Here is a 144,179-nt window from a genome sequence, read left to right as displayed (position 1 = left end):
GATGGCAAAGCCTTTTCTTTAATGTTGTTTTCACTATAATCATATCAGTTTCCAATGTTGAATTATTTGATAGTCTCCAGGACTTTGGTGCTAAGAACTTTCCTTTAAGAAGCTTCACACAGCACACAAAGAAGTAGTTGCTAGGTTACAGTCTCATAAGGATTACTTTCAGGAATGATGTCTATGGGGATAAACCTAGATATGGGACAACTGGTTTAGGGAAAGCTGCCATTCCCATTGCTATTGACATTACCTGCCCATCTGTTAGCAATTCATGTTGGTTGTAGTATGGAAAATAGGCCCATAGCTCCCTTCAATGATGGCAATGAGATTTAGACTAGAAGAACAATTATTGATCAGAAAAGCACTATTAATCCAAAGTTTATAGATTCAGGGAGCTGGGTTATCACCATCAAAATGTGAGTTGCAGTTTTGGTTGAAATGGTCATGGTGAAGGTTGTAGCTGTCTGACACATGCTACATATTTTCTCACATTTAGGATGTTCTGAGGATTCAGTTAGTCTGAGTTGCCTGTTTGTAGTCTTTCTCACAAAAATAGGGAGAAAAGTACCTTTATTATCATCTATCTATCTATCTATCTATCTATCTATCTATCTATCTATCTATCATCCATCAAAGTAAAAACCACAGAAATAATTGCATTGAAGGAAGATAACTAGCTATTGAAAAATCCAAATATTTAGAAGACAAAAACAGTGGATGTAACCTATTGCTTTAAATAATCAAATATGAATGCTAAAGTTTAATCACATTGATATAAGAAATAAAGGTCATTATATAAAAAGAAAAGATGATAAATTGTGCATCATAGTTACCACTGAGACTTGAAGGAATGAAAATGACTACACTGAAGGGATAAAACTCAAAACTTGAATGCCTTGTCCAAAAAAATTAAGACAGGTTAAAGAAGTGGTAACAAGCAGTATTGTATACAAAAAATGATATTTTCATGAGAAAAAATTCAATAACCAGATAGTAAATCATGGCAGTGAGTATTTAGGAGCATGACAAATAAAGAAAAAAGAAGTGATTTTCTTCTATAAGTACATTGTAAACATTCTAGACAAAAAAAATTTATGTATAATTTAAGAATGATAGTACAATCAAACCTGAAATATGGGCTTGATTGCGATAAAATAGTAGCTACTATAGTAGGTATGGTTGATAGCTATAGGAGCACCCATACTCACAAACACAAATAGCATCTAATAACTTCTTTATTTTCCTAATTACAATTTAATGTTCATCATTATATATTAATGATATTTTTTCAATGTAGAAAAGGTAATAAGTAGAAATGGAACTGATTCTCACTGTAATTCATCACTGAAGTAAAATTGAGGGGAAAATTTCACTTGGGGAGGTAATGATCACTCACTATTTAAGTTTGTGACAAAATGAAAGAAATGTTTTGACAAATACATCTTCTCACATGTGCCCCAAATCATTAGAAATTGCTCACCAAGTATTTGTTGTATATGTTATTTTCCACCTTGATAGCAAAGTTTGTTTCATGTTTTTATTTTTATCTCTAGCACCTCCTATAGTACTTGGCATTCCATTTGTCTTCACTTGTTTCAGTTGTGTCCAATTCTTTGTGAACACATTTTCTTAGCAGCGATACTGTAGTCCTTTGTCATTTCCTTCTCCAGGTGAGCAAACTGAAACAAATAAGTTTAAATAACTTGCCTTGGGGCACACAGATAGTAAGTGTCTGAGAACAGATTTGAACTCAAATCTTTCTGATTCCAGGCCTGGTGTTTTATTCAGTGTGAAACCTGGCTACCCTCAGACTTTTCTTACATGTTTATTCTATTAATTGATTGGTTTAGTGTATCTATAAACTAAATTAGAAGGTCTAACTGTTAGGATCAGTAATAAGGCTTATTTTCTTTTGTATCCTCAGATCTTGTTTTGAAAAATGCTTAATCCTATTAGAAAATACTTTAATATTTCATTGAGTAAAAGAATGAACTTAAACTTGCTAGATATTTATTTCCTTTTCTATAAAACAGGCATAATAATATATGTCCTAGTTACTTCCTATGATTGATAAAGATCATATCAAATGAGTTAATGGATGTGAACAAAACCAGAAATGGCCAAGGACAATACAACTATAAGGTGTTATTAACCTTTTAAAAGATGGGCTTCTGTCTTTGATAACACCGTTCTAGTGCAGAGGGAAATAGTCTAGAGAATAATTGATAAGACATAAATCATAGATGAGATTGTATAATTAAATATTTGCATTTTACAAAAGAGCAATAGTCAAATGAGACTGAAGGCAGAAATTGCTTGGATTTATGAGGGTTGTCCTTAGCATAAGATTTGGATTTTCATTATTATTCATAGTAGATGTGATAGACTGCTTGTGAGTGAGGACATAGCAATGCTTCCATAGGGTACTTTAGGGGTTTGGGGTCCATCAAACTATAATAGTTTTCCAAGGTTCATATCATGACCCCTTAGGGAAATTGGCAAAGGCAATGGCCTGAACCATCCATTGTGATATAAATGAATGCCAAAAGGGACATGATTGCACTGAGGATCAAAGATTCAGGTGAGAGTGTCTATCAGACAGATTTAGAAAATGAGAAACCTGGAACTAAGGTGGAGCTCAGGTTTGGAACACTGATTCTGCTCATGGTGATCAATTTGAATGTCTATGTTTTACTTATGAGTTATATAAAGTATTAATTATTGTTTTCTTCCCAACCATATTACAAAATCCTTCATACTTATTGATAATCTAGCCAAGACACCAAGGAATCAATATATACTAATCTCCAAACCATGGTGATTGGTATCAAATACTCTATTTTCATCAATATATTAAAAAAAATTTTTGCATTGATTAAAATTTCTATGATCTTTGACTGGCGTTCAATTTTCAAGATAATCTGTTTTCATATTTTCAAATGTCAACATTATTTGAATACTTTTGTGATCCTAAAGCACTTTGTTCATCCTTCAAATTTTCAAATAAAAGTGATATATAGTGATCCAACCAGTTCATTAACTTTTCAATTAATAGTTAGGAGAAAAAATATCTTGAAATGAACATTCAACGTATTCAATTAAAATTAATGCATGTCCATAGGACTTATGGAACTGTTCTAATTACTGCTTGTTTAAAGTTGAATTCATGGAAATTGCCTTAATATGAAAAACAAAAGTCACGCTTCATAATATTGAGTTATAAAAGGCTTCATCCATGATTCATGTCCAGTTGATTATTTTCTAGAGAATTTTCCTTTGTATTAGAAAGGCACTATCTAGGATAGAAGCACATCCTTAATTTTATAAATAGGAAAGTGTTGACCCAAAGGAGAAAAGGAAGTATGCAGTAATACAGAGGGTATGGAAAAAGATAATATTAGTTTTATTCTAAGTTCTGACTCTTCCTACCCCTGTGACCTTGGCTAAGTCTCATTTCCTCTCATGAGCCTCAGATGTCAGTAGAGGTGAGGACATCTCAATAATAAATTGGATCATAAAGGTTCTAAAACTTATTTCAAGTTTATCTATGTGATATAATTAGTGAACTGATCTTCCTAAGGAATGACAAGTGACATTTAAATTTGATGATCTTATCTAAATTTGATGCAACTTTTTCCATATATCCCTTCTTAAAAGTACTTAGGCATATGTGCAAAATTGGATTTTGAGTTAGAGGGCCAGAAACTTGAATCTTTTCTATGCTACTTAGTAACTATGTGACTTTGGTAAAGTAACAATTTTTATGTCTTAGTTTCCTCAAGTATAAAATGATAGGAAAAGTCTAAGTGATTTTCAAGAACCCTTCCATCTCTAAATATATCATCTTTTAAACCAAGGCACAAATAAGGGCATCAACAATATTTGTATATCAAATATTTTTTCCTACTATCTCTTCTGAAAAATGATATAATGTTTAAAAATGGGCAACTGGGAAATTTATTCATCTTTGGGCCTAATAGACTGTGTAAAATAAGAACTTAATTTTAGAAAATTGTCATTTCTTAATAGACTAAATAGACCAAAACTTTATAGGCTTAATAGACCAAATGCCTTTAGATTTATCAAAAAATATTTTTCATGATCATATATAGTACTTGGAAAAATGGAAAGAGTTGAATTAAATATTGAAATATTTCAAAATAAATTTCTGAATATTTTGAAAAACACTGTTTTGATTCAGAAGAGTTATATAAAGTACAATTGAAAATGGATTTTCTCAAGAAATGGAAATTACACCTAATTTTGTGCCACCAAAACTATAAAATAATGTAATACTATGTTTATCAGGCAATTAATATTATTTTTACATCATTTTAGAGATAGTGATCTCTACATAAAAATGCTATAAGAACATGAGATTCTCATTTTTAAAATGTTTAAATTCAGTCAATATAGACAGTTTAATTCCATTCAGCAAATATTTCTTAGATTCCTATGCTGTGTTAAATACTGAAGTAGTTCTATATTTTAAGAAAGACTCAGTGCCTGACTTCCTGAAGATTATATATTGAGAGCATGTTAAGATACAAATTTCAAAATAATACATGAAGAATGATTTAGAATGTTGTGTTTTTTTTTAAAGGACTACACAAGAGACAAATGGGAGAAGTTAGGGATTGGTTGGGTATTCATTGAATTGAACTTTAAAGGATAAATTTCATTTCAATAGTCAAAGAAGGGGAAGGGGACATTCCAGGCATATGGAATATAAAATTGATACAGAGACAGAAAAACTCTGGACATGTTATGGGATAGTAAGTAATTCATTTATACCAGCATATACAGAGTGTGTGGATGACATGAAATAAAGCTGCAAAATTAGGATAACACCAAATTATGACAGGCTGGGAATTTAAGGTCTGCTCAGGACATAATAGGAATTTACTTGATACTCCTAAGCAAACTAGATCTATGCACAAAGAAAATTCCTCTCTCCTTCTTCCTCTTCCTTTCTTCTTTCCCTTGTTCCTCTCCTTCCCTCTCTTCCTCTCTCTTTGTTCTCCTCTTATTCTCTCTCTTTCTTTCTCTCTCTCCCCCTGTCTCTCTCCCTCTTCTCTCTCTCTCTCTTTCTCTCTCTCTCTCTCTCTCTCTCTCTCTCTCTCTCTCTCTCTCTCTCTCTCTTTCTCTTTCCCTCTTCTCTGTTTCCTCCATTTCCCTGTCCTTCTCCTCTTCTCCTTTTCCCTTTCCCTCTCCAACTCCCTTGGTCTTCCTCTTCCTTTCCTCCTCTCCTATCTACCTCCACCTTTCTCTGTCCTCTTTCTGCCTCTCTCTCTCCTTTTCTCTTCCTCATCCCCTTTTCTCTCCTTCTATTTCCTCTTTCTCTTCTCTTTCCTGCATCATCCTCTTCAAATTATTTCCTTTACTTTCTTGTTGAGTGCTGAACATTAGTAAGGATTGTGTCAATCATTTATTTTGTCTACATTTAGCCTTATAATTACATAAAATGATGAATGCCTGAATTTTACACATTTTTTATAGGGTCCCTCTACTTGATAGAGAAAACTTTAGAGCTCTTTTCTGGATAGGACTTTTTCTTGCTCTCTTCCTCCCACCCTGACACTGTTGGATTCAGCCTAGCTATAATTCTACTTGATTCTGTCTAAGAATCCAACCTACTTCTGAGACACAAAGTTACCACCTATCACTAGTGGTAAGTATTTTAAACTCTAATCATCTACTTCTTTCATCTCTCTCTAACCACTGAACCTCTGCCTAGATTTAGTCCTTAATTATTAGCATCTGGAGACTTCCAGCCAAGATGGCGGTGTGGAGGCAGACAGCTGCTTGAACTCCGTGTTTTCTCTCAGGACTTACTTCATGACAAGCTTCAGAGTTAATGCTTGACCAGAAAAGAAACCCACAAATAATCACCAGCAGAAGACATCCTTGAAATTTGCCAGAGAAGGCCTGTGTTTGCTTGGGGGAGGGTTAAACAGACTGGGTGCAGATGGAGGGCAGGCAAGCCAGAGTGAGAGAGACAGCTCACACAGCTCAGACCAGAGGGGGAGGGGTATGATCTCTGTCATTTCAGCAAAAAGACTTTTACCCCAGTGTGGATATTCTGTCTTGGCAGCAATCCAGGAGCAGCAGAGAGGGTGTAAACACCGGAGGTGAAGAATAAATCTCTGGAAAGCCAGCATCTCTCTGAACCGGCCACCACCAACCACCACCTGGACTGACTCAGCATGTTCTCAGAGCCTCAGAGTGCAGCCATCGCTGTCCTGTTAGTGGTTCTCTGCTGCCCTACCCCCAGTCTGTAGAGGAAGCCCATTAACACCATCCAGCCCCATCCCCCCAAAACAGACTGATTGTTTCTCTTGTCAATTTGTTTTCTTTGATTCCTACTCTGACAAAATGAACAAAAAATTCAAAAGGGCTCTAACATTGACAGCTCCTGTATGGAGAGCGTGCAGACTTCAAACACTAAGAAGACTAAAAGCAGATTGTCCCCAGAGGAATCCCCTAAGGGGGATATGATCTGCTCCTCAATACAAAAGAATCTCATAGAGGAAATCAAAAAGGTTCACACAAGAGAGCTAGAAGAGAAATGGGAAAAGGAAAGGTAAACTTGGAAAGAGAGCCTGGAGAAGTCATCCAGAGTGGATAAAGAGATCAAATCATTGAGAAACAAAATTAGTGAATTAGAAAAGGCAAACAACTCCAAGGACAACAGGATTTGTGAGCTGGATAAAGAAATCAGCTCTCTAAAAAATAAAATGGATAAAATGGGGAAAAAATTCCATAGAAGGTGAAAACACAATTGGACAATTACAAAAAGATATAAAAAAAGTGAGTGAAGAAAATACATCATTGAAAATTAGACTCGAACAAGTAGAAATGAATGACTCAAGGAAAAACCAAGAGGTAGTCAAGCAAAACCAGAGAAATAAAACAATTGAAAAGAATGTCAACTACCTTATTAGAAAGACAACAGACCTGGAAAACAGACCCAGGAGAGACAATTTGAGAATAATTGGACTTCCTGAAAAATGTGAGGAAAAAAAGAGCTTGGACACTATTTTCGAGGAAATTATCAAAGAGAACTGCACAGACATTTTGGAAACAAAGGGTAAAATAGACATTGAAAAAATTCATCAATCACCTACTGAAAGGGACCCTAAAATCAAAATGCCAAGAAATATAGTGGCCAAGTTCAAGAACCATCAGACAAAGGAAAAAATATTGGAAGCTGCTAGAAAAAAGCAGTTCAGATTTGTAGGATCCAAAATAAGGATAACCCAGGATCTAGCAGCATCCACATTAAAAGAACGAAGGGCCCGGAACATGATATTCCAAAAAGCTAAGGAACTTGGTATGCAGCCAAGAATAACTTACCCAGCAAAAATGAGCATTGTTTTCCAGGAAAGAAGATGGACATTTAATGAAATAAATGAATTCCATCTATTCTTGATGAAAAAAACAGACGTATAAAATGTTTGATCTTCAAATACAGAACTCAAGAGATTTCTAAAAAGGTAAAAAGAAATCTTGAGAACTATACTTCTGCCATAAAAATATGTAAATGTATAGTTTGTCCTAGAAACTAGAGGTGGAAAGGAAATTATATCATAAAAAAATGTAAATTGGTGGCACTATAATCTCCTGAAGAGGCAAAGGTAACCTATTATATTTGAGAGAAAGAAAGGAGGGAGATAAACATAGTGTGTATTAATAGACATATCGATTTATGGTGAAACTTCTTCCACTTTATTGAAAAGTGAGAGTGAAGGAGTAAACTAATGGGAAGGGAATACAGAAATTGTGAGGAAAATGGGTAAAATAAGGGGAGGAACTTTAAGGTGGGGGAGGGATACTTGAAAGGGAGGGCTGTGAAAAGCAAGTGGTGTTCACAAGTTTAATACTGTGTTGAGGGGTAAGAGGAAAGGAAAGGGGAAAAGCATAAGCAGGGGTTAATTGGATGGCAAGCAATATAGAATTAGTCATTCTAACCATAAAAGTGAATGGGGCAAACTGCCTCATAAAGAGGAAGCAGTTAGCAGACTGGATTAAAAGTCAGAATCCTACTATATGTTGTTTGCAGGAAATACACCTGAAACAGTGTGATACATTCAAACTAAAAGTAAAAGGGTGGAGAAGAATCTACTGTGCTTCAGGCAAAGCCAAAAAAGCAGGGGTAGCCATCCTCATCTCAGATCATGCAAAAACAAAAATTGATCTAAATAAAAGAGATAAGGAAGGGCATTATATCCTGCTAAAGGGTAGCATCAATAATGAAGCAGTATCAATATTAAACATATATGCACCAAGTGGTGCAGCATCTAAATTCTGAAAAGAGAAATTAAGAGAGCTGCAACAAGAAATAGACAGCAAAACTATAATAGTGGGAGATCTCAACCTTGCACTCTCAGAATTAGATAAATCAAACCACAAAATAAATAAGAAAGAAGTCAAAGAGTTAAATAGAATACTAGAAAAGTTTGATATGATAGATCTTTGGTGAAAGCTAAATGGAGGCAGAAAGGAGTACACTTTCTTCTCATTAGTTCATGGAACCTATACAAAAATTGATCATATACTAGGGCATAAAATCCTCAAAATCAAATGCAGTAAGGCAGAAATAGTAAATGCATCCTTTTCAGACCACAATGCAATCAAAATTACATTTAATAAAAAGCCAGGGAAAAATAGAGAAAAAAATAATTGGAAACTAAATAATCTTATAGTAAAGAATGATTGGGTAAAACAGCAAATCATAGACATAATTAATAACTTCACCCAAGAAAATGACAATAATGAGACATCATACCCAAATGTGTGGAATACAGCCAAAGCAGTAATAAGGGGAAGTTTTATATCTCTACAGGCCTACTTGCATAAAATAGAGAAAGAGAGGGTCCACAAAGTGGGCTTACAACTAAAATTACTAGAAAAGGATCAAATTAAAAAAACCCAGACAAACACAAAACTTGAAATTCAAAAAATAAAAGGTGAGATTAATAAAATTGAAAGTAAAAAAAAAAAAAAAAAAAAAAAAAAAAAAACTATTGTACTAATTGATAAAACTAAGAGTTGGTTCTATGAAAAAACCAACAAAATAGACAAACTCTTAGTAAACCTGATTAAAAAAAGGAAAGATAAAAAGCAAATGGTTAGTCTTGAAAATGAAAAGGGAGAACTCACCACTAACGAAGAGGAAATAGAACAATAGTTAGGAGCTACTTTGCTCAACTTTATGCCAATAAATTTGAAAACTTAAATGAAATGGAAGAATACCTTCAAAAATATAGCTTGCCCAGATTAACAGAGGAAGAAATAACTAGTCTAAATAGTCCCATCTCAGAAAAAGAAATAGAACAAGGCATTAATCAACTTCCTAAGAAAAAATGCCCAGGACCAGATGGATTTATATGTGAATTCTACCAAACATTTAAAGAACAACTAACTCCAATGCTATATAAACTATTTGAAAAATAGGGATTGAAGAAGTCCTACCAAATTCCTTTTATGACACAGACAAGGTACTGATACCTATACCTGGTTTCTCAAAAACTGAGAAAGAAAACTATAGACCAATTTCCTTAATGAACATTGATGCTAAAATCTTAAATAAGATATTAGCAAAAAGACTTCAGAAAATCATCTCCAGGATAATACACTATGACAAAGGGGGATTTATACCAGGAATGCAGGGCTGGTTTAATATTAGGAAAACTATTAGTATAATTGACCATATTAATAATCAAATTAATAAAAACCATATGTTCATCTCAATAGATGCGGATAAAGAATTTGATAAAAAATCCAACATCCACTCCTACTAAAAATGCTTGATAGTATAGGAATAAATGGACGATTCCTTAAAATAATAACAAGCATATATTTAAAAGCTTCAGTAAACATTATATGTAATGGCGATAAACTAGAACCTTTCCTTGTAAGACCAGGAGTGAAACAAGGTTGCCCACTATCACCATTACTATTCAATATAGTACTAGAAACTCTAGCCTTGCCAATAAGAGCCAAGAAAGAGATTCAAGGAATTAGAGTAGAAAATGAGGAAATCAGATTATCACTCTTTGCAGATGACATGATGGTATAATTAGAGAACCCCAAAGACTCTGCTAAAAAGCTATTAGAAATAATTCAGAACTTTAGGAAAGTTGCAGGATACAAAATAAATCCACATAAATCCTCAGCCTTTTTCTACATTACCAACACAATCCAACAGCAAGAGATACAAAGAGAAATTCCATTCAAAATAACAGTCCATAGTATAAAATGTTTGGGAATATATCTACCAAAGGAGAGTCAGGAATTATATGAGCAAAATTACGGAACACTTGCCAAAAAAATAAAGTCAGATTTAAATAATTGGAAAGACATCCAGTGCTCTTGGATAGGCTGAGCGAATATAATTAAGATGACAATACTCCCTAAACTAATCTATTTATTTAGTGCTATAACCAATCAGACTCCTAAGAAACTATTTTAATGACGTAGAAAAATAACAACATTATTTATATGGAACAACAAAAGGTCTGCAATTTCGAGGGAAGTAATGAAAAAAAAATTAAATGAAGGTGGTCTAGTTGTACCTGATCTAGAACTGTATTATAAAGAAACAATCACCAAAACTATTTGGTATTGGCTAAGAAATAGACTAGTTGATCAGTGGCATAGGTTAGGTTCACAGGGCAAGATATTGAATAAAAATAGCAATCTAGTGTTTGATAAGCCCAAAGATCCCAACTTTTGGGATAAAACTCATTATTTGAAAAAAACTGTTGGGAAACCTGGAAATTAGTATGGCAGAAACTAGGCATGGACCCACATTTAACACCACATACTAAGATAAGATCAAAATGGGTCCAAGATTTAGGCATAAAGAACGAAATCATAAATAAATTGGAGGAACATGGGATGGTTTATCTCTCAGATTTGTGGAGGAGGAAGGAATTTGTGTCCAAAGGAGAACTAGAGACCATTATTGATCACAAAATAGAAAATTTTGATTATACCAAATTAAAAAGTTTCTGCACAAACAAAACTAATGCAGACTAGATTAGAAAGGAAGTAACAAATAGGGAAAACATTTTTACAGTTAAAGGTTCTGATAAAGGCCTCATCTCCAAAATATACAGAGAATTGACTTTAATTTATTAGTAATCAAGCCATTCTCCAATTGATAAATGATCAAAGGATATGAACAGACAGTTTTCCAATGATGAAATTAAAACTATTTCCACTCATATGAAAGAGTGTTCCAAATCACTATTGATCAGAGAAATGCAAATTAAGACAACTCTGAGATATCATTACACACCTGTCAGATTGGCTAAGATGACAGGAACAAATATTGATGAATGTTGGAGGGGCTGTGGAAAAACTGGGACACTGATGCATTGTTGGTGGAGTTGTGAAAGAATCCAACCATTCTGGAGAGCAATCTGGAATTATGCCCCAAAAGTTATCAAAATGTGCATACCCTTTGACCCAGCAGTGCTACTACTGGCCTTATATCCCAAGGAAATACTAAAGAAGATAAAGGGACCTGTGTGTTCCAAAATGTTTGCGGCAGCCCTTTTCATAGTGGCTAGAAATTGGAAAATGAATGGATGTCCATCAATTGGAGAATGGTTGGGTAAATTATGGTATATGAATGTTATGGAATATTACTGTTCTGTAAGAAATGACCACCAGGATGAATACAGAGAGGCTTGGAGAGACTTATATCAACTGATGCTGAGTGGAACGAGTAGAACTAGGGGATCATTATACACTTCAACAATGATACTGTATGTGGATGTATTCTTATGGAAGTGGATATCTTCAACATAGAGAAGAGCTAATCCAATACCAATTGATCAGTGATGGACAGAATCAGCTACGTCCAGAAAAGGATCACTCGGAAATGAGTGTAAACTGAGAGCATTGTTGTTTTTTGTTTTGTTCCTCTTCCCAGATTATTTTTACCTTGTGAATACAATCCTTCCTTTGCAACAACAACAACAACAACAAAATTCAGTTCTGCACATATATATTGTACCTAGGATATACTATAAGATATTTAATATGTATGAGAATGCCTGCCATCTAGGGGAGGGGGTGGAGGGAAGGAGGGGAAAAACTCGGAAGAGAAGGGAGTACAAGGGATATGTATTGTCAAAGAAAATGTTATAATTATAAAAATTAATTTTAAAAAATTATCCTAAATTAAACAATGAAAAAAAATAAAAAAAAATTAATTATTAGCATCTTCTATCCTGCCTTATAAAGTGTTTTCATATCCCAGTGTTTCTGAAGCCCTGGCTACCAATTTACAATACCTGATCATCAATTTCTTTTTTTTTTTTAATTATAGCTTTTAATTTACAAGATATATGTATGGGTAAATTTTCAGCATTGATAATTTCAAAACCTTTTGTTTCAATTTTTCCCTTCCTTCCCCACACCCCCTCTCCCAGATGGCAGGTTGACTAATACATGTTAAATATGTTAAAGTATAAGTTAAATCAATATATGTATACATGTCCATACAGTTATTTTGCTGTATGAAAATAATTAGACTTTGAAATAGTGTACAATTAACCTGTGAAATGCAGACGGACAAAAATAGAGGGGTTGGGAATTCTATGTAGTGATCCATAGTCAGCTCCCAGAGTTTCTTTGCTGGGTGTAGCTGGTTCAATTCATTGCTGCTCTATTGGAACTGATTTGGAAGAGGGCCACATCCATCAGAATTGATCATCATATATTATTGTTGTTGAATTATAGGATCTCCTGATCCTGCTCATTTCACTCAGCAACAGTTCATGTAAGTCTCTCTAGGCCTTTCTGAAATCATCCTGCTGGTCATTTCTTACAGAACAATAATATTCCATAATATTCATATACCACAATTTATTCAGCCATTCTCCAATTGATGGGCATTCACTCAGTTTCCAGTTTCTGGCCACTACAAAGAGGGCTGCCACAAACATTCTTGCACATACAGGTCACTTTCCCTTCTTTAGAATCTCTTTGGGATATAAGCCCAGTAATAACACTGCTGGATCAAAGGGTATACACAGTTTAATAACTTTTTGAGCATAGTTGCAAATCGGTCTTCACAATGGGTGAATGTATTCACCATTCCTCCAACAATGTATTAGTGCCCTAATTTTCCCACATCCCCTCCAACATTCTGCATTATTTTTCCCTGTCATTGTAGCCAATATGACAAATGTGTAGTGGTATCTCACAGTTGTCTTAATTTGCATTTCTCTGATTAATAATGACTTGGAGTATCTTTTCATATGGCTAGAAATAATTTCAATTTCTTCATCTGAGAATTGTCTGTTCATATCTTTGACCATTTATCAATTGGAGAATGGCTTGATTTATTATAAATTAGTGTCAATCCTCTCTATGCTTTTGAAATGAGACCTTTATCCGAAACTTTGATTGTAAAAATATTTTCTCAGTTTATTCCTTCCCTTCTAATCTTGTCTGCATTAATTTTGTTTGTATAAAATTTTTTCCATTTTATATAATCAAAATTTTCTAATTTGTGGTCAATAATAACCTCTAGTTCTTCTTTGGTCAGAAATTCCTTCCTCTTCCACAAATCTGAGAGGTAAACTATCCTATGTTCTTTTAATTTATTTATAATTTCATTCTTTATGCCTAGACCATGAACCCATTTTGACCTTATCTTCTTGTACTATGTTAAGTGTGGGTCAATGCCTAGTTTTTGCCATACTAATTTCCAATTTTCCTAGGAGGTTTTGTCAAACAGTGAGTTTTTATCCCAAAAGCTGGGGTCTTTGAGTTTATTAAACACTAGATTATTAAAGTTATTTGTGATTTTATCCTTTGAACCTAACCTATTCCACTGATCAACTGGTCTATTTCTCAGCCAGTACCAAATGGTTTTGGTAACCACAGCTTTATAATATAATTTTAGATCTGTTACAGCTAGTCCACCTTCATTTGATTTTTTAAAAATTAGTTTCCTTGATATTATTGACCTTTTATTTTTCCAAATGAACTTTGTTGTTATTTTTTCTTTCATTAAAATAGTTTTTTGGGAGTCCGATTGGTATAGTGCTAAATAAATAGATTAATTTAGGTATTATTGTCATCTTTATTATGTTTGCTCTCCCTATCCAAAAGCATTTAATATTTTTCCAATTGTTTAGATCAGACTTTATTTGTGTGGAAAGTGTTTTGTAATTTTGCTCATATAGTTTCTGATTTTCCTTTGGCAGATAGATTTCTAAATATTTTATTCTATTAGTAGTTACTTTAATTCAATTTCTCTTTGTAACTCTGTTGGATGTTATTAATGATATATAAGAATGCTGATGACTTATGGGGCTTTATTTTATATCATGCAACTTTGCTAAAGTTGTAGATTATTTCTAATAACTTTTTAGTAGAATCTCTGGGTTTCTGTAACTATACATCATATCATCTGCAAAGAGTGATAATTTGGCTTCCTCATTACCCACTCTAACTCTTAATCTTTTTCTCAACTCTCATTGCCAAAACTAGCATTTCTAATACAATATTGAATAGTAATGGTGATAGTGGGCAACCTTGTTTCACTCCTGATCTTATTGGGAATGGTTCCCCATTAGATATGATGCTTACTGGTGGTTTTAAATAGATGCTACTGATTATTTTAAAGAAAAGTCTAGAATTCACATGTAAATCCATCTGTTCATGGGGATTTTTTTCTTAGGAAGTTTATTAATAGCTTGTTCTATTTCTTTTTTGAAATGGGGCTATTTAAGCAATTTACTTCCACCGCTGTTAATCTGGAAAGCCTATATTTTGGAGGTCGTCATCCATTTCACTTACGTTATCAAATTTATTGGCATACTATTGGGCAAAGTAATTCCTTATTATTGCTCTACTTTCCTCTTCATCGGTGGAAAGTTTTCCCTTTTCATTTTTAAGATTTTCCTCTTTCCTTTTTGTAATCATATTTACTAAAGATAAAGATTTATCTATTTTATTGTTTTTTTCATAAAACCAATTCTTAGTTTTATTTATTAATTCAATAGTATTTTTACTTTTAATATTATAAATTTTCTCCTTTTAATTTTAAAATTGCAAGTTTAGTATTTGATTGGGGGTTTTTGATTTGGTCTTTTTCTAGCTTTTTAAGTTGCAAGCCCAATTCATTGATCTTCTCTTTCTCTATTTTATTCAAGTAAGCCTCTAAAGATATAAAATTTCCCCTTATTACTGCTTTGACTGCATTCCACAAGTTGTCATTATCTTGAGTGAAATTATTAATTGTGTCTATAATTTGCTGTTTCACCCAATCATTCTTTAAGATGAGATTATTTAGTTTCCAATTACTTTTTGATCTATTTACCCCTAACATTTTGTTGAATGTAGTTTTTATTGCATCATGATCTGAAAAGAAAGCCTTTACTATTTCTGCCTTCCTGCATTTAATTTTGAGGTTTTTATGCCTTATTATATGTTAAATTTTTGTATAGGTTCCATGAACTGCTGAGAAGAAAGTATACTTTTTTCTGTCACCATTCAGTTTTCTCCCAATATCTATCATATCTATCTTTTCTTTTTTTTTTTATATTTTATTTTATTTTATTTTTTTTATTCATTTTTCCTAACTATCCCCACCCTCCCTCCATTCCCTCCCCCTGATGACAGGTAATCCCATACATTTTACATGTGTTACAATATAACCTAGATACAATATATGTGTGTAAATACCATTTTCTTGTTGCACATTAAGTATTAGATTCCGAAGGTATAAGTAACCTGGGTAGATAGACAGTAGTGCTAACAATTTACATTCACTTCCCAGTGTTCCTTCTATGGGTGTAGTTATTTCTGTCCATCATTGATCAACTGGAAGGGAGTTGGATCTTCTTTATGTTGAAGATTTCCACTTCCATCAGAATACATCCTCATACAGTATTGTTGTTGAAGTGTATAGTGATCTTCTGGTTCTGCTTATTTCACTCAGCAACAGTTGATGTAAGTCTCTCCAAGCCTCTCTGTATTCCTCCTGCTGGTCATTTCTTACAGAGCAATAATATTCCATAACCTTCATATACCATAATTTACCCAACCATTCTCCAATTTTCTAATATTTAATCTACTTCTTCAGTTTCTTTCTTGTTTTGTGGTTTGATTTATCTAATTCTGAGAGTGCAAGGCTTTGATCTCCCACTATTATAGTTTTGTGGTCTATTTCTTCTTGCAACTCTCTTAAGTTCTCCTTTAGGAAGTTAAATGCTATACCACTTGGTGCATACTTCACTAATTTTCTTTTTTCTTTCTTCTTTTTTTTTTTTTACTGAATTATTTTCTTTTTTCAGTTCACAAATCCTACTTTTCCTGGGAGTTCTTTACCTTTTCCAATTCACAAATTCTGTTTCCCTGAACTTCCTGGGAGATCTTTACCTTTTCCTATTCACATTTCAGGAAGTTCTTACTCTCTTGCATAGCTTCTCTTTTTTCCCCCCCATTTTTCTTCTAGTTCTCTTTTAAGATTTTTTATAGTTTCTTCTAGGAGCCTTGTGTGATGGAGACCTACATCCCCATTTGAAGTCTTGTCTGGAGAGTGTCTGCTATTAGTCTCCTTGGGTTTGAAAACCTGCTCTTTTACTGCATAGAAGCTATCCATAGTCCTTTTGATTTTTTTCCCCATTTTAAAAGCCTTTATGGTCTGCCTTCAGGGCAAGGAGGTTATCAGCTTCCTCTGCAGAGAAGGGATAGATATATGGACAGTAGCTATCCTGCCAATGGGTTGCAAAGAGAGGCTGAAAGTGGGAGTTCTCTGGGAAAAGCTTCATACTGGAAATGACTCAGGCCTGGGTAGCATGGGCCAAGCTGTGGAAGTGTTTCTGCTAAGAGCACTACTGTGGGTAATAGTGACTGCTCTGGGACTAGTGGCTTAGCAGTGAAAGTGTTACTACTCCAGGCAAAAGCTCAATGTGGGTATTAGCAGTTGCCCTGTCCCTCACAGCACTGGAAGTGTCTCTGCTCCGGGGGAGCACAGTCAAGCTACTGAAGTTCTATTGCTCCAGGCCGAGCTCTCTACTATGCAGATTAGAGGCTGCCTTAGGCTGCACACCACTGTGTGTTAAATATACTTAAAAACAAACAAACAAACAAACTTCTCATACAAATTACATCAGATGTAAATAAGGGAAATTTTAATTGTGGGTAGGCAGAGCCAATATAGCAAAAATTACAAGACTCATTTGAAATTTTGTTATTTAAATTTATAACCTGGTTTCATGACTTCCTTTAGTTCTATTCAGTCAGACATGAATAGAATTGTAGGATTTGAAAAGTAGTAGTAATTCAAAATTTTATTTTGATAAGGTATTAATGATGACTGGATTTAGAAATAGAGTTTAGTATAGAATTTAATTGATTCAGTAAATTTTCAGCAAAAGAGAAAAGGGGAGAGAAAAGGATTGTGAAATAAAAAGCAATTTCAGAGCAATTATTTTATGCCATCTTAATCAAAGAGCTACACTATTTAACACAGTACCTGTAACTATTTTTGTCCCTCTTCAAGACATTATGTGAGGGCTTTAGTGGGTTTTAAAAATTTAAAAAAAAAAAAAAGACATATGTCACTTATTCCCAGAGACTTCACTTTACTCTTAAAATACTGAGACAATTCAAATGACTTTCTTTTTTTTTTTAACTCAACTTTATTTTAAATTACTTAGAAATCATCCTCTCACTACCTTCTTTTCCATTTGTTTTTTAATGAAGCTGTTCTCCTGGACTTCATAATTTTCAAAAAATTGATGAAACCAATATTGTAACTCATACCTCCTTAGAGCCTTTTCCACTTAGACTACAATACATGTTACTTGTTACTATTTGTTATGGGCCAACTTAAACTTAAACTTGTTACTATTCCTAGCTAGATTCAATCCCACTGTTATTTAAAAAACGGAATTCAGAATTCCCTCTCTCCTCCATCTCCATAGGATTGTGCTCCAACCCATAACCAATTTGGGATTGAATTAGGAAATATTTTATTCAGTGACTTGATTGGTCCCAGCTTCCCTGATAGATTTTAGTGATTGATTTAAAGCCAGTACAAATTCCTAGCCACAGTAGAGAACCTTTGGAATTGGTATTTCTCAAGTGCATACAAATCACATAACCCTGCTTTTCCAACTATACAAGTTTTCATTTTTTTTTATATATGGACATATCCTTTATTCAAATCTTTATTCTTTTAGGGAAAATAATGCCTTCTTTTATTAATATTCTGTATTTGTAAGTGTTTCTAATTTGTAAATTGTTCTAATATCAGACCTAAGTTAGGAAGGGGCTGGTGCTGAAGCTGTGCCTCCAAAAAAAGGAAAACTGAAATGGGAATAGGTTGAAAAATAGTCTGGAGAAGAAGATAAATTGTTTGGACTGGTTTTGATGATGATGATGTAGAAGAGGTTAGTTGTGAGTGAGACTGGTAGGTCAAAAGGTATGCACAGTTTGAGAATCTATAGTTCCAGATTGTTCTCCAAATAGTTGGATATTTCATTTCACGAGTCCACCAACAATGTATTCATGTCCTAGTTTTCTCACATCACCTCCAACATTTATGATTATCTTTATCATCATAGCCAATCTGAGAGGTATGAGCTAGTAGGTACCTGGGAGATATTTTACAATGTATTTTTCTAATCAATAGTGATTTAGAATATGTTTTCATATGACCATAGATAGCTTGAATTTCATCATCTGGAAATTGTCTGTTCATATCCTTTGATTATTTATCAATTGGGGAATGACTTGTATTCTTATAAATTTCACATAGTTCTTTATATATTTTAGTAATAGGAACTTTATCAGAAACACTGGCTGTAAAGATTTTCCCTAGCTTTATACCTCTCTTTTAGTCTTGTTTGATTAGTTTTGATTGTGCAAAAAGTTTTCAATTTAATGTAATCAAAATTATCCATATTGTCTTTCATGGTTTTTCCAGTTCTTCCAGTTCTTCCACTTCTCCAGTTTTTCCCTTCTCCAAATATCTGATAGGAAAATTATCCCTTCCTCTCTTAATTTTTGTATAGTATCATCCTTTATGACTAAATCATGTACCCATTTTGATAATTTTTTTTGATATGGAGTGTGAGATGTAGGCCTGTATTGAATTTCAGACAATTTTTTCAAGTTTTTACATTTTGTCAAATGTTGAATTCTTATTCCAGAAGCTGGAGCTTTGGCTTTCATTATGGTATCATGTGTATCTATTCTATTCCACTGATCAACCACTCTATTCCTTACTCAGTTTCAAATTGTTTTGTGACTGCTGATTTATAATATAGTTTTAACTCTTATAGTTCTAAGCCACAATCCTCTGTATTTTTTCCCATTATTTCTCTTGACATTTTTGGCTTTTTTTTTTTTTTTTCTTCTAGAATAATTTTGTTATTATTTTTTTCTAGCTGTATAAAATGAGTTTTGATATTTTGATTGGTAATTCATTAAATAATATTTTAGGCAGGCCTAAATAAGTATTAGGCAGAATTATCATTTTTATTATATTAGTTCAATCTACCTATGAGCAATTGACAATTTTCCAATTGTTTAGATCAGATTTTATTTGTGTGAGAAGAATAATAATTTTGTAATTGTTTTAATACAGTTCTTGGATTTTTCATGGCAGTTCGACTCCCCAAGTATTTTATTGTGTCTACATTAACTTTAAATGGAATATCTCTTTCTATCTCTTGCTTATATGCTTTGTCAATAATATATAGAAATGCTGACGATTAATGTAGGTTTATTTTATGGTCTGTAACTTTGCTAAACTGTTAGTTGTTTTCAGTAAGCTTTTAGATGATTTTCTAGGATTCACTAAGTATATCATCACATCATCTGCAAAGGATGATAGCTTTATTTCCTCATTGCCTATTCTACTTCATTTTATTTCTTTTTCATTTCTTATTTTTAAAACCAACATTTCTAGTATAATGTTGAATAATAGTGGTGATAATGGACATCTTTGATTCTTCCCTGATCATATTGGGAATGCATTCAGTGTCTCCATTACAGATAATCTATATGATCTTTAGTGATTTAACACTAATGGGAATGGGTGGTGTATTTTGTCAATAACTTTTTCTACATCTATTGAGATAATCATGGTTTCTGTTGATTTTATTAATCATATGGTCTATTATGGTAATAATTTTCCTGATATTGAACTAGCCCTTCATTCCTGGTATAAATCCCCACTTGCACATGGTATAGTAACCTACTGATAAGTTGCTGTAATCTCTTTGCTAATATTTTATTTAAAATTTTTGCATTAATATTCATTAGCAAAATTGATCTGCAATTTTCTTTCTCTGTTTTGGCTCTTCCTGATATAAATATCAGGAGCATATTTGTCTCATAGAAGGACTTCAGCAAAATTCCTTTTTTACATCTTTTCCCAAGCAATTTACATAGTATTAGAAATAATTATTCTTTAAATGTTTGGTAGAAGTCACTTGTGAATCTTCCTGGCCTTGGATATTTTTTTTCTTAGGGAGTTCATTAGTAGTTTTTAAATTTCTTTTTTGAAAATGTGATTATTTAAACAATGTATTTCCTCTTCTATTAATTTGGGCAATTTATATTTTTGCAAATAGCAATCCATTTGGGGTAGATTGTCAGATTTACTGGCATACAGTTGGGTAAAATAGCTCCTAATTATTGCTTTAATTTCTTTTTTATTAGTGATAAATTCACCCTTTTATTTTTGATGTTGGTGATTTGGTTTTGTTCTTTGCTTTTAAAATTAAATTAACCAAATATTTATCTATTTTTGTTTTTTTCATAAATGCAAATATTCATTTTATTTATTCAAATTTTTTCTTATCTTCAATTTTATTAAACTCTTCTTTGACTTTCAGAATTTCTAATTTGGTATTTAGTTGGGTGTTTGCAATTTGTTATTTTTCTAGTTTTTAGTTACATGCCCAATTTGTTGATATCTTTTTTCTCTGTATTATTCATGTAGATATTTAAAGATATAAAATATCCATTATGAAATGCTCTGACTGCATGCCATTGGTTTTAGTATGACATTTCATTATTGTGCTTCTCTTGGATGAAATTATGGATTTTTATGTGATTTGTTGTTTGAACCACTCATTTTTGGAATTAGATTATTTAATTTCCAATTGGTTATTAATTAATCTTTCCCTGCCCCTTCACTGAATATAATTTTATTGTATTGTGGTTTGAAAAGAAATGATTTACTATTTCTGCCTTTTAAAATTTGATTGTGGGATTTTTAGGGTCTTTTTTTGTATATTTGCCATGTATTGTTAAGAAAAATGAATGTCTATTTCTTTCTATCTCTATACAATTTTATCCAAAAGTCTCTCACATCTACTTTTTCTGAGAGTTTATTACCTCCCCCCTAGCTTATTTCTCATTGATTCTGTGGTTAGATTTGTCTTATTCTGAGAGAGGGGGTTGAGGTCCCCCATTAGTATAGTTTTGCTGAATATTACTTCCTGCAACTGGCTTAAAATCACTAGGAATGTGGCTACATTACCACTTGTATATACATTTAGTATCATTATTTCTTCATTGTTTACAGTGTCCTTAATGAAGATGTATTTTCCTTCCTAATCTCTTTTAAAAAGATCTATATTTACCTTTGCTTTATTTCAGATCTTAATTGCTATCTCTCCTTTTATGACTTCAGCTAAACCATAATAAATTCTGTTCTATACTTCTAAGTTTACTTTGTATTTTTTCCTAGTGTTCCTGCTCTGTCTTCTATCTAGCCCCCCTCCCTTTTCTTCCTCTTTTTCCTTCTTTATGAAGTTAGATAAATTTATATACCAAGGGAATGATTATATAATTTCCTTTAGGAGACAAAACTGATGAGACCAAGCTTCAGGCAATGCTCATCCCCCTCCCTCTTTTCCCTTGAAGATAACAGGTAATTTGTCCTACTTTGTATGATTTATTTTTTCCCATTATACCTCCCCTTTCTTCTTCCAGTACAGAACTTTTTCCATCACTTGATGTCTTTTTCTTTGATGTCATCACATCAGAGTCCAGTCACAAGCATACTCTCAGGACATGTGGCACCCCTCTCAGTCTACCCCAGCAACAGATACAGTTCTGAAGAGGTACTGATATTGTTGGTGGAGCCAAGATGACAGAGTGGAGAGAGGTCTTTATTTGAGGTCTCCCTGGTATCCCTTAGATCAACACAACTTCAAGCTTCTGAACTGTTTTTTTTCCTTTTTTATTAATTTTATAATTATAATTTTTTTGACAGTACATATTCACGGGTAATTTTTTACAACATTATCCTTTGTACTCACTTCTGTTCCAAATTTTACCCTCCTTCCCTCCACCCATTCCCCTAGATGGCAGGAAGTCTCATACATGTTAAATGTGTTATAGTATATCCTAGATACAATATATGTGTGCAGAACCGAATTTCTTGTTGCACAGGAAGAATTGGATTAAGAAGGTAAAAATAACCTGGAAAGAAAGACAAAAATGCAAACAGTTCACACTCATTTCCCAGTGTTTCTTCCCTGGGTGTAGCTGATTCTGTCCACCATTGATCAATTTGAACAGAATTAGATCTTCCTATTGTTGAAAATATCCACTTCCATCAGAATACATCCTCATACAGTATTGTTGTTGAAGTGTATATTGAACTCCTGCTTCTGATCATTTCACTCAGCATTAGTTCAGGTAAGTCTCTCCAAGCCTCTCTGTATTCATCCTACTGGTCATTTTTTACAGAACAATAATATTCCATAACATTCATATACCATAATTTACCCAACCATTCTCCAATTGATGGGCATCCATTCGTTTTCCAGTTTCTAGCCACTACAAAAAGAGCCGCCACAAACATTTTGGCACATATAGGTACCTTTCCCTTCTTTAGTATTTCTTTGGGATATAAGCCCAGTAGTAGTACTACTGGATCAAAGAGTATCCAGAGTTTGATAACTTTTTGGGCATAATTTCAGATTGCTCTCCAGAATAGTTGGATTTTCTCACAACTCCACCAACAATGTATCAGTGTCCCAGATTTCCCACAGCCCCTCCAACATTCATCATTATTTTTTCCTCTCATCTTAGCCAATCTGATAGGTATGTAGTGGTATCTCAGAGTTGTCTTAATTTGCATTTCTCTGATCAATAGTGATTTGAAACACTCTTTCATATGAGTGGAAATAGTTTCAATTTCATCATCTGAAAATTGTCTGTTCATATCCTTTGACCATTTATCAATTGGAGAATGGCTTGATTACTAATAAATTAAAGTCAATGATTTGTATATTTTGGAGATGAGGCCTTTATGAGAACCTTTAATTGTAAAACTATTTTCAAAATTTGTTACTTCCCTTCTAATGTTGTTTGCTTTAGCTTTGTGCAAAAGCTTTTAAATTTGATGTAATCAAAATTTTCTATTTTGCCATCAATAATGATCTCTAGTTCTCCTTTGGTCACAAGTTCCTTCCTCCTCCACAAGTCTGAGAAGTTAATTGTCCTATGTAACTCTAATTTATTTATGATCTCGTTCTTTATGCCTAAATCATGGACCCATTTTGATCTTATCTTAGTATGTAGTGTTAAGTGTGGGTCCATGCCTAGTTTCTGCCATACTAATTTCCAGTTTTCCTAGTAGTTTTTGTCAAATAATGAATTCTTATCCCAAAAGTTGGGATCTTTGGGTTTGTCAAACACTGGATTGCTATTTTTATTCACTATCTTGCCCTATGAATCTAACCTATTCCATTAGTCTATTTCTTAGCCAATAATAAATGGTTTTAGTGACTGCTGTTTATAATATACTTCTAGATTAGGTAGAGCTAGGCCACCTTCATTTGATTTATTTTTTTTTTAATTACTTCCCTTCAAATTCTTGACCTTTTGTTCTTCCATATGAATTTTGTTGTTATTGTTATTTTTTCTATGTCATTAAAATAGTTTCTTGGGAGTCTGATTGGTATAGCATTAAATAACTAGATTAGTTTAGGGAGTATTGTCATCTTGATTATATTCGCTCGCCCTATTCAAGAGCACGTAATGCCTTTCCAATTATTGAAATCTGACAATTTTTGTGGCAAGTGTTTTGTAATTTTGCTCATATAATTCCTGACTTTTCTTTGGTAGATATATTCCCTAATATTTTATACTATTGACTGTTATTTTGAATGGAATTTCTCTTTGTATCTCTTGCTGTTGGATTGTGTTGGTAATGTATAAAAATGCTGAGGATTTATGTGGATTTATTTTGTATCCTGCAACTTTGCTAAAGTTCTGAATTATTTCTAACAACTTTTTAGCAGAATCTTTGGGGTTCTCTAAGGATACCATCATGTCATCTACATAGAGTGATCGTTTGATTTCCTCATTACCTTCTAATTCCTTGAATCTCTTTCTTGGCTCTTATTGCCTAGGCTAGCGTTACTAGTAAAATATTGATTAGTAATGTTGATAGTGGGCAACCTTGTTTCACTCCTGATCTTACTGGGAAAAGTTCCAGTTTATCGCCATTACACATGATGTTTACTGACAGTTTTAAATATATGCTCGTTATTATTTTAAGGAACAGTCAATTTATTCCTATACTCTCAAGTATTTTTAGTAGGAATGGATGTTGGATCTTATCAAATGCTTTTTCTGCATCTATTGAGATGATCATATGGTTTTTATTAATTTGGTTATTGATATGTTCTATTATGCTAATAGTATTTTTAATATTGTACCATCTCTGCATTCCTGGTATGTATCCCACTTGGTCATAGTGTAGTATCCTAGGGATGATTTTCTGTAGTCTTTTTGCTAATATTTTATTTAAGATTTTAGCATCAACATTCATTAGGAAGATTGTTCTATAATTTTTCTTTCTCCGTTTTCAGCCTACCTGGTTTAGGTATCAGTACCATGTCTGTGTCATAAAAGGAATTTGGTAGGACTCCTTCAATCGCTACTTTTTCAAATAGTTTATATAGCATTGAAGTTAGTTGTTCTTTAAAGGTTTGGTAGAATTCACATGTAAATCCATCTGGTCCTGGGGATTTTTTCTTAGGGAGTTGGTTAATAGCTTATTCTATTTCTTTTTCTGAAATGGGACTATTTAGACTATTTACTTCTTCCTCTGTTAATCTGTGCAAGCTATATTTTTGAAGGAATTCTTCCATTTCATTTAAGTTATCAAATTTATTGGCATAAAGTTGGGCAAAGTAGTTCCTAACTATTGTGCTAATTTCTTCTTCATTAGTGGTGAGTTCTCACTTTTCATTGTTAAGACTATCTATTTGCTTTCCCTCTTTCCTTTTTTAAATCAGATTTACTAAGGGTTTGTCTATTTTGTTGGTTTTTTCATAGAACCAACTCTTAGTTTTATTAATTAATACAATACTTTTTTTTTTACTTTTAATTTTTATTAATATCACCTTTTATTTTTAGAATTTCAAGTTTTGTGTTTGTCTTGGTTTTTTAAATGTGTTTCTTTTCTAGCATTTTTAGTTGTAAGCTCACTTTGTTGACCTTCTCTTTCTCTATTTTATTCAAGTAGGCCTCTAGATATATAAAACTTCCCCTTATTACTGCTTTGGCTGTATCCAACATATTTGGGTATGATGTCTCATTATTGTCATTTTCTTGGGTAAAATTATTAATTATGTCTATGATTTGTTGTTTCATCCAAACTTTCTTTAGTATGAGATTATTTAGTTTCAATTATTTTTTGGTCTATTTTCCCCTGGCTTTTTATTGAATGTAATTTTCATTGTATTGTGGTCTGAAAAGGATACATTTACTATTTCTGCCTTACTGCATTTGATTTTGAGGTTTTTATGTCCTAGTATATGATCAATTTTTGTATAGATTCCATGAATTGCTGAGAAGAAAGTGTACTCCTTTCTCGCTCCATTTAGCTTTTGCCAAAGATCTATCATATCAAACTTTTCTAGTATTCTATTTACCTCTTTGACTTCTTTCTTATTTATTTTGTGGTTTGATTTATCTAATTCTGAGAGTGCAAGGTTGAGATCTCCCACTATTATGGTTTTGTTGTCTATTTCTTCTTGCAGCTCTCTTAATTTCTCTTTTCAGAATTTAGATGCTGCACCACTTGGTGTGTATATGTTTAATGTTGATATTGCTTCATTGTCTATGTTACCCTTTAACAAGGTATAATGCCATTCTTTATCTCTTTTAATTAGATCAATTTTTGTTTTTGCATGATCTGAGATGAGGATGGCTACCCCTGCTTTTTTGGCTTTATCTGAAGCATAGTATTTTCTGCTCCACCCTTTTACCTTTATTCTGAATGTATCATCCTGTTTCAGGTGAGTTTCACGTAAACAACATATAGTAGGATTATTACTTTTAATCCAGTCTGCTAACTGCTTCCTCTTTATGGGGGAGTTTACCTCATTCACATTTTTGATTAGAATGACTAACTCTATAGTGCTTGCCATCCTGTTAACCCCTGCTTATGCTTTTCCCCTTTCCTTCCCTCTTACCCCCCTACCCAGTATTAAACTTGTGACCATCACTTGCTTTTACAGCCTTCCCTTTTTTGTATCTGTCCCCCACCTTAATGTTCCTCCCACTATTTTACCCTTTTTCCTCAAAATTTCTGTATTCCCTTCCCCTTAGCTTACTCCTTCCCACCCACTTTTCAATGAAGTGGAAGAAGTTTCACCATAAATTGTATATTCTATTGATACACACTACGTTCATCTCCCTCCTTTCTTTATCTCAGATATAATAGGTCACCTTTGCCTCTTCATGAGATGTAGTACTGTTAGTTTCTTACTAAGTGCTAATGAGAAAATGAGATATTAGGTTCTTACTAAGTGCTAAGTTGGTACTTGACAATTCTCTAGTTCCGGCCTTTCCTGGGAAAGAGTTTGCATGCTTAGGAGGAGCAAGCTCACTGGTTGAAGTAATTGTTCCCAGAAGCCCTTGCATTATCCCATGTCCATTCTCTGGGAGGACAAAGAGGGTAGCACTCCAGAGTTAGAGAGTCTCTGCTTTAGACCAGGCTTGACACGGCTCTCTGAAGGAAGGGAAGTCACTTCTCTGGATGACAGTTAATGGCAACTGTCTGGAGACAACAGTTCTCTACAGGAAGAAGAATCTGTCTGAGAGATTTGAGTTGACCCAGCAGATCTCTTTCCAGAGAGCAATCGGCAGCTTCTGGAGGCAACAGCACGTTACATAGTACCACCACTTTACCCTTCTTTATGATATAATTTCCTTTCCACCTCTAGTTTCTAGGACAAATTATACATGTGTTCTTTACATATCTTTATGACAGAAATATAGTTCTTAAGATTTCTTTTTACCTTTTTAGAAATCTCTTGAGTTCTGTATTTGAAGATTAAACATTTTGTGTAGATCTTGTTTTTTCATCGCGAATAGATGGAATTCATTAATTTTGTTAAATGTCCATCTTCTTCCCTGGCAAAGGATGGTAAATTTTGCTCGGCAAGTTATTCTTGGCTGAATATCAGGTTCCTTAGCCTTTTGGAATATCATATTCCAGGGCCTTTGTCCTTTAATGTGGATGCTGCTAGATCTTGAGTTATCTTTATTGTGGCTCTTCCATATCTGAATTTCTTTTTTCTAGCAGCTTCCAATATTTTTTCCTTCATCTGATGGTTCTCGAACTTGGTCACTATATTTCATGGTGTTTTGATTTTAAAGTCCCTTTCAGTAGGTGATCGATGGATTTTTTAAATGTCTATTTTACCCTCTGTTTCTAAAATGTCTGGGCAGTTCTCTTTGATAATTTCCTGGAAAATAGTGTCCAGGCTCTTTTTTTCTTCACATTTTTCATGGAGTCTGATTATTCTCAAATTGTCTCTCCTGGATCTGTTTTCCAGGTCTGTTGTCTTTCCAGTAAGGTACTTGACATTCTTTTCAATTGTTTTGTTTTTCTGGTTTTACTTGACTACTTCTTGGTTTCTCCTTGAGTCATTCATTTCTACTTGTTCGAGTCTAATTTTCAATGATGTATTTTCTTCACTCACTCTTTTTAAATTGTCCAATTGAGTTTTTAAGTGGGTTTTGTTCTTTTATGGAATTTTTTTTCCATTTCATCCATTTTACTTTTTAGAGAGCTGTTTTCTTTTTCTAACTCACTAATTTTATTTCTCAGTGATTTGTTTTCTTTATCTACTTTGTCTTAAAATGCCTGGGATGACTTCTCCAGACTCTCTTGAGAAGCTTCCCTTTCCTTTTCCCATTTCTCTTCTAGTTCTCTTGTGAGAGCCTTTTTGATTTCCTCTATGAGAGTTTTGTGTATTGAGGAGCAGATCTTATCCCCCTTAGGTGATTCTTCTGGAGACAATCTGCTTTTAGTTTTTTCAGTGTTTGAAGTCTACACACTCTCCATACAGAAGCTGTCAATGGTTAGAGCCCTTTTAAAGTTTTAGTTCATTTTATCAGAGTGGGAATTGAAGAAAACAAATTGACAAGAGAAACAAGTGGTCTGTTTCTGGGTGGGGGGATGGGGTGTATGGTATAACTGGGCTTCCACTACTGACTGCAGGAGACAGCAGCAAGGCAGTAGCAGGACAGCTATGGCTGTGTTGAGTCTGTGCTGTGAGGTTCTAAAAATGGGCTGAGTCACTCTGGGTGGGGGTGGGGGTGACCAAGTCCAGAGAGACACTAGCTTTCCAGGGGTTCCATTCTTCACCTCCGCTATTTACACCCTCTCCCTTACTCCTGGCTTGCTGCCAAAATGGAGTATCCACACTGGGGTAAAAGTCGTTTTGTAGAAATGGAAGAGATTGCACCCCTCCCCCCTCCAGCCTGAGCAGTGTAAGCTGCCTACTTTGCTCTCTTTGCTTGCCCTCAGTCTGTGCCCAGTCTATTCGTCCCCTTGCCTGAGCAAACACAAACCTTTTCTGGCGAATTTCAAGGATGTCTTCTGTTGGTGATTATTTGTGGGTTTCTTTTCCAGTCAAGTATAATTCTGTGGCTTGTCATGAAATAAGTTCTGAGAGAAAACATGGAGCTCAAGCAGCTGTCAGCCTTCACGCTGCCATCTTCTCTGTTCAAGTGGATATCTTCAACATAAAGAAGATCCAACTCACTTCCAGTTGATCAATGATGGACAGTAACAGCTACACCCAGAGAAGGAACACTGGGAATTGAATGTAAACTGTTAGCACTACTGTCTTTCTACCCATGTTACTTATATCTTTGGAATCTAATTCTTAATATGCAACAAGAAAATTGGATTTACACACATATATGGTATCTAGGTTATAGTGTAACACATTTAATATGTATAGGATTTCCTGTCATCTAGGGGAGGGAGTAGAGGGAGGGAAGGGGAAATTTGGAAAAATGAATACAAGGGATAATGTTATATAAAAAAAAAGTACTCATGCACATGTACTGTCAAAAAATTTTATAATTATAAAATTAATTAAAAAAAAAGAAAGAAAAATCTCCAGGGCCAGATGGATTCATAAGTAAATTTTACCAAATAATTAATTCCTATATTATTTAAAGTATTGGAAAAAAATAGGTAAAGAAATCGTCCTGCCAAATTCTTTCTATGACACAGATATATAATGATAACAAAAACAAGAAGAGTCAAAACAGAGAAAGATAATTGTAGAATACTTTCCCTAATGAATATTGATTCAAAAAATTTAAAATAAAATATTAGCAAAGAGATTACAACAACTCATCAGCAGATTACCAAGTCAGATTTATCCCATGATTGTAGAGCTGGTTCAATATCAGGAAAACTATTACCATAATAGTTCATATCAAAAGTAAGAGCAACAGAAATCATATGATAATATCAATACATGCAGAAAGTGCTTTTTGTCAACATACAACACTCATTTCTATTAAAAACACTAGAGCACATAGGGATTAAAGTAATTTTTCTAGACATGAAAAGCAGCATCCTAAAAACAATGACAAACATTATTTGTAATGGAGAGAAGCTGGATGCATTCCTAATAAGATTAGGGGTGAAGTAAATATGTCTATTATCACCATTATTATTCAATATTACACTAGAAATTTTGATTTAACATAGATGAAAATTATACACATATGTATACATGGTCATATATGGGATATATATATATATGTGTATACATGGTCATATATGGGATATATATATATGTGTATATATCCCATATATGACCATGTATACATATGTGTATAATTTTCATCTATGTTAAATCAAAATTTCTAGTGTAATATTGAATAATAATGGTGATATATATATATATACACATGGTATGTGTGTGTGTATTTCTAAGTTAAAATAAACCTTTATGTACACATAAAACCAAAATACAACTCTTCTTTTTCTTTTCCAAATGAGATCATTTGTTATGTTTTATTATCACTACATAGTTAAAATTGAAAGTCTTCAGAAGAAGATAGTGAATTTGAAGTTCAAAATTTTGAAAAAAAATATTGATAAACTTTTACACATGTAGTTTGGAAATATTTAATGAAATAAATAAAATATTTAGATCAAAATACATGAGAATATATTAATGGTGCTATTGGAATACATCATGTCTATATCTCTGTAAGGTCATTTTTCTTTTTTTTTTTTTTTTTTTTTTTTTTTTGTTAAACATTTTTCTGTGTTTAATGAGAAATTTTTCTCTTTTTTTATGCCTTCCATTCATAAAACTAACATGATAATATTTAATTAGCTGCCCAATGTACAAACTGTAGCCCTAGTGGGTACAAGTAAATTGGAAATGCCCTATTCTGTGCTATTACACATAAATATTCTCTTTAGTCAATATCTGAATTGACTTGGGATGAAATTCCTGGAAGACATTTATAACATAGTCATCTTAACTATCATCAAATATTTATTTCTAAAGGCACTTTACTGAGTAAAAATATATAATTCCTATCTTCTTGGAGTCTGCTGTTTGAAAGAAGACAACATATAGCCAAGCCATATGTATAATGAGGCATTTTTTCAGATGAGGAATGACACTTGTGGAAAATGTGTTCATCATGTGAAAGAATAAAATATTTTTTATAGTAATGCTTCTGTGTAAGAAATATTGGAGAAATAATTCATTTTAAAAGTATATGTCTTTTATAGGAATCTGGTTGTGAAAGCTATCATATATTTGATCAATAGGCATAGATACTTTTATGAGTTTCACATTTTCTATACAATTCACAAGAGACGTTTTGGATGAAACAACATTTACATCTTTAAAATCACATAGCCTTTATGGTTGGTATCTAATTTTTTATTTATATGAAATGATTCAATTTTATGATTTTAATATATTTAAAATACTTAAGTGTTTTTTCTTATCTCAGCATTCTTGAGAATTTAATGTAGTAAATATTATTATTCTCATTTTGAGTTGAGAAAATTTTTAGTAGTTAGTTTATATGGGGCAGACCCCATGAAAGTCAACACAGGGGTTCTTTGATTTGAGGTAATTATGGTATTCATACTGGGGATTTTGAAGGGAATCTGGTTACTCTGGAAATAAATGATTAAATTCAATCCCAAAATCAGATATAATCCAGAATGAAATTTACAGAATTTAAAGTTGGCAACTAGTTATTAAGGATTATTAAAGTTTTCCCAATTACTTTGAGATGACTGTCACATTTCATTTTTACCTTATAGCAAGCCAAAATCTGCATCTCTATAAATTATACCCTTACTTTTATTTGATTCTTCTGGTCTGAGAAGAAAAAATTTCTATTTGTTCTTTCCAACTGGTGTGTCTTTATACACTCAAACACATTTATTATATATTTACTTTAATTAAGCCTATTGTCCATTCTAAAATATCTTTAGTACCTTTAATTAATCTTTATATAATGTGACCTCTAATTATTTCAAAATTTCTAGATGATTCCAAATATTTTAAAATTCTAAAAAGTAGTGAATGAAAAAAGATGTTTAATTTGTTTGTTTGTTTTGTATCCTGCTTTTATGTAATATAAGAAAACTGTTTTATTTGATACCTTATAAGAAATTGTTCTTAGATAAACTATTGTTTACAAATTTCTTCTATTAGCTATTTTCTACAATTTTTGTGTCTCTATTATATTTGCTACTATAACCTTATTTGATATTTTCCAATTACTGTTAGGGCAAAATTAATATTTTATGTTTCATCTCATAAATAGACTATATTAATCCATCTCAGAAAACCCCTTTGAATCCATCAGTATTTTAAGAATCAACATTTAATTAGCTCAGGTGTGCAATTTAAAAAGGTCTATTGAGTCATAAATTCTTCATATGCTAATTCAGTAATTTACATATATAGCACTGCCCTCTACTGGAAAAAATTAAATCTTACCCTATATCAATTTCCAATTTTTCCTCAGATGATGGTCAGCAGAAATATACAGTGATGAAATCTTAGACTTGAAAAGAATTTTAGGAACCACTAAGTTTATGATTTTGAAAAGATATTATTACATCTCATCATGGAAACTGTTAAAAGATTTCCTTTACTGAAAGTAGGTAGGATTGTTATATTATGTATGTATTGATATATATATATACATATATATATATATGTATGTATATATATAAAATCCCAATAATTCCAGAAAAAAATAATTTTCAAGCAAATAGAATGATTCAATTTTTCAAGAGCTATACCTTTTTTAAAATAGCTCATATATATGTATATATGGAATGTATAGATAGATCTATCTAGCTATATAATGGTGCATATTTTCTTCATATTCAATATCATCCTCCCATGGAGAGCTTGTTAAAGGCATTTCTGGTCTATTCTTCATCCTATTGTTCTGCTTTAAAGTAAAGGATATGTATGTTATATATATATTTTTTTTTTTCTCATTGATAATATGTAATTTCAACCCTTTGTACATAATTCTGTTTTTTTTTTTAATTTTTACTTCTATTTTATTTCATTCAATTCTCTCAATATTTTTCTGAATTCCTTTTTCTCATCTTTCCTATAGCACAGAAATAAGTATATAGAGAAAGATGGGACCTATGTTTCCAGCAGTCTAATTAATGACTCTGTTAAAAAGTCCTACTTTTCAGCATTTCCCAATCTGATTCATATATTGCCTCCAGATTTTACCATCACACATAGCATTTCTATGACATTTTGTTAATATGTATGATGCTTTGTATTGCAGACTCAGTAAAGGAATCTTTCGTTCAATGTGTACGAAAAAAATAGCCATTTCCTTTTTAGAATTCTAAATATTTTTTTAATCCTACCTGAAAATACTTTGAATAATTTTATTTATTTTTGTGTTTTTCTATTTTACTGAAACTGATACCTGGTTAAATCTATCTTATAATTGTGAACTCTCTCTTCTTTAGCATTTGGACATCTGATTATCCTTTTGGTCTTACAAAAATCAAATTAAATGTTTTATTTTTGTTTTAGTCTATAATTTATTGTTTTTTGTAATGATTTTTTTTTATTTTTCACTTTATCATTTTGATTTTCCACATCTTGGGATTTAGTTACAATGACTAATTTGACAATTATTTTATTAAGTTATATTCTTGAGATAGAGTCATGATAAAAGAGTGAAGTAAATACTTCAGCTAAACAATCACAACATCCCATTTCAGAATGAGAAAAATAGAAGGAAGGAAGAAAAAAAAAAACAGAAAAATGATGTACCTGAAAATACACAAAAAATTAAGCAATGAGAAGCAGCAGCTATATAGTGTGGGAAGAAAAAGGAAGAATGAAGAAATTATTTCATGTGGAAGAAGCACTCAAAAAAGAGCTTTTACAGTGGCAAAGAAAATGGTTTGTGATAGTAGACAATGTCTGAAACTCATTCATATCTAAATTGGTTCAAAGAGGGAAGAAAATATATAAACATTCAGTTGGGTATTGAAATCTATCTTATCCAATAGCAGCATCAGAGGGGAAAGAAATAAAAGAAAGGGTGAGTTCTAAAAGAAAGAGAGAATAAAGTATCATTCCTCAGAAGAAAAGTAAACTTTTTAAGGAGGGATGGGGTAAAAAATAAAGGATATTCAAAAAAATAGAATGAAAGGAAAATACACAGAAATAGTAAACTGTTAGTGTGACTGGGAAGAACTTATCTTTATAACAAAAACAGGTAGGAGAATTAATTGCTTAGAACCATAATCGAAAACTATGTTCTTTATCTCCCAAACCCAAAACAAAGAAAGAACCTCCCTGAAATAGAAAGACAAATATCATCAGATTATAGGTGTAGAGTTAACAGGGACTTCAGAAGCTATCTACTAAACATCTTTCATTTTAAAATTAAGACTAATGAAAGGCAAGTTACTTTGTTGAGATCATATAGGTAGTAATAATCCTAGGCAATGATTTAATACAGGTCCTTGGATTTCCAACCCAGTAATTTTTCAAGAACCCAAATCTGATCAACAAACATTTACTATGAGATCTTTATGTCTCAAAAACAGAAAGAATCTATATATTGTGATATTCCATGTTAAGGGTTGTTCCTGTTATTGTTTATCCTTTGTTATTTGTTTGTTCCTGAAGAGGACCATGACATTAGAGAAGTGATTTTATGACACATATGTGAACTGGATTTAAGAAATGGAGGATTGTGCAAAGTAATCAATCTTAGTTTCTCTTTCAGAATCATTTGTTTTCAGTGACAAGATAGATATCAGAACTGGAAAAGACTTTGGATACAGTAGGAGATATTGAGCTTTTTAAGTGAAGGTTTATAAAAGAAAGGGAAGGGTGGGTTAGTGCAAAGGGCTGGAACTGAGCAGATGGGCTTGGATAACTGAGGCTAATTACCAATTGGACAATTCTCTATTAGCATTTTTGGAGGATGAACCTATTCAAGTATTTGTTGGCTTGATTAATGGGTGTGGACAAAGAAGGGGAAATGATATCAGTAGGTGGAGTAGGAAGAGGAGGGTCATTCTCTTGATGGTGGAGAGAGAGGAAAGAGGTGTGGAGATTTCTAGCTCTAATCACCTGACCTTGACCACAAAAGACTAAGAACAAAGACTTTTGGTTATCCTGAGTCCTGCTGAATCTAAGATATCCAGGGTCTCAATAGGTTGGGGGCAGATATCTGTCCTTTTTGTGTATATGGACTTGGGGGAATAGGAGATGTATGCTTCTGATTTTAAGGATGATTCCACTCTGTACAAAACTAAGAAGCACCTTAGTTCAGCTACATCCTGTTACCCCCCTCAAAAAAGGGGAAAAAAGCTCTTTTTAAATAAAAATGATGGTGCTGTGGAATTGTCTCATAGTTACATAATAGGAATATGTGTTTAAATATGTTTTTTTTTTTAATTTCAGATTTTTGTTTTTGTTTTGTTTTGATTTTGTTCTTAGAATAGTTCTTATTTATTTACAAGTTTGTAAAGTAGAATTCAGTAAAATATGGTACATGTGGTTTAAAAAAATATTTTTATTGAAGTTTCCCCCTATTTAGAGAAAATTATACTTAGGTGACTTCCCTAGGATCACATAAGCTAGACACCTGTCTGAGGTCAAATTTGAACTCAGGTCGTCTTGACTCAAGAGCCAGTGTTATTTGCATTATCCCACTTAGCTTCTCCTTTAGTTTTTCTTTAAATATACTATGAACCCTGTATATATATATATATATATATATATATATATATATATATATATATATATATACAGGGTTCATAGTATATCTTGTCATTTCCACTTGTTCAAGTCCAAATTAAAAAAAAAATATATATATATGTATATATATATATATATATATATATTTTTTTTTTTTTTATTTGGACTTGAACAAGTGGAAATGACAAGAATTGATTAGAATGGATGATACTGAATGGAAAAATACAACAAAGTCAAAATTTAACTTACTAACAAATGAGCCATATTTCAGATTCCTCACCATTTTCTCCTCATATTTAATGCTTACAAAGAACTAGTAAGTCCCATTTTAGACTTGTCTCAAATATGACAAAAACTGTGCTAAGTGATGGAAATGCAAAGAAATAAAAAGACAGTTCTTGCTCTCAGGGAGCTCAAAAGTTGAGATAGGAAAGCAGGTTAAAAACTACAGTGAAGAAATAGAGTACATATTGGATAAATTGAATATGATTTCAGAATTAAGACTTTCAGTATAAAGACACTAGGAAGGTGTCTTAGGGATATCTTGTAGAAGATAAAACTTAAGTTGAGACTAAAATGTCAGGCAATATAGGAAGAGGAGATGAGGAGCAAAAGAATTTCAAGAAAGAAGAACAGTGAGTGAAAATGATAGGTTTCAAAGATGGAGTATCATGTTCAAGGAACAGTAAGAAAACCAATGTCACTGGGGCTTAGAGTATGAGGGTGGGGTGGAATAGTGCAAGAAAACTTTAAAAGTCAACAGGAACTAAGTAATGACTGATTTTAAAAGCCAAAGAGAATATTGTCTATTTCATTCCAGAGGAAATAGAGAACCCATGGAGTTGATTAAATGTAGAGGAATGGGGCGATATGGTAAGATTTGCATTTTAGGAAGACTAATTTGACAAGTTAGAAGTGTAGAGACAAACGATGTAGTGTCTAACAAATATACTTTTACAAAAATACAGGACAGAATTATAGCAATTGGAAAGAAGAAAAGAGGATATATAAAAAGGAATCTTATCATGTTAGAAATGGTAGAATTTAGCAGGTGATTAGATATGAGGAAATGAAATAGGATGAGGGGTTAAGGGTGGCATGTAAGTTTCCAACCTGGGCAATTAGGAGGATGATTATAATTATTAAAATTCTTACAAAGTACTAAGACAGTGGAATTGATAGAGACAATAATTATCTAATTTAGCATGGTTCAGTATGATTGATCTGATCCTACAAGGAGATATTATGGGCCAGAACTTGAAACAAGATACTCAGTGGAATTGAGGAGACTAATTTAATTCTACAACAAATAATGGTTTCCTAGTTGTTACACCCCTATGGACTACTCTAACCTGGTAGCTCCCCTTAGAGTTACTCTTAATTCCCGTCTGTCGATGGCACGGCTAGGCCACACTTGCCCGTCTTCAGGCACCAACCCAGATCCCACAGAGACAGACCACCAGGAGGTAGGTGTGGAGCAAAAGATAACTTTATTCTTAGATAGCACATATTTATACCCCCCCCTGATGATATAGGGAAAGAAGGAAGTCCTCTAGGAACCTGGCATAATGGGATTGGTCTGAGAAAAAGGAGGGAGGTATGCTAGGCTTTGAGAGCACTAAGGAGGGAGGCATGGTACCTGGAGTCAGGCACCACCTTTTGGGGCTATGCCCTACCTCCACATAGGACTCGCCTGTACCTTGGTACCTCTCATCCCTCAGGTCCTCCCACATGCCTTGAATTGCATTCCTTGCTTCTAGAGGCTTTTTGGCCCTTACACCTAGTGATATAATGATTGGTGTATACTCAGTGTGGGGCATATAAGGAGGAGGTCTCAAGGCCAGAAAGGACAAGCTCACTAGAAGCTCTCAGAGGAGGAGCTTCCACTTTCCACCTTTCTGCTGGCTGGAGGCTGAAGCTGGCAGAGGCAAAGGACTAAAGACAGGAGCTCTCAGAATCAAGGGGAGAAATAGGCCTCTATTAAAGCTAACTGAGCCCCAGGAAGAGAGACAAGACTTTGAAGGAGATGACAAAGGATTTGGATTTTAACTCCTGGCTGCATTTGAGGTGATTACAATGAGCTGAAACTAAGGCTACCTCCAGAAGTCCCCCAAGAAACCTGCTTCCAGAGAACATTATATTTTAGAGAAGAATATTACATTTTGGCATTCAAATGTGGGACAGACATGATTCTGATTTCAGTGGAAAAGTCTCCTCAACCCAGAAATTAGGGTGAGTACAACAAGGAAATTTTATTAAAGGACTAAACTAGTGCTTCAGCTGAAATGGGAAAGATGTTTAGAAAACAGCCTTCTTTTCCAATTCAAGGAAAATGTGTACAGAGTATTGTCAGACTTATGAAAAGCCAAGGTTTGATTATAATTTGGAAGCAGATTACTGAACTTTTAGGAGCTATACAGTATACATCTCCTTGGTTGTTTAAGGAAAAAGAATTGGATCTAGAGGAGTGGAAATTAGTAGGAGAGCAACTATGTCAATACTACAATGATTATGGACTTGATTCAATTTCCAAAGATGCACTTTATACAACTAGCTTTAGGAAATTATATAAGTTATAGAATAAGGAAAAAGAAGAAAGAGCAGCAGGGGGAGGAGCCAAATAAACTATATGAAAAGGATGAAGAATCAGATAAGAATGGAGTTAAGTACAATTTTAAGTGTGGAGCTTCATAGCAGGAGAAATTAGGTAATTCCCAATGCCCTGACCTACTTCCCTCAATTAACCCTTCATGAGTGGAGGGAGAAGGAGGAGGGGGAGAGGCAGAAAGACAATCAGCACCACCTATGAAGAAGCCTATGACAAGATTACAAAAAGCCCTTGTTTAAGGCTAAGAGAGAAGGACAGGATATATCTGATTTAAAAATAAATGCATACAGTGTGATTGAAGAGCTTGACTCTTCAGGTCAAAAAAGGAAAGGGATACACTCCTTTTGATCTGGAAAAAATAAGTATTTGAGAAAGGGTTGCACTCTTTATGGTGATACATCATCTTATGTTAAGATGTTATTAGATAATTTGGCTTATGAAATCCTAAAACCTAGTGATTGGAAATCCATAGAAGAACCTGAACAAAATTTGTTGTGGCTTTCAGAGTATCAGGGATTATGTAGGATCCAAGCCCAAAGAAATAGGCAAACAGGAGTTAATATACAAATCATCTTTGACCAACTAGCAGGTGAAGGTCAGTATGCAGAGAATTCAGCACAGATTAATTACCCCATAGAAGTGTATGAGTAAATTGTTACTGCTGTTATAAAAGCTTGGGATACCCTTTCTGGGAAAGATCAAGGGGAAGCTTTCACAAAAATATAGCAAGGTCCCAATGAACCCTTTGCAAATTCTGTGAGATGTTTGCAAACCGCTATCATAAGAACCATTGGAGAAAATGCAGCTACAGAAATAATGATCAGACAACTGGCTAAGGAAAATGCTAATAAGGTTTGCAGAAGAATTATATGGGGACTACACAAAGATGCCCCTTTAGAAGAGATCATAAGATGCTGTGACACAGTGGGCACAGGTGCTTAATATACTTTGACTATGACTTAATATAATATGACTATGATGAACATGGGAAGATGGGGCCCCTCTTGGCAAGGGACTTCTAGAGAGAGTCATCAATTTTTTCAGTGTGGAAAAGTTGGACATCTGAGAGCTCAGTGTAGGCAAAGAGATAGAGTGAGAAGACAGGGTGAGAGAAGACCTAAAACCCTATGTCCAAAATGCTACAAGGGCTTCCACTGGGCCTAAAAATGTAGATCAAGCCAGGGAAATGAGAGGTGGGGCCCAGCTCCAAGATATCATACAAAAGTCAGGTGGGGTATGATGGCAACTGAGTTTATACCCAGAGAGTCTTTAGAAGCTCAATACTCTGATGTGATCAATCAGCTGAAAAGCAATCACATGGCAGAGAGGGATTACATGATCAACCAACAGAAAAGCCATCAGATAGCAGAAAGGGATTGCAATTGGGGAGAATATAGACTTTTTGACCCAATAAAAGAGCAGTGTCCTGTGCAAGCAGCTTCAATGTAATTGCCAGCTGATGTGGAGAGATCCAGAATGTGATAAATAGAAGGGACTAGATAGGTTAACTGCTTGGGAGAAAGATTTTCCTTGTATTTCTATAAATGGAGAAGGCATCAGTTGGGTGCCACCAAGCCCTATTTGCCTTGTCCATCAGAGAGAGGCAGAAAAAGAGAAAAACCTTGAAACAAAGACCTAAGAACAAAATCTGCAGGAATCATTGGATTATCTAACAAAAGATAAAACTGTTGAAGGACTTGAGAACTAGCAGGAATGATTGGATTCCATAACACAAGACGAGACTATTGCAGGACTTCAGAACTTGCAGGAATTATTGGATTCCTGGCTCATAAAAGTAACGGACAATAGATCCCTCTTGGACTATTTCTAGGACTTATGGACATGCATAATTCCTCATGTTGATTCATGTTATTTGTTACATCAGTACTAGCCTATGTTACTATGTGCTTATGTAATTTATGTAATTATGTGTAATACCTCACATATTGATGGATTTATGTATATCTATTTTAAGAGTGAGTCCCTTCAGAAACCTGTTAATCTGATTTGATTTCCCATTTCCTTTGGTGTTTTCATCTCCCTTCCTGAGATGTCAGGGAGGGTGTGATCACCTCCTTTTTATGTGTTTTTCACTCCTTTTATGAGCAGTCAGGGAAAGCATGATCACCTTCTTTTTTAGGTTCTCACCTCCTTAAGAAGTCAGGGAGATCATGACCACCTACGTTCTAAATCAAAAGAAAGCAAGAGATGTTAGGATTCTTAGAAGGTACTAAGTGGAATTGATAGAGACAATAATTATCTAATTTAGCATGCTTCAGTATGATTGATCTGCTCCTACAAAGAGATGTTATGGGTCAGAACCGGAAACAAGGTACTAAGTGGAATTGAGGAGACAGTGATTTAAACCTACAACAAATAATAGTTTCCTAGTGATATAATGATTGGTGTATACTCAGAGTAGGGCATATAAGGAGGAGGTCTCAGGGCCAGAAAGAACAAGCCCACTAGAAGCTTTAAGGGGAAGAGACAGATTCATTCCATCTTCCACCTTTGTGCTGGATGGAAGCTGTAGTGCAAACCTTTGGATTCTGAGACATTTGGAGGGAGCTAGAGACAGAAGCTGGCAGAGGCAAAGGACTAGCGGCAGGAGCTCTCAGAACCAAGCAGAGATATAAGCATCTATTAAAGCTAACTGGGCCTCAGGAAAGGAGACAAGATTTTGAAGGAGACAACAAAGGATTTTGATTTTAACTCCTGGCTGAATTTGGGGTGATTATCACTGAACTTTAACTAAGGCTGCCTCCAGAAGCTCCCCAAGAAACCTGCTCCCAGATAAGATTACATTTTAGAGAAGAATATTACACATAACCCTCAATAATAATAGGAAATTAAAAGGCAGGAGAAATTGGGAGAAAAAATAACCAGTTGAATTTATACATGCTGAATTTAAGATATATACACACACAACACACACACACACACATACACACACATACACACACACACACACACACACACATATATATACATATATATATAGATTTGACATGTCCAACAGACAAGTGGAGTTGTGGAAAATAAAGACTGGGAGATTAGAGCTGAATAATTATATTTGAGAATCATCAAAATGCAGATCATCATCCTTGGAATGAAGATGAGGTCACCAAGTAAAACAGTAGATGGAAGAGAGAAGAAAAGAAGACTCTATGATAGACTCTTAGGGGACACCCAAAGTTTACAGACATGGCATGGATGAAGATTGAATATTAAGACTGAAAAAGATTGATCAATAAAGTAGTGGAGAACCAGAAAAGAGACATTAAATGACAACTTACACAGGATGGTGTGTATATAATATCAAAAGTTGAAAAGAAGTCAAGGGTTAAGGACAAGGATTAAGAAAAAGCCAATAGATCTGATTATTAGGGAACCACTGCAAACTTTGGACAAAGGCATTTCAATAGAATCATGAAGTTGGAAGCCATATTGCAACATTAAAAAGAGAGGGAGAGGAAAGTAAAGAAAGACATTAATTATGCCACTATTCCTAAGGAATTTAGCCACAGAAGGAAAAAAGAAAAAAATGGAATGATAACAGGAATAGATCAGGTCATTTTTCTTTGATTGTGGAGAGCCATAAGCATAATAGTAGAGAGAAAAATTAAAGATATTTTGATGTTTGGGTGATAGAGGAGGCAGTCTGCTGAATAAGAGGTTGGAATGCAATCATACACACACACACACACACACAAATACATACACACATTTTTGCCTTAAAAAGGGAAATGATCAGGTCTTATTGAATAAGTTGAAGACAAAAAAAATGGAGGGAGGCATATGAATGATGTGAGAAAAGGAAAATAATAGAAAAGATATTTTGGCAAAAATCTTAAATATTAGCAATGAGATTACAGAAATTCATGCCCAGGTTAATACATTAATATCAAGTAGGATTTATACTAGGAATGCAGATCTAATTAAATATTAGTAAAATTATTAGCATAATCAACTATATCAATAACCAAAATAAAAAGAATCATATGATTATCTCAAAAGATGTTGAAAAAGCATTTGATAAAAAATCCAACACCTATTCCTATTAAAAACACAACAATATAGGAATAAATGAACTTTTCCTTAAAATGAGCAATAGCATCTATTAAAAATCTTTGGCAAGCATCATATGTAATAGGGACAAACTAGAACCATTCCCAATAAGATTAGGAGTGGAGGCGGAGCCAAGATGGCAGAGAAGATACACATGAATTTGTAAGCTCCCTTCTTCCCTCAATACCAATTGGTTAAATCAGCCTCAAAAATAACGCTGGACTGATAGAACCCACAAGGATTAGAAGCACAACATACCAGCTGAAGAGAATCTGGAGTCTCTACAGAAAAGGTTAGTTCCAAGGGGAGGAAGAAAAAAGGCCAGCACAGATGGTTAGGTGCTAGCACATTGTGCTGATCAGGCTGGGGAAGACTCTGAGATCAGAGAAGCCACTGAGATAGAATAATCTGACACAGGCTGTTAGGTCTTCTCTGCTTATAAAACAGCAGTTCAGAAGAGAAATCAAGCCGCTTTAAAATATAAAGCTAGATCCTAGAAACACCCCAATCCAGAAGTGACCTAACAGATCTCGGCATGGCTGTGAAGCCACCTTCTGCTGTCGATGGCTTCACCATGGGGTAGTTAAGAGCTTGAACAGTGAAGACACAGCCTGAGGCAACATCTAATCCACATAGGGCCAGGCTCAGCCTGAGGCTGGGGAACTCTAGCAGCCACGGAATTCCAGGAAGTGGAACTCCTACAGAAGTGGAACCTTTGAAGGAGGTACTGCAGTTTCCAGGCATACACTTCCAGTTTAAGCGAAGGGCTTTTCACAACAGCTGCTGGTATCCACACTCCATGGGACACATTGGCTAGGCTTTGTGTCACTTTTACTGTCAGTCTTAAACCTCAGGGAAGTCACTAGGACACACAGAGGGGTCCTTCACTAGGCAACCCTCACACTGCAGCCATATCACCTCTGAGCATTTCCGGGGAGGGGGGAGGGGAACTCTCTCCCAGAGCTCTCTCTTAGCTCAGGCATAGGGGCCACTGCATTCATCCAGTCTGGGAGGAAGCTGGTAAATAAGTAAATAAATAAACTTCTTACCCCAAGGACAGACCCCAAAAGATTGTAACAATGAGTAAAAAGCTGAAGAGGACTATTGATTCCTTCTACACAGAGAAAGAGCGGGTATCCAACCCCGAGGAAGTTAACAGCAGAGAGTCAGCAGGTAACACTCTAAAGAAGAACGATACCTGCCTCCCATCACATAACTCTCTCCTAGAAAAAACTATTAAAAAGTTAAGAGAGTCTGAAGAAAAATGGGAAAAGGAAAGAGAAGCTTTGCTAGAGAATAACAATGTCCTGAAATTTGAGTTGGAAAAAATAAAGAATTCACAGGAAATGCAGGAAAACAAAATTTGTGACTTAGAAAAGTTTAAAAAAATAACAGGAAAATAGGATTTCTGAATTGGAAAAGATAAAAAAGTCTCAAGAAGGTAGGATTTCTGAATTGGAAAAAGAAAATAATTCTCAAAAAAAATTAGGGAAATGGAAAAAAATTCAATAGAGCAAAATAATTCATTTAAAAACTCAATTGGGCATTTACAAAAAGAACTAAAAACTGTGAAATAAGAAAATAACTCATTAAAAATCAGGATGGAACAAATAGAAATGAATGATTCATTGAGAACCCAAGAATCAGTCAAACAAAACAAAACAAAACAAAACAAAACAAAACAAAACAAAACAAAACAAAACAAAACAAAAAAAAAAAAAAAAAAAAGAAAAGAAAAGCTGGAGAATAATGTCAAATACTTACTGGGAAAATCTATAGACCTGGAAAATAGATCTAGCAGAGATAATCTGAGGATCATTGGACTTCCCAAAAACTATGATCAAAAAAAGAGCCTACATTCTATTTTACAGGAAATCATCAAAGAGAATTGTCCAAAGATAATAGAAACAGAAGGGAAAATAGGCGTTGAAAGAATTCATCAAATGCCTTCTGAAAAAAGACACTAAAAAAAGAACTCCACGGAACATTGTGGCTAAGCTGCAGAACTACCAAACAAAGGAAAAAAAATATTGCAACTAGCTAGAAAAAAGCAATTCAAATATCAAGGGGTCACAATAAGGGTCACTCAAGATCTGGCTGCCTCCACATTAAAAGACTGAAGGGCCTGGAACCTGATATTTTGAAAGGCAAAAGATCAAGGATTGCAACCAAGAATAAACTACCTAGCTAAGTTTAGCGTTTTGTTCATTGGAAGAAGATGATCATTTAATGAAACAGAGGAATTCCATTTGTTTGTAAGAAAAAAACCAGACTTAAACAAAAAATCTGATCTACATCCACAAGACTGAAGAGAAACAGAAAAAGGTAAAAAGAACTCTTGAGAACTGTATCTCTGTTGTGGATATATAGAAAGTTAGCATGGATAATTTGATTTTACTGATATAAAAAGGGGGAGTAGTAAAGGGAAGGAGGTAATATCAGAAAAAGAGGAAGGAGTGATAAATAGAGGGAAACTACATCCCAGGAAGAGGCATAGAAAATATAGCACATCTGAGGGAATTTAGAGAGGGGGAGAAACATTGTGAGAATCTTACTCTCATCAGAATAGGCTCAAAGAGTAAATAATTGAAATATTTGTTTTTCAGAGAATTGTCTCTCACCTCATTGAAAGGGGGAGAGGAAAAGGGAAAAGGAAAAGGGGAATAAGAGAGGGGACTTGGAAGGAGCGGGGAGGGATACTAAAAAGGGAGGGCTGAGTGTCACAAGTGGGGTCTATAAATTAAATATCAAAGAAATATCAAATTAAATATCAAAGAAATCATTAAAAGAGAAAGGGTCCCACATATGCAAAATTGTTTGTAACAGTTATTTTTGCAGTGCAAAGGAATTGGAAACTAAGTGGATGCCCATCAGTTAAAGAATAGCTGAATGCGTTACAATATATGAATATAATGGAATATTATTTTTCTTTAAGAAATGATCATCAGGCTGATTTCAGAGCGGTCTGGAGAGTCACATTTGAAATGATGCTAAGCGAAGTGAGTAGAACCAAGAGAGTACTATACATGGTAACAACAGGATTATGCAATGATCAATTACAATGGATATGGCTCTTTTCAACAGCAAAGTGATTCAGGCTAGTTCCAAGGTCTTGTGATGAAGAGAGCTATCTGCACACAGAGAGAGGACTATGGGGACTGAGCAGGAATCACAACATAGTATTTTTAGCTTTTTTGTTGTTGTTTGCTTGCATTTTATTTTCTTTCTTTCTTTTTTTTTTCCTTTTTGATCTGATCTTTCTTTGATCTGATTGATGAGATTTTCCACAAGGATAATTGTGGGGATATGAGAATGAGAAAACATTTTGGAGCATAAGGTTTTACAAAGATGAATATTTAAAATTATATATGCACATGTTTGAAAATAAAGAAAAGCTTTAATTAAAATAAATAAATAGTAAATATATATTTCCACAAACCATAGTTACCAAGTAAAATTCAAAAATAAAATAAAATTTGGCAGTTAAACATATTGCCTAATAATTAAAAATATATTAGACAGGGAAATAGCAATTTGATTTTTCATTAAAAATATAGACAAGTAACTTAGGTTTACTAAAAATTTTACTGCCTTTATGGAACTAGATACAAATTTTAGATTTGTTATTCTTTTGCTTCTCGTGGAGTTGATAGAATATCAACAAAAATAAGACAGAATAGTAGGTCAGAATTTATTTTTGATATCAAATCTCATTTTCATTATAAATGCATCAAAATATTTTACCTTTTACTTATGAAAAATCTGCCCATCTTTAAGGTTTTTTTTTAGTAATTTTTCTTAAAAATCTCTTAATTTCTTAATAAATCTCTTTGATTGTGAGCTCTGATATTTTTGGGGGTGGAGTAGTTTGTTTTGTTAATTTTTTTTCTCTATAAGATTATAAACTCAGTAGTAGGTATTTGGAGAGGAGAATTAACCTTGTCCAAAGAATTAAAATCAGAAATGTGGAAAAATATCTTGAAAGTTATGTCTCCAATGGATATTATGATGATGAAGATTTTTTTTAAAAAGTTCAAATATAAAGATATGGACACTGTTTATTATACTTAACCATATAATGCTTTTGTACTGCTTTAGAGTTTATATCTTTATACCAAATATTGCTTGATTTTACAAAGAGTCTTTAAGGAATAATGTGTTCTAGGCCAGTCTCAAATCCATGGTAACAGTGATGGTAAGTGGATAATTGGGAGTCAAACCAGTCTTCTTTCTCCAATTTCAGTAATCTTTGCTATTGTGACAAAGGTATTTCAGATGTAGAATACTTTTCAATTGCAAAATTCAACCTTCCCTTCAACTTTTTCAATCTGGTGCATTTAATGCCTGTTATAATTGGTATGGGTTCTTTTCAAGCCCTACATTTAATTTTTTTTCTCAAAAGTATTTTTTTTCTAAAAATACGTAAAGATAATTTCCAACATTCATTTTTTGTAAGATTTTGTGTTTCAATTTTCTCTCTTCCTCATTTTACTTTTCCCCTCACCAAGACAGCAAGTAATCTGATACAGATTATACATGTATAATTATTTAAGTTAATCATTTAAAAAAAAAAAACAGATTTAAAAGTAAAAACCAGCAGAATAAAAAAACAAAAACAAATAAAAAAACAACAGAAAAAAGCTGAAAATTGTATGCTTCAATCCATTTTTAATCTCTATAATTGTCTTTCTGGGTGCAGATTGGAATTCTCTTGGAGCAATGTATTTCTGACTAAATCTGTCATAATTGATCATCAAATAATCTTACTATTACTCTGTATAATTTGCCAATTTCTATTTGCTTCCCTTAACATCAGTTCATTTAAATCTTTCCAGGATTTTTAAAAATTAGGTGTTAATTTTTAATTAAAAACAATATCTTATTTCATTTATATATCATAACTTATTGAGACATTTCCCAATTGATGGGCATTTACTGAATTTCCAATACTCTGTCACCACAAAATGAGCTGCTGTAACCATTTTTTGCACATGTAAATTCTTTCCCCTTTTTTATGATCTTAGGAAAACAAAGCCAGTAGTGACACTGATGAATCCAGAAGTATGCAGTTTTATAGCCCTCAGAGCATAATTCCCTACCAAATTGCTTTCCAGAATAGGTAGATTATTTCACAACTCCACAAACAATTCATTAGTGTTCCAGTTTTTCCACATCCTCCAAAATTCATCATTATCTTTTCCTGTCAACTTTGACAATCTGATAGAATTCTTTTAATTTGCATTTCTCTAATCTATAGTGATTTAGAGTGTTTTTTCATATTTATATGGATGGTTGTAACCTCTGGAAATTGTCTGTTTATATTCTTCAACTTTTTATCAACTGTGAAATGGCTTATAATCTTATAAACTTGTATCAGTTCTCCATATATTTTAGAAAGGAAATTTCTATAATAACACTGGCTGTAAAATTGTTTCCTGCTTTTCATTTCCCCTCTCATATTGTCTGCATTAGTTTTGTTTGTACAGAAGCTTTCTAAATTTAATGTAATCAAAATTATTCATTTAACATTTCATAATGTTTTCTAGTTATTCTTTGACCACAAATTCTTCCTTTCTCCAAAGATGTGATGGATAAACTGTTCCTTTTTTCTCTTAATTTGCTTCTAGAGCCAACTTTTATGTCTAAATCATGTACCCAGTATACCTTATATTTGTAGAGACTATTAAACTTTGGGCTATCCCTAGTTACTGCCATACTGTTTTCCAATTTTCTCAGAAGTTCTTGTCAAAGAGTGAGTTCTTATTTGAGAAGCTATAGTCTCTGGGTTTATCAAGCAATGGATTACTAGTCATTGACTACTGTGTTTTAAGTACCTAACATTGATCCACCTTTTCTTAACCAATACTAAATGATAATGATAACTGGTTTTAAGTCTGGTACCGCTAGGTCACTTTGCTATGCAGTTTTCCATAAATGCTCTTGATATTCTTGACTTTTTGTTCTTCCAGATGAATTTTGTTACTATTTTCTACCTCTTTAAGTAAATTTTTGACAGTATCATATAATAGTGAATAAGCAGATTAATTTAGGAAAAATTGTCATTTTTATTATGCTAGTTCAGGCTACTTATAAGTAATTGATATCTTTACATCTTAGATCTTTATATCCTTATTTTAGATCTTTTCTGATTTCTGATTTTATTTGTGTGAAAAGTGTTCTGCAATTTTATTCAGATAGTTCCTGTATTTGTCTTGGCAGGTAGACTCCCAAATATTTTATTTTGTCTACAGTTATTTTAAATGAGTTTTTTCTTTCTATCTCTTTTTCCTGGGCTTTTTTGGGAACACAGAAATGCTGATGACTTATGTGGGTTTATTTTACATCCTGTAATTTTAATCTGCAATTATTTTCATTAAGTGTTAAGTAATTAATTTTCCAAGGAAAATGGTCAACTCAGAGTAACTTCTATATCCAGGACAAAATGCAAAATGCCACCAACTAGTAACTTATCAAGTTAAATGTCTTCTGCTGGCAAAAAAAAATGTCAAGATGTACATTGAAAATATATGTTACTATACTAAAGAGCAGAAAGGGACCTGTATGTGCCAAAATGTTTGTGGCAGCTCTTTTTGTTGTAGCTAGAAACTGGAAGATGAATGGATGTCCATCAATTGGAAAATGGGTGGGTAAATTATGATATATGAAGGTTATGGAATATTATTGCTCTGTAAGAAATGACCAACAGGATGAATACAGAGAGGCCTGGAGAGACTTACATCAACTGATGCTGAGTGAAATGAATAGAACCAGAAGATCGCTGTACACTTCAATGCTGTATGAAGATGTATTCTGATGGAAGTGGATATCTTCAACATAAAGAAGATCCAACTCACTTCCAGTTGATCAATGATGGACAGAAATAACAACACCCAGAGAAGGAACACTGGGAAGTGAATGTAAATTGTTAGCACTACTGTCTATCTACCCAGGTTAATTATACCTTCGGAATCTAATACTTAATGTGCAACAAGAAAATGGTATTTACACACATATATTGTATCTAGGTTATATTGTAACATATGTAAAATGTATGGGATTACCTGTCATCGAGGGGAGGGAGTGGAGGGAGGGGGGGATAATTTGGAAAAATGAATACAAGGGATAATATTATTAAAAAAATTACTCATGCATATATACTGTGGGAAAAAATTCTAAATAAAAAAAAGAAAATATATGTTACTACATAGAAAGGACATATTCAATTAAAACATTTAATTTGGAGAAATTTGCAATGACTTATTTGTTTACTTTTTCAACTTCTTGAATAAATAAAATAATAAAATGAAGCAGTTAAAACATTGTTTTTTTAATGGATTGGACAGTTGCTCATTGCTCATATATGTGAAATCATGCACAATATTTCAAAGTTATATTTGCAATGGTTAAATTGATGATAAAATCACATTTAATAAATTTTGCAGTGTTTTGTGGTTTACAAGTGTAATATTTTTGGCTAATTGATAAAATATACCCGATAAAATTTAAATATTGAATTTTAACACTTTCAGATTCTGATAAAATTAATTAATGAAGAAATATGTATTATATTTTTATCATGTGCTTAATCTTATGATAGATGTATATGTATTAAAATTTCTCATAAATATTATTTTCCTAACTACATAGGTAATACACATATTATCTATAAGAGAAGAAGGGATAATGTAGCCTGAAATCATCAGGAAAGTCTTGATTAAAGATCTGGATTTAAAACAGACCTTAAAAAATAGGAAGATTTGGATGGGGAAAAAAAGTCAATATAGAGATATTCATGTTCTTCAGATACACTATCAGATATTAACATCGACAACTTCATTATAATGCAGCTTTTATCCAGAGGATAAATATAACATAGAATGAGAAATTATTTATATATTACTATAGAGAATTTTATTTCTCCACCAAGCTAAACAGATTTGTGGAATTCTAAAAAAAAACTTTTTAATGGAATTTTATAGTATTTTATGAATTGAGATTATTTCTCCAGCAATTGATTTATCTTGTGCTGACTGGAATCTTTGATGAGATACCCTTCACAAAATAGAATTAGATTACTGGAAATTACATTATTTTCCTAAAGATAAAATGACATATTTAAAAAGTGTTTTGCAAACAATAAAGTATTATGTAAATGCTATTATTCATATGTAGTTGTTTGAAAATCAATTGACTAAAAGTTCCAGCAAGAAAGTCATGTCAGGAAACATAGAAAACTCTCAATTAAATTCTGTATGCACAAAAAGAAACAATTCTAAAGACAAGGAAATATATAAAAATAAAATAAAAAGTAGCTGCACAAGGAACTCATCAATCATTTTGTGTTTATTGAAATATAAACAAAAATAGGAAATAAGAGTTAGTCACAAAAGTTGAATAAGGATATTCATTACTCTAACATCAAACATGTTAAATCAAAGAATAAAGCAAAATTAGCAAGGAATTCTAAGAGGAACAAAAAACTTTTTTTTGGGGGGGAAATGAAGATTAAAGATGTGGTTTGAATATTGTTGAAGATAAGTGGAACTCTTACAACAGATGACTGAAAGTTTGGACCACTGCCTAGTTCTTGTATTGCTATTATTTTGTCTATTATGAAATAAAATACTTGACTTGCAAAAGATAGAAATGAATGAATAATATGAATGTGATACCCAATAAAAAGAAGGATGTGATAAGAAAGCACATAACTCACATAAATCATCAGCATTCTTATATATCACTAACAAAATCCAACAGTTAGAGTTACAAAGAGAAATTCCATTTAAAGTAACTACTGATAGTATAAAATATTTAGGAATCTATCTGCCAAGGGAATATCAGAAAGTATATGAACAAAACTAGAAAACACTTTCCACATATAAAGTCAGATCTAAACAATTGGAAAAATATTAAATACTCTTGGATTGGGTGAGCAAATATAATAAAGATGACAATACTACCTAAACTAATCTATTTATTTAACGCTATACCAATCAGACTCCCAAAAAACTATTTTAATGATCTAGAAAAAATAACAACAAAGTTCATATGGAAAAAAGAAAAGATCAAGAATTTCAAGGGAACTAATGAAAAAAATCAAAACAAGCTAATCTAAACTGATCTAAAACTATATTATAAAGCAGTGGTCACCAAAAACCATTTGGTATTGGTTAAGAAATAGAGTGGTTGACCAGTGGAATAGGTTAGGTTCACAGGATAAAATAATCAATAACTATAGCAATCTTGTGCTTGCCAAACCCAACGACCCCAGCTTTTGGGATAATAATTCACTATTTGACAAAACTGCTGGGAAAATAGGAAATTAATATGGCAGAAACTAGTTATGGACCCACACAACACCATACACCAAAATAAGATCAAAATAGGTTAATTATTTAGGGATAAAGAATGAGGTTATAAATGAATTAGAAAAACATAAGATAGTTTACCTCTCAGACTTGTGGAGGAGGAAGGAATTTGTGACCAAAGAAGAACTAAAGATTATTGATCACAAAATAGAAAATGTTGATTATATTAAGTTAAAAAGCTTTTGAACAAACAACACTAATGCAAGCAAGATTAGAAGAGAAGCAACAAATTGGAAAATATTTTTACATTTAAAGGTTCTGATAAAACCTTTATTTCCAAAATATATAGAAAAGTTGTTGTAATTTATAAGACATCTAGCCATTCTCCAGTTGATAAATGATCAAAGGATATGAACAGATAGTTTTCAGGTGATAAAATTGAAACTATTTCTACTCATATGAAAAGGTGTTCCAAATCATTATTGATTAGAAAAATTCAAATTAAGACAACTCTGAGATACCACTACACAGCTGTCAGACTGGATAAGATAACAGGAATCATAATGATTAATGCTGGAGGGGATGTGGAAAAACTGGGACACTGATGCATTTTTGGTGGTGTTGTGAACGGATCTAACCTTTCTGAAAAACAGTTTGGAACTATGCTCAAAAAGTTATCAAAATGTGCATACCCTTTGATCCAGCAGTGTTACTACTGGGTTTATATCCCAAAGAAATCTTAAAGAAGGAAAAGGGACCCATATGTGCAAAAATGTTTTTGGCAGCCCTCTTTGAAGTGTCTAGAAACTGGAAAATGAATGGATGCCCATCAATTTGAGAATGGTTGTGTAAATTGTGAAAGTTATGGAATATTATTGTTCTGTAAGAAATGACCTGCAGGATGAATACAGAGAGGCTTGGAGAAACTTACATGAACTCAATGAAATGAGCAGAACCACGAGATCATTATACCTTTCAACAACAAAACTATATGAGAATCATTCTAATGTAAGTGGCTGTCCTCAACAATGAGAGAATCTAATTCAGTTCCAATTGATCAGGAATGAACAGAACTAGCTACAACCAGGGAATGAACACTGGGAAATGAGTGTGGACTGCTTTCATTTTTGTTTTTATTCCCAGGTTATTTTTACCTTTCTAAATCTGATTTTTCTTGTGCAGCAAGAGGATTGTATAAATATGTACACATATATTGCATTTAATATATATTTTAACATGTTTAACATGAATGAGACTGCCTGCCATCTAGAGCAGGGGGTATAGAGAAGGAAGGGGAAAAGTTAGAATAGAAGTTTTGCAAGGGTCACTTGAAAAATTACCCATGCATATTTTCTGTCAATAAAAAGTATAAACACTAAAAAAAAACCTCTGAGTGCAGCAAAGGGAAAGGGACAAATTATACTAAACTGAAATTAAGGGAAATGATTATACCTTAAAATTATTTTAGTTTCTCTAGGTTTATATGTGCTATCTCAGAAACATAAACTTAATTGAATAAAATACAAACTTAAAGCCAAAAACAAAACAAAAACAAGACAAAACAAAACAAAACAAAAAAAACCCCAAAAACAATGGATTAGAGTTTCAGTTTTTCATTTTTTAAATTAATTTTATAATTATAACATTTTTGACAGTATATATGCATAGGTAATTTTTTACAACATTGTCCCTCGTATTCCTTTCTTTTCCAAATTTTTCCCCTTCTTCCCTCCACTCCTTCCCCTAGATGACAGGCATTCCCATACATATTAAATATGTTATAGTATATCCTAGGTACGATATATATGTGTAGAACTGAATTTTGTTGTTGTTGTTGTTGTTGCAAAGGAAGAATTGGATTCAGAAGGTATAAATAACCTGGGGAGAAAAATAAAAGATGCTAACAGTTTACACTAATTTCCCAGTGTTCCTTCTCTGGATGTAGCTGAATCTGTCCTTCATTAATCAATTAGAATTGGATTAGCTCTTCTCTATGTTGAAGATATCCACTTCCATCAGAATACATCCTCATATAGTATTGTTGTTGAAGTGTATAATGATCTCCTAGTTCTGCTCATTTCACTCAGCATCAGTTGATGTAAGTGTCTCCAACCCTCTCTGTATTCATCCTGTTGGTCATTTCTTTCAGAACAATAATATTCCATAACATTCATATACCATAATTTACCCAACCATTCTCCAATTGATGGGCATCCATTTGTTTTCCAGTTTCTAGCCACTATAAAAAGGGCTGCCACAAACATTTTGGCACCTTCTTTAGTATTTTCTTGAGATATAAGCCAAGTAGTAGCAGTGCTGGATCAAAGGGTATGCACAGTTTGATAACTTTTTGGTCATAATTCCAGATTGTTCTCCAGAATGGTTGGATTCTTTCACAACTCCATCAGTGTCCCAGTTTCCCACATCCCCTTCAACATTCATCATTCTTTCGTCCTGTCATCATAGCCAATCTAACAGATGTGTAGTGGTATCTCAGAATTGTCTTAATTTGCATTTCTTTGAACAATAGTGATTTGGAACACTCTTTCATGTGAGTGGAAGTAGTTTCAATTTTATCATCTGAAAATTGCCTGGTCATATCCTTTGACCATTTATCAATTGGAGAATGGCTTGATTACTAATAAATTAAAGTCAATTCTCTGTATATTTTGGAGATGAGGCCTTTATCAGAGCGTTTAACTATAAAAAAATGTTTTCCCAATTTGCTACTTCCCTTCTAATCTTGTTTGCATTCATTTTTTTTGTACAAAAGCTTTTTAATTTAACGTAATCAAAATTTTCTATTTTGTGATCAATAATGATTTCTAGTTCTCCTTTGGTCACAAATTCCTTCCTCCTCCACAAGTCTCAGAGGTAAACTATCCTATGTTCCTCTAATTTATTTATGATCTCATTCTTTATGCCTAAATCATGGACCCATTTTGATTGTATCTTAGTATGTTGTGTTAAGTGTGGGTCCATGCCTAGTTTCTGCCATACTAATTTCCAGTTTTCCCAACAGTTTTTGTCAAATAATGAATACTTATCCCAAAAGTTGGGATCTTTGGATTTGTGAAACATTAATTTGCTATTTTTATTCACTATCTTGTCCTCTGAACCTAACCTATTCTACTGATCAACTAGTCTATTTCTTAGACAATACCAAATGATTTTGGTGACTGCTGCTTTATAATATAGGTTTAGATCAGGTATAGCTAGGCCAACTTTATTTGATGTTTTTTTTTTTTTTTTTTTTCATTACTTCCCTTCAAATTCTCTACCTTTTGTTCTTCCATATGAATTCTGTTATTATTTTTTCTAGGTCATTAAAATAGTTTCTTGGGAGTCTGATTGGTATAGCACTAAATAAATAGATTAGTTTGGGAAGTATTGTCATCTTGATTATATTCGCTTGGCCTATCCAAGAGCACTTAATGTCTTTCCAATTATTTAAATCTGACTTTATTTTTGTGGCAAGTGTTTTGTAATTTTGCTCATAAAATTCTTGACTTTCCTTTTGCAGATATATTCCCAAATACTTTATAGTATCAACAGTTATTTTGAATGTAATTTCTCTTTGTATCTCTTGCTGTTGGATTGTGTTGGTAATGTATAAAAATGCTGAGGATGTATGTGGATTTATTTTGTATCCTGCAACTTTGCTAAAGTTCTGAATTATTTCTAATAACTTCTTAGCAGTCTTTGGGGTTCTCTAAGTATACCATCATATTACCTACAAAGAGTGATAGTTCGATTTCCTCATTTCCTATTCTAATTCGTTGAATCTCTTTCTCGGCTCTTATTGCCGAGTCTAGCATTTGTAGTACTATATTGAATAGTAATGGTGATGGTGGGCAACCTTGTTTCACTCCTGATCTTACTGGGAAAGTTTCCAGCTTATCACCATTACATATGATGTTTACTGAGGGTTTTAAATATATGCTCCTGATTATTTTAAGGAATAGTCCATTTATTCCTATACTCTCAAGTATTTTTAGTAGGAATGGATGTTGGATTTTTTTAAAAAATTTTTATTCATTTTTCCAAATTATCCCCTCTCTCCCTCCACTCCCTCCCCCCGATGGCAGGTAATCACATACATTTTACATGTGTTACAATATAACCTAGATACAATATATGTGTGTAAATACCATTTTCTCGTTGCACATTAATTATTAATTTCTGAAGGTATAAGTTACCTGGTTAGATAGACAGTAGTGCTAACAATTTACATTCACTTCCCAGTGTTCCTTCTCTGGGTATAGTTATTTCTGTCCATCATTGATCAACTGGAAGTGAGTTGGATCTTCTTTATGTTGAAGATTTCCACTTCCATCAGAATACAATGGATGTTGGATTTTATCAAATGCTTTTTCTGCATCTATTGAAATGATCAAATGGTTTTTGTTAATTTCGTTATTGATATAGTTGATTATGCTAATAGTTTTCCTAATATTGAACCCACCCTGCATTCCTTGTATAAATCCCACTTGGTCATAGTGTATTGTTCTGGGGATGATTTTCTGTAGTTTTCTTGCTAATATTTTATTTAAGATTTTAGCATCAATATTCATTAAGGAAATTGGTCTATAATTTTCTTTCTCATTTTTCAATCTATCTGGTTTAGGTATCAGTACGATGTCTGTGTCATACAAGGAATTTGGTAGGACTCCTTCAATCCCTATTTTTTCAAATAGTTTATATAGCATTGGAGTTAGTTGTTCTTTAAATGTTTGGTAGAATTCACATGTAAATCCATTTGATCCTGAAGATTTTTTCTTAGGGAGTTGGTTAATAGCTTGTTCTATTTCTTTTTCTGAAATTGGAGTATTTAGACTATTTACTTCTTCCTGTGTTAATCTGGGCAAGCTATAATTTTGAAGGTATTCTTTCATTTCATTTAAGTTATTGAATTTATTGGCATAAAGTTGGGCAAAGTAGCTCCTAACTATTGTTTTAATTTCCTCTTCGTTAGTGTTGATTCTCCCTTTTAATTTTTAAGACTAGCAATTTGCTTTTCCTCTTTCCTTTTTTTAAATCATATTTACTAAGGGTTTGTCTATTTTGTTGGTTTTTTCATAGAAACAACTCTTAGTTTTATCAATTTATTCAATAGTTTTTTTTACTCTCAATTTTATTAATTCCTTTTTTTATTTTTAAAATTCCAAGTTTCGTGTTTGGGGGTTTTAAATTTGTTTCTTTTCTAGCATTTTTAGTTGTAAGCCCAATTCGTTTCTCTTTCTATATTTTATGCAAGTAGGCCTCTAGTTCTATAAAACTTCCCCTTATTACTGCTTTGGCTGTGTCCCACACATTTTGGTAGGATGTCTCATTATTGTCATTTTCTTGGGTGAAGTTATTAATTATGTCTATGATTTGCTGTTTCACCTAATCATTCTTTAGTATGAGATTATTTAGTTTCCAATTATTTTTGGTCTATTTTCCCTGGCTTTTTATTGAATGTAATTTTCATTGCATTGTGATCTGAAAAGGATGCATTTACTATTTCTGCCTTCCTGCATTTGATTTTGAGGTTTTTATGTCCTAGAATATGATCAATTTTTGTATAGGTTCCATGAAGGAAATGCACTCCTTTCTGTTTCCATTTAGTTTTCTCCAAAGATCTATCATATCAAACTTTTCTAGTATTCTATTTACCTCTTTGACTTCTTTCATATTTATTTTGTGGTTTGATTTATCTAATTCTGAGAGTGCAAGGTTGGGATCTCCCACTATTATAGTTTTACTGTCTATTTCTTCTTGCAGGTCTCTTACTTTCTCTTTTAAAAAATTTAGATGCTGCACCACTTGTGTATATGTTTAATAATGATACTGCTTCATTATCTATGCTACCCTTTAGCAAGATGTAATGCCCTTCCTTATATCTTTTAATTAGATCAATTTTTATTTTTGCTTGATCTGAGATGAGGATGGCTACCTCAAATTTTTTAGCTTCACCTGAGGCATAGTAGATTCTACTCCACCCTTTTACTTTTATTCTGAATGTATCACCCTGTTTCAGGTGTGTTTCCTTTAAACAAGATATAGTAGGAGTCTGGCTTTTAATCCAGTCTGCTAACTGCTTCCTCTTTATGGGGGAGTTTATCTCATTCACATTTATAGTTAGAATGACTAATTCTATATTGCTTACCATCCTGTTAACCCACCCCTGCTTATGCTTTTCTCCTTTCTTTCCCTTTTAACTCCCCACCCAGTATTAAACTTGTGAGCACCACTTGCTTTTCACAGCCATCCCTTTTTAATATCTCTCCCCCACCTTAAAGTTCCTATTTTACCCCTTTTCCTCACAACTTCTGTATTCCCTTCCCCTTAGCTTACTCCTTCCCACCCACTTTTCAATGAAGTGGAAGAAGTTTCACCATAAATTGAATATGTCTCTTGATATACACTATGTTCATCCCCCTCCTTTCTTTCTCATAGATATAATAGATTATCTTTGGCTCTTTGTGACATGTAGTACCACCACTTTACCCTTTTTTATGATATAGTTTCCTTTCCACCTCTAGTTTCTAGGACAAATTATACATATTTTTTTTTTATATATCTTTATTGCAGAAATACAGTTCTCAAAATTCCTTTTTACCTTTTTAGAGATCTCGAGTTCTGTTATTGAAGATCAAACATTTTGTGTAGCTCTGGTTTTTTCATCGCGAATAGATGGAATTCATTTATTTCATTAAATGTCCATCTTCTGGCAGAGCCAAGATGGCGGAGAAGAAACACATGACTCTGTGAACATCCTTACTCCCTCACAACCAATTAGATAAATCAGCCTCAGAAATAGCGCTGGACTGATAGATACCACAAGGACTGGAAGCACGACTTACCACCTGAAGAGAATCTGGAGTTTCAACAGAAAAGGTCAGTTCCCAGGGGAGGAAGAAGAGAGGCTAGCACAGACGGCTGTGTGCTAGCATACTGCGCCGATTGCACTGGGAAAGGTTCTGAGATCAGAGAAGCCACTGAGATAAAGTAATCTGGCACAGGCTGTTAGCTCTTCTCTGCTTATAATATAGCAGTTCAGAAGAGAAATCAAAATTACTTTAAAAATTCAGATAGATTAGATTTTCCCGGATCCTGGGGGTGACTCAGCAGATCTCTGCACCAGGGGGTGTGGCCTCAGCTCCCACCCTAGACTAGTTAAGAGATTGACAAGTGGGCAGATACGGCCCAAGCTTAGCTGGAGGGTGTGGAACTCAGCTCAGGGAAGTCCCAGAGAAGCTGAAACTTTGAACTAGGGACCATGGTTTCTGGCAGACACTTCCATTTTGAGTGCAGGGGCTTTTCACATCACCTGCTGCAGACATCCACACCCCACTGGGAAGCATAGGCTGGGCTTTGTGCCTTCTTTACTGTTCAATATCAAACCTCAGAGAAGCAGCTAGAACACAACGGCCTCAAGGCACAGCAGTGCTAGTCACCTCTGAGGCACTTCCAGGGAGGGGGTGGGGAACTCTCTCCCAGAGCTCTATCTTAGCTCAGGCACAAGAGCCACTGCATCCATCCAGTCTTGGAGGATGCTGGTAAAGAAGTAAATAAATAATTTCCTACCCCAGGGACAGACCCCAAAAGATTTTTTTAAGTATGAACAAAAAAGCCAGAAAAACTATAGATTCCTTCTATACAGAGAAAGAGCGGCTATCCAACCCCGAGGAAGTTAACAGCTGAGAGTCAGCAGATAACAACCTAAAGGGGAATGATTCCTGCCCCCCATCACATAACTCTCTCCTTGAAGAGACTATTAAAAAGTTAAGAGAGTTTGAAGAAAAATGGGGAAAGGAAAGGGAAGCTATGATAGAGAATAACAACGTCCTGAAACTGGAGTTGGAAAAAATAAAGAATTCACAGGAAATTCAGGGAAACAAAATTTGTGAATTAGAAAAGGTTAAAAAATCACAGGAAAGTAGGATTTCTGAATTTGAAAAGATAAAAAAGTCTCAAGAAAATAGAATTTCTGAATTGGAAAAAGAAAATAATTATCAAAAAAATTAGGGAAATGGAAAAAAATTCAGTAGAGCAAAATAATTCATTTAAAAAACGAAATTGGGCATTTACAAAAAGAACTAAAAACTGTGAAAGAAGAAAATAACTCCTTAAAAGTCAGGATGGAACAAATAGAAATGAATGATTCACAGAGAACCCAAGAATCAGTCAAACAAAACAAAAAAAAATGAGAAGCTGGGGAACAACGTCAAATATTTACTGGGAAAATCTATAGACCTGGAAAATAGATCTAGGAGAGATAATCTGCAGATCATTGGACTTCCAGAAAACTATGACCAAAAAAAGAGCCTAGATTCTATTTTACAGGAAATTATCAAAGAGAACTGTCCAGAGATAATTGAAACAGAAGGGAAAGTAGATGTGGAAAGAATTCATCGAACTCCTTCTGAAATAGACCCTAAAAAAAGAACACCACGGAATATTGTGGCTAAGCTGCAGAATTACCACACAAAGGAGAAAATCCTGCAAGCAGCTAGAAAAAAAACAATTTAAATACCAAGGTGCCACAATAAGGGTCACTCAAGATCTGGCTGCCTCCACATTAAAAGATAGAAGGGCCTGGAACCTGATATTCCGTAAGGCAAAAGATCAAGGACTGCAACCAAGAATGAACTACCCAGCTAAGTTTAGCATCTTTTTCCATGGAAGAAGATGGTCATTCAATGAAATAGAGGAATTCTATATGTTTCTAAGAAAAAAACCAGACTTAAACAAAAAATTTGATCTACATCCACAAGACTGAAGAGAAACAGAAAAAGGTACACAGAACCCTTGAGAACTGTAACTCTGTTGTGGGTATATAAAAAGTACTCAAGGATAATTTGATTTTACTGATATAAAAGAAAAAAAGAGGGGTGTAGTAAAGGGAAGGAGGTCGTTTTAGAAAAAGGGGAAGGAATGATAAAAAGAGGGAAACTACATCCCAGGAAGAGGCATAGAAAATACACCATATCTGAGGGAATTTAGTGAGGGGGAGAATCATTGTGTGAATCTTACTCTCATCAGGAGAGGCTCAAAGAGTAAATAATTAACATATTTGTTTTTCAGAGAATTTTCTCTCACCTCATTAAAAGGGGGGAGAGGAAAAGGGAAAAGGAAAAGGAGAATAAGTGAAGGGACTTGGAGGGAGGGGGGAGGGATACTAAAAAAAAAGGGAGAGTTGCGCGTCACAAGGGGGGTCTGTAAATTAAATATTGGGGAGGGGGATCAGGGGGATCAAGAGAAAAAGCATAATCTGGGGATAATATGATGTCAGGAAATACAGAATTAGTAATTTTAACTGTAAATGTGAATGGGATGAACGATCCCATCAAACGGAGACGGATAGCAGATTGGATAAAAATCAGAACCCTACAATATGTTGTCTGCATGAAACACACTTAAAGCAGGGAGATACATACAGAGTAAAGGTAAAAGGTTGGAACAGAGCCTATTATGCTTCAGGTAAAGCCAAAAAAGCAGGGGTAGCTATCCTTATCTCAGATCAAGCAAAAGCAGAAGTTGATGTAGTTAAAAAAAGATAAGGAAGGAAACTATATCCTGCTGAAAGGTAGCATAAATAATGAAGCCATATCAATACTAAACATATATGCACCAAGTGGTATAGCATCTAACTTTCTAAAGGAAAAGTTAAGAGAATTGCAAGAAGAAATAGACAGTAAAACTATAATAGTGGGAGATCTCAACCTTGCACTCTCAGATTTAGACAAATCAAACCACAAAACAAATAAGAAAGAAATTTAAAAAGTAAATAGAATATTAGAAAAACTAGGTATGATAGACCTTTGGAGAAAACTGAATGGCAATAGAAAGAAATATACTTTCTTCTCAGCAATTAATGGATCCTAAAAAAAAAATAGACCATATATTAGGCCATAAAGATTTCAAAATTAAATGTAGGAAGGCAGAAATAATAAATGCCTTCTTCTCAGATCACAATGCAATAAAAGCTACATTCAGTAAAAAGTTAGGGGTAAATAGACCAAAAAGTAATTGGAAAATGAACAATCTCATCTTAAAGAATGACTGAGTGAAACAGTAAATTATAGAAACAATTAATAATTTCACCCAAGATAATGACAATGATGAGACATCATACCAAAACCTGTGGGATGCAGCTAAAGCAGTAATAAGGGGAAATTTTATATCTTTAGAGGCTTATCTGAAGAAAATAGAGAAAGAGAAGATTAACGAATTGGGCTTACAACTTAAAAGGCTAGAAAAAGACCAAATTATAAACCCCCAAACAAAAATTAAACTTGAAATACAAAAATTAAAAGGAGAAATCAATAATATTGAAAGTAAAAAAAAAAACTATTGAATTAATAAATAAAACCAAGAGTTGGTTTTATGAAAAAGCCAATAAAATAGATAAACCTTTGGTAAATTTGATCAGAAAAAAGAAAGAGGAAAATCAAATTGTTAGTCTTACAAATGAAAAGGGGGATCTTTCCACTAATGAAGAGGAAATTAGAGAAATAATAAGGAGTTACTTTGCCCAACTTTATGCAAATAAATTTGATAACTTAAGTGAAATGGATGACTTCCTCCAAAAATATAGGCTTCCTAGATTAACAGAGGAGGAGATAAATTGCTTAAATAGTCCCATTTCAGAAAAAGAAATAGAACAAGCTATTAATCAACTCCCCAGGAAAAAATCCCCAGGACCAGATGGATTCACATGTGAATTCTACCAAACATTTAAAGAACAATTAGCCCCAATGTTATATAAATTATTTGAAAAAATAGGGGATGAAGGAGTCCTACCAAACTCCTTTTATGACACAGACATGGTACTGATACCTAAACCAGGTAGATCGAAAACTGAGAAAGAAAATTATAGACCAATCTCCTTAATGAATATTGATGCTAAAATCTTAAATAAGATATTAGCAAAAAGACTTCAGAAAATCATCTCCAGGATAATACACTATGATCAAGTAGGATTTATTCCAGGAATGCAGGGCTGGTTTAATATTAGGAAAACTATTAATATAATTGACCATATTAATAATCAAATTAATAAGAACCATATGATCATCTCAATAGATGCAGAAAAAGCATTTGACAAAATCCAACATCCATTCCTACTAAAAACTCTTGAGAGTATAAGAATAAATGGACTATTCCTTAGAATAATCAGGAGCATATTTTTAAGACCGTCAGTAAACATAATATGCAATAGAAATAAACTTCAACCTTTCCCAGTAAGATCAGGAGTGAAACAAGGTTGCTCACTATCACTATTACTATTCAATATAGTACTAGAAACGCTAGCCTCGGCAATAAGAGCCGAGAAAGAGATTCAAGGAATTAGAGTAGGAAATGAGGAAATCAAACTATCACTTTTTGCAGATGACATGATGGTATACTTAGATAACCCCAAAGACTGCTGAAAAAGCTACTGGAAATAATTCAAAATTTCAGCAAAGTGGCAGGATACAAAATAAATCCACATAAATCCTAAGCATTTTTATATATCACTAACAAAATGCAACAGCAAGAGATACAAAGAGAAATACCATTCCAAACAAATGTTGAGAGTATAAAGTATTTGGGAATCCATCTACCAAAGAAAAGTCAGGAATTATATGAGAAAAATTACAAAACACTTGCCACAAAAATAAAGTCAGATTTAAATAATTGGAAAGACATTCAGTGCTCTTTTACAGGCCGAGTGAATATAATCAAGATGACAATACTCCCCAAACTAATCTATTTATTTAGTGCTATACCAATCAGACTCCCAAGAAACTATTTCAATGACCTAGAAAAAATAACAACAAAATTCATATGGAAGAATAAAAGGTCGAGAATTGCAATGGAACTAATGAAAAAAAAAAAACTCAGAGGAAGGTGTTCTAAGTGTACCTGATCTAAAACTATATTATATAGCAGCAGTCACCAAAACCCTTTGGTATTGGCTAAGAAATAGACCGGTAGATCAGTGGAACAGATTAGATACAAAGGACAAAAAAGGGTACATCTATACCAATCTAATCTTTGACAAACCCAAAGATACCAAAATTAGGGAAAAAAATTCAGTATTTGGAAAAAAACTGTTGGGAAAACTGGAAATTAATATGGCAGAAATTAGACATGGATCCACACTTAACACCATATACCAAGATAAGATCAAAATGGGTCCATGATTTAGACATAAAGAATGAAATCATAAACAGATTAGAGGAACATAGGATAGTCTACCTCTCAGATCTGTGGAGGAGGAAGGAATTTATGACCAGAGGAGAACTAGAGATCATTATTGATCACAAAATAGAAAATTTTGATTACATCAAACTAAAAAGTTTTTGTACAAATAATACTAATGCAAACAAGATTAGAAGGGAAGTAACAAATTGGGAAAATATTTTTAAAAGCAAAGGTTCTGACATAGCTCTCATTTCCAAAATATATAGAGAACTGACCCTAATTTATAAGAAACTGAACCATTCTCCAATTGATAAATGGTCAAAGGATATGAACAGACAATTCTCAGATGAAGAAATTGAAACTATATCCACTCACATGAAAGAGTGTTCCAAATCACTACTGATCAGAGAAATGCAAATTAAGACAACTCTGAGATACCACTATACACCTGTCAGATTGGCTAAGATGACAGGAACAAATAATGATGATTATTTGAGGGGATGTGGGAAAACTGGGACACTGATACATTGCTGGTGGAGTTGTGGAAGAATCCAGCCATTCTGGAGAGCAATTTGGAACTATGCACAAAAAGTTATCAAACTGTGCATACCCTTTGACCCAGCAGTACTACTACTGGGCTTATATCCCAAAGAAATACTAAAGAGGGGAAAGAGTCATATATGTGCCAAAATGTTTGTGGCAGCTCTTTTTGTTGTAGCTAGAAACTGAAAGATGAATGGATGTCCATCAGTTGGAGAATGGTTGGGTAAATTATGGTATATGAATGTTATGGAATATTATTGCTCTGTAAGAAATGACCAGCAGGAGGAATACAGAGAGGCCTGGAGAGACTTACATCAACTGATGCTGAGTGAAATGAGCAGAACCAGAAGATCACTATACACTTCAACAACAATACTGTATGAGGATATATTCTGATGGTAGTGGAAATCTTCAACATAAAGAAGAGCCAACTCACTTCCAGTTGATCAATGATGGACAGAGGTAGCTACACCCAGAGAAGAAACACAGGGAAGTGAATGTAAATTGTTAGCACTAATATCTGTCTTCCCAGGTTACATGTACCTTCGGAATCTAATGCTTATTGTGCAACAAGAAAATGGTATTTATACACATGTATTGTATCTAGGTTATATTGTAACACATGTAAAATGTATGGGATTGCCTGTCATCGGGGGGAGGGAGTAGAGGGAGGGGGGGATAATTTGGAAAAATGAATACAAGGGATAATATTATAAAATATATAATAAAATTATTTAAAAAATGTCCATCTTCTTCCCTGGAAAAGAATGGTCAGTTATCTGGGTACGTTATTCTTGGCTGCATGCCAAGTTCCTTATCCTTTCGAAATATCATATTCCAGACCCTTCGTTCCTTTAATGTGGACACTGCTAGATCCTGGGTTATCCTTCTTGTGGCTCATCCATATCTGAATTGCTTTTATCTAGCAGTTTCCAATATTTTTTTTCCTTTGTCTTATGGTTCTTGAACTTGGCCACTATATTTCTTGGTGTTTTGATTTTAGGGTCCCTTTCAGTAGGTGATCGATGAATTTTTTCATTGTCTATGTTACCCTTTGTTTCTAAAACATCTGGGCAGTTCTCTTTGATAATTTCCTGGAAAATAGTGTCCAGGATCCTTTTTTCTTCACATTTTTCAGGGAGTCCGATTATTCTCAAATTGTCTCTCCTGGATCTGTTTTCCAGGTCTGTTGTCTTTCCAATAAGGTATTTGACATTCTTTTCAATTGTTTCATTTTTCTGGTTTTGCTTGACTACTTCTTGGTTTCTCCTTGAGTCGTTCATTTCTTCTTGTTTGACTCTAATTTTCAATGATGTATTTTCTTCACTCACTTTTTTATATATTTTTGGAATTGTACAATTTAGTTTTTATCTTCCATGGAATTTTTTTTTCCATTTTATCCATTTTATTTTTTAGAGAACTGTTTTCTTTTTCCAACTCACTAATACTGTTTTCCCTGGAGTTGTTTACCTTTTCCAATTAACTAATTTTGTTTTTCAATGATTTGATTTCTTTTCCAATCTGTCTTTAAATGTGTGGGATGACTTTTCCAGACTCTCTTGTCAAGCTTCCCTTTCCTTTTCCCATTTCTCTACTATTTCTCTTGTGAGAGCCTTTTTGATTTCCTCTATGAGAGTTTTGTGTATTGAGGAGCAGAACATATTCCCCTTAAGGGATTCCTCTGGAGACAGTCTGCTTTTAGACTCCTCAGGGTTTGAAGTCTGCTCTCTGTCCATACAGAAGCTGTCAATGGTTAGAGCCCTTTTAAATTTTTTGTTCATTTTATCAGAGTGGGAATCAAAGAAAACAATTTGACAAGAGAAATAATTGGTCTGTTTCTGGCAGGGGGGGGGAAGATAGGTCTGGATGGTGTTACTGGGCTTCCACTAATTACTGTGGAAACAACAGCGAGACACTAGCAGGACAGCGATGGCTGTGCTGCATCTGCGCTCTGAGGTGCTAAGAACATGCTGAGTCACTCTGGGTTGGGGTGGGTTTGGCCTGGTCCAGAGATGCTAGCTTTCAGGGGTTTTATTCTTTACCTCTAGTGTTTACACCTTCTCTGCTGATCCTTGCTTGCTGCCAAGATGGAATATCCACACTAGTTTAAAGGTCGTTTGGAAGAAACAGAAAGGATCATACCCCTCCCCCTCAGATCTGAGCTGTATGAGCTGCCTGCCTCACTCTGGCTGCTTGCCCTCAGTCTGTGCCCAGTCTGTTCATCCCCTCCCCTGAGCTGACACAGACCTTTTTTGGCGAATTTCATGGATGTCTTCTGTTGGTGATTATTTGTGGGTTTCTTTTTCAGTCAAGCATTAATTCCGAGGCTTGTCATGAAGTAAATTCTGAGAGAAAATGCGGAGCTCAAGTAGCTGTCTGCCTCTTCATCACCGTCTTGGCCCGAATTTCAGTTTTTCCACATCCCATCCAATATTTATCATTGTCTTTACCTGTAAGCTTAGCAAATTTTAAAACTGTGAGGTCCTACATCACAGTTGTTTTAATTTGTACTTCTCTAATAATAGTGGCAGAGTATTTTTTGTATGACTATAGATAGCTTTAATTTCTTCATCTGAAACTTTTCTTTTTATATCCTTTTACCACTTATCATTTGGGGAATGGCATATATTCTTATAAATTTGTCACAGATCTTTATATAATTTAGAAATGATACTGTTATTATAAACACTGTATTTTTTTCCATCTTAGTACTTACCTTTTAATTATCTTTGAATTTATGATAATTGTAAGAATGATTGTATTAGTGGGAATAACAAAGTTATTTACAACTGGTCACCTCAAAACATTGCTATTACTCTGTACAGAGTATATTTGACTTTGTTCATGGAGGCCTTTTCAAGGTTTTTTTTCCCCCCAGAAAAGCATCTTGCTCATCATTTTCCATTGAACAATAATATTCCATCAGAGAAATTTGCTTCAAAATTTTTGTACAATTACTATTGCATTTCCCTCCATTTATTTTCTCTCTCTTTCACCCTGTTCCTTCTCAAAATGTTTAGTTACTGATAATTTCCCCCTCCAATATGTCCTCTCTTTTATCTCCATCTCCCTTCCAATATCCCATTCCATTTTTTATATTCCTACATGATAAGATAGATTCCTATATACCTGTTGATATGTATGTTATTTCCTATTTGAGCCAGTTTTGATGAGAGTATGGATCACTTACTCCTTTCCTCTTCCCCCTCTTCTCCTCCCCTACAAAAGCTTTTTCTAGTCTCTTTTTTATGGCAGATAATTGCCACCATTTCACTACTCCCTTTCTCATTCTTCCAGTACATTCTGCTCTCACTCTTTGATTTCAGCTTAAAAAAAGAAAAAAAGATATTATTCCTTCATATTCAACTCATTTGCATGTCCTCTGTTTATATACAATCCTTCTAATTACTATAATAATTAGGCTATTCTAATGTGTTACCAAGATTATCCTCCCATATAAAAATGAAAACAGATAAAACTTATTAAGTCACTTATATGGTATCATTTTTCTGAATAATTCCTTCTGGTTTTCCAGGGTCCTATATTTAAAAAATCAAATTTCCTATTTAGCTCTGATCTTTTCTTGACAAAAAATTAAAAATCCTATTTCATTAAATGACCATCTTTTCTTCTGAATGATTATTCACAATTTTTCTCTGTAGGTGATTCTTAATTACACTCTTACTTCCATTGATCTCCAGAATATTATATTCCAAGCCCTCCAATCCTTTAATGTAGAAGTAGCTAAATACTGTGTTATTCCAACTATGGTTTCAACATCTTTGAATTATTTGTTTCTGGATGCTTATAATATTTTTTCTTTTACCTGTGATTAAAGAACTTGGCTATAATATTCTTGAAAGTTTTTATTTTGGTGTATCTTTCAGGAAGTGATTGAGAAATTAATTTCATTTCTATTTTTCCCTTGGGTTCTAGATTATTAAGATAATTTTCCTTGAAAATTTCTTGAAAGATGATATTCAGAGTATTTTTTATTTGATTATGATTCAAGGTGACCTATAATTTTTAAATTATCTCTCCTGAAAGATGGTGGAATAAAATCAGCAAGCTGCTCAAGCTCTTCCAGTTTCCCTTGAAAACCACATGAACCTGGGGTGGAGCCCAGATGTTGGAGAGCAGACATACATGACTTTTTGTGATCTCCCATGACCTTCTCTCAAAGCAACAGTAGATTAAGCCTCTAAACTGGTTTTGGAGTCACAGAACACACAAATATTTGGAGTATAACATATTTCCAGAAGAAGATGCCTTGAAAGAATTTCAGGATAGGTCTGTTTCAAATGGGCAGGGGCACAGTCTGCTGAGCACAGTGAGACTTGTGTAAGGAGCTGGAGTGGGAAGTCAGAGTGTTGCAGATTCCACACATCTTGGAATCTTCTGTGAGCCCTTTAGGCTAATCTGTCCTGGTTAAAATCAGGTAGCTTGGCAGATTTGCCAAGAAAGGCAAATTTTAAGCCATTGAGTCCTGGAAGAACAGGGAACCTAGTCAAAATTACCCAGCACTAGAAGTCAATCTGCAGAATTTCCACAGGGAAAACTAAAGTAGCTGTTGCTACTTTTCATTAAGAGCAGACCTCAAGCCTAAAAAATAAGCACAAAATCAAAAGAAACTCTCACCATAGATAGCTTTTATGGAGATAGAGAACAGACCTCAAATTCTGAAGTTCCTAAAGACAAAGACCTCCAGATGAAGTTCCAAAGGGAGATATGATCTGGTCCTCACTTCACAAGGCTTTCTTGGAAGATTTCCTTAAGGATCTTAAAAGAAAGGTGGAAGAAAAATGGGGAAAGGAAATGAGATCTTTGCAAGAAGGGATGGCAAAAGCATATAACTCCCTACAAAATAGATTTGATGAAATGGAAAAAAAGCATATAATTCAGTACAAGATATGAAAAAGATACCAATTCATTGAAAATAAAATTTGTGAAATGAAAAAAAATGCAATGAACAAAACAATTCAATTGGCCAAATACAAAAGGAGCTAAAAAAGATAACTGAGGAAAATAATACTCTAAAAATTAGAATTGAACAAATTGAAGTGAACAACTTAATAAGAATTTTTAAAAATCAGTCAAACAAAAACTAAAATTAGAAAATAGAAGAAAATATGAAATACTTCCTAGGGAAAAAAATTGATCTGAAAAATAGATCGAGGAGAGACAATCTAAGAATTATTAAAATTCCTGAATGCTATGATGAAAAAAGAATCTAGACATCATCTTACAGAATATTATAAAGGAAAACTGCCATGATGTCTTAGAATTATAAGGTAAAATAATCACTGAAAAAATTCACTTATCACCTCCTGAAAGAGGCCCCAAAATTAAAACCCCAAATAATATTGTGGCTAATTTCAGAACTATCACACCAAGGAAATATATATTGCAAGCAGCCAAAAAGAAACAATATAAAAACTGAGGATCCACAATAAGGACTACCCAGGACCTAGCAACTTCCACTTTGAAAGATCAAAGGGCCTGGAAATTGATATTATAAAAGGCAAAGAAGATTGGATTACAGCTAAGAATAAACTACCTAGCTAAAACGAGCATTATCTTTAAGGAAAGAAGATGGATATATAGTAGTATAGGTGAATTTAATCTATTTGTAATGAAAAGAACAGAACAGAAGTGAACAAAAATTTGATCTCTAAACACAATATTCAAGAGAAGCATAAAAAGGTAAAAAGAACTCATGAGAACTATATTTGTATTATGGGTATATTTAGAGAATGCAGGTATAATTTGATTTTATTATTATAATGTCAAAAAGAAACTAGATTTGTAAAAGGGATTGTACTGGAAAAAAGAAGGAAAATGAAGCAAAATAAAAGAAATTACATCTCACAAAGAAGCAAAGAAGACCTATTAAAATTGAGGGAAAGAAGCAAGGGGGATAAGCATTATGTGAATGTTACTCTCATCAGATTTGGCTCAAAAAGAGAATATCAGACATATTTTATTTAATGGAGAAACTTGTTTTACCTTATAGGGGAGTGGGAGAGGAAAGGGGAAAAGAAAGGGAAAGAATAATAGAAGGGAAAACCAAAGTATTAGTGGAAAGGTATAAAAAGGGGGGAGGGGCTCTAAATGGGGAAGATCCTCATCTCAGATCAAGTAAAAGCAAAGATTGATCTAATTAAAAGAGATAAGGAAGGGAAGATAGATCTAATTAAAATTGATAAGGAAGAAAAGTATATTTTACTAAGGGGTACCATATATTTAATATATATCAAATATACTAAATTGCTATTTAGTAATATCAATAATAAACATATATGCTATTAAGTGGTATGATATCCAAAATCCTAGAGAAGTTAAATGAGATTTAAGCAGAAATAGACAGAAAAACAGTACTAGTGGAGTATCTCAATCTTACTCTCTCAGAATTAGATAAATTGAACCACAAAATAAATAAGAAAGAAGTTAAAGAAGTAAACAGAATGTTAGAAAAGGTATGCTAGATTTTTTGGAGAAAACTGAATGGAAATACAAAGGATTTTATATTTTTTCTCAATGGTTGAGGGAACCTATACAAAATTTGACCATGTATTATGGCAAAAAAAAAAAAAAAAAAAAAAAAAACCTTAAAATAATTAAATGCAGAAAGGCATAAATCGTAAATACATTTTTTCAGATAATGAAAAAATTATCAGATAATGATAAAATTTTCAGATAATGAAAATAAGGAGAAAATAGACCAAAAATTAATTGAAAATTAAATAATCTAATTCTAAAGAATGAATGTGTGAAACAATAAATCATAGATATATAATCAACAACTTCATTCAAGAGAATGACAATAATGAGACAACAAACTAAAATTTGTGGGATGCAGCCGAAGTAATGATAAGGGGAATTTTTATATCTCTATATGCTAATTTGCATAAAATGAGAAAGAAAAAATCAATGAATTGGGCTTACAACTAAAAATCCTAATCCTAAAAAAAAACGAACTAATAACTCTTAATTAAATAAAATTTTTGAAGTTCTGAAAGTAAAATGGTAGATTCACAAAATTGAAAATAAGAAAAAACATTTATTTAATAAACAAATCTAAGAGCTACTTTTATGAAAAAAACAACAAAACAGATAAACCTTTAGTGAATTTGATTAGAGAAAGGAAAGAAAGAGTACTGCCAAATTTCTTTTATGACACAAAAATGATGCTGATACCTAAATCAGATAGTGTGAAACAGAGAAAGGAAAATTATAGACTAATTTCCCTAACAAAGATGCAAAAATTTAAATAAACATTAGCAACAAGATTACTGAAAGTTATCCCCAGTATAATACACAATAATCAAATAGGAATTATATCAGGAATGCAGAGATGGTTCAATATTAGGAAAACTATTAGCATAATCAAGTATATCAATAACTAAACTTACAAAAATCATATGGTTATCTCAATAGATGTAGAAAAAGTATTTGACAAAATCCAAAACCTATCCAAATCCTAGAGAGTACAGAAATAAATGGACTTTCCCTTAAAATTATCAGTAGCCTCTTTTTAAAGATATCAATAAGCATCCTATGTAATGGGCATAAATCAGAACCATTCCCAATAAAATCAGTAGTGAAACAAGCCTGCCCACCATCATCATTATTATTCAATATTTTATTAGAAATGCTAGCTTTGGCAGTAAAGGAAGAAAAAGAGATTTAATAGTCTCTCTTTGCAGATGATATGATGTTATTCTTAGAGAATGAATACTAGAGAATTAGTTTAAAAATACTAGAAACAAATCACAATTTGCAGGATATGAATTAAATCCACATAAATCATCAGCATTTTTATATATTACCAACAAAGTCCAGCAGCAAGAGATACAAAAAGAAATTCCATTCAAAATAACTTTTGATAATATAAAATATTTAGGAATCTGTCTGTCAAGGGAAAGCCAGGAACTAAATGAACAAAACTACAAAACACTTTCCAACAAATAAAGTCTGATGTAATTAGTTGGAAAAATGTCAAGTGTTCATGGGTATGCTGACCAAATAATATAAATGACAATCCTATATAAATTAATCTACTTATTTAGTGCCATACCAATCAAACTCCCAAGAAATTATTTCACAGATCTATAAAAAATAGGAGCAGAGTTCATCTGGAAGAACAAAAGGTCAAGAATTTCAAAGGAATTCATGAAAAAATGCTAATGAAGGTGGCCTATCTGTGCCAGACCTAAAGTTATAGTTATAGTATAGTATCAGAACCATTTGGTACTGGCTAAGAAAGAGAATAGTTGATCAGTGGAATAGGTTATGATCATGGTACAAAATAGTCAATAACAATATTAATCTAGAGCTTGACAAATCTAAAGATTCCAGGTTTTGGGAAAAGTACTCACTATTTGACAAAATCTACTGGGAAAATTGCAAACTACTTTGGAAGAAATTAGGGCTTGAACCACATCTAACATCACATATCAAGATAATATCTAAATGGGTTGAGGATTTAGACATAAACAGTGATTTATAAACAAATTAGAAGAACATAGGATAATTTACCTCTCAAACCTTTGGTAAAGGATGAATTGTGTGCAGAGAAGAACTACAGTCATAACTGAACACTAAATAGATAATTTTGAATTTATTATGTAAAAAAGTTTTTATCCAAACAAAACTAACGCAGACAAGATTAGAAGGGAAGAAATAAATCAGGAAAACATTTTTATATTTAAGGATTCTAATAAAGGCCTCATTTATAATATATATATGCATATATATACATATGTAAATATAGATTGATTCAAATTTATAATTATGCAAGTCATTGTCCAATTAATAAACGGTCAAAGAATATGAACAATTTTCATATGAAAAAATTAAAACGATTTCCAATCATATTTTTGTGACAGCCCAGCCCTTTTTGTAGTGTCATGGAACTTTAAAAAAAGAAAAAGAAAAACTGTTCTAGGTCAGGAAATTCTGGGGATATCAAATAACTTCTGCCAAGTTAAAAAGACAGTAAAATTGAGAGTTGAAGCTTGAATGCATAATTAGGATTTTGTCCATCACTATACTCTATGTCTTTTTATCCTCTCAGTTCTCCTTTTCTGAACAAGATAATCTCTAAAATAATTTCTCTTCCTGTCCAAAAATCTATAAAAATCAAAACAATGTAATCATCCTCTAAATCACTACATTTTAGATCAAGAGTGGGATTTTATGGATTTTTAATTCAACTATTCATTTAATGACTACAAATTGAAGCTCAGGAAAGTGAAGTGACTAGCCTAAAGTTCCCATTCATGGAAGCATCAAAATTAGTATAGAAACTTATTTTCTATTTTAGGACTCATTGTTTGATAGCACACTGCTTAGTTTTTGTCAGTAAAAATGCACTTCTGTCCACGCAAAACATGGACATTAGGTAGATGGATATACTTATTCCCACCATTATGAAGTGAAATAAGTAGGTACACCAAAAGAAATTTGGTTTATATATATATATATATATATATATATATATATATATATATATATATATATATATATGTATATATATATATATATTTTTTTTTTCCTATTCTAATTTCAAAGGACACATCATGGAGTAGAAGATTTAAAAAAGATGGCTTCAGATCCAAGAAGATCTGATAAATTCCATCTCAAATACAATGGCTGTCAAACTGAGTCATTCAATCTCCATTTAATTTTCTAAAATTATAAGTGGCTTAATAGTGTCTAATTTAAATTGGTAGAATTTTCTCAAAATAATAAATAAGTTTAGGCAAATAAAATCTTAAATTACTCAAAACCCAAAATATTGTAAAAATTTTAAAAACATTTCTGAGTTCACATTGACTATATATAACACATTTATTTTCTAACAGAAAACATTTTCCTTTAGACTTTGTCCATTATAATTAATTAGTATTCTAACTAATACAAAACTTACATTTTCCTAATAAATATTCTTACATTTTTTGGTAGGTAGATAGGTAGATAGATAAAATCAAAGACACCTGCAGGAAGATGAGATTTTTATTACAGTTACTGGCTCCATAATTCTTGTGATACTATTTTCTAATTATTTTATTACTGGGGAAAATCCTCTAGGTAAACTGGACTTTCAGGCTTTGTGTAATAAGCACTATATTGCTTTGAAATGGAATGATAATCTTCTGTCCTCTCAAGTTTTCTGAAGTCCATTTGGTAGCAAATTATTAGTGCTTCATACATTTACTTCTGAACCTTAAGGGAATTTCAAGGGAGGTCACTGAATATTCGAAAATTAATTTCAAAAATATGTTCATAATCAATGTTATTCAATTATTTTTATTTTAAATTTGCTTTGGGAAAATAAGATCATATTGAAAATTCTTAAAAGATTAATTATTTCAGTTTCTTTCCAAAGAAAATGAAGATTCCTTTTAATGGAATCTTGAAATAGCAAATTGCAAAATTTTAATTAGTCACATGTCAAAAATGTGGCAGATTTCCTTTGAGCTTTCAGAGTCCTCAAAAGGTAACTTATAAAATCAAAGCATCATTGGGAAATACTAGCTAAAACAGTGTCTCTTTGCACATAGTGGGTGATCAGATACATTTTGTTTTTTATTACTGGACTCTATTTTCAGGCAGATCTCTACTGATAAAGCACCATAATTTTAATATAATTACTGCAATGATAAGAAATATGTCTGAAAAGACTCATTAAAAACTTACTTTGACGTTCTAATTCCTGAAAATAATTTGATGATGTTGGATGTGAATTTTCATTGATTCTTTTTCTTTATTAAGGTTGGCTTCAAAGGAAAGCAGGATTTCTGAGCTCTCTGTAATGATGTGTCACCAACTCCCCATTATTGCTAATATTGTTTGATATGAAACTTAAGGAATTTGGAAATAGAATTCTTTTGTTCTTCATAATTAAAATCTTAAGCAGTGTAAACCTTTGCAAGCTTGTTAAGTATCTTTAAATTAAACCAATTCACTTAGAAACAGGTCTTCTGAAGAAAGAGAAGATGAATAATTTTAATATTGATATATTGATGTAATATATTGACATAATGATGCATATTTAAACTTCATCATGAATCAAAAATTATATGACCTGTTTCATATTGATTTTGTATCTTAGATATCATATGATTAAAAAACAAAATGTTTTTTCATCCTGTTTCAAAATGTGTATTTAGCTCCTCTTATAAAATCTATACAATGAATTGGGTTTTCTCTTCATACAGTTTTGCATATAATTTATAATACTGTTGGTCTTACATATATGATTAAGTATTCTTTAATAAAAGACTTATGAAATGACAGCTTTTCAGCAAAAAAAAAAAAAAAAGTGTATTTATTTATTTCCTGTATCTGAGCAATCAGATAGAGGATGGGATGAATGACTTTTTCCTGACCCTGAATCTCTCTGACTCAGTCAGTCACCAAGTCCTGCAATCTTAGCTTCAGTCTCAACTTCTGGGACTTTTTTACATTGTAAAGAAGGAAGACATAAGAAGTCACTGACTAGTCCAGCTTTAGTTCTCATCCTGTCCAAATATTGTTCACTGATTAATAAATCAATGTGCATTGTTTAAAAACTATTTTTTGGCATTGTTCGGTTACCAAAAGAGGTAAAAATGGTTCTTATTTTCAAGGAGTTTATACTCCCGTATGGAAGATAGCATATGAATTATTTAATACATATACTTATATATGTATATATATATATACATACATACATACATATATATATATACATATATATATATATATACATACATACATACATATATATATATATATATATATATATATATATATATATATATATATATATATATATATATATATATATATATATGAAGTAGATAAAAATAACTTTGAAAACCTGAGGAAATAGTGGAGATTGAGATGAGTTTTGAAAGAATAGGATTGGAGGGGTGCACCCAAGATGGTGGAGTAAAGGAAAAAACTTGTCCAACCTCTTCCTCAAACTGCTCTAAATTCCTTTAAATAATGAGTCTAAATAAATTTTAGAGCATCAGAATAGCATTCAAAATGGAGTAGAATACTTTTCAGCCAACAGCAACTTAAAAGCTTACAGGCCGCCTCTGAATCAGCCTCAGTGCTGGCAGCTTACAAATCTCTCAGCCCACAGACACAAGACAACCTAGAAGGTCAGCAGAAAAAGATATGTTAAACTATAATGGAGCCCAATGTACAGTCCTAGTGAAGACCCACTGGGGCCCAACTCCCCAGGATCCCAGCATCAGTGAGGCAGGACATCCAAATAAACAACAGTGCTGGAAGTCTCTGACTCTTTCAACCTGGGGAAACCAGAGAGGATTCCAAAGGTCAGTGGACAGGGTCTGTGGCATTGGATTGGGGAGCTGGTGTGAAGCCCTAGAGAAGCCCCAGCTCCAGTCAGCCCTCTAGATTTTACAGTACTGTTGGGCCAGGACACTCCTAAAATCTGTAAGGCAGAAAAGAGTGCTTGTGGTTATTTTCCTAGAAGGATTTCTGAAAACAGCTGCACCAAATCCCTGGAGCTTGGAACACTGCACCCCCCACCACTGGAAGCAGAGCCCTACTTTAATAAAGAATTTAAAGCCAAGTAATAGGCTAGGAAAATGAGCAGGAAAAAAAAAAAAGTTTCTGGATATTTAAAGTTATTATGGTGAAAAGGAAGATCAAAACACAAACTCAGAAGTCAGAGCTCCTCCATCAGTTCTTCCAAGAAAAATAAAAACTGGGCTTGGGTCATGGAATAACTCAAGTAAGATAGAAAAAGGGAAAATTAGGGAAAGGTAAAAAAGGAAATACAAAAAAACCAAAAAAACTAATGAGGAGAAGAATGCCTTAAAAAGTAAATTTATCCAATTGGTAAAGGAGGTACTAAAGTTCACTGAGGAAAATGATTCCTTAAAAATAGAATTGAAAAAAAAAGGAAGTTAATGACTTTATGAGAAATTAAGGTACAATAAAACAAAACCAAAAAAAAAATTGAAAAAAAGTTTAAAAGTGAAATAACTCATTAGAAAAACAACTGGCCTGGAAAATAGATGTAGGAGAGATAATTTATATATATATATATATATATATGTATGTATATATATATATATATATATGTATATGTATATATATAATTTATATACATATATATGTATATATATACATATATATGTATATACATATATATGTATATACATATATATGTATATATACATATATATGTATATACATATATATGTATATACATATATATGTATATATATATACATATATATGTATATATATACATATATATATATATATATACATATATATATATATATGTATATATATACATATATTTATATACATTTATTTATTTATTTATTAATCTACCTGAAAGTCATGATGGAAAAAAGAGACAGAACATCAGCTTTGAGGAATTTATCAAGAAAAACTGTCCTGATATTCTAGAATAAGAGGATAAAATAGCAATGGAAAGACTTTACCAATTACCTCTTGAAAGAGATCACCAAATAAAACCTCGCATAAATATTATGGCTGAGTTCCACAACTCCCAAGTTAAGTAGAAAATCTTGTTAGCATCCAGAAAGAAACAATTCAAGTATAGTGGAACCACAGTATAGATAACACAACATTTAGTAGCTGCTACATTAAAGAACTGGAGGACTTGGAATATGATATTTGGGAGAACAATGGAGTTAGGATGCAACCAAGGATCTCCTATCCAGCAAAAGTGAGTACAAATCTTCAGAGAAAAAGGTGATGTTTCAATGAAACAGGATTTTCAAGTGTTAGTGATGAAAAGAGCAGAAGTGAATGGAAAATTTGATTTTCAAATACAGAACTCTGGAGAAGCATAAGCAGGCCATCAGGAAAGTGATATCATAATGGACTTAATGAGTTTTAACTGTTTACATTCCAACATGGGAGAATGATATTTGTAGCTCATTAGAATGTTCTCATTATTATGGCAGCTAGGAAGAGTACATATAGATATAGGTGTGATAAAGATGTAATATGTTTTTAAAGTAATGAAATTAAGCAATGAGATAAGAATGTTCTGGGAAAATGGGAAATGGGAAGTGGGATGGTATTAATTATGTACTATAAACAAGGCAATAAAATGCTGTGACAATAGAGGTGAAAAGGAAGAGAAGAAGGTGAATGAGTGAATCTTCCTCTCATCAGAACTAACTCAAAAATAGAAATAACATAAATTCAACAGGTGTATAGAAAGCTATCTTATCTTGCAGGAAAATAGGAGGGGAATGGAATATGGGAAGGGGAGGGAGGGTGATAAAAGAAAGGACATTGGGGGAGGTAGTGGTCAATAACAATTTAATTTTCTGGGATTATCAACTGCTATTGTCAGTGTACCATGATCCACTAATCTGAAGTAGTAATGAAGAAAAATACTCTCCATACCCAGAAAACTGATTCTGTCTAAATACAGATCAAAACATTCTCTCTCTCTCTCTCTCTCTGGAGAATATTTTTCTGGAAGTTATTTTGCATAACATATCATGTGCATTTTCAATAGGTTTGGGAGTGGGTATGAGGAAGAGAATTTGGAATTCGAAAATTTAAAAACAAAACAAAATATATATAATTTTTAAAAACGTAACTGAAGAAATTATTAAGTCAATAAATTTTAATAAAAAAAAGAATCAATGAATTCAAAGAGCTAGAGTTGAGGAGGGAGAATAATCTATACTTGGGAAATGGTCATTTCAAAGGTTTGAAGTTGAAAAGATCTAGTATCCTTTCTGAGCAAATAAAAGTAACCTAAGAATGAAAGAGACGTAGTGCAATAAGGCTAGATCATAGTTAGTACGAAGAACTAATATTCAGGATGACAAATTGTGAAAAATTATAAATAAATAATAAGAAAGATTTATATATGATCCTAGGAAACCATGATATGGCAATTGAGTAGTTCTTTGTTTTTTATTACTAATACTTTATGAATGACCAACATTTAGCTGTTTTCCCATCTTGTAATTGTATCACTGGAATTATCTTATTTTCCTGTGCTTTAGTCCCTACCTTGATTCTTTTCCTAAATTCCAGTTTATCAGGGACTAAGAGTGGAGTCCTATTTAAAACTCTACCCTTAATGAGAGGATCTCATATTGTATATAAATTTACTTTATGCCAACTTTCCTTGGGCAATCATAGAAGTAGGTTGTATAAAAGAAATGTAAAATAAATAAATATATAAAGTTTAGTTAATAATGTACAAAGATTTAAAGCTTCATTTTCCCCTAGTTACATGTAAAAACAATTTTTTACATTTTATTTCTAAAACTTTGGGTTTAAGGGAGCAGAGCCAAGATGGCTGAAAAGATACATGCAAATTTTTAAGCTCCCTCTTACCCTCAATACCAACTATTTAACTTAGCCTCAAAAACAGCGCTGGACTGGTAAAACCACAAAGATTACAAGCACATCTCACCAGCCTATGAGAATCTGGAATTTCATCAGAAAAGATCGATCCTGAGGGGTGGAGAAAAGACTGGCACAGATATGGTTACACTAAAGGCTAGTATATTGTGCCAAATGGGCTGGGGAGCCCTCTGGGTTAGAAAAGCTACAGAGACAGAGGAATCTGTCATAGGCTGATTGCTCTACTTGGCTTGCAAAACAGCAGATCAGCAGAGAAATCAAAGCCACTTAAAATAAACAAACAAACAAACAACAAAAAGAAGAAAAACACCAGAATGTATAACTACCCCAAACTGGAAGTGACTCAACATAGATTGCAGTATGGCTGTGCAGCCGCCTTCTGCTGTCCAGGGCTTTTCCTTGGGGCAGTTAAGAATTTGCACAGCAGGGGACACAGCCCGGGGCAACCTCTAGTCCAAAAAGTGGGGGGCTTGGCCTGAGGCAGTGGAACTTTCATGACAGCAAAACTGAAACTCCTGCAGCAACCAGGCTTTTCACTGGTCAGCTGCTAAAATTCACAGCCTCACTGGGAACTTTGGCCCAGGGTTGTGACACTTTCACTGTTTAGCCTCTAGCCTCAGGTCAGTTGCTAGGCCACACAGCCGGGGTTCTTCACTGGGCACTCCGCAGCCCAGCCATGCTAACCACCTCTGAGTCACTTCCAGTGGGGGAGGAAACTCTCTCCCAGAGCTCCCTCTTACCTTTGAAGCCCATTCACAAGACAACTGAAATCCATCATACCTGTTCTCCAAGGAAGCAGGTAAATTCCCTACCCTGAAAGCATATCCCATAGGTTTTTAAAAATGAGTAAAAAATTGAAGAGAATGATTGACAGCTTCTATACAGAAAAAGAACGGGTTTCCAACTCCAAGGAGACTAACAGTAGACAGTCTCCACATAATATCCTAAAGGGGAATAATATCTGGCCCTAATCACATAACTCTCTCCTAGAAGAGACTATTAAAATTTTAAGAGAGTTAGAAGAAAAATGGGGAAAGGAAAGAGAAGCTATGATAGAGAGTAACAACTTCCTGAAATTTCCATTGGAAAAGATAAAGAATTCACAGGAAGTGCAGGGAAACAAAAATTGTGAATTGGAAAAGGTTAAAAAAATCACAGGAAAGTAGGATATGTGAATTGGGAAAGATAAAGAATTCCCAAGAAAGTAGGATTTGTGAATTGGAAAAAAGAAAATAACTCACTAAAAATAAAATTAGTGAAATGGAAAAAATTCAATAGAGCAAAATAACTCATTTAAAAACTCAATTGGACTTATACATAAAAGAAGTAAAAAAAGTGAATGAAAAAATTAACACATTAAAAATCAGGAGTGAACAAATAGAAATGAATGATTCATTGAGACACCAAGAATCAGTCAAGCAAAACCAAAAAAAATGAAAAGCTGGAGAATAATGTCAGATATTTACTGGGAAAATTGACAGACCTGGAAAATAGATCTAGGAGAGATAATCTGAGAATCATTGGACTTCCCGAAAATTATGATGAAAAAAAGAGCCTGGATTCTATTTTACAGGAAATCATCAAAGAGAACTGTCTAGAGATAATAGAAACAGAAGGGAAAATAGGTATTGAAAGAATTCATCAAACACCATCTGAAAAAGAACCCCCAAAACAAAAAACAAACAAACAAACAAACAAAACAAAACAAACAAAAAAACAAACAAGCAAACAAACAAACAAAAAAAAACAACTCCACGGAATATTGTGGCCAAGTTGCAGAACTATCAAACTAAGGAAAAAATATTGCAAGCAGCCAGGAAAAAAACAATTCAAATATCGTGGTACCACAACAAGGGTCACTCAAGATCTGGCTGCATCCACATTAAAGGACTGAAGGGCCTGGAATCTGATATTCTAAAAAGCAAAAGAACTTGGAATGCTACCAAGAATAAACTACCCAACTAAGTTTAGCATTTTCTAGGAATTCCATTTGTTTCTAAGAAAAAACATCAGATCTAAACAAAAAATTTGATCTCCAACCACAAGACTCAAGAGAAACAAGAAAAGGTAAAAGGAACTCTTGAGAACTGTATTTCTGTTGTGGATATACAGAAAGTCCACATGTATAATTTGATTTTACTGATATAACATAAAAACAGAAGTAGAAAGCGAAAGGGGATAGTATCAGAAAACAGGAAAAGGGGAGATAAAAAGAGGGAAACTATATCCCAGGAAGAGGCATAGAAAATATACCATATCTGAGGGAATTTAGAAAGGGGGGAACATTGTATAAATCTTACTCTCATCAGAGTAGTCTCAAAGAGTAAATAATTGACATATTTGTTTTTCAGAGAATTCTCTCTCACCTCATTAAAAGGGAGGGCAGGAAAAGGGAAAAGGAAAAGAGTAATAAGGGAAGAGTACAAGAAAGTGGAAGGGACTTAAAAGGAGGGGGAACGGAAACTAAAAAGGGAGGGCTGCATGACAGAAGTGGGGCCCATAAGTTTAATACTGGGTAAGGGATTCAGGGGGGACAAGGGAAAAAAAACAAAATCTGGGGATAATATGATGGCAGAAAATACAGAATTAGTAATTATAACTATAAATGTGAATGGGATGAACTCTCCCATTAAGCAGAGGCGGATAGCAGACTGGATCAAAAGTAAGAACTTACAATATATTGCTTACAGGAAACACATTTAAAGCAGGGAGATACTTACAGAGTAAAGGTAAAAGCCTGGAACAGAATCTATTATGCTTCAAGTTAAGTCAAAAGAGCAGGGTGGCCATCCTTATCTCAGATCAAGAAAAGCAGAAATTGATCTAATTAAAAGAGATAAGGAAGGAAACTATATCCTGCTAAAGAGTAGCATAGACAATGGAGCCATATCAATACTAAACATATATGGACCAAGTGATATAGCATCTAACTTCCTAAAGGAGAAGTTAAGAGAGTTGCAAGAAGAAATAGACAGCAAAACTATAATAATGGGAGATATCAATCTTGCACTCTCAGAATTAGATAAATCAAAACACAAAACAAATAGGAAAAAAAAATTAAAGAGGTAAATAGACCATTAGAAAAATTAGGTATGATAGATCTTTGGAGAAAATTGAAAGAAAGGAGTATACTTTCTTCTCAGCAGTTCATGGAACTTATACAAAAATTGACCATATATTATGACATAAAGATCTCAAAATTAAATGCAGGAAGACAAAAAAATGTTCTATTCTCAGATCACAATGCAATAAAAACTATATTCAAAAAGAAGCTAGGGGTAAATAGACCAAAAAGTAATTGGAAACTAAATAATCTCATCTTAAAGAATGATTAGGTGAAACAGCAAATTATAGAAACAATTTATAATTTCAACCAAGATAAATAAAACTAAGAGTTGGTTTTATGAAAAAGCCAATAAAATAGATAAACCTTTGGTAAATCTGATCAGAAAAAAAAGATGAAAATCAATTTGTTCATCTTAAAAATGAAAAGGGGGATCTTTCCACCAATGAAGAGGAAATTAGAGCAATAATAAGGAGTTACTTTGCCCAACTTTCTGCCAATAAATTTGATAACTTCAGTAAAATGGATGACTATCTCCAAAAATTTAGGTTTCCCAGATTAACAGAGGGGGAAATAAATTGCTTAAATAGATCCATTTCAGAAAAAGAAATTGAACACGCTATTAATCAACTCCCTAAGAAAAAATCCCCAAGACTGGATGAATTTATATGTGAATTCTACCAAACATTTAAAGAACAATTAGCCCCAGTGTTATATAAACTATTTGAAAAAATAAGGGATAAAGGAGTCTTACCAAACTATTTTTACAATACAGACATGGTACTGATACCTAAACAAAGTAGGATGAAAACTGAGAAAGAAAACTATAGACCAATCTCCTTAATGAATATTGATGCTAAAATCTTAAATGACATATTAGCAAAAAGACTTCAGAAAATCATCCCCAGGATAATATATTATGATCAAGTAGGATGTATACCAGGAATGCAGGGCTGGTTTAATATGAGGAAAACTATTAGTATAATTGACCATATTAATAATCTAATTGACAAAAACAATATGATTATATCAATAGATGCAGAAAAAGGATTTGATAAAATATAAAATCCATTCCATTCCTACTAAAAACACTTGAGAGTATAGGAATAAATGGACTATTCCTTAAAATAGTCAGGAGCATATATTTAAAACTGTCAGTTAGCATAATATGTAATGATAATATGTAACTGGAATCTTTCCCAGGACTGAAACAAGGTTGCCCACTATCACCATTACTATTCAATATTGTATTAGAAATGCTAGCCTCGGCAATAAGAGTCGAGTAAGAGATTAAAGGAATAAGAGTAGGTAATGAGGAAATCAAATTACCATTCTTTTCATATGATATGATAATATACTTAGAGAATCCCAGAGATTCTAATAAAAAGTTATTAGAAATAATTTACAACTTTAGCAAAGTTGCTGGATACAAAATAAATCCACATAAATCCTCAGCATTTTTATACATCACCAACAAAATGCAACAGCAAGAGATACAAAGAGAAATTCCATTCAAAACAACTGTTGAGAACATAAAATATTTGGGAATCCATGTACCAAAGGAAAGTCAGAAATTATATGAGCAAAATTACAAAACACTTGCTGCAAAAATAAAGTCAGATTTAAATAATTGGAAAGACATTAAGTGCTCTTGCATAGGCTGAGCGAATATAATAAAGATGACAATACTCTCCAAACTAATCTATTTATTTAGTGCTATATCAATCAGACTCCCCCAAAACTATTTTAATGACCTATAAAAAATAACAACAAAATTCATATGAAAGAACAAAAGGACAATAATTTCAAGGGAATTAATGAAAAAACAAAACAAAACAAAACAAAAAAAACAAGTGAAGGTGGCCTAGCTGTATCTGATCTAAAATTATATTATAAAGCAGCAGTAACCAAAATTTGTAAGAAATAGAGTAGTTGTTCAATGGAACAGGTTAGGTTTACAGGATAAAATAGTTTACAACTATAGCAATCTAGTATTTGACACACCCAAAGATACGGGTGAGAATTCATTTTTTGGGGGATGAGAATTCATTATTTGAAAAAAAAACTGTTGGGAAAACTGGAAATTAGTATGGCAGAAATTAGATATGGACTCCCACTTAACACCATATACCAAGATAAGATCAAAATGGCTCCATGATTTAGGTATAAAGAATGATATCAGAAATAGATTAGAGGAACATAGGATAGTTTACCCTTCAGACTTGTGGAGGAGAAAGGAATTTATGACCAAAGGAGAACTAGAGATCATTATTGATCACAAAATAAAAAAATTTTGATTACATTAAATTAAAAAAAAAACTTTTCTACAAGCAAAACTAATGCAAACAAGATTAGAAGGGAAGTAACAAATTAGGAAAATATTTTTACAGTTAAAGGATCTGATAAAGTACTCATTTCCAAAATATATAGAGAACTGACTTTAATTTATAATAAAGCAAACCATTCTCCATTTGATAAATCATCAAATGATGTTAACAGACAATTTTCAGAGGATGAAATTGAAACCATTTCCACTCATATGAAAGAGTGTTCCAAATCACTATTGATCAGAGAAATGCAAATTAAGACAAGTCTGAGATACCACTAAACACCTGTTAGATATGCTAAGATGAGAGGAAAAGATAATGTTGAATGTTGGAAGGGATTTGGGAAAACTGGAACACTGATGCATTGTTGGTGGAGTTGTGAAAGAATCCAACCATTCTGGAGAGCAATTTGGAACTATGCCCAAAAATTTATCCAAATGTGTATACCCTTTGATCCAGCACTGCTACTACTGGTTTTATATTCCAAAGATATCTTAAAGAAGGAAAAGGTACCTGTATGTGCCAAAATGTTTGTGGCATCCTTTTTTGTAGTGGCTAGAAACTGGAAAATGGATAGATGCTCATCAATTGGAGAATGGGTGGGTAAATTATGGTATATGAATGTTATGGAATATTATTTTTCTGTAAGAAATGACCAGCAGGATGAATACAGAGAGGTTTGGGGAGATTTACATGAACTGATGCTGAGTTAAATGGGCAGAACCAGGAGATCATTATACACTTCGATAACAATACTGTATGAAGATGTATTCTAATTGAAATGGATATCTTCAACATAGAGTAGATCTAATTCAGTTCCAGATCATCAATGATGGATAGAAACAGCTTCATACAGAAAAGGAACACTGGGAATTGAGTGTAAACTGTTTGCCTTATTATCTTTCTACCCAGGTTATTTTACCTTCCAAATCCAATTCTTCTTGTGCAGCAAGAAATTTGGTTTTACACAAATATATTGTATCTAGGATATACTGTAACACATTTAACATGTATGGGATTGCCTATCATTTAGTGGAAGGAGTAGAGGGAGGGAGGGGAAAATTTGGAAAAGAAGTGAATACAAGGGATAATGTTGTAAAATTTTTACTCATGCATATATTTACTTTCAAAAAAATTTAATTATAATATTAATAAAAAATAAAACTTTATTTTCAAAATTCTCTTGCTTTTCCACTCTTCACCTCTCATTGAGAAGATTAGCAATCAAATACAAGTTATAAACATATAGTCATTCAAAATATTAAAAAACTTCAAGAAAAAAATTTAAAAAATAATGCTAATCTGTGTTCAGAACCCATCTTTCTCTCGGGATGGACACTATTTTTCATCATAAGCACTTCAGTCCATTGTATTACTATTATTAGTTAATTCATTCAAAGTTGCTCATCTTAATATATTCCTCCTACTTGGTCCACAGTACATTTCACTTTGCATCAGTTCATGAAAATATTTCTATATTTTTCTGTTCATTATTATATAGCACAATAATATTCCACCATGACTACATATTATAATTTATTCAGCCATTCTTCAATTGATGGACATTTTCCATTTCTTTGACCCAAGGAAAGAACTGCTATGAATATTTGTATACATATGAATCCTTTTCCTTGTTTTTATCCCTGTTTGGATGTATACTCAATCGAAGTATCACTAGTTCAATGGGTATGCATGGTTTTATAGCCTTTTGAACTTAGTTTCAAATAGCTCTACAGAATAGTTAATTAAATTTTCAATTCTCCCTGTACTGCATTAATGCCTCATTTCCCCTGTGCTAGACTATACTTTACTCTTACCATGGTGTAAAAGATATTTCCTTCAGATATTCTAAGTTGTTTGAGCTGGAAAATTGTTTCACTGGGGGTGTGAAGACAAGATGGCAGAGTAAAGCCAAGAAGCTGCTCGACATTGCCCAGTTTCCCTTGAAAAACACATGAAATCAAGACTCTGAACAAAATCTGATAGAATGAAACCCCTCTCCAGCTCAAGATAGACTGAAAAAAACTTCAAGGTCTGTCTCACTGGGGTGAAAAGAGTGTTCAGCCCAGCTCACACAGTTTCTGGGAAAACCTCACATTGGCCAAGATGACAGGAAAAGATAATGATATATATTAAATTGGATGTGAGAAAACTAGGACATTAATGCATTGTTGCTGGAGTTGTGAAATAATCCAACCATTCTGGAGAGCAATTTGGAATTATGCCCAAAGGCGATAAAAACTTTGTACATCATTTGACTCCACTGTGCCATTATTGGGTCAATATCCCAAGGAAATCATAAAGAAAGGAAAAGGACCCAACCGCGCAAAAATGTTGATAGCAGCTCTTTTGTGGTAGCAAAGAATTGAAACAGGAGTAAATGCTCATCAATTGGGGAATGGCCAAACAAGTTGCAGAGAACAAATATAATGGAATATTATTGTTTTATAAAAAAAGAACAAGCTGATTGTAGAAAGGACTGGAAAGGTTTGCATGTACTGATGCTGAATTAAAAAGCAGAAACAGGAATACATTGTACCCAATAACAGCAAGAATGTGCGATGATTAACTATGAAAGGCTTGGTTTTTCTCAATGGTTCAGTGATTCAAAGCAATCCCAATAGACTTTGGAAAGAAAATACCTTCTAGATCCAGAAAAGAACTAAGGGGTTTAAATGTAAATCAACACATGCTATGTTCACTTTTTTTCTTATTTTCTTTTACTCTCTGTCATGTTTTTTTTTTTTTTTTTTTTTTTTACTTTTGCACTGATTTTTCTCTCCTAACATGATTTATAAAACAATGTGAATTAAAAATAAATTTTCTAGGACAAAGAAGGACAAAAATTGTTTCACTCCATCTTTTTTTTTTTTTTTTGAGTTCTGCTGCTTGCTGCCCTACAATTTGTTTAGAATCATCATTTCAAGGTTTTTGTGAAAAAAACTTAGGCAAGTTACTGTTTTTACTCTGCCTTTTTGGCTCCTTCTCTACATTCAATTTCGTAATTTAGAAATTAGTAAAAATAATAGCTACTAAATGCCCCAAAGTGCTGTCTTGAGGAGAATATTAGATATATGTAAGATATTACAAACATTGAATTACTACACACATTGATTTTTAGTTTGATTATATAGTGAACAAGATTTGTATTATTTTGAAAATTCAGCAACTTTGTTTTTTGAAAAAAATTTGGAAAACTGTTTGTCAGGCCTTTTATTTCTTCTTTCAATTCAATTCCTATGACATGGAAAGAGAACAGAAGAAAGCACTCTTAGCTGTGGTTGTCTCCAGAGATGATGATGAATTTCAAAGTTTTTGATGCTCTATTTGAAAAGAAATACAGAAAGAGAGTGGATTATCTTCTGCACTATTGCCCACCAGGAAGAGGAGAGAAAATAACTTTAGTTTCCTAGTTTAAGAAGGACCCAAAGTCTCTATTCTAGTGCTCATCAGGGAAATAAAAAGTAAAATGCTAGTAGCAAAATTTCTTGAAACATTAGTGTCTTCACCTGATGCTTTGGGTTTGAACAGGTGATATACTTCTAATTATATTTGTACTTAATAGGATATGAATCTGCTAAGCTCTGTCCTCTTGAGGATTAGAGATAATATAGTGCCCTTTGCATTTTAAACTTCACAAAATCTGAAAGTCTGTGGAGGTGTCCTTTTCAGAGGGCTAGCATTCTCACTGGAAGTAAAGACAATTATTTTCTTCTTTCATGACTTTTCAAGGAAGAAAAATATAGGAATATATATAGATATAGATATAGATATATAGATACATACATACATACATACATACATATATATATATATATATACATACATATATATATATATATATATATATATATATATATATATATATATATATATATATATATATATATATATATATATATATATATATATATATATATATGGAAATGAAATGGCAAATCTAATCCACTCCCCCCCCTTATTTTACAGGTACTATCAGTTGATGATTCTCATATTGTCAAAGACAGATAAGTGAGAAGGCTGTTAATAAACTTTGTTATGGAGATAGGGAATGGGATATACATAAACAAAGTTGCCCATGGTTGCATTTTGCTTAGCTCTAGTTTTTAAAGAAAAAATGACCATTTGAATTTCCCAGTGATTATATATACTATCATCATTTTTCCATTTCTCTACTTTATGTGTTTCCAAATGAAGGGAAAATTTCCAATAGTGCTAAAATTTTAAATCAGCATCTCTTTTTTATGTTAATCCTCCTTTTTTCCTTATTTTTAATTTCACTTGGTGTAATATCACATTTTATTAAATATTTTGTGACCGCTGATCCATGTTCTCAATTACTTTAATGCCTTATAATACCTTAATATTTTAAGATAATAATATTGTATACAATACAAACAAAACTGGTAGAAAAATGGAATGAGATTCTTTTTAATATTCCTACTACTAGCAGAAATATCTAGAAGAATATTCCACTAAAATTCCATCAATAGTAAGAAGTGATTTTTATGATAATGTTAAGATTATTATTATTTTTAAATTGCTTTTTATTAATTTTAATTATAATTTTTGACAGTACATATGCATGGGTAATTTTTTACATTATCCCTTGTACTCACTTCTGTTCCAAAATTTCCCCTCCTTCCCTCTACCCCCTCCCCTAGATGACTGCCAATCCCATAGATGTTAAATGTGTTATAGTATATCCTAGATATAATATATGTGTGCAAAACCAAATTTCTTGTTGCACAGTAAGAATTGGATTTAGAAGGTAGAAGTAACCTGGGAAGAAAGACAATAGTGCAAACAGTTTACACTCAATTCCCAGTGTTCCTTCTCTGGGTATAGCTGATTCTGTCCATCATTGATCAACTGGCACTGAATTAGATCTTCTCTACGTTGAAGATATCCAAGGAAGTGATTTTTTAAATTCCTCTTTTTAAAATATTTATTCAGAAGCATGAGTGATAATATAAAAGTATAACAAATAAAAATAATGTGAAAGAAGAACCTCTACACCTTGGAAAATTGTCACATGCCTTTTCATTTACCTTAATTTTACAGTTAAATAAAAATATCCTACTTGTATATACATGCATACACACATATACATATCTACAGTTGTTTAAAAATATCCTCTTAGAGTATACATGCAAAAACACATGTATTTTATATGCATATACACATATACAAATATAAGAATTATATAAATGTATATACTTATATGTATATATAGTGAGCAGTTATTACCCATAAATGCCTTTGCAACTGATTGAACACTTTTTAAAGTTATGAATGTGTAAGTTAAAACAAAGAAATGATGTTCATAAATGTTAACATGCACTTAACAACTGAGTTCTGAATTATTGAAATATTAGTCATAGATTATAATTATGAATTTCTCTCAATGAAAAATAAAACAATTTCATGTTAATGATTGTATTGGTGGAATTTGGAAACAGTTTAAGAATTGAAGAATTATTAATATATAATTAGGGTAATTTTTAAGGTGAATGTTGGGATTCTGTGAGCTGAAACAGAAAAGGAACAAAAGATGTGTTCTTGAGAGTTGCAAAATGATAGATGATCTTGAAATGATTACATTAAAACAGCAGCAATTACAATTATCCAAATTTCTACTTTAAGTAGAGTATACATGACTATATGTCTACATAAGATATTTAAAAATGTATTGATGTGGGTTTTTTAGGGGCAAATATGGGTATCTCTGGGATCAGACCAACACTCTGCAACAAGATTATGATTTATACAATAAATAAAAGAAAGAAAAATAATGTTTGGGAAAATATGACAAATTATACAAATTATGATATGGCTTTATGTATGTACACACATATATGTATTATATATATACATATATATATGTGTGTATATATATATATATGTATTAATATAAAATAAATAAGATTTTTAAAGTTGTGTATAAAATGAGATTTCAGCTCAATTCAAAGAAAGATAAAGTTCATCCAAAGAAGTTCCCTCTAGCAGTTTTTAGGAACACATTTTAGGGACACAGTGATATACTGAGGAAACAGGTTCCCTTGTGTGTCTATTGTTTATTTCTATGTGAAACTTGGAAACTTAATTATAGGTCTATAATACTTCTAGGAGTTTTCCTTTTGGAAAGTGCTTAGTGGATTTGTTAAATTTCTTTTTTTTATCTTCTGATTCTAGAATATCATAGCAGTTTTTCTTAATAATTTATTGTAATTATCTTTTCTGAAAATGGTTTTTAGATATACCAACAAGTCTTAATGTATCTCTCCTCAATCTATTTTTCAGATAACTTGTTTTTCCCATGAGATGTTTTCTATTATTCTTCCCCTATTTCTTTGGGATATTTTCTTAATGTGCCATAAGATCATTTGATTCTATTTGGACCATTATTTTGAAGTATTTTCTTCATTGAAATTTTATAACTTCTTTTCCATTTGGCAATTTCTGCTTTTTAAGTAGTTTTCTTCATTGCATTTTTGTGCCTCTTTTGCCTTTTGGGTAATTCTGGTTTTGTGAAAGGTATTATTTTCTTTGTGTTTTTAACCTCTTTTACAAAACCTTTTAGTCTCTTATCATAAGTTTTTTGAATTACTCTCATTTATTTTTATTCCTCCCCTATTTCTTTTATTAGATTTTTATAATTTTTTGAGCTCTGCCAAGAATTGTTGTTAGATTTGTTTCTGATTCATATTTTTCTCTGAAACTTATATTGTGTTAAGTATTATAGTCTTCTGTCTATTGTGTTTGACTTTGCCTATCATCATTGTAATTTTTTATGGTCAGGTACTTGTCCTATTGTTGGCTCATTTTTCTATCATCTTTCTTGATTTTGAGTTTTTGTCAAACTTTTCTTTTATGGTCAAGGGACACTGTACCAAGTTTCAGGATGGTTTTCTTTGTTTTTGTTTTAGGTACTTATTCTAAGGGTCATTGAGTGTTCATTGGTTCCAAGAAGATAGGATCTAAGAAGAGATATGAATACTGCTTTTCTAGCCTGTATTTTGGACATTCAAGAAGGGACTTTTCTCCATTATATCCATATGTATTAGTGCTCCTCTTTAATCTGGAACTGTGAACAAATCACCTGCACTTTTGTGAATGACCACACTCTTTACTCTTGCCTACCTTGGAACCATGACTCAGTCCTTTCTCTCTCATGTCTGCAAATACTCATATTCCTTTCTAGTTTGGAACTGTGAACAAGGCCTCTGCTTCCTTATATTCTCAAATACAAAAGTTTATCTTTGTCTTGGAACTACAATCCAAAACTACAAAAAGCAATATATCAGGGTTCTGAACCCAGTAGTAGCAAAGAGTTGCCTATAATCTCTTTTGACCAATTGGTCAACCACCTCACCATCTGTGGTCTGAGGATTCCTGAAGCTGCTACTGTTCCAGTCTCCACTAAGACCTGTTATTGGCCTTGCTGCCTGTGATGCACTCTATATCTAACCACCACTTTAGTGTGACATCCTTTTCCTACTGATATCCTAAGGTCTCTTTTATGGATATTTTTTCAGCCCCACTTTTTGCTCTCCTTCCTATTCCAGAAATTAATTTGCTTTATTATTTTATAGTTTTTTAGAGGGGAATGTTGGAAGAATTTAGGAGACTTCCTGTATCTAATCTGATATCTTTGTTCCTTCTTTTATAAGTTATTTAATATATTTATTTGCCTAGTATCCCAATCATATTCAACTGCAGCTTGGTGCAAATTATTTAGGATAACCAATAATTTTTATTATAGCTTCATTTCAGGGTAGCGTTAGTCATTTATCTGTATTTCTACTGACATTGGAATAACATCTGAACTTGAGCTGCAAAAGCCAAATTCACTTGGTTCCTTAATTAGAGCTCTGTCAGTTGAGGTCTGCATTTGGTAAAATGCATACATTCTCTTGCTCTCTTCATATTTTTGAATTTTTGAGAATGGGATAGTATTTGTAGAAAAGTACATTAACCATAGCTCTTGAGGACATTCTGTTACTTTTAGAATTATTCTAGTTCATGTAGGGGACCATTTCAAAGATCATTTGCATCCAGAGTAAACTAGAATAAGCTAAACCAAAGCACACAAAAGGAACTGATAAATTATTGCTAAAATTGAGAACAATTCCTGCAAAAGAGATTAATTAATCCTGAGAGAAAAAGCAAACATCTTTTGAAGCATTTTTGCAGTTGGAAATATCTTGTTGATATATCTTACTGATGACTTCAAGAATAATAATAGGATTGTACCAAAGAGATAAACAGAGCAAAAGATGGTAATTGTTTTGATTCAGGAAAGGAATGTTAGATATAACAAAACAATTTAAACACTGATGTTATTAAGATTTGAAAAAAAGGTAAACTTTACTTTTTTTTTTTTCTTTTAAGAGCATACTAAACTATTTTGAGAAGGGCAGATGAGCTTATACATAGAAGACACAAGTGATTGTTTTCATCAAACTATAAAATATGAGCACTTAAATATATTTTAGAGAATTTTTTATATTTCTAATGATCTGGCAAGTCTTATCCCCATTAAGAAAATTATAACTTATGAGGAATGTATTGATATCTATAGAATTGCTCTGGGATAACAGAAAATCTTAAATGTAAATGGAATGCTGACTATGTTATTATCCATGTCATAAAATTTAGTCAATTTATTGTAGAAATATAAAAAAATTACAATATCATGAGAACTAACACTGTATTTATTAAGCAAGCCAGACTAGCTCAAGGGATATGAAGTATCCCAAAAAAGACCTGGACATTTCATGTGCCAGGTAATTCAAACCACCACAATCACCGCCCCAATTCAATCACTACTACTTTTTAGACCCATATAGAGAGAGGTCCTGATCTAGAAGTCAAAATCCTTAGGAATGACAGCAAAGAGCCTTCAGCAATCACTGAAAAAAGAAATTACTATGGAGAGTCTACTTTTTCTATACTTTAGGCAGAAATTACTAAGCTCTAAGAGTAACAAAACACTCTATACTACCAATCCTACTTCTAGTATAATCTGTACAACAATGATGTCAGTAAGCAACCCTTGTGAGGATAGTTCTGAATATATTGTAATGAGGGTATTAATAGTCACAAGTATTGTAGACATAGAAAATAAGACTTGCTACCAAAATCCTTTGTGTCGTCTAATATTTCAACATCATAAATTGAAATGATTTTTATATGTAGAAATAAAATTAAATCAGATCATTATCATCTTTTGTCATTTGACACTGCTACCACTCTGATTCAGGGCCTGATCACTTGATACCTGGAGTAGTGTAACAGCATTTGGTTGTTTTCCTTGCTTCAGATGATACCTTCTCATTCTCATCCAACCTTCATCCTAAAGAACAGACTTGACTTTTTCACCTCCCATCCAATAAATTTGTATGGCTCCATATTATCTCAGACATTAAAAATATAAAACCAAATAGAATGAAATGTAAAATATTTTACCTGACTTTTAAGTCCTTTCATAACAAGGTCTCTAATTACCTTTCTACTCTTTATACAATTAATCTTTTTATGTAATTAATATGTGATCAAGTGACACTTATCTCCTTGATATTCTACACAGATAATCCATTTCTCATGTCATGGCTATTAATTAAATGTCTGCCATGATTGACATTCTATTCCTCCTGATCTCTATCTCCAACTTTCTTTCAAGTTTTATCTAGATTCACACTATCAGACACTTTTCATAATATTCCTCAGTATAATGCCTTCCTTCCTATTCTTTAGTGCTTCCAATTTATCCTGCATACATCTTGGTATTTGTGGTTGTTTGTAGGTTGTCTCCTCAGTTATGCTGTGAGCTCTTTGAAAGCTTACATTATCTTTTATTTTTTTGTATCCCTAGCACAATGCTTCATTCATGGTAGACACTTAAAAAGTTCTTTGACTTGACCTAAATTGCTTTGTGAGTTCTTCCTAAGGAGAATATAGCACCTGAATATTATGGATGCAGCTAAAACTGTTTTAGAAAGATATATCAGAATGCGAGTTCTTTGAGAAACACACTGTCTTAGTTTTAGATTTTTATTTCCCCACAACTTAGTTCAGAGCTTATTCATAATAAGCATGTTAAAAGTTTTTTTTCATTCATTTATCCATCCATCCATCCAATTATCTAGTCACTTTTTATCATTTTCTAAAATAAGTTCATTTCCCCCTATCTTTTGTTAGAAGATTGGATTGTTCTACAACCAAAAGTTAAGGGTAAAGTATAACCTTTTACATGCATCAATACCCACAGGTCTTATCACTCCAGAGGAGGTTGGAAAAGGCAATAATAATTCATTGGAGGGGTATTCTTATATATGTGAAATTTCATAACTAGCTCTAGATTTGAGTGTCAAAGCATGAGGAAAACAAATAGAAAAGGTATTGTGCCCTGTCTCAGTAATAAGCTCATGACTCATAAGCCCCTTGAGGAAAAGAATTGTCTTATTTCATATTTGCATAACCAGTGCCTAAAATAAGGAATTGCCTATTTTCCTCCATTTTTGATTTCATTTATGAATAAATCTCATAGTATAGAAATCCCCTAAGCCAATATAGATGAAAAATTCCTCTGTGACATACTGTTAAAGTGATGGTTTCTTGGAGGCCCAATAGCTTGCTCATATTCACAAGGTTGGGAGGTATCAAAAACAAGACCTGAAATCACATCTTTCTGATTCTAAGGCTAATACTGAATCCATTGTGCTATCCGACTTCTCAGGTTTGCACACAGTAGGTATATAATAACTGTTGAATTAAGTTGAATTCTGACACTGTAACTAGTAGATTGAATTTAAAATAATCTGTAGAAATAAGGGAATAAAACTTTTTAATTATGTTCTTCCAAAGAATTATTCTTGAATGCTTTTTAGGTAACATTTTATTTATAACAACAACTACTTATTGTTACTTTCAAATAAAAGTTTTATTGATCTGAATTGGATAGTTTTTTGATTTGCTTATTGTGGAGAAATATTCAGAGAAATTATAATTGGTATATAGAATGTGCATAGAATAATATATATATATTTTTGCTATTGTGAATCAAAGTGTTGTTTGGTTTCATTTTGTCTTTCCATAAAGATATATGCACATGAGTTTCTTATAAAAATTATACATTTTGCGTCAAAGAACTTTGGTATCTTAGGAAGCACCTAGTCAAGGAAAAAAAAAACTTCACAATAACAAGGAGGCATTTAGAAAATGTCAGAATTATTTGGAGAGTTTTATGTTCATGAAATTGTTTTGGAAATGTCAATGGGTGTTTAGTATAACATGCCAAAGATACTGTTTTTAATTCTAAGCAAGCATGTGAGAAATTGGGAGAAAAAAAAAAAACATTGTTGCTTAGAATATCATCCACTACATTACATCAATAATTTTGATATTTTCTGTATCAAAATGTCCATATGAAACTGAGAATGGCATCTGAAAATTTTGAAAAGTAGTAATTATGCAATACATAGTTTGGTGGATAGCTTAAATTGAGATTAGAAAATGTAGAATAGAAATAATGATTTTCTTTTGAACATTATTAAATGTGGCAAATAATTCAAAAGGTAAAATAAAGACTTGCTTTAAGTCTTTATTACATTAAGAGACATGAACTTATAAAGCAGTTATGCTTTATATTTTCCAAACCAAAACTCCTTCAGCTCAGATAAATTGTGTCAACATACAACAAAATAAATGGCATAGTGAATTGGTTCTAATTTTAGTCATAGGAAGAAACTTACATAATGCTTTGATGTTACTGACTGAATTTTTATTAATATTTTAAGAATCACATGTTTACTTCCCTATATTGCCCTAACTTTTGTTCTTAAGACAAAGGAATACTAAGGGTGACATGATTTCTTTTTTTTTTCCTTTTTATTTTTATTAAAACCTTTTATTTACAAAACATAGACATGGATAATTTTTCAGTACTGATCCTTGAAAAGCCTTTTGTTCCAAATTATTCCCTCCTTTTCCACAACCTCTCCTCTAGATGGCAGGTAGTCCAATACATATTAAATACGTTAAAATATATGTTAAATCCAATATCTTGATGCAAAAGAAAAATCAGATCAAGAAGGAAGAAAAAAAAACTCGGGAAGAAAACAAAATGCAAGTAAACAACATCAGAAAGAGTGAGGATGCTAGGTTGTGGTTTACAATCAGTTCCCAGGATGCTCTCTTTGGATGTAGATGACTTTCTTCATCACTGAACAATTGCAATTGGTTTGAATCATATCACTGTTGAAAAGAGCCATGGATGACATAATTCCTTAATGTAATCACTTGTATATTGCAGGTAACCTTTCCAAACTCCATGCATCCCTTCTTCTAGCCAGAATGCAAAGCAAGTCCTGATTTGCTCCTCTAAAAGATTCCACTCCTCAACATAAGTTCAAATAAATTAACAAATATTTGTTCAATGTTTACAATATTCAGAAAGTCCAAGTTGGAGCTATATTTTGTCCCATCTCAATAACCAAGTTTTAAGTTGCACAGGAATTGTTCTGTAATACACTCTCTTCTCTGGAAACAAATCCAAGTCTTTGACTTGTAGACAATTGATCTCGTTAAAACTTTTGGTGATGGAAACCATTGTGTTTCACAAAAAAAAAAAAAAAAAAAAAAAAAAAAAAAAAAAAAAAAAGTAATTATTTAATCATCTGTAATTGTTAGAGCGAGGAAAAAGTCCAGGAGACTATAATTTTTTAAATAAATATTTTTGTGGAACAAAAAAAAAATACTGACATATCTTCTACTGATTGTTTCTAGTTCTGTCCTTTAAAGAAAAAGAATAAGCTTGCTGAGGCTGCAAGATGATACTTGTTCAATATTTGAAGACAGCTGTTATATCTTCTCTTATCTGTGTCTTCTTCAGAATAAACATTGACTTTTCACCACATGAAATGAATTCTAAGCAGCTTGGATTTCCAAATTTCTTCTTTCCCTCCATTCAACATTCTTCTTTAATTTTTGGTGTGGAGATTCCCTCACTAATAATCTTGCTGAGATGAAATGACTGCGTTAATCAACTCATAAAAGTCAGAGGAAAGATTTAAATTCAGTTCTTTTTGAATTCAAATTCAACAAGTTAACTGACCACACTAAAGCTATTTCTTCTAATACTATCTTTTGTAAAAAGTTTTAATAATTTATAATCTATTGCAGAAACCATGCAATATTTCCTTTGATTTATCTTAACTAACTCTAGAGTCACAAAGACATCTTTTTCCCCATCTAACTTTATTTTATTGGGGTTTAATAAAAGAGAAATACCCTATCCATAAATTTCATCAATATATGGATTTTATTTCAATGTTTTTTATTCTTTGGCTAAAACCTCCTAAATATTTATTTTATTTTCAAATAGAAATATTAAAGCTCTGATATATTGTATCATTTTAGTGCTCTTGGTATTTTTATTACATATAAAGAATCTGAGATCTAGAATGGGAATGTAACAAAGATAAATCAAATAGTGAGTGGGTGAGACAATGCTTAAATCCAGATCTTCTGACCTTATGTCTGTTGCTTATTTCATAATACCACACTGCTCCCTCATTATATGTCATGTGTAAATACAATTTCCTATTTTCTCCCCATCGTTTTACATAAGAATGGGATGATTTATAGTATTAAATTCTTAAAGTGAAAGAATAGAGTGAATTGATTGTTTTTCCAATTTGAAACTGTGACCCAAGAGTACCTTGGTCATTTAATATAATGCGAGTTTCTTTTCACCAAATGCAAGATCATATAGCCTATGATACATTTGAGTTCCTTTAAGATTCAGAATTATTTGTAGGCAATCTAAAATTGTTCTAGGCAAGTTGTCTTTATTATTATTATTATTATTATTATTATTATTATCACTTGTATATTTAATACAAAGGCAGCATAGTGCCTTAGAAAGAGTTCTGGACTTGGAGTCGGAAGATACCCTTTTTCCTGCCATTTATGAGCTAAGTGAATTTGAATAAATAATTTATATTTACTGATCCTAAGTTTCTTGATAAGTCTAGAGTGTATATTAATACATCGTATACTTCACTAGACTGTTATGATAAACATATGACATGCTGAATATAAAAATACATTTGACAGCCCAAATCAACAAATATTTATTTGGTGATTATTCATAAAGAAAGCTAGTAGGGATAAGGTTAGGTAAGATATAATAACAGCTTATAGCTTTCCAAAACCAGTGCTAGAATATATACCAGTGTATGACTCATAGGAGACATTTGAATGTTTATTGATTTATTGCATGTTTGTCAATGCATGAAAAGAATAAAAATGATTATATATGCTGATGATTTTGTGCCTTGATGGTCATGACTATTAACAACACTCTTTTTATTCATACATTCTATTATACTAATGATTAATGGATGGTGATTCTCATTTTTTTTCCTTGGAGTATATGGTTCCCCTCAGATGTAATGCCTTTCTCTCCCTTGTCTCTTTAAAATCAGATGGTCAACCTGAGTTTTATTTCTATAAAGGCTTCCCAGGTAGCCCCAATCTTCATTTAATTCCCTTCTCCTCTAAATTATTTCTGTCTCTAGCTCAGTTTTATAGCTATGTTCTAATAGTCATCAGATGCCTGTAAGTCTCACTTGTGCTCTGTGCTTGAACTTAAATGGAATTAATTTTTATATTTAAGTGCTTGCAATAAAATTACTTCAATAAGCTGTACAGATGAAGATTCATCACTCCATGTGAATATATCTTTTTCTATCCATCCTTGGAAAGGAAATTTTCATGTTTATTGGTAGAATTGTCATCTCAATGAAAAGGAACACACACACACACACACACACACACATATATATATATATATATATATATATATATATATAGAGAGAGAGAGAGAGAGAGAGAGAGAGAGAGAGAGAGAGAGAGAGAGAGAGAGAGAGAAAAGTAATAGACTGGCAAATTTTTTTTTTTTTTTGGGTATAGAGAGGTCTCCAGAGAATAAGAATCTCTTTACCATTCCAAACTGGCACCTCCTAGCCAAGAGATAGTTTTTAAGAGCAGCTTAAAGAAATGAGAAGTTAAAAAATTCACCCAGGTAACAGATAAAGTTAGAATGTGTGTGAAGTAGGATTTAAGGCAAGGCATTCCTGAGTTTAAAAATGAGCTCTCTATGCACTACATCAGAAAATTTTGCAATTTCTTTGCTATCTTAATGATATTATCAATAAAGACAAAATATTATGTAACTTAAAATAGAACTTAAAAACAAAAACATAATACAACCTGAAATACTTAATCTTCATTAGTGATGTTTTAAGAACAGATACTTTTCTAAACTCAGTTTTATTATTTTTAGTGCTAATTATTTTATAGATTATAGGTGTTGTAATTGGACACTCTTGTCGAATGGAACTTAATGTGTATGAAAATTTATGAAGAGCCCTTCTAATTACCCTAACATGGTTTAAAATAGACTCAATTAATAAAGCATAATACTAAGCAGCAGATTGGTTTCCCATGGAAAGTAATGCATATTCCATATTAGTTATCAAGCATTCTAATTCAGCCAAGTTGTCATTTTATATTAGTAAGGAGATTTAGTTATTTTGTTTATATTTGAAAACGAAAGTTTTTTGATACAAGATTTTGCAATATTAAGTTATGAGGAATTGTTTCTTCATTTTTTTTGTCTTTTGGACACAATAAATTCCACATATCTTTGCTTGTGTCATTTCCTCTGTATCTTCTCTCTCCTTTTTACAATACTATATGTCTTTTTTTGTCTAACAACTCAGTTCCTCTAATAAGTTTTTCTTTACTTCCTTCTTCCTCTTACTACTTCCCAGTAACATTGTGAAGATCAGTCTAAAGCATGCATGCATAGAGCTTTTAAACCACAAAGTGCTACATAAATGCTAGTTTAATCAATATGAAAATTGGAATGTCATAATTCGGCATTTCCAATCAAGTATAAATAATTTCATTGCTCAACAAAGGTCCCTAACTCAAAATAAACATGTCCTAACCTTACAATTCCCAAATAAGCATATTCCAACATAAAATATATTGCAAAATAAATTATGCATGAAACAAAACTTTCTAAAATAAAGTTTACTTTCAAACCAGTTTTTGCTTTATTTAACTAATGATTATTGTATAGAAAATAAAGTTTTACAGAAAGCTAATTGACTTCTGGCATCTAGGTACTAATCAAAATTTGAAAGAGTAATGATTATTCATGTAAATGTAATAGGAGTAATCTTTTTTCCTACCCTAGAGCAAAAGGGATGTCAGGTGAAATGCTGCTCATGATATGTGGTGGCTCCTAGTAATGAATCCAGATTTTCATATTTGATAACAATTCTGTTTCATTTACATAGAAGCAATTTCCTAAATAAAAGCCCAAATTCTTCTATATGGCTCTAGGTACTCTAGAAACCTTTTGGCCTTGATACTTCCGTGACCCTGACCCTTTAAACTTGTTTGGTCTTCTACTTACTGATTTTTGAGGTCAGTAATTGCCATGTAACTCATAAAATCTAACAATGCTAGGCATACAATGGTATTATTAAATACTTCTTTATTGAGTGAACACACAGTTATTATTTACAAAAGAAGACCTGTTTTTCTATTTCTTAAATTATTTTAGTTTGGCAAAGAAAGTGAGTATGATATGCCATATCTCCCATAATTCTTGGTTAGTTTTATCTCAGGAAATTCTTAGGACCAAAGGTACTTAAAATAATTTACTTAAATATGGAAAAGCTACTACAATCTAATTACCTCAACTGTCTGTTTTCTTGTTGACATTGATTTTGATTAATTACTGGAAAAACCTCACAACTTTATTACAATGAAAAAAATTTGAGTCATTTGTTTTCTTTTTTATTTGATGAAAATTTATCACATTATCTTTATTATTATTTTTATCTTATAAATTACATTCTTTCTTTTCTTATGAGAGTTTGAATTATTTTCCTGGTCTTGAAATTTTATATTCTATTATTAAATTATATGGCTGCTGTTGTTTAGCAATTACTTTATTAAAGTTCTTTATAAATTTTGACATGTTTTTTTCTCTTTACAATATATCCTTTTCATATGTCATAATTTTAATATTTCACTAAACTCTTATCTAATTTCACTATGGCAAACACCCAGAATCTTTATTTTGGAGAAGCCTGTTTTCATCTGAATTTTTGTAAATTTGGGATCAAATGGACAGGCTTCACAGAAATAATATGCCACAATGGGTAGAATTTGATAGCACAATCTCTCTATCTAATGATTATAGCTAAACCTAAATTAGTATGAATAAAGAATTATCTCAAGTAACTGTATTATTTGAATTCACACAGTTTATTTACATCAGGCCCAAACCAATTACAATATTTTATAAAATTATACCTTTAAATAGTGAAAAATTCAGATTGTTGAATAGGGGATTCATTGTTCTCAGGATTTAACTTTGATGTCACTTGACACTGTATAATTGTACCTTATATTTCCCTCCTTCACCAAGCATGTTATATCTAAGTAATTTGAAAAAGAAGTTACTCTAAGCAAAGTACAGTTCTAAAAGTTTATCTACATATAGACATTTGGGAAGATTCACCTCACATCAATGAGGGATAAATCTGGTAACGATAGATTTAAACATTTGCTGGGAATGGCATGCCAAAAAATTTTCCCACTCTAGTCTTTTTCCAAAGCTTATTGAAGTATGGGGTGTCAATTCCAGTTGAGCTCACACCTTTACAGAATATAGGTTCAATGAAAAACTCTGTAACTGTCTGACATCTAAACAAGTATTGTGAGTCTTCTCACCAGAAGTCTGGCCTGAGATGATAAATTATTTCTCTTATAAATGTTCTTGAAATCTTTTACTAAATAGTGAAGTGAAAATTTTGTACCCCATTAAGACTTAAAGTCTCTGTCTCTGTCTCTCCCTCCTTCTGTTCCTCCCTCCCTTCCTCTCCCTTTTCCCTCCCTCCCTCAATCTGCTTCATTCTCTCTTTCACTCTCACATATACACACATTAAACAGACAGACACAGAGAGAATGAGACAGAGACACATACTGATTCTTTTTCTTTTCTCTATTGCCATAATAGAGATATTAAAAGTTTGATGTCACATTAAAGCAGTCAGTATTGCCCAGTAAATATTAGTAAATATCATAAAATTGGAGCATCATTGAACAAGAGCTGGGAGGGCATTTTGAGTCTACATAATTGAATGTTTCATTTTAGGAGTGAGAAAACTGAGACTCAGACTTGTATATTTTGCTTCTGGATATACAGATACTAATTTCCAGAAGCAAAACTTAAATTCCAGATTTTCATACTTCCAGTATACCCACCCTAGGTACCAGACCACATGAAACTATTGTTGATATATGTACAATTATATATATGTATATATATATATATATATATATATATATATATATATATATATATATATATATACACATATCATATATATGTATATATATATGTGTGTGTAGTACCTATATTATTTAAATTAATTCATATAGCCCATGTTTTAAAATATAGAGTAATTATTGAAATATGATAACATATCTCATTGAAATGTATTTCTTCCCTCAAAATTAATTCTTAATATTAATGACACCAACTAACCCCTGGTTGGTTAAGAAAAAAAGCAACAATGACATAAAAGGCACAATATATTAAGCATAACTTAGATGTATTGAAAGTTACCATCGGGGTTCTGGTTTTAGAATAATTTGGGGGAGTTGTCATTGCATTTCTGATTAGTCAAATTGTTGTGCTTTTTACTATTACAAACATATGTGCTTTGAGAAGGCAGTGAATTGAAAGGGTGCTTATTCAGTGAGTTTCTTGTATCACTGAACATATACTGATGTTTTTGCTAATTAAGAAACAAAAATCTAAGCTCAAGTTGATTATGTGTAGTAGCTCACCAATGCAGAGAAGCAAAGGTAACCCTCAAGTGTCCTTTTCTTGGCAAGAATATACTTTTCCCTTTAACTTATCCTAAGCTGCTTGTTTATTCAATTAAATGTACTTATCTCACTTATTTGTTGAATCTAGCTGTTAAGCTTGAAGTAGGTTGGCTGGAACATTGATAAACTGGCTGGGTTAAGACAGATACTTTAATTGTGATTTTTGAGTCTAGAGGGACAGCAATACTTTATGACTGTAGCTGGTGATTTCAGTGATGAAAGGACAAATTAAAAACTATATTTCCTTAAGGGGTTTTATTATTGTGGTTGTTATTGTTCTTATCAAAAGTAGCTTTGGAAACATCCTTTAAAATATTTTCTACTTGAGAATTCTAGAGACAGTGGTGATCAAACTTCAATTTTCATTGTACCAAATAGTTAAAATGATTGATTTTATTTATTAATATTGCTCATTATAAAAGCAAGATTAATGGAAATAATAGAAGTGAAGGGAAATTTGAAGAAAGGAGATAGTTTTTGAAAATTCCAGATGAAATAGTTAAAACAGCTTCTCTAAGCTGGTAACATAAATGAAAGACACTTTATAGCTTCTTTAATAGTACTATAAACTTAGTAGATATATAGTAACCTGAACTAATGTATTTATTCCATCATTACTAATGTGGTGTGTGTGTGTGTGTGTGTGTGTGTGTGTGTGTGTGTGTATATGTTTTTTTTTTCCTTTTACACAGCAATATCACCCTGAGATTGGCATTTACTTTCTTTTGGACTCCAAGGTAGAAGAGAAATAGTTTTCTTATTAGTAGAATGTTGAGGAGGTTTCCCTTCAGTATACCTGTTTCAGTGATCCAGAATGTGAAATGATCTTTCTAACTATGACTACATGTTCCCTTGTTCATAAACTCTCTGTTGTCATTTTACACAGCTGTAGGATAGCTATTCTCTACTGATCTCTCTCTAGTTGCTGATTGAGCAAAATGTACTTTATGTGGATCCCAGATCCTCTAAAATGTTAGCCGAACCCTCAGCTGGTTTAATAGGCTTCAAGTTGTTTTTTTTTACTTTTAATCAGGACAGTATTTACAATGTATTTATTAAGTATACTGGTACCTTTTCTTAAATCTACAAATTTAGGAATGGGTTTTACAGCACCACACTTCATCATACTTATTTCTTTCATCTTAACTGTGATAAATCAAATTAGAACATTAGCCTATGAATCTGACTCCTGCTCAATATTATAACCTCATCATTTAATCACAACTTTTCTCTAAGGTAAGAAATGAATTATTCTTCCTTTATATGAATGCTATTTTTTTCAATTAATAAGCATTCCTTTTATTTACTTTCCACTTCCTCCTAACTGAGAAAGAAAAGAAAGAAAAACAAAGCCATTGTAGCAAAAATTCATAGTCAAGCAAAATTAATTCCCACCAGCAGATTGGCATAATTTATAATAAAAGTAAAATTATAAATGATGGAGTGGCTGCAGGAATACAGGAATGTACTAGAACTATAATTTGATCAATAGTTCTGTAAAGCAATTTGGGTCTATGCCCATTACTACATTGTATTTTGACCCAATAATAACTCTTCTAAGTCTATACCTCAAAAGAATTAAAAGAAAAAAGGAAAATAACTTATATGGACAAACACATTCACAGTATTTCATTTTGTGATGACAAAAATTAAAAAGAATTGCCAATAAGATGATACTTTTCTTATACTTTTCATCTTTTTTTTTTTCCTTCTTGGCAATGTTTTAGACAATTAATTACCTTTTCCTCCTAGATACTCTTACATCTTGACCTTTTTGAGATCATTCTTTCCCTCCTTTTTTCCTTTTCTTCTCTCTCTCTCTCTCTCTCTCTCTCTCTCTCTCTCTCTCTCTCTCTCTCTCTCTCTCTCTTCACTCTCTCTCTCACCCCACCTCCATCTCTCCTTCTTCTTTTTCTTCTTATTGTTCTTGTTCTTGTTCTTTCTTCTTGGTCTTCTTGTTCTTATCTCTTCTTGTTCTTATTCTCCTTTTTTCTTCTTATTCTTCTTGTTCTTTCCTCCTCCTCCTTTATCACCATCTTCTCTTCTTTTTCTCCTCCTCTCCTTCTTCATCCTCCTTCTCCTCTTCCTCTTCTTCCTTCTCTTCCTCTTTCTCCTTTTCCTCCTCCTAATTGTCTGAATATTCTTTAGCTTCTTTATTAGTTAATTCATCATTCATAGCATAATCTCTCATAAATCTTTGGATATATTGCCAAAGATTTTGTCCCTGGTACTCTTCTCTCTTTATAGTATTTCTTGGTTAATTTATTATTTCCCATAGATTGGTTCAAAAATCTTTATGCACATGTGCAAAAAAGGTATACACTTGTCAGATCTATTGATAATTACAATTCTTTTTTGAGCTCCTGTACCACTAAATACCTACTGTCTGTTTGAAATAACTTATCCTAATAGATTTCTCAAAATCAGCATGTGTAAATCAGAACTTCTTTTCCTTTAACAGAACTTTTCCAATCAACTTCTCAGTTTTCATTACACATAGTATCCTTCTTGCAGTCTCTCAGATTTTGTAACTTTAACTTTATCACATGTACAGATTTAGAGCTGAAAAAGAATTTAGGAATCATAACACTATTGACTCAACTTAGACATTTATTAATTTAATGTCACATAACTAATAAGTGTAAAAGGAGGGATTAGAACCCATATATCTCCTATTCCTCATTCTCATTAAAAAGACAACAATAATAGCTAACTTTTATACAAACTTTAAGGTTTGCATGCAATTTTAATATAGTAACTCATTTTATCTTTACAATAACTCTAAGAGGTAGGTGTTATTAATATCTGTTTAAAAGGTGAGAAAATGTGACAGGCAGAGATTAAGGTACTTAACACACAGCTAGTAAGTGTTTGAGGCTGGTTTGAACTCATCTTCCTGATTCCTTGTTCATTGCTCTATCTACTGTGTTACCTACTGTTTTCCATACTTCTTATTGCTATAAAGGTACCAAATCTTTAACTGATCCATCTTCAACAATACCATTGTATTTCATTTTCCTACTCTATTTACAGTTACTTTCATAATTCAGATTATCATTATTTCTTGTTATACCTCTCCCTACCCCCTTCAATAAATATCTCTGCTTCCTAATGAACCTTCTTCATCAATCAAATACATTCTACATAAAATTGCTATTATAGTTTTCTTAAAACAGAAACATGATCATGTCAGAAACCCCCTCAATAAATTCTAATGACTCATTATTACCTCTAAAACCAAATATGATCTTTGATAACATTTAAAGTTCTTCAAAATCTTGTCCCACCCTAGATCTTCAGTATTATTATGGATTGTATTTCTGTATATGGTGATAGTCTTTCTGTGGTTCCCAATAGGACCCCCCAACTCCTATTTTTTGATCTTTGCATTTGCCATCTCATTCCAGGTATGAATGTCTTTTTTTCTTATTCCCCTCTGAAATTCTTTTGCTTTCTTCAAAACCAGATTAAGAATCACTTTTTTACCTGAAAACTTTCTTGATGCTCCCAACTTCTATAGCACTCACTACCAAAAATTTATGTGAATTTATAGCTTTTTTCTCTCTTATACTTTACACAATACACACACGTTCACACACATCACATGTATGTTGTCTACTCCAGAGGAATGAACATTTCATAATTCTTTAGAATAGGGATCACTTCATTATTTCTTGGTAGCTTCCATTATAGGATAGTAATTGGTATATAATGGACATATAATTCTTGTTGATTGAATAAGTGTATAATGTACTAATATAGGTCCATATTAACCTCTAATTATGCTTTACTTACCTCCATAATTGTGTGTGTGTGTGTGTGTGTGTGTGTGCAAAGTCCCTTCAGAAGGAAGGGGAATGGAAACTTATGCAGATAAAAATGACATTTTCTTTTTTCCTAATATTTTTGTTCAATTCAAGAGAATGTTAGAAGGTATATATTCAGGGAAAATTGACTACAAAATATATGAATTATCAAAAAGGTCATGCGAGGTCATCTGAGATGGTAATCTTACATTTCTTCTGCAAGAAATCAGAAAAATAAAAAATGTATTATCTCCTCTTGTCTCATTGTCTCAGCTGGCAATGTACCAACAATTTAGAATCCTGGAACTTGTTGGTTACTCATGATAGAATGTATGATATAATAGATTTCAACTTTCTTCATAGAAACACCTTGGGCTAAGCAATTGTTAATCTACAAAGAGGTTTGTGAAAACTGTAAGAGACAAAAGAATTAATTATATTTCTGTGTACTCTCAAAGGAAAGGTGAATAAATCCCTTTGCTATTATTTATTATAATATAATTTTATTATATTTTATATTAAATATTATCTAAATATAATATATTACATTATTTAATTAATATAATAAAATATTGATTATTATTATTTTTATTATTTTTCTCACATATACATGGTGGGTTGGGTTAAGATCTGTAAGACTGAGCAGGAATGGTTGGCAACAACTGGATTCCAAAAAAAGCCAAGAGCAGTATGAATGACAGAACTGATTATTGAAACCATCTACATTTAAAAAGATTTGATTAAAGCCATTTGTCTGTGAATGGAAACAATCTTCTTGGTTATAGACAAATACCAGAAGAGGAGTTCTTAAACTACAGGTGATAAATTATTTTTCCATGATTGTATTTTTTCTTTCTTATCCTATTTTTTAAATTGTATTTTATTGATATAAAATATGAATCTGAGAAGGGGTCGAAAAGCTTCATCAGCTTGCTTTAGGGTTCTATGACATACAAAGAAAAATTAAGAACCCTTGTATTAGAATGAGAATGGAGGAATGAGAGAGGACGATGACCACAAAATAATAGAATCTTAGAATTTTTTTAATTATTATTTTTTAAATTTTATTTTGTTTTTTATTAATTTTATAATTATAACATTTTCTTTGACAGTACATATGCATAGGTAATTTTTTTTACAACATTATCTGTTGTACTCCCTTCTGTTCTGAGTTTTTCCCCTCCTTCCTTCCACCCCCTTCCCTAGATGGCAGGCATTCCCATATATATTAAATATCTTATAGTATATCCTAAGTACAATATATATGTGCAGAACCGAATTTTGTTGTTGTTGTTGTAAAGGAAGGATTATATTTGCAAGGTAAAAAATAATCTGGGAAGAGAAACAAAACAAAACAAAACAAAACAAAAAAAAAAAACCAATGCTCACAGTTTACACTCATTTCCCAGTGTTCCTTTTCTGGATGTAGCCGATTCTGTCCATCATTGATCAATTGGAATTGGATTAGCTCTTCTTTATGTTGAAGATATCCACTTCCATCAGAATACATCCTCATACAGTATCATTGTTGAAGTGTATAATGATCCCCTAGTTCTGCTTGTTTCACTCAGCTTCAGTTGATGTAAGTCTTTCTAAGCCTCTTTGTATTCCTCCTGTTGGTCATTTCTTACAGAACAATAATATTCCATAACAGAATCTTAGAATTTAAAGGTATTTTAGGATTTCTCTATTCCAACCTGTACTTGAACAGAATCCTATGAACATTATCGCTGATAACCCTTACAAACATCTGCCCCCTCCCCTTTACTTGAAGACGTTTCTGAAGAGAGAATCTTATTATTCCTGAAGCAGCCATAAATAGCTTTTATCATTTGTGATGTTTTGTTATTTTCCTTTTCCTTACCTTTTACCAAAATTTTGCCTCTCTTTGGCTTTCACTATTGCTGCAAGCATTATTCTTTGAGAACAAGCAGAATAGTTCTTGTATACATGACAGCCTCTCAAGCACCTGAAGACAAGTTCATACTCCCCAGAAGGCCATGGAAACTGATTTGAGGATACATGTTAATACGATCAAGATAGAGAAAATTTGATTACTTCACAATGAATAAAGTGGAATTTATGATGATATGGCTAATTTTATTTCATTAAATCAATGTAGTTGCTAAAAATTTAAAATAAATTGAAATTTGTATGGCAGAAATTAGATATGGACCCACACTTAACACCATATACCAAGATAAGATCAAAATGGGTCCATGATTTAGGCATAAAGAATGAGATCATAAATAGAATAGAGGAACAGAGAATAGTCTACCTCTCAGACCTGTGGAGGAGGAAGGAATTTATGACCAGAGGAGAATTAGAGATCATTATTGATCACAAAATAGAAGATTTTGATTACATCAAACTAAAAAGTTTCTGTACAAACAATACTAATGCAAACAAGATTAGAAGGGAAGTAACAAATTGGGAAAATATTTTTAAAAGGAAAGGTTCTGACAAAGGTCTCATTTCCAAAATATATAGAGAACTGACCCTGATTTATAGGAAACAAACAATTCTCCAAATGATAAATGGTCAAGGGATATGAACAGACAATTCTCAGATGATGAACTTGAAACTATTTCCACTCATATGAAAGAGTGTTCCAAATCACTACTGATCAGAGAAATGCGAATTAAGACAACTCTGAGATACAACTATACACCTGTCAGATTGGCTAAAATGACAGGAACAAATAATGATGAATGTTGGAGGGGATGTGGGAAAACTGGGACACTGATACATTGTTGGTGGAGTTGTGAAAGAATCCAGCCATTCTGGAGAGCAATTTGGAACTATGCCCAAAAAGTTGTCAAACTGTGCATACCCTTTGACCCAGCATTGCTGTTATTGGGATTATATCCCAAAGAAATACTAAAGAGTGGAAAGGGACCTATATGTGCCAAAATGTTTGTGGCAGCTCTTTTTGTTGTAGCTAGAAACTGGAAGTTGAATGGATGTCCATCAATTGGAGAATGGTTGGGTAAATTGTGGTATATGAAGGCTATGGAATATTATTGCTCTGTAAGAAATGACCAGCAGGAGGAATACAGAGAGTCTTGGAGAGACTTAAATCAACTGTTGCTGAGTGAAATGAGCAGAACCAGAAGATCACTATACACTTCAACAACAATACTGTATGAGGATGTATTCTGATGGAAGTGGAAATCTTCAACATAAAGAAGATCCAACTCACTTCCAGTTGATTAATGATGGACAGAAATAACTATACCCAGAGAAGGAAAACTGGGAAGCGAATGTAAATTGTTAGCACTACTGTCTATCTACCCAGGTTACTTATACCTTTGGAAGCTAATAATTAATGTGCAACAAGAAAATGGTATTTACACACATATATTGTATCTAGGTTATATTGTAACACATGTAAAATGTATGGCATTACCTGCCATCGGGGGGAGGGAGTGGAGGGAGGGAGGGGATAATTTGGAAAAATGAATAAAATTTAAAAAAATGTAGCCACAGAAAAAAATTAAAATATATTGATAATTATCTCTTGAAAATAAGACAAATATGTTCCAAAGCCCATGACTGAATAATATCTTCTGTTTTAGCAAATTCTAGCATCTTACTAAAAAAGAGAAAGCAATACATGTCACACATTTAAGCTAATATCTTGAAAATAATAATATATGCTTTACTATTTTATCATCTGCTGAAAGAACACATAACATTTCTTGCCCTATTCTTGCGTAAAGCAATCCCTTGTAAATTTTGTATTACTCTTAGTTATCCCATATATACCACATTTTAAAACATTCAGTCAGCACACCTAATTTCACAATTTTCCTGTCTCCACTATTTTTGTTTACCTCTTATTACTTTGTTTATTTTCTAGTTCATCCCTCTGCTGAAGCAGTTTTTCCCTCAACCATTTACTTTATTTATCACCTTTATTCTCTCATCTCTTATCAAAGAGAGTCAGAAGTACAGATTTCATCTTGCTACATAGAGAAGACTGAGTTTGTCATTAGTGAGAAGGGATTTACTCTATGTAGAATCCATGCCTTAGTAGAATAGTTATTTGCAACATCTGGCAGAAACTTTCTCAATAATCAAAAATTCCCTCTTAAATCATGGGGAGAACATTGTGTTTTTAATCCTTTTATTATTATTTTATAGTTGTGTAGATTAAGGGTCCAGACTTCTGACTTCATCAGAAGAGAAGGAAACTCCTCTTTACTGATCATTAGAAATTTTATTGTAATTCATATTCTTAAAGAATTTGCCTGGTCTCTTGGAAGTGTATTATCCAACAGCACATGGTCAGCAGTATATGGTAGAGGCATATTCTGGGACTCTGGAATTCCTGGAACCAGAGTTCTTTATTCCAAGGAAAATACATTTTCCCAAAATAGGCTGCCTTACTCTTGAATGAATTACATTGGACTATCCATACAGCTCTGAGTGAATCACATTTCTATTTAACATTTTCTGTAAAAAAAAAAAAAAAAAAAGACTCCTCTTTGACATCTAGAGTCAATGTACAGATTTACCAGGAGTGGGGGAATAGCAGAGAAAATTTGTCCTGTTTGGTTAGTATACTTTATAGCAGTCACTTAATTGCCAGATGGGAAGATATTTGCTCTGTTTCATTGATGAAATAAATCAAACTGCCTAGGTTTTTCCAGATGGTCAAAAAACAAAAACAGAAAACCAACAAAAGAAACAAACTCAACAAACTCTTAAGCTTGACCTTTATTCTTGGTTTCTCATAGTTAAAAACTATTTAGTTTAATATTAAGTCAAAATTAACCTAAAAGTAATTATATTCAAATGCTGATAATGATAAGGATTGCATTTATATAGTACTTTAATGTTTGCTGAACATGTAGCAAATGTTACTGTTATTCTACTCACAATAATTTTAGGAAATGGCTTCTATTATTAACTCCATTTTACTGAGGCAGGTAGCATATACATGTGACTTGTTTAGGGTGATATTTAATATTTAATATCTGAGTTCATACTTGAACTCAGCTTTTTCTGACTTTCTATCTTTTACACTGCTTAGCTATAAAGAATCCTGCTGGTATCACTAAGAGGAAGAATAATTGGCATTGTTGTTGGTTTTGTTAAAAGGCAGAGATGAGAACATGTTAAAAAGAAGGAATTTAATAACTTCAAAGGTTACATCATAAAACCAAAGTAAAAACTAGAGTATTTCTGAACACACGTGTAAGATGAATTAATTCAACCTTTTAAAATGAATATGTCACCCATGAGAATAATTTTTAACACAAATCAAATCTACCCTTTCATTCCTTAAATTGGACAAGGAATGATGAAGCCCTAGTTAATGTTTAAGAGTTTAGCTCCTCAGTATGTAAAGTTTGATTACCAATTTCTAGAAGTATGATGTACTAGTCACAATCAAAACTTGTCCTGCTGTGCTTGCTTAATTATGAATGGTATAGACCATATGCCAACCACTGGAGTGTAAGAAATTGCTTACACATACACTTAATAGGAGAATAATATCTGAATTTCACAGAATTTCCTCTTCAAGTCCTCTAAAAATAACTGTTTTTTGTCAAAAGCTATGCTGTTCTGCCTTTACCAACTAAGACCCTCTGGAAGGCTTCATTTCTGATTGCCTTTACTTCTTCAGTTTGGTAAATTCAGCATCAATGTAATTACAATAATGCTTCACAAAGCCCAGTGTTTCCAATGCCACAATTTATACATGAAGTAAGCTTAGAAAGAAAAATAAAATTACACCCCCCCCAAATATACTTGGGGAGAAAATTAAGCAGCTCCAAAAAAGATAGGAAGAAAGTCAATGGTTTCAAAAATAAAATCTAATGAGAATTTTAAGAACCTGAAAGAGATAAGGGAAAGGAAATAAGTTCTTATTAGATGCCTACTGTGTATTGGGCACTGTATGCTAAGTACTTTATAACTATTATTTCACAGTATCTAGCACTGAAAAATATAAATTCTGTTTTTTAAAAGCCTCAGAACTATAATGCTTCCTGAAGAAACTAAGCCATTGTTTGTATAATGATAAATTGTGCTTAAATAGCTTTGGTGAAATTATTAACCATTTATTATTTTTGTCCTTGTCTTTTTCTTTCATTATATGATTCTTTGCAACTTTTTTGCATGGAAAAAGTGCTGGAATTGCTATTTTCTTCTCCAGATTATTTTATAGATGAAGAAACTGAGGTTGCTTGTGAACTCACGTCTCCAGGATTACCATCAACTATTAGCAATATACATCATTAATGATACTTGTATGTCCTTATAATATATCTAACAGTCTTTCTCTCTCATTTGTTTAATTGAAAACTACTCATTACTACTCAGGAAAAAAACCAGAGATAAATAGGCAAAAAAAACCTCTTGTTTTCTTGGAACAGGTAGGAGGAAAATGAAGACAATTCTTTTAGTCTTGACAGGGCAAGACTAATGCAGAGAAAATAAAAACAAATAAACAAACAAAAAAAACAATGCAAGAACTCCATCTTCTTCATAGACCTTTTATCATACTGTTAACACAGGTATCATTATTTTCTTGTGATGCTTCAGTTCCTACCAGTATAAATAGTACTGTTATCTTGAAATAAATATTGTCTTAAAATTGGATCCACAAAATTGGATCATTTTTTAAGCTACTAAGATTTGTCAGAAATTGAATTAGGTATATAGGGAAAAAAGGGTAAAAAGGAAAAAGAAGTCTCTGATTTCAAGGAGTTTATCTTTTACTGGGAAGTTAAATTAAAAATTGATACATAAATAAAATTCTCAGAGGAGAAGGGCATGGATAGAATCAGGGATAAGGAGGCAGGAATAAAGAAACTAAGGATTACCACAACCATGAAAACACTCAAGTAAAAACACTGATCAATCATCCAAAGGTCTCATTTTAGCATTGTGCTGTCAGTGAAAAGATTAAATTCTTGGTATACAGAATTTTCAGGTTGCAGCTTGTACAATCAAAATTACAGGACCATGGTATTCTAACTTTATCATTTATTGCTTTTCAGAGATTAGATCTGAGCGTTGTCATTTTGATGGGGTATTGATTGAGCAGGACTGAAAATACCAGATCTATTCTGCAATAAGCTGAATGTAGACATAATCTAAGTATCAACATGATTTCTGTCAGCTATTGCTTTTGTTCAATCCCCTAAATCCTGAGCTTTGGAATATGCACCTAGAGTTGCCCTAGCCTTAAGTATAAACTTGATCCTCCAGAGAGAAAAACAAATTAAATACCAAGTGAAGCAGATAGGCCTTTGACATAGAGTGCATCTGTTTCTTCTGCTATTTGTTTGATAGACTGAAGAAGTACTGACCTTTGCAAAAGATTTATTGGTTTCCTGCCTTGGATTTTTATTCTGGGTTTGAGTGTCTCATTGTTTATTCTCTCTGATGGAAGCTTTTATCAGATACCTTATTTGCTTGCAAAGTCTGAGAGATGTGATAAAGTACTCAGAAATCAGAAATATTGTTCCCACCATTTTGTTACTTAGCAGCAATGTGTGTGCCCACCCTCCTCTTTGCACAAGGAAAAAAGGGTGCTCATTCAATCTAAACTCCTTAATATATTTAGAATGTAAATGCTAATTAGAAATCTTGATAAGTCTCAAGGTACCCAAGCATTTATTCTAGCTAAAAGAACTTTGAATGATTGTTGTAAAATAGTGGAGACAGCACTTAACTTGTAAGATAATATCTTTGGTTTTATTTTCTTCTTTTGTTTTATTTGCTTATTTGGAATTTGTATACATGTAAAAAGGATTGACTGAGGTCTCCCAAACACAGATCAAAAATCAAAATATAATTTCTCGGTCATTTACATATACTTTCCTGTCACTTGGCTACACAACTTGAGAAAGCCTTCTACACTAGCTATTATGTACCTTTCTTTTCTCTTAAGCTTCAGAGTATATTTTAGCCTTCTTTTCTTATATATTTTTACTTAATTATAATTTTTAATGTTATTCTCTTTTGGAAGTCACTAATATTGTCTGCATTAGTTTTGTTTGTAGAAAACCTTTTTAACTTAATTTAATCAAAATAACCTATTTTGTGATCAATAATGAACTCTACTTCTTTGGTCACAAATTCCTCCTCCTTCACAGATCTGAGAAGTATAATATCCTATATTCTTCTAATTTTTTATAATATAATTCTATATATCAAGATCACAAATGCATTTTGATCTTATTTGTGTATCAAGGCCTAGTTTGTACCTTACTAGTTTTCAATTTTCCCAGCAGTTTTTGTCAAATAGTGAATTCTTATCCCAAAAGCTGGGGTCTTTTGGTTTGTCAAAAATTAGATTACTATAGTCATTCACTCTTTTTTCCTGTGAACCTTACCTATTCCACTGATCAACTATTCTATTTCTTAGCCAGTACCAAATGTTTTTGATGACTGAAGCTTTATAATATAATTTTAGATCTGGTATATCTAGGCCACCTTCATTTTCTCCCCCCCATTAAGTCTCTTGAAATTCTTGACCATATGTTCTTCCAGATTAATTTTGTTGTTGTTGTTGTTTTTTCTTCTAGGTCAGTAAAATAGTTTCTTGGGAGTTTGATTGGTATAACACTCAATAAATAGATTGGTTTAGATAATATTTTCATCTTTATTATATTTGCTCAATTTGTTCAAGCAAAGGCCCATGGGTTTTTCCAATTGTTTAAATATGGCTTTATTTGTGTGGAATGTGTTTTGTGGTTTTACTTATATAGTTCTTGCCTTTCCCTTAGCAGATAGATTCAGCAAAAAAAGAACAGAAGAGAGAAGATATGGGGAATTAAGTGAATTTAAAGAATGTGCTGATTCTCACTCTTATAGCCCATCTTCATCTTCCCTTCTTGGGAAAACAACAGACCTGGAAAATAGATTTAGCAGAGAAAACCTGATAATTTTTGGATTTCCTGAAAAATATGATGAAAAAAAAAAAAAAAAGCGTGGACACTATTTTCCAGGAAATTATCAAAGAGAACTGCCAGATGTTACAGAAACAAACAAAGGGTAAAATAGACATTGAAAGAATTCATCAATCACCTACTGAAATGGACCCAACAATCAAAACCCCAAGAAATTAAGTGGCCAAATTCCAGAACTATCAGATGAAGGAAAAATTACTGCAAGGTGTTGGAAAAAATCAATTCAAATATAGAGGAGTCACACAATAAGGATTACTCAGGATCTAGCAGCATCCCCATTAAATGATAGAAGGGCCTGGAATTTATATGCCAAAAGCTAAGGAACTTGGTATGCAGCCAAAAATAACTTACCCAGACAAAATGACCATTTTTTTCCAGGGAAGATGGACTTTCAACAAAATAAGTGAATTTCATCTATTTATGATGAAAAAACCAGAACTAAACAAAAAGTTTGATCTACAAATATAGAACTCAAGAGAAACCTAAAAAGATAAAAAGAAATCTTGGGAACTATATTTCTGCTATAAAGATTTATAAAGGGGAGCAGAGCCAAGATGGCAGAGAAGATACACACAAATATCTATGCTCTTTCTTACACTAAATACCAACTATTTAATTCAGCCTCAAAAAATAGCATTGGACAGATAAAAACCATGAAGATTAGAAACACAACAACTTACCAGTTGAAGAGAATCTGGAATTTTGTCAGAAAAGGTCTGTAATGAAGGGTGGGGGAAAAAGACTGGCATAGACAGTGATAGACTAATGGCTACCATAATGTGTCTATTGGGTTGGAGAGACCTCTGGGGTTAGAAAAGCAACTGAGACAGAGGACTCTGGCATAAGTTGATAGCTCTACTCTGCTTGCATAACAGCAGATCAGCAGAGAAATCAAGCCACTTAAAAAATAAAATTAAATTAAACAAACAAACAAACAAACAAAAAAACCAAAACAACAACAACAACAGAAACTGCCTATAGCTACCCCTTACCAGAAATGAATCAGCATAGATCATGACACAGTTGTGCAGCTGCCTTCTGCTGTCCGGGGATTTTCCTTGGTGCAGTTAAGAATATACAAAGAATGGGGACACAGCCCAGGGCAGCCTGTAATCTCACAGTGGGGGGCTTGGCCTAAGGCAGTGGAACTTCTACAGCAGCAAAACTCCAGCAGCAGTGACTGTGCTTCCTGGGGCAAAGACACTTCTGATCTGTATGCTGGGGCTATTTGCTGATCAGCTGCTAAAGTACATGGCACCACAAGGAGCTTTGGCCTGGGGTTGTGACACTTTCACTGTTAAGCCTCTTACCTCAGGACAGCTGCTAGGCTACACAGAGGGCGTTCTTCACTGGAAACTCCTGCAGCCCAGAGGAGGGGAGGGAACTCTCTCCCAGAGTACCCTCATACCTTTGCATCCCATTCACAAGACAGCTGCCTTCCATAGTATCTCTGTTCTGTAGAGGCAGCTGATAACCTCCTTACCCTGAAAGCAGACCCCACAGATTTTTTAAAATGAGTAAGAAATTGAAGAGAACGATTGACAGCTTCTATACAGAAAAAGAATGGGGTCCAACCACAAGGAGGCTATCAGCAGACAGTCTCCAGATAATACCCTGAAGGGGAATGTTACCTGGCCCCAATCACATAGCTCTCTCATAGAAGAGACTATTAAAGGCCTGAAAAGAGTTAGAAGATAAATGGGTAAAGGAAAGAAAAGCTATGCTAGAGAGTAACAACTTCCTGAAATTTAAATTGGAAAAGATAAAGAATTCACAGGAACTGTAGGCAAACAAAATTTGTGAATTGGAAAAGGTTAAAAATCACAGGAAAGTAGCATCTCTGAATTGGAAAAGATAAAGAATTCCCAAGAAATTAGGATTTGTGAATTGGAAAAAGAAAGTAACACACACACACACACACACACACACACACACACACACACACACAAGTGAAATGGAAAAAAAAATCTATAGAGCAAAATAATTTATTTAAAAACTTAATTGGACATATTCAAAAAGAAGTAAAAAAAAGTGAGTGAAGAAAATAACTCATTAAAAATTACAACTGAACAAAGAAAAATGAATGATTCATTGAGACATCAAGAATCAGTCAAGAAAAATCAAAAAAAAAAAAAAAAGAAGAAAAGCTAGAGAATAACATCAAATATTTACTGGGGAAAATTGACAGACCTGGAAAATAGATCTAGGAGAGATAATCTGAGGATTATTGGACTTCACGAAAATTATGATGAAAAAAAGAGTCTAGATTCTATTTTACAGGAAATCAAAGAGAACTGTCCAGACATAATAGAAACAGAAGGGAAAATAGGTATTGAAAGAATTCATCAAACACCATCTGAAAAAGACCCCAAAAAGCCAAAAAAACCCAAAACATCAAAAAACTCCACGGAATATTGTGGCCAAGCTACAGAACTATCAGACTAAGGAAAAAAATATTGCAAGCAGCCAGGAAAAAAACAATTCAAATAATGAGTTACCACAATATGGGTCACTTAAGATCTGGCTGCATCCACATTAAAGGATCAATGGGGCCTGGAATCTGATATTCTGAAAGGCAAAAGAACTTGGAATGCTGCCAAGAATAAACTGCCCAACTAAGTTTATCATTTTCTTCCATGGAAGAAGATAAGATTTAATGAAATAGATGAATTCTATTTGTTTCTAAGAAAAGAAAAAAAAAAACATATCTAAACAAAAAAAGACAAGACTTAAGAGAAGCAGAAAAAGATAAAAGGAACTCTTGAGAACTATATGTCTGTTGTGGATATACAGAAAATTTACATGCAAAATTTGATCTTATGAAAATAATATAAAAAAGGGACTTAGAAATGGAAAGGGGATAGTGTCAGAAAATGGAGAAAGGGGAGGTAAAAAGAGGGACATTACATCCCAGGAAGAGGCAAAGAAAATTTATCATATCTGAGGGAATTTAGAGAGGGGGAGGAACATTGTGTGAATATTACTCTCATCAGAGTTGGCCCAAAGAGTAAATAATTGACATATTTGTTTTTCAGAGAATCTTTCTCACATGATTAAAAGCGGGGAGAGGAAAAGGGAAAAGGAAAGGAGTAATAAGGGAAAGGTACAAGAAAAGGGAAGTGATTTAAAAGAAGGGGGATAAATACTAAAAATGGAGGGCTGTGTGACAGAAGTGGGGCCCATAAGTTTAATACTGGGGCAGGGGAGACAAAGGGACAAAAAAGCATAATCTGGGGATAATATGATGGCAGAAAATACAGAATTAGTAATTATAACTGTAAATGTGAATGGGGTGGAGGTGGATAGCAGACTGGATCAAAAGTCAGAACCCTACAATATGTTCCTTACAGGAAACACATTTAAAGCAGGGAGATACTTACAGAGTAAAGGTAAAAGCCTGGATAAGAATCTATTATGCTTCAAGTGAAGTCAAAAAAGCAGGGGTAGCCATTCATATCTGAGATCAAGCAAAAGCAAAAATTGATCTAAATAAAAGAGCTAAGGAAGGAAACTACAACTAGGTAAAGGATGGCACAGACAATGAAGGCATAATAATACTAAACATATATGTACCAAGTGATATAGCATCTAACTTCCTTAAGGAGAAGTCAAGAGGGTTGCAAGAAGAAATAGCAAAACAATAATAGTGGCAGATCTCAATCTTGAACTCTCAGAATTAGATAAATCAAACCACAAAACAAATAAAAAAGAAAGTAAGGTGGTAAATAGAATATTAGAAAAATTAGGTATGCTAGATCTTTGGAGAAAACTGAATGGTGATAGAAAAGAGTATACTTTCTTCTCAGCAGTTATAGGAATCTATACAAAAATTGAGCATATATTAGAACATAAAGATCTCAAAAATAAATGCAGAAAGGCAGAAATAGTAAATGGTTTCTTCTCAGATCATGATGCAATAAAAACTACATTCAACAAGAAGTTAGGGGGAAATAGACCAAAAAGTAATTGAAACTAAATAATCTCATCTTAAAGAATGATTGGGTAAAACAGCAAATTATAGAAATAATACTTTCACTCAAGATAATGACAATGATGAGACATCATACCAAAATTTGTAGGATGCAGCTAAAATGGTAAAAAGGGGAAATTTTATATCTTTAGAAGCTTACTTGAATAAAATAAAGAAAGAGCAGATCAATGTTTTGGGTTTGCAACTTAAAAAGCTAGAAAAAGACCAAATTAAAAAGCTTCAGCCAAATACTAAACTTCACATTCTAAAATTAAAAGGAGAAATTAACAATATTGAAAGTCAAAAAAATAATGAATTAATAAATGAACTAAAACTTGGTTTTATGAAAAATAAAATAAAATAGCTAAACCTTTGGTAAATCTGATCAGAAAAAGGAAAGAGGAAAATCAAATTGTTAGTCTTAAAAATGAAAAGGGGGAACTTTCTAACAATGAAGAGGAAATTAGAGCAATAATAAAGAGTTACTTTGCCTTACTTTATGCCAATAAATTTGACAACTTAAATGAAATGGATGACTACCTCCAAAAATATAGGCTTCCCAGATTAACACAGGAGGAAGTAAATTGCTTCAATAGTCACATTTCATAAAGAAGAAATTGAACAAGCTATTAATCAATTCCCTAAGAAAAAATCCCCAGGACCAGATGGATTTACATGTGAATTCTACCAAATATTTAAAGAACAATTAACCCCAATGTTATATAAACTACTTGAAAAAATAGGGGATAAAGGAGTCCTACCAAACTCCTTTTATGACACAGACATGGTAGTGATACCTAAACCAGGAAGGTTGAAAACTGAGAAAGAAAACTGTAGACCAATCTCCTTAATGAATATTGATGCTAAAATCTTAAATAAGATATTATCAAAAAGACTTCAGAAAATCATCCCCAGGATAATACATTATGATCAAGTAGGATGTATACCAGGAATGCAGGGCTGGTTTAATATTAGGAAAACTATTAATATCATTGACCATATTAATAATCAAATTGACAAAAACCATATGGTTATCTCAATAGATGCAGAAAAAGTATTTGATAAAATCCAACACCCATTCTATTCCTACTAAAAACACTTGAGAGTATAGGCATAAATGGACTATTCCTTAAATAGTCAGGAGCATATATTTAAAATCTTCAGTAAGCATCATATGCAATGGGGATAAACTGGAACCTTTCCCAGTAAGATCAGGAGTGTAACAAGGTTGCCCACTATCACCATTACTATTCAATATTGTATTAGAAACGCTAGCCTGGGCAATAAGTGTTGAGAAAGAGATTAAAGGAATAAGAGTAGGTAATGAGGAAATCAAACTGTCACTCTTTAAAGATGATATGATGATACACTTAGAGAATCCCAGAGATTCTAATAAAAAGTTATTAGAAATAATTCAGAACTTTAGCAAAGTTGCTGGATACAAAACAAATCCAAATAAATCCTCAGCGTTTTTATACCTCACCAACAAAATGCAACAGCAAGAGATACAAAGAGAAATTCCATTCAAAACAAATGTTGAGAGTATAAAATATTTGGGAATCCATCTACCAAAGAAAAGTCAGGAATTATATGAGCAAACTTACAAAACACTTGCCACAAAAATAAAGTCAGATCTTGGATAGGCCGAGTGAATATAACAAAGATGACAATACTCCCTAAACTAATCTTTTTATTTAGTGCTCTATGAAACAGACTCCCAAGAAACCATTTTAATGACCTAGAAAAAATAACAACAAAATTCATATGGAAGAACAAAATGTCGAGAATTTCAAGGGAATTAATGAAAAAAAATCAAATGTAGGTGGCCTAGCTGTACCTGATCTAAAGCTATATTATAAAGCAGCAGTCACCAAAACCATTTAGTATTGGCTAAGAAATAGACTAGTTGATCAGTGGAACAGGTTAGGTTCACAGGACAAAATATTGTATAGCTATAGCAATCTAGTATTTGGCAAACTCAAAGATACCAACTTTGGGGATAAGAATTCATTATTTGAAAAAAAAACTGTTGGGAAAACTGGAAATTAGTATGGCAGTAATTAGATATGGACCAACTCTTTACACCATATACCAAGATAAGATCAAAATAGGTCCATGATTTAGGCATAAGGAATGTGATCATAAAGGGATTAGAGGAACATAGGATAGTTTACCTCTCACACTTGTGGAGGAGGAAGGAATTTGTGACCAGTGGAGAATAAGAGATCATTATTGATCACAAAATAGAAAATTTTGATTACATCAAATTAAAAAGCTTTTGTACAAACAAAACAAATGCAAACAAGATTAGAAGGGAAGTAACAAATTGGGAAAACATTTTTATAGTTAAAGGTTCTGATAAAGGCCTCATCTTCAAAATATACAGAGAATTGACTCTAATTTATAAGAAATAAAGCCATTCTCCAATTGATAAATGGTCAAAAGACAAAAAAGAGACAATTTTCAAATGATGAAATTGAAACTATTTCCACTCCTATGAAAGAGTGTTCCAAATTACTCTTGATTGAAGAAAGGCAAATTAAGACAACTCTGAGATACCAATACATACCTGTCAGATTGGCTAAGATGACAGGAAATAATAATGATGAATGTTGGAGGGGATGTGGGAAAAAAGGGACACTGATGCATTGTTGATGTGTTGTGAAAGAATCCAACCATTCTGGAGAGCAATTTGGAACTATGCCCAAAATTTATCAAACTCTGCGTACCCTTTGATCCAGCAGTTCTACTACTGGGATTATATCCCAAAGAAATACTCATGAAAGGAAAGGAACCTGTATGTGCCAAAATGTTTGTGGCAGCTCTTTTTGTAGTGGCTAGAAACTGGAAAATGAATGGATGTCCATCAATTGGAAAAAGTTTGGGTAAATTATGGTATATGAATGTTATGGAATATTATTGTTCTGTAAGAAATGTCCAGCAGGATGAATACAGAGCGGTTTGGAGAGACTTACATGAACGATGCTGAGTGAAATGAGCATAACCAGGAAATCATTATAAACTTCAATAACGATACTGTACGAAGATATATTCTGATTGAAGTGGATATCTTCAACATAAAGAAGATCTAATTCAGTTCCAGTTTATCAATGATGAACAGAAACAGTTATACCCAGAGAAGGAACACTGGGAATTGAGTGTAAACTGTTTGCACTATTGTCTTTCTACCCAGGTTACTTTTACCTTCTTAATCCAATTCTTACCCTGCAACAAGAAATTTGGTTTTACACACATATATTGTATCTAGGATATACTGTAACGTATTTAACGTTATGGGATTGCCTGTCATCTAGGGGAGGGGGTAGACGGAGGGAGAGAAAAATTCAGAAAAGAAGTGAGTACAAGGGATAATGTTCTAAAAAAAATTACCCATGCATATTTACAGTCAAAAATTATAATTATAAAATTAATAAAAAAGAACTCAATTTTTTTTAACAAGTTAAAAAAATTTATAAAGAACACATGCATAGTTTGTCCTAGAAACTAGGAGTGGAAAGGAAATTGTACCAAGAAAAGGGTAAAGTGGGGTACAACATCTAACAAGCAAAGGAGTATGATTTCACTTCTCCAGGGAGTCTCAGTAGTCTCTACTGCACACAACTCTATTTTCCCCAATTTCAATCCCTTTCTTCCATCTGATTGCCTTTTGGCTGACTTATCAGGTAATCCCTTTCTGCCATGTGATTGCTTTTCTGCTGGTTGATCAAATCAGAGTCCTGACCTTCTAAAAGCTCTTTGGGTATAACATCAGCTGCCATCATGCCCCAAGTCTTTTTTGCCTGGGATCCTGGACCTGGGCCCCTCATCTCGTTTACCTGAATTATTCTACACTTTGATGTCCAATGGAGTATGAACATACTGTGTATCTTACTGTCATCAGATTTGGATTAAAGAGAAAAAATATTAGACAGATTCCATTTATTGTGAAACTTATCCTACCTCATTGAAAAGTGGGAGGAGAATAGGAAAAGGGAAGGAGTAAGCTAAGTGGAAGTGAATACAGAAATTGTGAGGAAATGGCATAAGAAAAGGGGATTTACTGTAAGATAGGGGGAGGGATACTATAAAAAGGGAGGGCTGTGAGAAGCAAGTGGTACTCACAAGTTTAATACTGGGGAGGGAGGTAAGGGGAAAGAAAGGAGAAAAGCATAAACAGGTGTTAACAAGATGGCAAGTAATACAGAATTGGTAATTTTAACCATAAATGTGAATGGGGTAAACTCCCCATAAAGAAGAAGTGTTTAGCAGATTGGATTAAAAGCCAGAATTCTACACACTTGAAGCAGGATGATACATACAGAGTAAAATAAAAATTTGGAGAAGAACCTACTATGCTTCTGGTGAAGTAAAACAAAACAAAACAAAACAAAAAAACAGGGGTAGCCATCCTGATCTCAGATGAAGCAAAAACAAATATTGATATAATTAAAAAGATATAAGGAAGGGCACTATATCTTGCTAAAGGTAGCATAGATAATGAAGGAGTATCAATATTAAACATATACGCACCAAGTGGTACAGCATCTAAATTCTTAAAAGAGAAATTAAGAGAGCTGCAAGAAGAAATAGACAGCAAAACTATAATAGTGAGAGATCTCAACCTTGCACTCTCAGAATTAGATAAATCAAACCACAAAATAAATAAGAAAGAAGTCAAAGAAGTAAATGGAATACAAGAAAAGTTTGATATGATAGCTCTTTGGAGAAAACTAAATGGAGACAGAAAGGAGTACATTTTCTTCATGGCAGTTAATGGAACCTATATAAAAATTGACCATATATTAGGACATAAACACCTCAAACTCAAATGCAGTAAGGCAGAAACAGTAAATGCATTTTTTTCAGACCATGATGCAATGAAAATTACATTCAATAAAAAGCCAGAGCGTAATGTTCTGTTTCTCTGAAATGTAATCTTTATAGGGTACAGGTTTCTTGGGGAGCTTCTGGAGGCAGCCTTAGTTTCAGTTCAGTTCAATAATCCAAAAATGCAGTCAGGAGTTAAAATCAAGATTCTTTATTGTGTCCTTCAGTATCCTGAAACTTTTCCTGGACCTGGTTAGCTTTCTTAGAGGCCTATCTCTCTTTTTGGTTCCCAAGAGTTCTTGTCCGAGTGTCTCCAGCCAGCACGAATGTTGAAGTGGGAATAAATCTGACTCTGCATCCAAGAGTGTAGGAAATCATTTCTAGTTCTGAATGTCCCAAAATTCCATGAGCAGGCTTTTCCTTTAGACTTGTGAATCTCCTGGACTTGAGAATGTAGCTCTGAATCTCCTTGAGCTTCTCTGAAGTTCTTCCCTTGACTGAATTCTGACACTGAATCTTCCTCCCAGAGATTGTCCTTTTATATGCTCTCTAAAGGTGTGGAGTCTAATGTGTGAACCAATGATCGAACTCCTTTAAAGGTTTGAACTCCTTTAAAGATGTGAACTAAGTACATAAGTACCTTGTAAGAATCCTATCACCGGGGGAAAATAGACCAAAAACAATTGGAAACTAAATAATCTAATACTAAAAAATGATGGGGTGAAACAGCAAATCATAGACATAATTAATCACTTCACCCAAGAAAATGACAATAATGAGACATCATACCAAAATGTGTGGGATGCAGGCAAAGTGGTAATATGGGGAAATTTTATATCTTTAGAGGCCTACTTGCATGAAATAGAGAAAGAGATGGTTGATGAATTGGGCTTGCAACTAAAAATGCTAGAAAAGGAACAAATTGAAAACCCCCAGTCAAACACTAAATTGAAATTCTAAAAATAAAAGTAGAGATTAATAAAATTGAAAGTAAAAAACAAAAAAAAATATTGAATTAATTAATAAAACTAAGAGTTGGTTCTATGAAAAAAACCAACAAAATAGATATACCCTTAGAAAATTTGATTAAAAAAAGAAAAGAGAAAAATCATATTTAAATGAAAATGAAAAGTCTTAAAAATGAAAAGGGAGAACTTGGCACTAATGAAGAGGAAATTAGAGCAATAATTAAGAATTACTTTGCCCAGCTTTATGCCAATAAATTCAATAACTTAAATGAAATGGAAGAATACTTTCAAAGATATAGTTTGCCCAGATTAACAGAGGAAGAAGTAAATTGGTTAAACAGTCCCTTCTTCAAAAAAAGAAATAGAGCAAGCTATTAATCAATTCCCTAAGAAAAAATCCCCAAGACCAGATGGATTTACATAGGAATTCTACCAAACATTTAAAGAACAATTAATCCCAATGCTATATAAACTATTTGAAAAAATAGGGAATGAAAGAGTCCTACCAAATTCCTTTTATGACATAGACATGGTACTGATACCTAAACCAGGTAGGTTGAAAACAGAGAAAGGATATTATAGACCAATCTCCCCAATGAATATTGATGCTAAAATCCTAAATAAAATTTTTGCAAAAAGATTACAGAAAATCATCCCCATCATAATAAACTATGACCAAGTAGGATTTATCCCAGGAATGCAGGACTGGTTTAATATTAGGAAAATTATTAGCACAATTTACTATATCAATAACCAAATTTTAAAAAAAAAGAAAAAAAACATATGATCATCTCAATAGATGCAGAGAAAACATTTGATAAAATCCAACATCCATTCCTAATAAAACATTTGAGATTATAGGAATAAATAGACTTTTCCTTGAAATAGTCAGCAGCATATTTTTTAAACTGTCAGGAAGCATCATATGTAATGAGAATAAACTGGAACCTTTCTCAGTAAAATCAGAGTGAAACAAGGTTGCCTGCTATCACCATTATTATTCAATATTGTATTAGAAATGCTAGCCTCAGCAGTAATAGTTGAGAAAGAAATTAACAGAATTAGAGTAGGTAATGAGGAAACCAAATTATCACTCTTTGAAGATATGATGGTATATTTAGAGAACCCCAGAGATTCTACTAAAAAGCTTTTAGAAATAATTCACAACTTTTAGTAAAGCTGCAGGATACAAAATAAATCTACACAAATCCTTAGCATTTTTATGTATCATCAACAAAATCCAACATTAAGAGATACAAAGAGAAATTCTATTCAAAATAACTGTCGATAGCATAAAATATTTGGGAATCTATCTACCAAAGGAAAGTCAGGAATTATATGAGCAAATTATAAAATACTTCCCACACAAATAAAGTCAGATTTAAGATTGGAATAATATTAAGTGCTCTAGGATAGGCCAAGTGAATATAAGAAAAATAAATAATGTTCCCTAATCTATAATTTAGTGCTATACCAATCAGACTCCCAAGATACTATTTTAATGACATAGAAAAATAACAACAAAATTCATATGGAAGAACAAAAGGTTGCGAATTTCAAGGGAATTAATGAAAAAAAATCAAATGAAGGTGGCCTAGCTGTACTTGATCTAAAACTATATTTTAAAGCAGTGGTCACCAAAATCATTTGGTATTAGCTAAAAGTAGATTAGTTGATCAGTGAAATAGGTTAGGTTCAGAATTCAAAATAGTCAATAACTATAGCAATCTAGTGTTTGGCAAACTCAAATATCCCAACTTTTGGGATAAGAATTCATTATTTGACAAAAACTGCTTGAAAAACTGGAAATTAAAATGGCAGAAATTACACATGGACCCATACTTAACACTGTACACCAAGATAAAATCAAAATGGGTACATGATTTAGGCATAAAGAATGAGATTATAAATAAATTGGAGGAACATAGTATAGTTTATTTCTCAGACTTGTGGAGAAGGAAGAAATTTGTGACCAAAGAAGAACTAGAGATCATTATTGATCACAAAAGAGAAAATTTTGATTATATAAAATTAAAAAGTCTTTGTACAAACAAAACTAATGCAAACAAGATTACAAGGGAAGCAACGAACTAGGAAAACAGTTTTACAGTTAAAAGTTCTGATAAAGGCCTCATTTCCAAAATACGTAGAGAAAAGACTCTAATTTTTAAGAAATCAAGCTATTCTCCAATTGATAAATGGTCAAAGGATATGAACAATTTTCAGATGATGAAACTGAACCTATTTCTACTCATATGAAAGAGTGTCCCAAATCACTATTGATCAGAGAAATGCAAATTAAGACAACTCTGAGATAACACTACACATCTGTCAGATTGGCTAAGATGACAGAAAAAAAAAATAATGATGAATGTTGGAGGGGATGTAGGAAACCTGGGAATCCAACCATTCTGGAGAGCAATCTGGAATTATGCCCAAAAATTATCCAGCAGTGTTACTACTGGGTTTATATGCCAAAGAGATACTAAAGAAGGGGAAGGGGCATGTGTGTGCCAAAATGTTTGTGGCAGCCTTTTTGCGTTGGCTAGAACCTCAAAAATGAATGGATGCCTATCATGTGGAGAATGGTTGGGTAAATTGTGGGATAAGAATATTATGGAATATTATTCTTCTGTAAGAAATGACCTGCAGGATGAATACAGAGAGGTTTGGAAAGACTTACATGAACTGATGCTAAGTGAAATGAGCAGAACCAGGAGATCATTATACACTTCAACAATGATACTTTATGTTGATGTATCCTGATGAAATGGATATCTTCAAAAAAGAGAGGATGTAATTCACTTCCAATTGATTAATCATGGACAGAATCAGCTACAGCCAGAAAAGGAACACCAGGAAATTAATATAAATGGTTTACATTTTCATTTTTCTTCTCAGGTTATTTTTACCTTCTGAATTCAATTCTGCCTGTGTAACAAGAGGATTGTTCTGTTCTTCACAGATATATTGTATTTATGATATACTATAACATGTTTAACATGTTTAAGACTGCTTGTTATCTAGGGGAGAGGATGGAGGGAGGGAATGGAAAAGTTGGAATAGAAGTGAGTGCAAGTAATAATGTTGTAAAAATTACCCAGGCATATGTACTGTAAATAAAATGTTATAATAAAAAAATGTTAATGAGACAAAAACTTGCAGCAATCATGGGATTCCCTGACACTGAAGCAAAGGATTAATTTTTGGCCAAATCCTGGTTGCTGAAAGATCCATATGTATGATTGTTATTTACATACCCTTTTTCTAGGACTTCTGGAAGTCTTTTACAATGTAACCATGTTAATTCATGTTGTTTGTTATATCACTACTTGCATGTACAATTCATGTTTGTTACACCATATTGAGCCTGCTCCATCTGTGGAGAGAGTCATCACTGCTAGCCTATGCTTTATTGCTATGTGTTTGTGTAATACCTCCCATGCTTATGGGTTTGTTCATACCTGTTTTTAACAAGACCCTTCAGCCCAGATACCCACTAACAATATCTGACTTGACTCCCTACTTCCCTTTGTTGTTTTTCATCTCTCTTCCTGAGAAACTGGGGAACATGATCACCTCCTTTTTGGGATTCTCACCTCCCTGAGAAGTCAGGGAGGGTATAAAAGCTTGTGTTCTAAAACAAAAGAAAGTAGGAGATATACAGGACTGAAACTCTGAATCAGACAAAAGAGCACTTAAAACTATCTATTGGATATGAGACAATGGCTCTATTAGCATATATCTGGATGATGACTCTCCTCGCCATTGTTGCTTGCTGAATGTTTGGTGGTGAGTTAATTGTAGGCAAGGATTGGAGGATGAAGAGAGAGAAGTCAGAGTCACTTGGAGGCAGGGCAAGGAGGAGAGAGGTTGGAGACTCTGGACTCCAGAATCCTGGATTCATCTTTGGCAAACTTGGCTGTTTCTTTCATTTCTCTCCCTAAAGACCTGATTTATCCTGACTCTGACTGACCTTAAAGCCCTCCAGGGAGTGAGCCCTTTCTTTACAAACAATAATATTTTGTTTTAATGCACAAAAATGAAGAAGAATATTTTATAGATTTAATAGTTGTAAATAGGATTAATCTTCATATAACTTAGAAATAAAAGTTTCTACATAATAGAAATCTATTAGAGGACATCAAAATCATGTGGAAAAACCTTGAAGTACCTGTGATCCTTGTTGTCCTATCCAGTACTAGAGAAATTTTTACATATATTTTCAATGGTTGTACATACTTTCTAGGTGTCTAAGAGAATTTGAATGAATGTCTTCCTAATTAGAACAGAACAGAGAGATAAGTCTATTTCCTTATCCATGATAAAGGGTTGCTTTTTAGTATAACAATCATTAATGTAGTTCTAAGAAAGCACATACTTCTCAATATTGTTATATCTGCCTTTAATTACTTCCTATAGATATCTCTGCCACTTTCTTGTTCACCATATTAATAGTATAAATGAGAAAAAAAGGATAAAAGTATCATATTATATATATATATATATATATATATATATATATATATGTATATATATATATATATACATATATATGTATGTATCATTCCTTTCTTTGTGTATTTCAATATTTCATTTTATACTTTATGTATTATCTATATGTACATCATGTTTACATAATGTATATTAATTAATTAATTAATTATGTATATAAGGAGTTACTTATGGAACAAACTTCCATGCCAAAATTTTGCATGTGTTTATCTATGCATCTATGTATCTATATATCAATAGAACATCCAGTACTCTAATTCTTAAACAACAACAATTGAGTTGTGATTTATTTTGCACAAATTACATTTGTAAATTAACTTACTTTAAATATCCTAAATTTTCTTCACATTTTAGCAAGGTAAATTCTAAAATGAGTCTTGGCCATAATGAATCCATACTCCTTTACTTTATCCTGTTATAAAGTTTTTGTTCCCTATTTCCTCTAAAAAAGCAATTTTGTTTATTCAATGAAACTGAGAATTTGAGGAGGCACAGGGATAAGCAATTTAGGACTTTAGAAGCAATTAAATATGTTTTGAAGGAAAGACTTTACCTTGGCGGGAAATATGAGCCAAACTAAAATTTCAGTATGAGAAGAGGAAATCAAGTTGAGATCAGTTAGTATTGTAGAATGGCCGAATGAACTGGGATCAAGCCTAATTCATCAGTTTTGAAACTTTCATCAGTAATTTTGAGTATAAGATTGTTTTCCCAGTTTATTGATTTTCTATTAATTTTATCTGCATTGGTTTTGTTTGTACAAAAACTTATAACTTAATAGAACTAAAATTATAAATTTTGTATTCAATAATGTACTACAGCTCTTCTTTGGCCACAAATGTCTTTCTTCTCCACAGATCAACAAGAAAGCTATCCTTTGTTCTTCTAATTTGCTTCTAATATCACTATGTCTAAATCATGAACCTATTTCAACCTTATCCTGGTAAAGGATATTAGGTATGGATCAATGCCTTGTTTCTATCATACTAATTTCCAATTTTTCCAGAAGTTTTTCTTCAACAATGTGTTCTTTTCCCAAAGTCAGAGGTCTTTGGGTTTGTAAAACAATAGATTAGTCATTGATAAGTATAGTCATTGACTATCTTGTCTTGTGAATCTAACCTATTCCACTGATTGATTACTATATTTCTTATCCAGTACCAAATGGTTTTGATGACCACTGTTTTATAATATAGTTTGAGGTTTGATATACTAGGCCAAAACCATTTGCATTTTTTCATTAATTCCCTTGAAATTCTTAAAATTTTGTTCTTCCAGATAAATTTTGGTTTATTGTTTCTAGCTTCATGAAGTACTTTCTTGGGAGTTTGATTGATGTGACATTGAATAAAGAGATTAATTTAGATACTATTGACATTTTTATTATATTAGGCCTGCCTATTCTTGAGCATTTGATATTTTCCAGTTGATTAGATCTGAATTTATTTGTGTGGAAAGTGTTTTATAGTTATGTTCATATAATTCCTGATTTTGTCTTGGCAGGAAAACTCAAAAATATTTTATATTATTTACAGTTATTTTAAATTGGAATTTCTTTTTCTATCTCTTGCTGCTGAACATTGTTGGTAATATATAAAAATGCTAAGGATCTATGTGGATTTATTTTGTATTTTGCAACTTTATTAAAGTTGTAAATTGTTTCTTGTAGTTTTTAGTTGATTAATATCCTCTATGTATGTCACCATATCTTCATCAATGAGTGATAATTTTGTTTCCCCATTACCCACTTTAATAGCTTTCATCTTTCTTATTCTCTTATTGGCAAAGCTATCATTTCTAATACAACACTAAATAGTAATGGTGATTGTGGGCAACCCTGTTTTATCCCTGATCTTATTGGGAATGGTTCTAGTTTATTCCCATTCCATCTAATGCTTGTTGATGGATTTAAATAGATACTATTGATCATTTTAAGGGCAACTTTATTTCTTCCTAAACTCTTTAGGATTTTTTTTTTGACAGTAATGGGTGTGAGATTTTGTCAATTATTTTTTCTGCATCTATTGAGATGATTTTTGTTAGCTTGGTTATTGATATAGTAAATTATGCTAATAGTTTTCCTAATATTGAACCATTCCTGGTATAAATCCTACTTTGTCATTGTTTATTATCCTGGGAATAACTTTCTGTGATCTCTTTCTAATATTTAATTTAAAATTTTTGCATCAATATTCATTAGGGAAATTGGTGTATAATTTTCTTTCTTTGTTTTCACCCTACCTGGTTTAGATATCAGCAGCATGTCTGTCATAAAAATAATTTGGTAGGATTCCTTCTTTTCCTATTCTTCTAAATAATTTATGTAATGTTCTTTAAATGTTTGGTGGAATTCACATGTAAATCTATCTGGTCTTGGAGATCTTTTATTAGGGAGTTGATTAATAGCTTGTTCAATTTCTTTTTCTAAAATGGGACTATTTAAGTAATTTATTTCTTCATCTATTAACCTAGGCAATCTATATTTTTGTAATTCCTCATGTATTTTACTGAGATTATCATATCTATTGGCATATAGTTGGGCAAAATTGTTCCTAATAATTGCTTCAATTTTCTCTTCATTAGTGAAAAGTTCATCCTTTTCATTTTTGACACTAACAATTTGACTTCCTTCTTTCTGTTTTCTAATCAAATCAGATAAAGGTTTATCTATTTTTTTCATGAAATCAGCTCTTAATTTTGTTTATTAATTCAATAGTTTTTTTTCTTTCCATTTTATTAACCTACCCTTTTATTTTTACAATTTCAAATATGGTATTTATTTGGAGGGATTTAATTTGCTCTATTTCTAGATTTTTAGTTACATGCCCAATTCATTGATATTTTCTTTCTCTGTTTTATGCTAGTAAGTATCTAGAAAGAAAATTTTCTCTAAGCATTGATTTGGCTGCATCCCATCTATTTCACTATGTTGTCTCTTTATTGTCATTCTCTTGGATGAAATTATCAATTGTATCTATGATCTCTTGTATTGCCACCCATATAATTTAGGATCAGATTATTTAGTTTTCAATTGATTGTCTATTTTCCCAGGCCCTTTATTAAATATCAATTTTATTGCCTCGTGATCTGAAAAAAATGCATTTAATGTTTCTGCATTTCTGCATCTGATTTTGAGGTTTTTATTCCCTAATATAGTCAAATTTTGAGTAGGTTCCATGAACTGGTAAGAAAAACTTTGTTTCCATTCAATTTTCCCCAAAATTCAATCATATCTAACTTTTTCAAAGTTCTAATTACTTCCTTAGTTTCTTTCTTATTTATTTTGTGGTTTTATTTATCTAGTTCTGGGATAGCAAGGTTTAGGTCCCCCATTAATATAGTTTTTCTGGATAATTCTTCTTGCCAGCTCTCTTAAACTCTCCTAGGAATTTGCATGCTGTTTCACTGGGTATGTATGTATTGTATAGATATTACTTCATTATCTATGGTACCATTTAGCAAGGTGTAATTTTCTTCCTTATGTCTTTTAATTAGATCTATTTTTGCTTTGCTTGATTTTATCAGGATCACTATACTGATTTTTTACTTCACCTAAAGTATAATAAATTCTATCCCACCTTTTTACTTTTACTCTGTATGTATCACTTTTCTTTAAATATGTTTCTTGTAAACAACATATTGTAGGATTCTGGCTTTTTATGGAGCAGTTCATCCTGTTCACATTCATAGTTAAAATCACTAATTTTGTCTTTTTTACTATCTTATTTTCTCTATTATACTTTTCTCTTTTCTTTCTCCCTTTGTCTCCTCTCCAGTATTTTGCTTCTGACCACCACCTACCTTAAACAGCCCTTCCCCTTTACAATATCTCTCCCTTTCTTATACCTTTCTTCTACTATTTCTGTTTTTTCTTCCATTAGCCTCCTCCATTCCTTTCCCTTTCCCTCTCCTACTTCCCTATAGGGTGAGTCAATTTTTTTGTGAAGCCAAATATGTCTGATGTCTTTGATCCACATCTGAAGATAATAAGAGTCACACAATATTCATCCCCTTCCCTTCTTTACCTCAATTATAATAGGTTTTTTTTCTTCTTCATGAGATGTAATCAACCCCATTTCTTCATGATTTTCAGGAAGCCCAACAATTCTTATATTGTCTCTCCTAGACATATTTTCCACATCAGTTGTTTTTCTAATGAGGTATTTTACACTTTTCCCCTATGTTTTCATTTAGTTTGGTTTTGTTTGACTGATTCTGCTGACCAGGACAGAGCAGCCAATACTCTTGTAGATTACTCCTGGTAGATTCCCTTGTGCATGGACCCTACATCTGCCTGGCACTGTGCCTGCATTCAGCTTCCTCTCCCTCTCTCCTCTCCTCATCATACATGCCTGATTGAAACAGGCCTTTGCTGAACTTCCTCCAAAACATCTTCTGCTGGAAATTTGTTGTACTCAAAAAGTTTGTGGGCTTTGCCACTCCAAAATGAGTTCAGAGAGTTGATTTGGTGTTGATCTGGGGGAGATCAGGGAGAGCTCAGACCGAGAAGTGTTTTCTCTCTGCCATTTTGGCTTTGCCCAGAGTCTTAATCTTTGAACTAGTCAAATCCCAAGGATGTCCTTCCTCCCTGGGTAATAGCTTAATGAGTTGACTTTTTCTATCATATTAATGTTGAAAACTGAGCAGTAATTAAGAAAGAATCCCTTTTAAACTATGCACCAGAGAGTCTTAGACATCCCTTGTAAGTATGAATTAAACAACAACAGCAACAATTTGATGTATAAAGAATTGTCTATTTAATTTGAAACTTTGTATAAATTGGATAGGTTAGTAGCATTATTAGAAGCTAAAAATGCTTACATGAGGATAAAGATTACTAAATCAGTGAATATAAATAAAAGAAATATAGTTAAAATTGAATTTTAATCCTTCTCACAACTTTTCCAATGGTTATGCTGGAAAAGACAAATGAGAGCTAAAGCCCCCAGCCTCAGTTTCTAATATACTTTCATAATCATGAAATCAATTCTAATTAATTATGATAATAGATATGTGTATAGGCTGTATAATTGTAATGAACAAACAATTCCCTCCTCATAATTTAGCAATTAGATGAAATATCTCCATCACCTAATCTTTTACCAGAAGGGCTAACAGAGAGGGGGACAATTCCTGACCTCTCTTTGCCTCTGATAGAGGAACTGACAAATGGTAAGTCACATGTTGGATTGAAAGAGGAGAAAATGAGAGATAGATTATATTCCAGTTAGATATTCAAATCTAAGCTATTAAATGTAGGTATAAATTATGAAAATTCTTGAAATTTTGAAACTTTACCAACCTTTCCACCACATGCCTACTCTTTCAGCATCACTGAAACTTCCATTTTTCTTTAGAGTTTTGATGCAAATTGTATAGCTTATGCTTACCTTATTTAGAATACACACTTCTTGAGGATAGAGATGACATTTAACATCTCGTTATATTGATCGCAGTGTAAAAAAAAGTGCTAGACACATACAAAATGGCTGGTCAACAAATATTTGTACCATCAGAGGGCTAAAATAATAAATTAGCACCCTTACTTTGTGATACCAATAGTGGAGAGTAATAGTAGAAGTAAATGAAAAATATTTGATCTTAGTCAAACATGTAAAAGACAGTCAGAAAATAACATGGATGGATGCTAATATAATATGAACAAAGTCCTTAGGTGTAATCACAATTTGTTGAAGTGATAATCTTGTACATTTCCATATCATATATGTGCAATATTTAAAATTGATTTTCACATTGCCTTACTTGATGTGAGAAAAGGCATTTAATATATGGAAACCTTTTTAATATCAATATTTTAAAGGCTTTGTAAATGCCTTTGTTGTAATCTTTTTTTGGAGAACAAATCTTTCTTTAGCCAATTTGAGCTAATTTATATTCAAAGATTTGTAAATGGAGTTTTAATCCTTGAAGATTGATTGGCTTAACATGACATATAGCATTTTTCAGCCCAATGAAGCATTTCAAAGATGATTTAGTTTCTTTTAGCACACAGAGGCTTTAAAACATAAAATAAGTCTTCATTGCTAAGTATTAAAATGCATGTCAATTCTACCTACATTTCATGATTAAAACAAATTTTATCACTTATGGTAGAATATTTTAATAATTTTCTTGTGAGCTTATAAAGAGTAATCAATTCATATTTGTGACAATTCAAACTATTGTGCATACTGGAAGTGGGAAGTTTGGTGGCATAAGTTTAAAGTGTAAATCAGCTCTCTGTGTTTCTCATCTATTAAAGTTGATCTCTATTGAGGTCCTTGGATAAGCCTGTCATTTGACCACAAAACAATACAAAGGCAATCCTTTGTCTGAAGATTAAATCCTGCTCCAATCTGATCAAAGCTTATAGCACCAGAGTCCTGGGAACTGGATTGACTGCTTTAAATCAATGAAATACATTGTGTATTTTGACATATATTGACAATCAGATGTTGAAGTTTAGCAATATACACGTTAATTAATAATTTATAATTTCATCAGTATGGGTATTTTCCCACCATTCCTAATTGCAAATCTTTCCATGCCACACTTACAGTATATGGTTTCACAAATTTATGTGATTTAAAAAAAACACATCATCATTTGAAGGTCAACACCTGGGTGGTAATTCAACTTTTTTTTTTTTTTTCTATTTTAAAGCTTTTTTATTTTTCAAAACAATTGCATGGATAATTCTTTGACATTAATCCTTACAAAAACTTCTATTCCAATTTCCCCCTGTTCCCCCACCTTTGTTCCTGGGCTTATATCCCAAAGAGATGTTAAGGAGGGCAACCTGTGCAAAAATGTTTGTGGTGGCCCTTTTTGTAGCGCGAAGTAATTGGAAACTAAGTGGATGTCTACCAGTTGGAGAATGGCTGAGTAAGTTATGGTATATGAACATTATGTATTATTATTGTTCTATAAGAAACGATCAGCAGGATGATTTCAGAGAAACCTGGAGAGACTTGCATGAACTTATCCTAAGTGAAATTACCAGAACCAGATCATTGAACATGGCAACAATAAGATTATATGATGATCAATTCTGATAGATGTGGCTCTCTTCAACAATGAGATGATTCAGGCCATGTCAAATGGAATTTTGATGAAGAGAACCATCTACATCTAGAGAAAGAATTGTGTAACTAAGTGTTGTTGTTGTTTGTTTGCATTTTATTTTATTTATCATTTTTTTCCGATTTGATTTGATTTTCTTGTGCAGCAAGATAATTGTATAAATATGTATGCATATATTGGATTTAACATATATTTCTACATGTTTAACATACCTTGGACTAAGAAAACTATTTTTATTTAGACTGTCCCTTGAATTTGTCCACATTTGAATGGAGTTGAAAACATTGCTACTAGTAGGATCTAATGATAAAGAATTCAAGAATTCAGTGTCACATCTACATAGTGGTACAACATCAAAGTCAGCCTTTTATGTGAGGTATTTTCTATGTTACCCTGTGAAAAATAAAATGTAAACTATTAAATATGTATGAAATTCATAATTAAACAATATTTTATGTAATATTGATGTGTCCTAGAAATCCTTGCATTCATTGTTTATGTTTCTATAAATAAAAAAATATCGGATAAATCTATATACTATTCACAAAGTCTCTGCAAGGATTTTTATAATTATTGATTAATCCACTTTAGTGATAAAGATTTCACTGTGCCCTAAAGAAGACTATTGCATTATTTTATGACTCTCAATATATAAGGAAGTTATCCCTTATAAAAGGCAGAAAAAATTCTACAAAAATATCAAAAATATGGGAATGACTTTATATTTATAAATTAAAGTTGAATGAACTATTTGTCAGAGAAAAATTATTATTATTTTTTAAATCAAAAGTGTAAAAGAGAGGACAAAAACAGTGTATATGTATAGGAACTTAAGAGTGTTTCAGGGAAGTGTATTGCCTTTGGTATGAGGGCTAGATGAGTCCTTTTCATGGCTGATTGTACACTTTTGGTGTCCACCTCCCACCCAACACTCATTTATGGTTTCTAAGAAAGCTATAGAAATACATAGAAGCCACACACTAGTAAAAACTGTATCATCAGTGGCCAATCCATTTTGAATGTAAACAGATGGGCCTTCAAATCCACTAATGAGTTAGTGAGTTATTTAGTCCCAAATGTGTGAAGGACTTCCATGGTGCTATAGTCCACAAGGTGAAACAATTTTGTTCCAGTGAGCCATGCAAGCAGAGGAAGCATGTTACTATGAAAACACTCAGAGTTGGTTAGATAGCAAGGATCCTGAGGTCATCTACTGAATCTTAAGCCACTGCAAGTCATTTAACTTTTTTCATGCCACTGCATTCAGATGACTCAGAAAGAGAGAATGAGCTTGGTAAGTGGATAACACTGCCTAATTTAAATCAAATTTGCACTAGACAAAAGACTTCATCCAGACATGTTTGCCATACTATTCAATTATTTTGTTATTTTACCATTCAACTATTTTATTTTATTTATTTTATGTTACTATTTTACCTATCTTGAAATTATATGGCAGTGGGCTAGTGAGAAAGTAGCATATAATATCTATATCTATAGATATCTATAGGTAGCTATAGATATCTATAGATATAGATATAGATAGATAGATAGATAGATAGATAGATAGATAGATTAGATAGATAGATAGATGCAACTCTTCATGCAGGTTGTCTTCTCCCTGGACTGAAGTAGCAGTGAGATTCAACAACTTCTTGGATGTCTAAGTTTGTCATTTTGAGGACCAACCTTCTGGCAAGAAGAAGGAAAAAAGATATCTTAAAATTTGTCTGCTTTACCTAATCCTGTCATGCTCACCTTTGCAAGTGTAAATGCCAGAGTTGAAATAAACAACACCTCCTAAAATTGTGAAAAAATTGTAATATGGAATGTGCACAGACTTATGGACAATAAGTAATCCAACAGACCTGAAAGATGAACAGCTCTTGTTTCAAGGGAACTCAGCAAATACTGCATCTAAATAGCAGCCTTGAGTGAAATAAGACTCGTAAATTAAGAACAGCTTACCAAAGTGAGAGCTGAATATACATTTTTTTTTTGGAATGCCTAGTGTGAAAAGGAGCACCTTATAGTTGAAATATATTTCAGTCAATTCTTATCCGGTAAACAAACTTGCATGCCTCCCAAAGAGAGTGAATTATAGATTCATGATTGCATGGTTACCAGTTGCATCTAAATGTCATAGCACCATTATCAGTGCATTTGGTCCCACCATTATGAACCCTGATAAGATCAGAGAAAAGTTTATGGAGACCTGAAGACCCTCATTATCAATGTACAGAAAGAGAAGCAGCTTATAATTCTGAATGAGTATAGTACCAGAATAGGCACAGATTATTAGACATGGCAAGAAACCATTGATAGGAATGGAGTCAAAAATAGCAATAGAGATGGTCACATTTCATTACTTCTTACCAATACTATCTTCCTCTTAACTAAAAGCAATAAAAAAACTTTGTGAATGTATCCTTGTCAAAAACATTGGCATTGAATAGACTGTGTCATGTAAAGAGGAAAGACAAACAGGTTGTGATAATGAAGAAGGTAATGTGTGGTGCAAAGTTCATAGACATTTCTCCTTAAGGCTAAACTTTTGCATCCAACAAAAACAGAGGACTCAAATCAAGATGACTATCAGAAGATTCAGCACCAATAGTTCTGAGGATTTCTTCTTGAACTCCATGAAAAGTAAAGACCAAATAAAATTAAGAGAAATGCAGGATTATTGATTTAGTAAGTAGACAGATGAAATTCAACTTTACATTGATAGTAATAATCCAAAGGGCTTTCAGGATGCCATGATGGCTATGGGCCAAAGATTTAGGGTGCATCTTGCCTATTCAGTGCTGATTAATTAATGTGGGTTAGTAATAGGGACATGATCCTGGACAGAAAAAGTGGACATTTCCATTGTGTTCGCAACAGAAGACCATTAGCTCATGCTGAAGCCATTGATTATATGCCTGAAGTTCAAGTTAATCCCTGTCTAGTCAAACTTTCATGTGAAGAAGAGGTTTGGCTTGACATTACGCCCCTCTTGTGCAACTAAATGCTTGGTGCTAATTCTATTCAAGCAAAGATTTACAAGGCAATAGGTCTTCTATTCATACAAAAACTGATTTGAAAAACTTCTGTATTATATGGCAAAAGGAGGCTATCACCTAAGATTTCAAGGATGCTGCCACAATTTTCTACTTTTTAAAGGAAAATAAAATGCATTATTCTCTGACAATCACAGTCAGTCTATATAGAAAAATACACCAATAATAGGTTGTTCTGATCATTTGAGTTTGGCTATAACAAGAGTCATTTAAACCTTTCTGAGTTATTTTTCATTTATAAACTTAGGTTGAATTATTTGAACCATCCTTCCCTTACAACAGTCAAAATTAATTATACCTTTCTTATTAAAAAATATCTAAATTGAATTGCAGTTCTGAAGGAATGGATTGACATTCACAAGTATCTGAAAAAAAGCATATGTAAAGGCCATTTTTTAGATTAGCTCTGTCAGGCACTACCAGTAATATTCAAAGTGAATTAGTGAATTAAAATAGTAAAATTAATTACTGCAATTAGTAAAAAAAAATAGTTGCTTACCAGGACCACTATAACCATGCATCAGATTTGGGATGATTTTCAGTATATTTTCATCAAATTGGCTCCACCTAAAGATATAGAGGCAAGATTATAGATTTAATAATATTCTCACCAACTCTAGTGAGATAATTGCCACAATTTATATGCAAAAGTAGGGACTATTCAATTAGCAATATTCTATATAAAAATGGTTTTCTCTTTTTTTTTTCATTTTCAAGAATGGTAGATCAGAGAGTAGAACCTATTGGTAAATATCAGAAGTTTAAAGGAGGCTCTGTAATGTCACATGTGTTTTAAATTTTTGTTAGCAATTGCTTTGCCCTTAAATTTGCTTAATTATTTTTAGGACCCAATCATGCCATTTAGTATTAATCCAATATATACACAGTATAAATATTTGTTTTAATTTTCTTCCAACATTAAAATTGGAATATGGATTGGATTAGATTAAATACTTTATTTCCATTAAAAGTAAAAAATGGAATATGGTAAAAAGTTGAATTGTCTGTCTTTAAGCAAAACCCACCCACTTACCACTGGAGGTGTGCAAAGCAACTAAATATATCTATATTATCTTTTAGGTTAAGAATTTTTGCCTTCAAGTTTAAACCTATAAGAGGAATACTAATAAATATTTAACATATATAGTGTTTTTACATCTTGTAAGTACTTCACCAAAAATTAATTGAATCCTCACAAGAAACATTGGAAAATTTTCTCTTATCTGTGCAGAATAAAAGAAAGATCACATTAAATTCCATGGGATTGAAATTGGAACATGATATGCTTCCTGTAAATTCATTTCTCACACATTTTAAATATGTGTGGAAAAGAGGCTAGAAGTCATTGGAATATTATCAAAAATTCTGGCACTTCACTGCTAATTTTGAAGAGATAGCTGGAAAAAACTTACTCCCTATCTTTATCCTGAGATTACATTTAAATTGAGCTTCCATGAATTGAAATAGCTCATGGAGAGAGTAGACTAAAAGAAAGTTATAATTTGGGATTTTTCAAGTGGAGCCAAGATTGCAGAGTGAAGCCAGGAAGTTAACTGAACTCTTCAATTTTTCTTTGAAAATCACACAAAATCAAATCTTTCAAGAGAGTCTGAAGACAAAGTACCTAGGACTACAACCAAGAATTAACTAGCCAGGGAGACTGAACATCATTTTTTAGGTAGATGATGAATCTTCAATAAAGTAAGAGCCTTTCAATCATTTCTATTGAAAAAAAAAAACAGAGCTAAACAGAAAATTGAATAACCAAATATGGAACTAAAGAGCAGCATAAAATTACAAACAGGAAAAAAAATATATATATAGATATGTTAGTTAAAATTAAATTGTATTGTTTACATCCTTAGATGGGAAAACAATAACTAAACTCTTGAGAACTATATTTCTTATTGAGACAGACCTAGAGGGGCATCACATGGATAGTGGGTATCATTTTCACTGGACTCTATTGTGAGGTTATAAAAAAAAAAGACATTAAGAAAGGGAAAAAAAGGATTGTACTGGGAGAAGATGAAAGGGGAGGTATAATGGGAAAAATTAGATGCTATGAAGAGGCACAAAGGACATATTACAATCAAGGGAGAGAAGGGAGAAGGATGAGCATCATTTGAAGTTGATCTTATCAATTTTGGCTTTTTTTTCCTACCATTTTAAAAATAATTTTATAATTATAAAAAAAATTTTGACAGTACATATGCATAGGTAATTTTTTACAACATTATCACTTGTACTCCTTTCTGTTCCGAATTTTTTGCCTCCTTTTCTGGGCGTAGCTGATTCTATCCATCATTGATCAATTGGAATTGGATTAGCTCTTCTCTATGTTGAAGATGGCCATTTCCATCAGAATACATACTCATGCAGTATCATTGTTGAAGTGTATAATATCTCCTAGTTCTGCTCGTTTCACTCAACATCAGTTGATGTAAGTCTCTCCACGCCTCTCTGTATTCCTCCTGTTGGTTATTTCTTACAGAACAATAATATTCCACAACATTCATATACCATAATTTACCCAACCATTCTCCAGTTGATGGACATCTGTTCATTTTCCAGTTTCTAGACACTACAAAAAGAGCTGCCCCAAACATACAGGTCCCTTTCTCATCTTTAGTATTTCTTTGGGATATAAGCACAATAGAAGCACTGCTGGATTAAAGGGTATGCATACTTTGATAAATTTTTGGGCATAATTCCAGATTGCTTTCCAGAATGATTGGATTCTTTCACAACTCTGCCAACAATACATTAGTTACCAGTTTTCCCACATCCCTTCCAACATTCATCATTATCTTTTCCTGTCTTTTTGGCCAATCTGACAGGTGTGTAGTGGTATCTCAGAGTTGTCTTAATTTGCATTTCTCTGATCAGCAGGGATTTGGAACACTCTTTCATATGAGTAGATATAGTTTCAATTTCATCATCTGAGAATTG

The sequence above is a fragment of the Sminthopsis crassicaudata genome, chromosome 1 (assembly GCF_048593235.1).
Source record: "Sminthopsis crassicaudata isolate SCR6 chromosome 1, ASM4859323v1, whole genome shotgun sequence".
Classification (NCBI taxonomy): domain Eukaryota; kingdom Metazoa; phylum Chordata; class Mammalia; order Dasyuromorphia; family Dasyuridae; genus Sminthopsis; species Sminthopsis crassicaudata.
The sequence above is the reverse complement of the archived record's forward strand: the minus strand, read 5'-3'. Positions refer to the sequence as shown.